Source organism: Cupressus sempervirens, chromosome 10, assembly GCF_028749045.1.
Source record: "Cupressus sempervirens isolate cs-2001-9-10 chromosome 10, ASM2874904v1, whole genome shotgun sequence".
Classification (NCBI taxonomy): Eukaryota; Viridiplantae; Streptophyta; class Pinopsida; order Cupressales; family Cupressaceae; genus Cupressus; species Cupressus sempervirens.
The window spans coordinates 878,034,661-878,178,839 of NC_143127.1; the positions used below are offsets into that span (position 1 = coordinate 878,034,661).

At 33.7% G+C, this 144,179-nt stretch overlaps 1 protein-coding gene and 1 long non-coding RNA gene across 3 annotated transcripts; one reads left to right on the forward strand and one right to left on the reverse strand.

The window, feature by feature from the left end:
• The first annotated feature begins 23,989 nt into the window (after positions 1-23,989).
• On the forward strand, positions 23,990-69,545 carry LOC149536794 (uncharacterized). Its single transcript, XR_016357268.1, has 4 exons — positions 23,990-24,380; positions 24,466-24,579; positions 39,337-39,401; positions 69,020-69,545. It is a non-coding gene; the product is annotated as an uncharacterized LOC149536794 (long non-coding RNA).
• LOC149536795 (uncharacterized) lies at positions 63,370-66,329 on the reverse strand. 2 transcript variants are annotated; one of them, XM_089806742.1, is made up of 3 exons: positions 66,197-66,329; positions 64,217-64,331; positions 63,370-64,041 (listed from the first exon to the last, which is right to left on the reverse strand). In XM_089806742.1, exons 2-3 carry the CDS (start codon positions 64,305-64,307, stop codon positions 63,581-63,583), a joined length of 552 nt encoding a protein of 183 aa, XP_089662868.1. In that variant the 5' UTR covers positions 64,308-64,331; positions 66,197-66,329; the 3' UTR covers positions 63,370-63,580. The 2 variants fall into 2 exon arrangements, with proteins under 2 accessions (XP_089662868.1, XP_089662869.1); XM_089806743.1 differs by lacking the exon at positions 66,197-66,329 and adding an exon at positions 64,861-64,989.
• Positions 69,546-144,179: the final 74,634 nt, after the last annotated feature.

Here is a 144,179-nt window from a genome sequence, read left to right on the forward strand (position 1 = left end):
TCCTCTCATTTTATTTTTCCCCTCATAGGTCATCATGACTTTAGGCTTCTTACTAGATCTTGTTGCCATTATTTTCACTCTCTAGGTGCCTCTATTTTTTCTTTTTGTACCTCTATCAACCCCACATATTTCCTCTTTACTTTTGCTATCTTTACTTCTTCTTCTTCTTTTGCACTGCTAGTTGTGAATGACTTTTTGTTGCACTTGTGCAACTACCACATATGGAATGGGTGATGCCTTAGATTCTAGTTTGGCTACTGTAACTCCTATAGATGGTATGGATTCTGATGGAACTACTACCAAAGGTGGAACAAACTTTTTTCTTTCTTGTCCAACCGTCTTCATACCTATCACTATATGTCTTATAATAGTGGATTGCTTAGGTTTCATCTGCACTTGTTACATTATCTTCTTCATTGTAGTCTCCACTTTATTTTTGGTTGACTTATCAATCTTTTCTTGATGCACGTTCTCTTCAAAAGTGCTAAGTCTATCAAATTATTCATCATGATTAGACTTAATAATCTCCTATACATATCTTTCAATTTATTCTTCTATGACTTCATAGCTAAGAGGATTAACATATATAATTCTTGGCTAACCTACTTCAACATAGGTTTAATCAGCATCATGCATAAAGAATATATCTACCATATACATGCTTACTACAAATGGTGGAATCTAAATCTTTGTTTCATCTTATTATGAAATGTTTTGATTATTAGATCAGCACTACTTTCAATCTTATCTTATGGGATGTATCTTAAATACATCATTAATTTTCTCCATTGAACACTTGTCACTATTATTTATCTAAGTAATTGACAAGAATCGAAATATTATTAGTAGGTGGAAAAATATATAAGTGACTAAGGTTTGAAACCTGAATTGACTATTTTTCATATTCATAATGCTCTCTAGATTTTCTACCAACTAGACTCTTAATATTTCACAAAAATTTACCTTGGTTCTATCAGCACACATCATGTAGGTTGTGTGGAAAAATTCTATATCCATGTCATCCTCCATAGAACTTGAGCATATTTTGGTTTCTATAATTTTAATAACAAACCTCACATCATCTTGTTTTATCTTGCTAATTATAATTCCTCTTCCATTCTAAGCTAACTATGTATTTTCAATACAATATTCTTCAAATTATTTTCATTTAAAGGGATAGAACCTTCATTGCTCATTCTATTAACCTCGTGTATCAAATTAGCTGATATTTCTATCACATTATCACCCATCAAGAACATTCCATCATGGAGTTTTCTCAATAAAATCTTGGTCTAGTCTTGTTTGACAAATTCATAGTAAAATAGGTATTTAACTAAGTCATTCTGACCTACGTATTCAAAACCTATCTCAAATGGCATATCTTGATTGTAAACTAGGTCAAAATCTTTTGAAATGTTTTCCTCTCCTATAGTGTCAAATTTACTTCTCAGGTAACTACTTATGTCTTCTAAGTATAACACATCATCAAGTATTTGTGAGAATGTAGTTGAAGGGTTAACCTCCTAAGGTTTAATGGGGTTAATCTTCATCTTAGGTCTATGAATATCTTCCACATTGTGAATCATAGATTTATCTATTTTAAATGATAATTATTGAATACAATTCTTCACATTTAACCTATTAGGACTCAAAATTAAAGCCTTGATTTTGAGTACCATTGAAAAATCAAGCCTTATAAGTGCTCTTTAATGCATGTGTACCCGGTGGTACTTGTGATGCTTAAGAGGTGTTTAATGTTTCTAGCACCTTGCATTCAGTATATCCACTCATCCCATAACGATAAACTGTCATTCTAAGCCATTCTGTGAAGTCTCATTTTGCACTAGTGTCATATTTCACAATTCTGCCTAAGTGTTAGATAACAACAAGAGGCTTGTTTGCAATTGAATATATCACACCCAATTGTGTTTAATGACTCGCCACTTTGGAAGTGTTTAGTGTTCATACCTAAAAGTCTATGTTTCATATTTTGAGTCATTTTGAATTTGTTTGACTAAGTCTTGAATCCCTCAAAGTTGGTCATTTATTGTTGTCATGCTAGTGCAAATTGTTCAAATTCTAAGAGGTCCTACTTGACTTGTTATAAATCTGACCTAGTTGATTAAAATGAGAAAATTTCTTTTGCAATGCATTCTAAAAGTTAGAGACTTGCTACATTTCAATTTTTAGCTTATGACAAATCCATTTGATTAGTTTTCAAATGCAATTTTGAATGCAATTTATAACTTTTCACTGGTGTCACAAAATGTAGATTAGTCAGTACCCATGTTCATGATGTTATAACTTGAAATCTGTGATAGGTGAAATTGAATGGATTGCACCACTATGTTTGACTCTAAAAATTCTTTAAGTGTGCTAATTTTCAAATCTTGATGAATCTGTCTGCACACTTTCCTAGGTCCATTCCATTTGAGAAAAATATTTTTCTACCCTTGTTTCCAATCTGCAAATTTGAATAACCCATTTTGACCACTCGCCATTTTCATCCTATTATTCCTCATGAGCCCTAATCATAGATTCATACTCTCCTCATGACAGTGAACTAATTCTCTAGTTTTCACTTTCTCAAGTGTCAATCTTCCCTATTTTTAAAGTCAAATCCGAATGTGTTTTATGGTTTTCAGACATGTTTTCTTCCAGGTAATTCTAAGAGGGAAACTTTGATAGTTAATATCTTTTGATTGAGAATTCGTTATTAGATGAGATTTGACAGAATACAATATTGTTGAACAAAGAATCAATGGGTTTGATTTCAGAGCCCGATCAAGTGTTTTGGTCAATTTTTAAAGCTAGTCAAAGGACCCTTTGACGTGAAATTGACAGTTTGGGAAAGGTTGAAATTTGAAGTAAATTTAAATTCTTCAGTGGTCAATTTCAATCTTGATCAGTATCAGATTGTTTAGTAGGCTATTTTAAGTTTTTAGGTGTTTGAGTTCAAAATTTTTTTTAACCAAACCCACTTTGAGAGCCGACTAATTCAATTGAACAGTAATGATATTAAAAGCACCTATAGCTAAATGCAAGAAGGGCTCGACAATGTAAAATAGGGAGACCACTATATGCACTCGTTAATTCAAAATGGAGGGACACGTGTTTTCAATGAAGCCACAGGATGCAAACAGAATGTGGTGAGTTTAAGGAGCATGGAACCCTTCCAGTGGACACGGATTTACATTTTAACAGAGAATTCCACACTTGATATAACATGCGAACATGTTTTAAATTGGCAACTTTGAAGTAGGAAATGTTGTGGATCTGCCAGAATCGTGTCTTTTCAAAATCGGCATCAAATGGAGTATGATATCAACATAGTGGTGGATCATTTAAAAATTGATTTCAAAGCCTTCCCATTTCATGTCAAATAGGCGTCAGGAAGCTTTGCTTAGCAATTTACATTGAATCGTGTGATGATTCTAAAAGATGATTTAAAATGTAGAAACATACGATGAAGCTTTGCTTAGCAATTTAGCTCCGGGCAATTAAGCAATTTGGATACTTTGGTCAATTTAGCAGTTCAAGAAGATGATGTAAGGCTTCAAGAGGTTAGACTGTTTCAGTATCTTGAGCGGTTCAAAGGACCCATTTGCATTTTGAAAAGGGGAGAACACGTGCTATAAAATGGAAGCATTTGCAAAACAGGACGTGGTGGGGAGTAGTAGAGCTCCTTACAATTAATTGTTGGTTCAGTGTTGATGCTAAGAAGGTTGATGAGTTCAAGGAACAAGAATCAGCCCACCTTCTCCCGCCGTTATCTCCCTCTAGCAGCAGACTCGACCTTGCAATCCCAAATGACTAATCCTGTATGGCGGAGCATGCACTATAATAATTTGGAGCAGTCAGCTGATTAATTTGTTGGTTCTCCTCCCACCCACAACAAATTATTGGAGGGTGGCCCATATAATTTGAGGGATGGTGCTGACGTCCAACAAAAAGATCCAAGAAGAACCACTCCAGTTACTCACGTTTTTGTTTTTCAGAGGGAATGGTCATGTACAGAACAACATAACCTGCAGTCCAGTCAACGCCAGTGAGAGGAGAGCTGCCAGTTTTGAAATAAAAGAAATGGGAAGGAGCTCTTACGGCTGGGAGAAAACAATACTTCGCCCTCCACTGTCATCCACGTCTGCAACAATACTCAACGTGCATGAAAGAGGAACTCCCCAGCAAATGACAAGAACAGAGCAGCAGCCATGGCATTGACTTGGAGAATGCTTGCAGTTTTAATTAACCAAGGCAGAAGGACCACGTCATAGCAGAGGAAGGCAGCAGCAGGAGCAAAGAAAAGGCCTGGCAAGAGGTAGAACAACCCATAGTGACTAGAGGGACTGGCAACGCATAAGGAAGAGGGCTCAACAGATGTAAATAAATCTTCAGCGTATCCCATGCCATCGTTTGGTCAAAGTATATGCAGCCCGATGAAGAAGATCTAGATTAGACAACACTCTCCCATTTGGTGATAAAAAATGCATGAGGAAGGGGGGTCTTTGATGGCGTTAAACCAATTGAAATATGGATGTTTCGTTATATCGTCGCTGGAGGCAGTTATTTCTTTGAAAGCGGCATGTTTGTAGCTTTCTCCTCAGTCCTTTTAGCCTGGTGAAGGTCACAGAGAAGATGTGATTCTTCTGCAACTTGTTAAATCCATCCCGAAGATGAAGTAGCGCATAAAAGATGCGAGCGGGATGTATAAAAAATAATAATAATAAAGGGCTGGGCTGGTCTTGTCCATGAAAAGGAAGATTTTGCTTAAGGTTTCAATCCCACATGGCCTGGGCGGAAGAAACTTTTAACATTTTATACAAGAACGCGCTGTAAGATGATTTTTTTACAGACAAGGGCTTTTGAAGCCTCAGCCATGTCGCCATCAAAAAATGGGAGGTTTCACCGATGGAGACATGGCGACCTCTTAGAAAACTTTAAAATCTAGTAGGAATTGTGGGGTCCGTTTGGATGGCATGAGTGAATCAAAATCTGACAAGTGGCATCGTGTGAATGGTCAAGGGAGGTATAAAGAGATATAATAATGAATTTTTCAATTCAAATTAGTTTTGAGCGTTTGATCTGAATTTGAAAATTTTGTTTAAAAAAAAAGAATTTTCTATAGATTAGACTACAAAGATCTTTTTAAAATTTCAAATTCATCCATTTAAATTGTTCATTTTATAGTCATGGGCCAGTTTTTCAAATAGTTGCTAGAGGGGCAAGATTGAACCAAAATATGGACTGCAATATACCGTTGGAACTGGGAGGAGATAAATTTTTCAAGTATGGGATCAAAATTTGCACAGATGTTCAGCAGTACAGTCTATAAGTAGATTTGTATTTTCTGGGGCGTTCTCAATAAAATGGGCATAATTCATCATTGAGTATCAAAATTGGTTGTAGGGCAGATATGAAAGTATTTTCAAGATTGAATGTGGAGAAAAATGATTCTAAAAAGTTTATCCTACCTCTAGAGGTCATTTGACTAATTTTTTGCTTTTGCCTTGATTTCAAATCTGGCATCAAAATTAGTTATGTTTTTCTATCAAGTGCTAAAGATATTTTATGCTTTTTGGAGGCAAATTGAGTGAGGATTTGATTTACCAATTGTTGGGAGAGATTAGAGAGATGTTTTTTAACTTCTTGAGGAATTTTTTCAAATGGACACATAATAGATCCAAGAATTCTTTCTCTTTCTTTCTCATTTGTAAGGTTGTTGGCAATTTTCTCTGTGAAACTAGTAGGGTTCCAGTTTCTTACTATGAGACCAGGTTGTTGTTGGTTTTACTTCCTATCTATAGAGCTGAGCTCTAGCTGTAAAGGCTACACATCCACTATTGTGTAGGTTACTAGTTTTATTTCATGTGTTGTTCTCTAATATAATAGAAATTGATGATAGATCATGTGACATATCTTGAGTTTCATTTAGTATTACTAGTTAATGTATCCAGTATTTCTAAGGATGAATACAAAAGGTGATATACAATGAATTATCTATGTTATTTTATTTTGTCTCCTAATTCTTCATATGCTATTAACTTTTTGATTGAATGAATAAGGTTCATTCAATTTAAGACAAGTTGGATGAGTTATATGTCAGATCTATTGTTGCTTTTAATTCAAGGAGTTAAGTAAATGCTTGAATGATTTGATAGGGTTTCTGGGTGTATGACGGGGATGCTAATAATAATAGAGTTTAGAGATTTTAGTTGACAAAATTAATTGTAAGGCAATCAAGTAAGGTCATCCTGTTGGTAGTGACTCTATGTTGCAATGGACAAGGCATTGATCACTAAATTAGATGCAAACTGGGATGAAGGTCATTTGCACAAATCATTTTAATAAAATTGATTCATTTTTTCACATTTTTTAGTGGGCTGAAAGGAACCAACCCTCACTTAGCTTATGGGTTTATAGGTTGTGATTTGTAACTATTTCATTCCTATGTTGCATAAGTATCAGAAGATAAAAGGGTTTCAACTACTTTTAATAGGTTTATATTATATATTCATTTGCATTGGTACCATATATTAGAACCTCAAGGTTAACCCACTTAGTTTTCACAAAGCCTGAAGAGAATGAGTTATGCCTTATAGTTGGTCCAAGATTGGTAGTCAAGTGCATCCATCATAGGAATTTTCTAGCCTTAGATGTATTAGTCTAGCTTCTTGGTTGTTTTTTAAATTTGTTAAATCAAGAGCCAACAAAACCTTCACAAGATCATAAAACACCTCAATTATAGCAGAAATAGGGTTTACTGGTGTGCACACCTAAAATTTGCTTCAAACTTCTTTAATTCACTCTCCAATTCTCCATAAATAACTCCTTAACTCTTCATATCATCCTATGGTGCTCAAAAATCCAATTTTGATTATTCAATTACTTCCATTTACCTATTGCATTAATTGCACAAGTACTCAAACACAAAAAATGTATTCCTTAATTGGCATTAAACTTGTTTCATTTTGCATACTCACATATGACTTCAAAAACTCATGCACACTTAACCATAGTTTCCTTACATCCTTCTCTACCTCATATTAATTATGGAGGTATTAATTCTATATTTAAGAGTTTGTATATTGTTTTGATGCTAATTATATTATAGCAATTTATAATATAAACTTCTAACTGAGATTGTGATTGGTTGGTGACTGTCACTAACTTCGACTTGTTTTCAAGTGCATCACTTCACTTCTTAGCTTTAACAAATTATTCGTCAAGGTTTCCTACAAGATCTTTCTTATTTTCTCTCCAACCTTTTGTCATTATTATCATTCCTTCTATTGTTATTCATATTCCTTCTAGGATTGTCATTTCTCATGTTGTTAGCAATTCTCATATTATTCATCCTAGAAAATGTTGTTGTATGAACCTAGTTGTTACAAATCTGACAAACTATAATATTGTTTCCATATCTAAGTCCTAACTAATTGATCCATACTTTTCAATATCTAGCTATTTGCCCGAATATTTTGCACTTATAACACATTATATTATTCCTTGTAATATTGGTTCCTCCAATAGGTCTACTAGTTGTAGGGTTAGTACCCTCTAAATATTCTACTATTATCATTATTGTATTTAGTTTTCTTACATTCAATAGCTCTATTACCAAAACCATGACAATTATAACAATTTCTAGAAAGATCTTTAAAAGACTTACCTATAAAATCCTTGTTTATGCAACAAAATTCATTACATGCATTGTATCTTCCTATTAATTGGTCCTTTACTTCTATCGGTGATTCAACTTGTCCAGGTTTCTTAGGTACATCTTTAGATTGATTTGACTCAACCTTGTTTAGATCTTATTTTTCTTTCTTAGGTAGTTGTGTTGGTGTAAATAAGTATTTACTTATTACACTTACTTAAGTTTACTTAGGTTAATGCATTATTTAATTATTTTGCATTATTTTATTTGTGAAACACTTAAGAGTTTGTGCACTCTTGTGAGTTGTCTTGATGACATCACAGGGGTCTGCACCTAGTTTAAGCACATGTTGTCTACAACACATGAATCTTCTATACACATATGACACTTTGTCATTCTAATACATTCATCTAGAATGTTGGATAAGGTGCTTAGTTGTCTTATCTCCTGGTTGTTTCTAGAGACATTCTAAGTGCTTCCTAAGAGGCCTTTATATACAGGCACTCCTAGTGTGTTGAACATCACATTCTGAACAGAGCAATGTATTCAGACATACTCTAATTAATTTATTATATCCATTTTTGGTCTATAGTTGTGCTTGTGTTTGAGTTCTTAGTTCTTGGGTGAATTTTTTCCTTAGGCAAATTTTTACATGGTATCAGAGCAACTTGGAGACTTTCTCATCACATAGCCGTTTCGAGACCACGCTTGCTTTAGCACCTTAGCTCGAATTTGGAGTACTGCAAAAATTGGAAGCATCTAGAGCTAGATCTAACCTCGCCATTACGTCCTAAACATTGAACTGGTGAAAATCAGCTACAAAGTTGCCTACCCGAGGCCAAAGTCAATTGTGAGGCAAATTTTTTTTTGCAAATTGGCACTCGAAGGACTGATTTGCAGAATTGGTATGATCATTTCAGATCTTTACATTTAATTCTTAGATCTACATTTTTTTCATCTACATCTCTACTTTTTTTTTCAGATTTGCATCATTTTTCGAAAAAAAATTGGCCATAGGGCCAGAGAAGAGATTTTTTGCAAGTGAAGATTGAAGCTTGTTGATGCGAAACTAATATTTGCATCACATTCAAAAGGTCCAAAAACCCCTAGATCAGATTTTGTTTCATCCAAATCGGACATCTAAGGCAAAATCTAGAGCGATTTGTTTTTTGGATGCATGGCGGCGATTCAAAAAAAATAACAGCAGCAACGATTTTCAAACAGCAATATCTTCCTCATATGGACTCCTTTTTGCGAGCAATTTTTTTTGTTTTGGGGTAGGATTTCGTGATCTACACATTAGTGTAGGTGGTTTGAGATCTTTGTTTTTGAATTTTTCTATAACTCCAAAATCTCAAATTTTGCCACTTAAAATGCTTGGTACGGGCTCATCTGGACTCCAAATCAGGTTCCATTTTTTTTGAAAGTGCATTTTTTTGGTCTACTTTCTAGATCTACAATCACTTTATAGGTTTTTTAGATAGAAATACTACTTTTAGAAATAGGCCCTAAATTGGCAAGTGGCTTTCAAGGGCTAACAACATCTTTTTCAGGGGGGGTTCCTTGATTTTTTTGGAGGTTTCTTTGATTGGTCCATCATTGAAGAGTCAAATTTGATCTACTTGACACCAAATAACTATAAGGAATGGAGTCAATTTATGGTCAAATATCTCTCTTAGCACAATGTACTGCCATATGCGCCAGATCTTGAGTATACTGTTGATCAAGTTGACCTCCTTATTCCTACTCTTTATCGCTATATGGAGTATAAAGTTCTAAAAAAGATGTTCAAAATTAAGTCATTTGATCCATCTATTTTTTGGATGTATCTTTTGGAGACCTATGGAGATCCAAACATTCCTCCATTCTCAAAAGATCTTCTTCCACCAGTTGCAGCTGACTCCTCTTCAAATGAGATCACACCTCCAGCTCCTCTTGCTCCTACTAATCCTATTTCAGCTATAGATGCTTCATAATTAGTGTAGTAGGATACTTTATGTCTTCCTACTCTACCTTTATGCGAAGACTTCCTTTCAAACATTGCACAAATTTTCATGGAGTCTCACATTGAAGATGTGAGAGACATTATTAATGATATTTATCTTTTTTTTCAGGTGGATATTCCATCCTTTGCCACAGTAACAGATTCATGTACTTCAACACTGCAAGGTACTCATGGTCTTCTAGGTGATGATTTCTTGCCAGACACTTCAGCTCTATTCTTGGAGTCAAACACAACAAATATGGGAGACTTTCATGATGATTTATCACTTCTCTTTGCTGAGGATGATTCTTTTATAGTTATTGCACATTCTCTACATGATCAATCCTTCTAGGTTGGTGTGATTGTGGATTCTTATGTACAACATTTGCAGGAGATCTCTTTCACATTTGAGAAGACTGTTGGTTTCCTGAAGAAGGTTCTATCACACTCCTTGTTTGATCTGCACTTCTCTTCAGTAGTTTAGGAGGAACCCATCATCAGTATCAAAATAGGGACTTTTGAACGGGTTTTAGAGATACCATCATCATAGAGATTCCTTCTCCATCCACGGGATGCATCTCACAAGTACCCTTGCTCTTGTTTCTTCCAAAGGGGAGGAACATCATCCAAAGTTCATGGATCAACTTCTACATCAGAGCATTTCTCACAGATCGGCACACTACTTTTAAGGGGGGGGGGGGGACTATCTTGTCTCCTTCATCTCCTTTTTGGGGGGGACTTTTTCCTCATAGGAGGTTTTGTCCTTCTCCATTCTTTCTTGTATATACATGGATGTATGTCATAATGGGGGGGTCTTGATTACTCCATCCATCAATACATCCTTATTCATCTCTCTTTTTGCGGGAGGGTTTTTCCCATGAGGTTTTCCCTCTTTCCCTGCTTTATGGGAGATTTGCATCTTCATTATGTACATGGGTACCTAACATGGCCTAGTAGCCGAGACCCATTATGCATCTTTATCCTAGTTCGTAAGCTTAAGGGCATTCCCCTAAGTTGCACTTAAGGGGGGGGTGTTGGTGTAAATAAGTATTTACTTATTACACTTACTTAAGTTTACTTAGGTTAATGCATTATTTAATTATTTTGCATTATTTTATTTGTGAGACACTTAGGAGTTTGTGCACTCTTGTGATTTGTCTTGATGACATCATAGGGGTCCGCACCTCTTTTAAGCACATGTTGTCTACAACACAGAAATTTTCTATACACATATGACACTTTGTCATTCTTATCCATTCATCTAGAATGCTGGATAAGTTGCTTAGTTGTCTTATCTCCTGGTTGTTTCTAGATACATTCTAGGTGCTTCCTAAGAGGCCTTTATATACAGGCACTCCTAGTGTGTTGAACATCACATTTTGAATAAAGCAATGTATTTGGACATACTCTGATTAATTGATCATATCCATTTTTGGTCTATTGTGTGCTTGTGTTTGAGTTCTTAGTTCTTGGGCAAATTTTCCCCTTAGGAAAATTCTTACAAGTTGAATCACAATATTTGATTCTTCATTTTTCTTAGATGATTTTCCATCAAAGTATCAAGGAACAATATTTTCATAAGAAGGTCTTTTCATATAAATCTACTCATCAAGTTTTTCACTACTAGAATACAACTTCTCAAGATGTTGCTTAGATTGTGTTATCTCTCCTTTCACAATTTCATTATATTCCTCAACTTATGTATATTGCAACTTTGAAGAATCAAGTTCAAATGGCATCTTCACAAGTTTAGATCTCAGATATCCATTCTTAGATCTCAAATATCAAATGTAATTCAATCCTTTTGTCATCGTACTTCAAGCTCAACATTAGATTTTTAATCTCTATGTCATGCTTTAGGATCTCATTCTATTTCTTAATCCTTGAAACTTCATTGTAAACCTTGGTTTGATGTTTAGATTCTTTCTTAGATTTGATATGTTTTATCTTGTCCTTCAACATCTCACTATAGTCCTTCCCATCTTCATACTTGTCTGTTCAAAGTATCCATCTCTTCTATAAGTACATTAAGTTGTTCAAGAGCTTCTTCTAGGTTCTTCTATAACTGGTCCATATCTATAGAGATCTTACTCAAATTGTTCATCCTTCTTTGAGTAATTTTACTTTCATACCAATAGTTAGAAATAGGAAATACTAAGGGAAGGAAGGGGAATCAATATTTCATAAAAAAATTTCCAATTATGCATATCGTTAACAACTTATAAATTTCATATGAAAGTAAATTAATTAAGTTGAATAGTAAACACAACCATAAAGTAATGCAACACATAATACCATATTTTTCTAAATAAAGATACCTTGGACAAGGTAAATCCATGGTGAAATGGTACCCATAAAATGATCCACTAATCAAAAGTATCTTGTAAAAGATATTGACCATCTTAAGAGTCTATTACATCTGTATAGTGTCTTATTCCTTGTTAGAGGACTAGGCATTGTTAGAACCCTCGACCCTATTAGGTGTTGTTATTACAATTATAGAAATGTATGGAACATGAGCCCACTTCCCAAATATGAAATATACAATAATATTCTTAAATATAAGAGATAAGTACAAAACCTTTTACTATTGCTAATATCTTCAATATCTAATTTACCTTTGCTACTCTTCAAAAAATTGATCATACATTTGTATTGTACTACTCATACATCATAGTTCACATCACAAAAGTGTACATATGAACATCATAACATTACATTACAATGCCCCATAATCACTCTACAAAACATTTCTCAAAAATTCTTTCCTTTATACCAATCTGCCTGTCCAGTTGTCCTTTAAACCTTTACACCCTTCACAAAATGCAAAAATATACCTTGCCCACTTAGGTTAACATCTAGGATTTTGTCTATAATTAGTCAAGTAATTTTTTTTTCAAGCTAAAAAAATTCCTTAATATAAAATACTCAATTCCTTATCTTTCTCCTATTTAGTCATCTCATTATTCCAACTGTAAAAACTATTATATCTCTTTATGTATTGTCCATACAACCTCATACACAATGTTCTAGTATATTGACATATTGTACTTCTTATAGATAACACCACACATGGCAATATTGCTTCTATAAACTTTTCCAAGAAAACCTCTAATTGTACAAATAGATAACCTCTATGATACTTGGACAATTTTCTAAGTCTAACTGTCAAAACTGTATCTCCATACTTCTTTCACTTTATACTAAGTGTATGTTGCCATAATTGACAACCTCTAGTTACTAACCTAGCCAAATTATCAACAAAACCCCCAAAAAACTAGAATTTAAAAATTGAAAGGACATAATCAGAATCACTGAATATACTAAGTGAATATATAAATGTCATGGGAATGGACATGTTGTACAATTGAGCCAAGGAATTGTGATTGTAATGAAACTTAGTGTTAATATCTAGAAATTGATCCTGAAAAAATTAGTGCCACAAATTGTGATGCTCAAGTGCAAAAAGGGTTTCAATGTTCTTAGGGCATAATTGATGGTGTTTGTGCACATATTTTTTGTGGTTTCAAGCAATCGGTTTTCAAATAAAATATGTTTTCAACCTAAGCAATTTTAATTTCAAATCACATAAACTATGTTTCAAGAATTCATTTTCAAATCACATCTTGTTAATATATTCATGTCTCAAAGGATATTTATTTAAATTCTAACATATTCTTTATGTCAAATCAAGATCATAGTCAACAAAAATGAACTATCTCTTCATTTTTTCTTCTATTGAACCCCATTCTATTACCCTCACCTTCTCCCTTCTATTTCTTTCTACCTATATCTATCTCTGCCAGATTTAAGCATGGCCTTTGAACTTGGCCTTTGCAAACTTAATCCTATAGGGTTCTACTTTCTCATACTAAAAATACTCTTCCATGTCATAATCGATTTGATCAATCAGTTTATATGGATTAAAATTTATAGTAAATGTGAATATTTCAATTCAAGGTCTCTTTTTTATTCTTGAAATAACCCTAAAAAATCTTATCTTGCTTAGGGTCTCTAGCCTCTTCTAATTTCACTTCTTTAAATTTTACTTCTTCTATAATTTTATCATCATTTTCATATATTTCACTAATACTGACTAATCTACATAGCTCCTCTTGCACCATTTCTACTTATCTCTCGAGGACTTTGAAACCCTATTTTATCACACCCTCAAATCTTCTACCATAGTTCCTTCATGGAGGCAATTATCACATGTAATAGTAAAAACCACAATCATAGTCCTAGTACAAATTGTCTCACATTTTGTGGTGTGTCTACATAGTCAAGAACTTCTTCTCTAATACCACTTAATAAAGGGTACATCCCTTATTAACACAAAAAGCCATGACAAAATAGAGAAATAAACAACAAATTGTAAGAATTGAATAATTTCAAGAACATGAAACTTTCTTTCTATTATTTATAATTCCTATCTATAAAAGTGTGTGTTGACCAAGGTTTAACCCACTTTTAAAGGCTCTAACACCTTAAAAATTGGTTTTCATGTACTTTACCCTTCTTCCAAAACTAAAAAAGTTTAGTATCTTCAATACCAAACTTGATCTTTGAAACCCTATTTTATCACACCCACAAATCTACCACCATAGTTCCCTTATGGAGACATTTTTCACACTTATTACTAGAAAACATAATCATAGTCCTAGTACAAACTACCTCACATTTGATAATATGTCTCCATAGTTGGGAACTTCTTTTGTGAAACCACTTGCTAAAGCATACTTCCCTTATTAACACAAAATTATATAACCAAATAGAGAAATAAAAAATAATTAAATTAAGAGCCAAACAATTTCAAGAACATGAAACTTTCTTTGTATTATCTTCAGTGCCTCTCTAGAAAAGTTTGGGTCAACCAAGGTTTAACCCCCTTTTACAAAGTCTAAAGACTTCAAAACTGATATAATTTTTTTTATCCTTCTACCATAACCAACACAATTTAGTATTTTCAAAACCAAACTTGATCTTGCAATGAAACTTTACTTGTGGAATCATTTAACCAAAGTGAACTTCTAGAGAAGAAATTAGAGCATTCTGAGTTCAAAGGAAAAAATTACTAAAAATACTAAATTTATAGAAATATTAGCTCTATACTAAGATGGTCTTTCTAGAAAAACTAGACAAATTTTGGGCAATGCAAGATTCACCTTATAACTAAGATACTATGCATTAGAATATGTCACTTATCCTCTAACATCAAGTATTGCAATGATTAGATTAGACATAATATGATGTCTAGTTTTATGTTGTGGTTTCATGATATCTAACTCTTTTAATTTCCGTCATGGCCAAGATGACAAGTTTTATTTTATACTATTCTATATACTAGACTTAGTCATTTTCTTGAATCAAATCCTTTGGCACCCATACAAAACTAAAAGGTGGCAAGGAGTGATGAATGCAGTTCATAGCAATGATGATATAGAATGAATTAATAAGTAACTCATGTTAATAGGAATTACATGTTAAAAAAATAACATAATAGTTACAAGGTGATGCTTGGGATTCATACACCAAACAATCTCCCACCTAAAGACAAATCGCTAATAAAAGAGAAAAGAAGCACACAGAGATATCACATGTTTAAAATTTGTTGATTGTAGAGAAGGAGGAGGCTTTGAGGGTATCTTTGTTGGAAATATAAGAGGAGTAATTGAGAGGGGAGGGGTGAATTGGTTACCACTAAAATAAATCACAGATCCCTTATATGTCACTACAAAATAAACTCTGAAAACTGAACTCTGTTGATGCTCGACAAACATATAGAAAAATGTTGTAACTTGATAAACATTGAAAATGCTCAACAAATACTTAATATGTAAATCTTAAGATTTTATGTGAGATTAATATTACTTGAACATAGTTGCAAATATATAAGAGAAATAGCATGAACACATTTGACACTAAGATTTAATGTGGAAACCCAATTCGGGAAAAACCACCAACTAGTTACTGATTTTCACTCTTCTAAAGTGAGTCCTATTAGGAGTCAACCCTGTTAAAGGTTACAAAACACACTGTTAGGTGTGACCCTATTAGAGGATTTAATCACCCTATTAGGAATGGCCTTGTTAGAGGTCTTTGGACAATTCAATAGAAATGTCAGCTTGTTAGAGGATTTACAAATAGCTCGTAAGAGATTCAGATCACTACTACAATGGTTAGAGAGTAACAATGAGATGACCTAATTTTTGATGCAACTGAATTACTAATTACAAATCTTAATTATGGCTTGTATACTTGATCCTTATTGATTAAATGAATCTTTTCAGCCCACAAGGATATTCTACTTATCCTTGCAATTTGCTTCCTCTTAGCATCATTAAATCTTCAATTATCTTTCATGCATTCTCGACTTTCTAAATCTCAACTTGACCTTATATTTATATCTTTCATATTTTCAAGTTGGCTAGATTATAACTTAGAATAATTAATATTCATCTCCCTAGTTAGCTAGAACCAACAAACAACACAATTGAACCTAATATGCCAAAACAAGAAAATCTTTTGTTAGCCGACCCTGCTCGGTAGACACTAACTCAGAGCAATTTTCCTGTGTTAACCAAGTGACCTTTGTCAACCTTCATATTCACAAAGTTCCATCCAATATTTTCTTCATTAATTGAGTGAGCTCAATTAATACTCATCTTCCGCAAACTTTTCTTTGTCTCTCAAGTGAACTTGGTAGACACTGTCTTCTAAACTAGGCAAACTCTGGAATGCTCGGCAGATACAAAAAACTATCTTTAATGCCTAAGTGAGCTCAGCATACACTAACTAAAAATGATATGACATTTTGTGTAACATCAAAGATAATACACAATTAATTAATTGTTCCAATAATCTCCCTCTTTGGCATTGATGGAAATACAACATGTCATAATACAATGAAATTTTTAGAGAAAAAATAAGGTAAGGAATTATCCTTAGTTTCATTCTAATTCTCATCCATGAGAACTCCCTCTATCAGTGTGTACCTTTTATGCCTTCGATTTCTCCCTCTATCAAAAAACTTCTGTCTACTACAACTTCTCCTGATAACAAACTTATCCCTCTTTGACATCCCTTTTTCTTTCTCTTTTTGATTTCAAAAGTTCTATGAGATATGATAGAAAACTTCTCCCTCTTTGACATCTCATGCCAAAGACAATATTCAGTGAATATTAATGTACCTCAAGTACTGATTCATTTTCAATATGCCCTTATCAATATTGCACCAACTAATTGATTTTCAACATGCTCTTGCTAATGTATCACTAAACTTCATTTAGTGAGCTTCAGATAGGGGAATGACCCCTAGCTTACTTCTTAGATACATAAATGTATCCTTAGGTAATGGCTTGGTGAATATGTCTACAATTTATTCTTTTTTATTCACATATTCCAATTTTACTTTTTTATCTTGCACCAATTCTCTCAAGAAATGATATTGTATAGCAATGTGTTTTATTTTGGTATGCATCACTAGATTCTTTGATATACTGATTGCATTGGTGTTGTTACAGTATATAACTATTAGATCCTTGATCTCTATCTTCATGCCTATTAATCGTTGTTTGACCCAAACAATATTAGAACAATTAACTATTATCGCCACATATTCTGCCTCTTTTGTGGACTAAGAGATGCAATTATGTTTCTTGCTTGTCCAAAACTCTAGTCTTTTAACAAGAAAGAATGCTCCACCACTAGTGCTTTTCCTGTCATCAATATGTCCTACCCAATCAGCATCTGTGAATACTTTCAAATCTAAATTGCCTCCTATTTTGTACCATAAACCATATTCTTCAGTACCTTTCAAATATCTCATGATTTTTTTAATTTCCATCATGTGATTTTCTTTGGGATTTGCTGAGAATCTTGCCACCATACCAACTCTTAATGCAATATAAGGCCTTGTATACACTACATACTGCATTTTTTTAATCATTGATCTATATGTGGTCTAATTTACCTCCTTGGAATCATAATATTTAGAAATATTATGTCCAATAGACATAGGGATTCCAACTAGTCTTGAATCTTCTATTCCAAATTTCTTTAGTATCTCCTTGATATATTTACATTGAGTAATGTAGATACCATCTCTCCTATGCTGGATCTGTAATCCACCAAAGAATTTAATCTCTCCAAACATAGATATTTCAAATTCTTTATTCATTTCTTTAGAAAAGGCTTTGCACAAGTCACCATTTCCTATAAATAAAGTATCATCAACAAATATTTCTACCAACACAATTTTCTTCTCTGGTCCTTCTTTGATATACAAACTACTATTCTCATTTGTTCTTTGAAAACTAATCTCTACCAAGTAGTTATAGAGTCTTTCATACCAAGCTCTTGGAGCTTGCTTGAGACCATATAATGCCTTGTGTAATTTTTAGACTATGTCTCTTTTTCTAGGATCTACAAAACCTTCAAGTTTTTTAAGGTAGACTTCCTCATCAAGAATGTTGATTTCACATCCATTTGATAAACTTTAAATCCTTTGTGGATTGTATATCCTAGTAAAGTTCTAACAGCTTTGAATCTTACAATAGGAGAAAAAGTTTCACCATAATCAATAACTTCTTCTTGAGAATAGCCTTTACATACTAACCTTTCTTTATTTCTGGAAACTTCTCCATCTTCATTTAGCTTATTTCTAAATACCCACTTTGTGCCAATTACATTTTTATCCTTGGGTCTAGAAATAAGAGTCTAGGTCTTGTTCTTCTCTATCTATTCTATTTCTTCATTCATTGCCTCAATCCAACTTTCATTATCCAAAGCATCTTTAATATTTCTAGGTTCAAATTCAACAAGTAAACATGCACCTTTCAATTTGTTTCTTGTCATTATTCCATATGATTTGTCTCCAATGATCTGATCATGTGCATGATGCCTTCTGACATATCTTAATAACACAAATTCTTTGGATTTGAAGTATTTTTCATTGATTTCATCATGAACTTCATTATTAAGCTTGGGTCCCACTATCTATGACTCGATTCCATCAGACTTGGTTTGCTCTAGCTCAGTAGCCTCTGACTGCAACTCAAGTCCTTCAGATTTTGACTCGAGTTGTACTATATGCAACTCAATAGCTATTGGAGATTTTAGAGAGTTGAGAGGTGAGGCCTCCTTTCTTCTAGATAGATTTGGCAAGGTATCAGGTTCATAGTAAACAAATCTTTTGTTATCCTAAGGCTCTTTGTTGCTTTCTTCTTCACTCTTTTCTACAAACTCATGAATTCTCACATGTGCACTTTCTATGATTTTATGAGTAGACAGATTCAAACATATGTATGCTTTACTTCTACATGAGTATCCTAGGAATATTTCTTCATCACTTTTGACATCAAATTTACCTTTCCTAGATTCTTTTAAGATATAACATTTAATGCCAAATACTTTCAAGTAACTTACATTAGGTTTGTAGCCATACCATAGTTCATAAGGATTTTGATTTGTGTCTTTCTTTAGTTGTACTCTATCCAAGGTATGTACTATAGTGCTAATTGCTTCCTTCAAGTATTTGATTGCAACATTCTTTTCTATTATCAATGTTCTTGCACAATCCATAATGGATATGTTCCTCCTTTTAGCTATACCATTCTACTGAGGTGTACCAGAGGCTGATACTTGTCTTTTAATTCCTTTTTCAATTCAAATTTCATTAAATTCATTGGAGATGAATTCACCACCTCTGTCTAATCTTAAACATTTCAACTTCTTTCCAATTTATTTTTCTACTATTGCAAAACACCACTTGAATTTTTTGAAAGCTTCAGATTTTTCTTTTAGATACATTACAGTCATCATTCTAGAATAGCCATCAACAAAAAGAATGAAAAACTTATCTCCACTATAACTCTCTATTCCAATAGGTACAAATAAGTTTGTATGCATAAGCTCTAAGACTACTTTAGAATGATAGTTCTTGCTTTTGAAACTAGTCTTTCCCATCTTACCAATTTGACAATTTTTGTGTAGACCCATATCAAGTTTCCTCAAACTAGGAATACCTCTTACTCTTTTGTTTTTGCTTATGTTAACGAGATTATCAAAGTTCGCATGACATAATCTTTTGTGCCATAACCAACTTTCTTCTACTTGAGCAATACAACATGAACTGTCACTGATATCTAGATAGAACAGATTGCCTTTTATTTGTTTGCCAGATCCAACTAGATTTCCTTTTCCATTTAGCAATTTTGGCCTTTCCATTCATAAATTCTACCTTGAATCCAATGTTATTCAACTATGCCACACTCATTAAATTGTGCTTTAGTCTTGCAACCCAATAAGCATTATCACATGTATGTTCATTGATTAAAGAGATACATCATTTTCCTTTTATGCAACAAGGTTCATTGTTTCCAAATCTCACACTAACACCATCATAATATTCTATGTGTTCAAACTTTTTTTTTTCTCCAATCATATGATGTGAGCAGCCACTGTCAATAATCCATGTACCATTTTTTCTAACATGCAAAATAAGTGCCATCTTATCTCCTTCATCATCAGATTCATCTTTTACAACAATATTTACCATTTCATCCTCATTGTTATCAAAATATTTAGCCATGAAACAAGATTTCTTACCTTTTTCCTTGTAGTCCTTGTTGTTTTTAAATTCCTTTTTGCCTTTGTACTTATTACTTTTCTTTTCATCCTTGTTTTCTTTGTTTGGGCACCTAGCAACAATGTGACCAAATTCTTCACAAGAAAAGTAGATTAGAGGAATCTTACCTTTGTACTTTCCTCTTCCTTTGGAATATTTCCTTGCAAGTAGGGCTTCAACAACTTCAAGATCACTGTCTGAACTTTCTTCTTCTTCTGCACTTCTTGATTGATTAGCCTTTGATTTCTTACTCCTTTTCTTGAGTGAGAGTTTGGCTTCAAATTCAGACTCGATACGCTTGGAGCTAGGAACATAGTTATCATAGTTATCCAACTCAAAAGCTGTCAATCTTCCAACTAGAGCATCCAAAGTTATATTGCTATTTGGATCACATCTCATCTCTTGAATACTAGACCTTCTAATTGCATAGATAGGAAGAAGGGTTCTGAGTACCTTGCTTACAACTATTTTTTCATCAATGTCTCCTCTAGATGCTTTGATTGCACTCACACTTGCTTTGATACTTTCTACATATTTTGCAATGTTTTCATTTTCTCTCATCTTCATCTAATCAAATTGTCCTCTAAGATTTTTGGCTTTGGCTCTTCTTACATTGTCATCTCCTCCATAGATGTCTTTTAGTTTGATCCACACTTCATGAGTTGTAGTACAATTTTTGACTTCATCAAATTTAGCATAATTAAGAGTAGATGCAATGTCCATCATCATGATGTTCTAATTTTTCTTTTTAGCAATATCTTCAACTAATAATGTTCTAGTAGGAGTTTTGTATTCAGTATCAAGATACTTACAACTTGAATAATTGATAGTAGCCAAATGTAACCTCATAAGTCCTTGTCATGCTGCAAAATTGTCCCAGTTCAACTTGGGAATCTGTTTTCTGTAAGACATCCTGATCTTTAGCTTAGGTCCTTGAAACCTTCTCTACAAACACCAAAAAATCTGATATCAATTATGGGAAATATAAGAGGAGTAACTGAGAGGGGAGGGGTGAATTAGTTACCACTAAAATAAATTCCAGATCCCTTAGATGTCACTATAAAATAAACTCTAAAAATTGAACTTTGTTGATGCTCAGCAAACAAAGAGAAAAATTTTGTAACTTAGTCAACAGGAGATTGTTCCACCCCCATAGGAGTTGTGAACATAGAAGGAAATAGGAAGACCCAATCCATCCTCGAAGATAGTAAAACACCTCTCCACATCAAAGCATTTAGCTACAAAGTCATTCTTTGACTGCATGAAGTACACTATCCAAACATGTTTCGTTCAGCTAGATCTCTAACAATAAGAAAGAGATACTTAAAAAAGATAGAAGGAGAGTACCCTTTGAACCCATTCACCACCACTTTCCTAGATAGCATCTAGCTACCTCCATAAGTGTTTTCCCCACCTTAATAGGAAACATGAAAGTGAAAGAATAGAACAAAGGGCACTTCTACCACATGCATCAAAAGCCCCAAAATGAGCACCTCAATAGGATTTAACCACCAAATAGTGGAATCCTTCACCTCAAAGAAAAAGTAACCATAGGAAATCCCAAAGAAGCAAGCACCAACAGGAAAACAAATCCCCAAATGATGAAAACAAGTGCACTCCAAAATAGAGCCCGACCAAAGGGGTCCACTAACAGGAAAACCCATGAAAGTGAAGACTTTTCTAGGGAGAACAAACACATCAATAGAACTAGTAGTAGGGATAGGGACAAAATTTCTCCTCCAAACCAAACCATTGATGTCCAAGCCCCTGCTGACCCTAGGAACTAAAGGAGCGTCACGAGCTATAATAGGATGCCCCAAAGAGAAGCACTATTGTTGGAGCCACAACTCATAGCCATCCAATCCAAACCCCTTCATCTCCAGCAAACTCCAAATACAAGAGAGCCCACCAGATGCTAAGACCAACAACACACCTAGGCTAAAAAACTCAACACATCCAAAGCCCAATTTGGGGAACAATGATGCTAGTTAAAAACACCATCAACCACAAACTCCACACCCTTCTACACCATATCAAGTCCATTAAGGTATCTATAGTAACATCAAAATAGTGGAGACAACCAACAAAACCACCAAAGGAAGTCTCCACCAAATAGAGAGCACAAAACCCCTCAGAATAAAGAACATCCCTTGGGCCAAAAACACCCCAAGAAAAAAGAAAAAACCCCCTATCATTGCAAAAAAACTCCACTCTGAGGAGACACAAGCATGGGGAGGATCATCCAACCATCAAGATCATCATCCTCAAACTCCTTATCACCGCCATCGTTGGCCTCTTCAACATCAGAAACCCTAGCCGCTCTCCCTCTGCTCCCACTCCCACTCATTGTTTTTTTTCATTAGTATGAAGGTTATGTCATTGTTCTAAAGATTCTTATTCATTTACTCACTAATCTAAAATTCCTATTAAATAGGATGATTTAGTTCTATTCAAAACTCAATTTACTTGAATATTTCAAAGAAATAATTTTGTTAGCCTTAACATTAACTAATATCAACCTTAATTGAGATTTAAAACTTAAAGAAAAAAGTTCTATGCATAACTAATTACAACATAGGCATAACCACATATTACCTTGTTTTAGCTAGGTAAGTAAAATTCAAAGCAATTACTTAATCTATTCATCTATCTAAAAAGTATTGTTTAACCCTTACATAAAAGAAAGATTTATTATCCAACAATAGTTTAATTTATTTTTAATCCTACCATATATATATATATATATATATATATATATATATATATATATATATATATATATAATAAATTCTTAAAACTATCTATAAAACTATTTTGGTCAACCTTCTATCTAATGTTATTATAAGCCATATAAATAAAAGAACAAATCATGCAATACGTTATGTTGATGATAATTGGCTACAGGTACATTGACATTTTTGTGAAAGGTGACATTGACTAGAAATGTTGTCAGACTGACAATATGGTAGTGATGGAGCAGGGATTACAGACAGTATGTGGAAGGGGCCATGCATGGTGGCAAGGTAGGGAGAATTCACTAGCTACATAGTCAGTTCCATCAAATAGAATTGCATCCATGTTTTGTGCATTTAATAATTTTGCAAGGTTGTTGTAGAAGAAACTCGATAATAAATTTAAACAAAAGGCAGTTGTTAGGATGACATTAAGCTTTTTATAAATAATCAAAAATTGAATCACTTAAACATCATGTACTAAAACTTGATTCTTAAACTAAACATGTTAAATAATCAAAACTAACTTATTTTTTTCAAACCTTTAAAGTGAGGGTGGATATCAAAAGGAGGGGAATATTTTTTTTTTTCAATCCCAATGTTTAAAGGTGAGGGTGGCTATCAAAAGGAAAGGAATTTTCGCATTCTCATAAGCCAAGTTTGGTCACTTTTAACAAAAGTCGTCAATTTAAAAGAAGGAAACCTGTGCAATAGGGAGCGTAATTTGCAGCTTACATTAATGATGGTGACAGGGCGTGTAATAGCCTACATCAGGACACCTTTATTCGGTGCACAAATACTTTTTTTGGTTAAGTATTTGCGAAAGGAATAAAGGAGGCGCTTTTATAAGAAAATGTGAGAAGCTCTACCCACGCATAATTCTGCAGAAGACGTGTTCTACTACTTTGGCATGGCACCTTGGATTTCTTTTTATTAAGATTATTCGAAAGTGATTGAGCTCGACAGTAATTCATTGAGTTTGAGAAAGCATATGATTTAATTGTACAGAAAGAAGCACAAGTGGAAAAAGAAAAAGGAGTCTTAATATTATATGAGTTTTGGTCATATATTGTTGGTTTAGTTCGTATTAGTTGCAGCAGGCATTCGAAAATAAACTAGGAAATAGAAACTCAACCCAGAGAAAGAACTGTGTGCCAATTGTAGCCACAGATTTAAAGTTGAGAGCATTGAGTCTAAAGCTGAATGGACTTAATTCTACGATTTTCCATTTACTGCTACAGTGCTCTACCAACTGAACTTTTTACCCTCTAAGCCAGTCCATCTTCCATACAAATGTGCCTTATTTCCACCATTTGAAATTTACCAGTCAACTTGGCAAATCTAAAACCTCGTTGGATATCGGATTCTTTTGGATATCAGGTATCCGACGATCTGATCCTTGATATCCTAGCGTTGATGAATGGTATCGATGTGAAAGCTAATATATGCTCTGATTGATTTGCAGAGTTTAATGTTATGCCAGCTGAAGGGACAACTGCAAGTGTTGAAATGCCTGTCCAGTTGGAAGCTCCAGCTATCTAAACTACGAAATAAGAACGAGATCCCGTTGTGGAAGGAGGTTTTCTGCTTCACATACCATGATATTTTTTACGTTTGAAATATTCTTATTTTTCATTAATAATGGTATAATATCTTATTAAAAAGAGATGATAATTATAAGTAGGAGTTTTTTTCTTTTTTTCTTTTGTATAAGTTAAATTATAATATTGCTATTATGATTCAGTTATGGATCTATGTTTCATGGGTATTTATTCAGAAGAACTCATCTTTCATAAGAATGAATATAACATTTAGTACTTATTGTTAAACGTGTTTGAGCTGGAGCAATATACTAGGATGGGTAACCTCCCAAGAAGAATAGGTGCTTCATCCATGTTGGCATTGCCTAGATGTAATTAGTGCTAGGTGTTCCATTTATTTTCATGAATGATGGGTTCTTGTGAGCAACTACTCATGAAACATTGATCAATGTGCTTGACTCAAAAACTACATAGATAGTAATATCACAATTTTACTTACTACGACAAACTCTAATTATCAATTGATGAACGTATAGTGAATGGTTCATAAGGCGCAACACTAAGTAAAGATTTTGCAAAAAATTTGCCAAGCTAAGTAGACTTAACATTAGAGGAACCTTGATGGTTAAACAAAATTGAGCTCAAACAATACCAAGATGAATGACCTCCTCAAAAGTCCTAGTTACTTCACCCCTATAAATAGAAATATCTTAAAGATATAATGGCTAGAACTTCTTGTTCTATTTTCATAATTTACAATACATGTTTATATATATTAGTTTCAATTTAATTGAACCTATAATTAGCAAATTGTCACCTTTCTCAATAAGTTACCTAGAAACTATTTCCTAGCTATTATCATTAGCAAATAAATTCAAGATATTGTCAATCAAACTGAGATTGTTTTTACACATGATTGATTATTCTATGTAACTTACTTTCTCATTAGTAAAAAATATTGAGTTTTATTTCTATAGAGATATTTTAAAACAAAAATTGCTTAATTTATACACATTGTTAAACAAATCAATACTTGTAGAAATAAAAATATATAAGAAAATAGAGTTGCACAAAATGAAATTTTGTTGACCACACATATAATTGTGTAGATTATAATGAATACATAAAAAGAGAGGAGAAATCATGCAATAGATGCATGAGATTCAAGAATATAAAGGAGTTTAAGCAAGAATTCCTTAATTATCTTAACATGCAACTAGACAATTAACAGTTGATTCTAGTCTTATTGTAAATAATAGTAGTTTTATTGTAAATAAAAGATAATCACACCTTACATAATTTAATAATACTAGTTGTACTAAAAGCGCCCCTTAAGTCTAAGGAGAGAAATAATTAATATAATAAAAGATGAAAGAGGTAAAAGATAGTGGGAACAAAAAAAGCCCTCCAAATATTACTCTATAATACAAGAAATATGTAGACAATTGTTGAAAGATAACCACCATAGCACTAGATGAAGAGACTCTTCTAAAACTAAGATGAATATTAGGATTAAACTACATGAGTGCCCCAAGGACGCTACTTGAATAACCAACATATGAGAAGCAAAGGCAACACATCTGCCAATTGAAGATACAAAAGATAATAAACTACATATGTGATCCAAAACCATGAATATATAGAAAATTGAGGAAAACCCTCTATCATTCAAGGATATAGGTAACAAATAAGTCTATATGAGTTATTGTAATGACACTACTTAACCATGCAAGAATATAAACTGTTGATTGAAAATATAGATGTCAAATGTCAAAATATGATCAACTATGGAACCAAAGAAGTATTTGCACAAAGAGGCATCATAGATCCAAAACAAAATAGTGCACCACTAAAGAGAAAATGAAGGCAAGACCCATGCAAAGAGAGCATGGCCTTGGCCTATATGTGTTGTAGAATTTAGTTCAACCTATGTTTCAATATTCATTCAACACAAGCCTCTACTTGTGGAATGAAGTATAAGAATACACATTCATTGAAATAAACTAAATGACATGAGAATGAATGATGTTGGAAATGCCAATCTCAAAAGCTTTGATCTTCAACACCTACATTCAAAAACTTACAGTTTATTTTCCTACCTCCTTGTCTGATACCATGTAGAATTTTGTAACTATGGCTGCATAGATCTAGCTAGGAATTGAAAAATAATACTTGCAGAAATTTTTACATGGTGAGTGATTAGGCACTGACTAATCTCTAGACAAAATGTACCAAAGATTAAAAAAGAAAAATCATATTTTTTTCAAATTTGTGAAAAACATTATTTTTTTTTTGTAATTTTTTTACTGTTTTCTACTACTAAATATGTAGATCATAAAGAGTAAATGAAAAAAAAATCATAAAAATCTATTATAATTTTAGTTTTTCAAAATTTGGTCAATGATACATTTTGAATAGAAAATAGCCCTCTCCAAATGACTATATCTTAATATGTCAATGCGTGTTTTTGACTTTTCTTGCTTTTCAATGCATAATGTTGGCATTTGTAACAAGTCACATCTTCATCTGATATTGGGTGCATGGAATGCAAAACAATACAAAACATGGCCACCATTATTTTAATCTTATTGACCAACATTATTTTAGGCGTTGGAAATGCACCAAAGACAAAAAAAAAAAAAAGTCAAAACATGATTCTTTTTCAGATTCATGAAATTATAGTGAAATTTTATCAAAAAGTTTATTTTTCCTATCACAAAATATACAGATCATGAAGATCAAATGATAATTTTTTTAAAAAAAATTCACTGTATTTTTGTTTTTCTTGAAATTTAGTGAAAGATGCAATTTGTAAGAAAGATAGCCGTGCTATTATTTTATCCTTACTGGTGAAATCATAGTTAAAGCAATATAGTACGTGACTGGAGGACTGTATAATTTTGTTGGAACAATACCAATCTATTACGTAACTGTCATATTACCTCAAGATACTAAACATCGCCTTTGTATATTCGGAACTTGGAAACCTATTATGATTTAGTGTAAAGTGTATCCGACTGTTTTGACTTTACACATTTTGTAAAATACTTCGACGGACAAGGAAAAGCAAGATAAGCAGACGAACGAACGAAGTCGCTTTAGTTCTGCCTTACGTCATTTGGCGACGTTAATGCTTATTTCCGTGCAGGCAATTGTTGGGAAGGGCATTTTCTTTCTACCCTCTCCTTTCTTCCTCTCCCACCGCGTGTAGTCAGTTCATGTCGGTGTATTAGTCCCTGCCTATATACAGGCAGGGTACAATTAATTTTCAAAACTGACAAAATTTTATAGTCTAGAGTTTTGAGAGGGTTTATTTTTAAAATATTTTTTTAGTCAAATCTAATTTTACTGGAGTTTAGTTATTTTTTAATTTAAAAAATTTCTTAAAAAAATTACAACAGGAAGCTCTAGAATCTTCCTAAGCTCTAGAATTTCCATGGAAGCTCGCAGAACTGCTTCGGCAGATGGAGCTTCAAACGGTCATACGACCTGCACTGCCACAGCGAAGCCACACACTCGTCGTGTTTCTTAGGTTTTCTGAATAAAGTGCTGTGGCTCTGTGCTGCATCTCATCATATCTCTGTGTTTTTGCTTTTCTCTTAGAATTGTTGAGAAGGGAGGGCAGAATAAAAATAGCATTGTTCATATGATGTGATGTGATGTTGAGTTAATTAGGTAGCATCAAATGGGCACAGAGGAAGCAGCTTCTTCTCTGTCGATGGGCATATCTCTCAAGGAAGGAGAGCGGATATTAGCACCAACAAGGAGGCCTGATGGCACTCTTAGAAAGCCCATCAGAATCAGAGCTGGTTATGTACCTCTGGATGAACTGGCCATTTATCAGTCCAACGGCGCCCTGGTATTGATCAACTATCATTTATTCTTTCCACTCCATTGCCTTAATCTCTTCTTGCGTCTTCCTTTTGCTCTGTTTGAATCTGATTTTAGTAGCTATTATAAATATCCAGTTGAGAAAATCAACGCCTATTTTCTCCACTCCTACACACAATTCCTCCCTCTCCCCTGCTATATTTCGCATCCAATTCTGCCCTTTTTCCTGCGATTGCAATCCCGCAAAAGAGTGGGTTTTGAAAAGATGTTTTAATGCTTTCCATACCATCCTCTGTCCTATATATATTTAATTTCTATAGTCTATGGAACAAATCATAGATATTCCCAGAAAACTGTAGAACAGAGTGACTCGTTCTGTTTTAAGCGCAACAAATGAGGCTACTGAGCTAGGGCAACGATGGGGGAACTGCTCTTGGCACAACGAGTGAACAGGTTAAGCTACTGACGGTGAGACTGTTTCCATCTGCATGTATTATGTTTCCATTTGCTTGTTCATAGTGTTTGTCTTTTCGTAGTCTTTCTCCAGCAATATTTCAATCATTTATGTGTTTGTTAAGCTCCTCAGCGTCTTCAGGGCACGCTTTGGAAGTATTTTAGACATGGAAGTAGCGGAATCCAGGAGAGATGCAAATTAAACCCATGAGATTTGAAAATGATGCCACTTAATCTAATGCAGATCGTTTGGAGTGGAAACAAAGACATAAGCAACCAAATAGACAGCAAAAAAAATTAATGACACTTTTTCATATAAGCAAAAGAAATATTGTTAATCAATGTCATTTATTTATAATTTTTAAAAAGAGTATTAATTGTTAATAAATTTTTTTTTTAAAAATCTTAATATATGTTTTTCAAGATAGAAGTATAGAAGTATTATATATATATAACAAAGCAATTATAGATTATTCTATTTTATCCAAAAATGTAATTTGTAGAGCTTAAATTTTAAATTTTTTAATTTTGTGAAGAGAATATGGAATATAATATAATATTTAAAAAATTAAAAAATATTACTCTTTTTATTTTTAAAAAATTAGTTGTTATATGTAATTACAAAGATAGAAAATGAAATTTCATTTTACTATGTGAATATTTGATCTTACTTTATTTAATTTCTTTTAATCTTCCATTTCTTAAAATTTCTAAAATAATAAAGATTTATTTAAGTATTTTGTACGTAGTTGGAATATAATTCTTTTATCCAAATCACTATATTTGTAATGGCTGGCTTCATGAATTATCAAACAATTTTTCATTTAATAAAGTAAAATTAATAACAAACTTCGGTTGACTTATTGATTCAATGATAAGAAAATGAATGTTTACAATCATAGTTAGAACTCTATTAGGTTGTCTTTCTCTTTTGGAGATCTTACTTTTTTTTTATTTAGTCCCTATACTTTTTTAATACAACAAGTTTATCCTCCACTTTTAACAAAAGGCGGGGACTCTAGCTCCACCAAAGCTCTTGTTTGAAAAATTAAAACTAGTAGACCGAAATTTAGGGAGAAAATTAGATAAAAGAAGCGGAAAGATATAAAAGAGACCGACTTTATAATTTAATAAAAATTAATAAATTAATATTTGTTAGGAACCTGTGTGTTCCTTCTGTTTATTTTGTTAGAGTAGTGTTGTTGGACGCATAGGCTTTGTAAGTCGTCCCGTGAGTATATTTTATTATCCCACATGCATAGGTAGTATTACTTTTCTAGATCGTACTCAGTATATAAGAATAGGTTGAGGCCCTTGATGGGCACGGACGAATTTATTGTATTGAGCTTGCTCAAAGGAGGTTACCCCCTCGAAGTGGCCTGCGATCAGTAGATTCATTCTGAGTTCTGCTATCACTTTGTATTCTGTTATTTCGAGCATTCTCACGATATTGCTATAAGGAGGTTCATCACATCTGGTATCAGAGCACTCTCTTGGGCTCGCTGGGTGGAAATTACATCAAATTTTTTTTCTCTCGTGGCCTTCAGGTTCCTCTCACTTCTAATATCTCTTGTTATTGCAATAACTCTTTTCAGTTGTTCTGTCTGTGAGTGAATTTTTCTAAGTCGACTGTTCAAAAAAAAAGAAAAAGAAAAAAAAAAAAAGAAAAAAAAAAAAAAAAAAAAAAGAGTAAAAATTTTTCTGTTTTTTAGTCGTAACTTCCTTGTTTGCTTTCTGTTTCTGCTCATACTTCCGCAGAACGTCTGCAATATCATTTCGCATACTTCCTTCCTTGGCGACCCAACCCCAAATTTTACATATCAAATCCCTAAATCCCTCATTTATCTAATTTTAGGGTTTGCCCTATCTTTTTCACCTCTCATCCAATCGCCACCAAACTGAGCCACAAGATTCAATTCCTCATTTTGCTCCCTTATCCCTCTTGGACTGTTCGCCTCATTTCGCCTCCCTACCCTTGAAACCCTCATTTTTCTGTTTCCCTTGTCCCCAGATAGTCTCCCACCACCCGTCGAACACCCATTTCCTATCTGAGTTTTACCCAAATCCAAGTTTGCCGTAACTAAAAAAGTTTTTGTTTCTCATCTTCTACCCATTCCAAAAAAAAAAAAAAAAAAAAAAAAAAAAAAAAAAAACCTTGCTTTATGGTTGTTACGCGTACAGGAGCAAAAATCATGGAAGAAGAAATGGCATCCCTCAAAACCAAACTTCAAGATCTGGATGACAAAATTCTGGGTCTTAACTTTCAGCAGTCAGCCATGAGCCGAAACCATTCAGGAGATACTGGGTCCTCTTCTGGCAATTTCCGTGGACCAAAGCTTGATTTTCCACGCTTCGATGGTTCTGATCCGACTGGATGGATCTATAGGGCAGAGTAGTATTTCAGCTTGCATAATACTTTGGATAACCACAAAGTCCCCCTTGCATCTTTTCATTTGGAACATGAAGCTCTTCAATGGTTCCATTGGTACATCAAGGCTAATGTAGGCCCAACGTGGAGAGAATTGTGCACCCTCATTTTGGAGCGCTTTGGCCCTAGTTCCTTTGATGATTTCACAGGAGCACTCACTAAACTGCGTCAAACAGGCACTGTAAGAGAATACCAGACAGAGTTTGAAAAATTAGCTAATCACACAGAGGGCTTGTCTGATGAATTCTTTCGTAGTTGTTTTGTCAGTGGTCTGAAGGATGCACTTCGCTCAGAAGTCAAAATGTTTCGACCTACTACAATGATGGAAGCCCTTGGGTTGGCTAAGTTAGCGGAAGACAAGATTAGTGCTCTACAATGCTCCAGATCTAATTTTGTTCCATTCAGAAATACAGGTTCTCACAACCCTCCAGTCATACCAGCTCCCAGAACTACTCCGATCAAGCACTTGTCTGAAACAGAGATGCGAGTCAGGCGAGACAAAGGGCTTTGTTATAATTGTGATGAGAAATGGTCTCGGGGCCATAGATGTGTTCAGCAAAAGCTCTATCTCTTGGATGTGGATTCTCAGGAAACAGTGGATGAATATGTAGATGCTCAGGAAACAGTGGATGATGAGGTTGAGCCTCACCAGCCTGAACCTCCTTCACCAGAAGCTCCACCAGAGATATCTGTCCATGCTTTGGCAGGAGTCACTACTCCACAAACCATGCGGGTCCAGGGTTTCTTCAAGAAGATCCCTCTTACTATACTCATTGATTCTGGTAGCACTCATAACTTCATTGATCCACGAATAGCCAAACAGGCTGATTGCTTTATCCATCCCTGCTCTAGCTTTGAAGTCATGATTGCCAATGGGGGCACTTTACCTTGTAAAGGGAAATGTCGCAATGTGCGTCTCTCTATTGGCGATTATAACATGCGCTCTGACATGTTTGCCTTACCCTTAGGTGGCTGTGATGTGGTTTTGGGTGCCCAATGGTTACGCACTCTTGGCCCCATTCTTTGGGATTTTGCTGAACTTTGGATGCAGTTTTCAGCCGAGGGGCACCAACACACTTTGAAAGGCTTACAACCAGGGTCTCTCAGCATCATCAGTTCACACCGTATGGAAAAACTTCTTAAGAAGAATTCACATGGTGTCATCGCTCAGCTCCATTCCATTCAGATGCAGCCATCAGCAGTCTCTAGCACTCCTGCCAATCTCCAACACATTTTGGACAAGTATTCTGGTGTATTTGCTGAACCTGTGGGATTACCTCCTTCTCGTCCAGAGGACCACCGTATTCAGCTCCTTCCTGGCAGTGTTCCGCCCAACATCAGGCCCTACCGCTACCCATTTCATCAGAAGACCGAAATCGAGATACTTGTCCGTGACTTACTGAAGCAAGGTATTATTCGCCCTAGTACCAGTTCCTTTTCTTCTCCAGTTCTGCTTGTTCGCAAAAAAGATGGGTCATGGCGACTCTGCATTGATTTCCGCGCACTTAATCATCTCACTATAAAGGACAAGTTTCCCATTCCAGTTGTTGATGAACTTCTTCATGAACTTCATGGGGCTCATTTTTTCTCCAAGTTAGATCTTCATTCTGGGTATCATCAAATTTGGGTTAATGAGGAGGATATACCTAAAACTGCCTTCCGCACACATGATGGTCACTATGAATTTTTAGTCATGCCCTTTGGCCTCACGAATGCTCCTTCAACATTTCAGGCAGTGATGAATAACATATTTCGACCATACCTCCGAAAATTCATTTTGGTCTTCTTTGATGATATCCTCATATATAGCAAAACTTGGGCTGAGCATCGCCATCATCTGGAGCTTGTCTTGCAACTTCTCTCTGATCATCAACTCTGTGCAAAACTATCTAAATGTGTGTTTGGCCAGGAGGAAGTGGAGTATCTCGGGCATATTGTTGCACACCATGGAGTGCGGGTGGATCCTACAAAAATAGATGCCATGAAAACTTAGCCGCATCCTAAAACTCTCAAGAGCCTTCGGGGTTTTTTGGGGTTGACTGGCTACTACCGCAAGTTTGTCAAAGATTACGGGAAAATTGCAGCACCATTGACAGCTCTGTTAAAAAAGGATGCCTTCTCCTGGACCCCTGTTGCTGAGACTGCATTTGAACAACTGAAACAGGCTATGTGCAGTACACCTGTTCTCGCAATGCCAGATTTTTCCAAACCCTTCACTATTGAGAGTGATGCTTGCGGCAATGGATTGGGTGCTGTTCTCCTGCAAGATGACCATCCTATTGCGTTCACTAGCAAAGCCCTCTCTGGTAAGAATCTAGCCCTCTCTACTTATGAAAAAGAAATGATGGCTATTTTGCATGCTGTACAGAAGTGGCGGCCATACCTCTTAGGGAGTCATTTTTGCATCAGAACCGATCACCAAAGTCTGAAATACTTCCTGGAACAACGGGTATCCTCTCCTACACAACAGAAATGGGTCAGCAAACTCATGGGGTATGATTATGAGATCACCTACAAGAAGGGTAAGGAGAATATTGTGGCAGATGCTCTTTCTCGCACATTTGATAATCAAGCTTCCCTTTCCGCTATTTCTATGCCCATTCCCAATTGGTTAGCGTCTGTTCAGCAGGGCTATGACAGTGACTCTTCTTTATCTCAAATCATTCACCAGCTAGCCAATAATCCTTCTGCTATACCACATTACTCTTGGGATGGTGCTTCTCTTCGATACAAGGGTCGGCTAGTGCTTCCTCAGAACCCAGCTCTACATCAGGCTATTTTTTATGAACTCCATGCTTCTCCTTCTGCAGGGCACTCAGGCTTCCTCAAAACTTATGAGCGAGCAAGGAGAAACTTCTTTTGGAAAGGGATGAAACAGACGATTCAACAGCTGGTGGCTGAATGTGATACTTGCCAACGCCACAAGGGTGAAACGACCCTCCTTCCTGGCTTGCTCGAACCATTGCCCATCCCTACACGGATTTGGACTGATATTTCTATGGATTTCATTGAAGGGCTTCCTAAATCCGGTGGCAAGACAGTGATCTTGGTTGTGGTTGATCGTCTCTCGAAATATAGTCATTTTTGTGCCCTCAGCCACCCCTATACTGCCTCCTCTGTTGCACAAATCTTCATGGACCAGATATTTCGTCTTCATGGACTCCCTTCTTCGATTGTCTCTGATCGTGATGCAACTTTTACCAATCATTTTTGGACTGAACTGTTTCAGAAAACTGGCACCAAACTGAAGATGAGTTCGGGCTATCACCCACAAACTGATGGTCAAACTGAAATTGTCAATAAATGCTTGGAAACTTATCTTCGTTGCTTCACTTCCGAACAACAACATCAGTGGGCCAAGTGGCTCCCTTTAGCTGAATGGTGGTACAATACCTCTTACCACACTGCCTCTAAAATGACTCCATATGAAGCAGTCTATGGTCAGGCACCTCCAGTGCTCCTTCCCTACACTCCCAACAGCTCACCAGTCCAGGCAGTTGACATAGTTCTCCGCAGCAGGGATCAGATTCTTCGTACCTTACAGGATAATCTTCACATGGCCCGTAATCGGATGAAACAGCAAGCAGATCAACACCGTTCTGAGTGCTCATTTCAAGTTGGGGATATGGTTTTTCTTCGTCTACAGCCATACAAACAATCCTCCCTAAAGCTGAAAGGGCGTCATAAGCTGGCCCCAAAATTTTATGGGCCTTATAAGGTTCTGCAGAAGATTGGTTCAGTTGCTTATAAACTGGAACTTCCTCCTTCTTCCTGCCTTCATCCAGTCTTTCATGTTTCTTGTCTAAAGAAAGTTCTGGGTACCACTGTCAGAGCACCAACTACTCTCCCTGAAATGGATACGGAAGGATCCATTATCCTGGAGCCGGTGGCAATCATTGACCAGTGCACTCGCCAGCTTCGCTCTCGCTCCATCTCTGAGGTCTTGATTCAGTGGCATGGCATGCAACCAGAGGATGCTACCTGGGAACCCCTTCTTCAGATTCAACAACAATTTCCACACCTTAAGCTTTGAGGACAAAGCTTTTTTCTAAGGGAGAGGGGATGTTAGGAACCTGTGTGTTCCTTCTGTTTATTTTGTTAGAGTAGTGTTGTTGGACGCATAGGCTTTGTAAGTCGTCCCGTGAGTATATTTTATTATCCCACATGCATAGGTAGTATTACTTTTCTAGATCGTACTCAGTATATAAGAATAGGTTGAGGCCCTTGATGGGCACGGACGAATTTATTGTATTGAGCTTGCTCAAAGGAGGTTACCCCCTCGAAGTGGCCTGCGATCAGTAGATTCATTCCGAGTTCTGCTATCACTTTGTATTCTGTTATTTCGAGCATTCTCACGATATTGCTATAAGGAGGTTCATCACAATATTTTATTAAATTCACTTTAAATAAAATTTCAATTTTTAATTTAATAATTTATATAGTAATTTTTTACTAAAATTCACTTTAACGTAAATTTCAAAAAAGTTCTTACATTACTTTTACTTTGAATAAATATGTAGTTGAACAAATCCTTCTTCTATGAAGTACTTTCTTTTGTCAAATTTTATTATAATTATAATTTATTTTAAAATATATATATATTCATGATTTAAGATATATAAATTTAAAAACATGTTTTCTTTTCTGTGATGGTGGTTATATTTTTCATGTAATATAGCTAAACTTGTGGCTTATGACATGAAGATGTGGTATTAACAAAGATACATCAAAAAGATAAACTATAATTTGTTTCATTAGATATAACTTCCAAAGATTTCAAACAAAAAAAAAATCTAAAAGTTAAGAGTTCAAAGAGGGATGATCAAGGATATAAATTTTAATAGACATTGTGTCAACTTAATGATTACATAAATATTTAATAATATTATATTATGTACTTATATAATTGTTGATTGTGTTCAAATGTGGGTAAATCTTAACTCTCCAACTATACTAGCAAAGTATAAATTTGTCACACATGAATAGAGTATTAAACACCTCGCAAATTATGCAACATCTTCAAATTAATGAAGTGAAATAACTCATTATGTGGTCCCAAAAATGAAATAATATCATGATGGTCTATTTAATTAATTGATTAATTAAAGGGGCCCGAGAAATAAAATAATATATAAAGTATGTTAGCCTATTTGTAGCCCCTTAAGAAACTTCCTAGAGATCCTTATAAGACCATGGTTGGCATTGTAGTAGATCATCCCAGAGTTATCTATTGTTGTGTACTGGCAATTACAATTGGAATTGAGTTCATATTTGTAGTTTTTGAGGTGTAAAACCTTTTGGCAAGTGAGTGTGGAATGAGTACTCAATTAGCTAGGCCAATTTACTTCATATCAAAATTGATCCAATAACTCTCATATGTTGAACTTGTTATGACTTTGCACCATAAAAACATATCCTATTCATCACATCAACAAAAGTGATCACACGAGAAGTTCATATATATTGTATATATCATTATCTCAAATTATGTATATGAGCTTTTGATATGATCACTTGTGTTATGTAGTGAATAGCATATGCTTCAATGGTGTGAACTATAATAGGTTGAAGACAACAAAGTTATAGGATATATTACGAGACCAAGCAATTTCACCTAGCTAATTGAATTATCTTGAAAATTCAATTTATTAAGAATGGAGGAATGACATCCAAGAAATTAACTCTTAGATAACATGGTCATGTTTTACAAACTGATATTTGTTTGGACAAGTTTGGTGAAATGCTATGTAATCCGACAGAATAAATTATTTTCTATGGTATAATGGAATGACCTATTCGGTATATGAGTATGGGATACATGATATGTGATATATGATGTGCAAGTCTAGATGTTGGAGCACAAAACATGATGGGTTAATTGGGACTAATTAGACATTGTGACATCATGTATAATTCATCAATTTTGTATTACTTTCATTGTAAATGGACAATGAGTCCATAAGGTGGATTTAACCTTCACTCTTGAGAAAGTCTGCTCCCTATTTTTTCTCAATTCCTAACAAGATTCCAAACCTCTAACAAAATCTTGTTGCTTAATAGGGGCCAATGTACTAAATTCTATGTAATCACTCCTTATAGACTCACTTCTCCCCACAAAGATGTTTTTAGATTAGTGAATCATCTTGCAAGTTTTATTCTTACCATATTTTCCCCCTAGCTAAGGTTTCTTAAAAACAAAATCATGATGTTATGACTTCTATTTTGATGTATGCTTTACTTGCATACATTGTGGTTTGTGGATGTTTATGGTTAAGTTATAAAGATTTAAATTGGTTGAAAAGTGTTGCAACATTGATTCACCCTTGATCCTAACAAGACCCACCCTAGTCTATACCCTAGTTTGTCATTAGAGATATTACTTCAGAAAATTCATAGTGTACTTTATTATCAAAATTTTGAAGTCTTTTTGCTAAGATAGAATTTTACATCTAGATATAATCATTGAATATAAGTGTGCAATTGATAGTAATTCCTTTATCTAGTTTACATACACCCTTATCAATGATCTACTATGTTTCTTTAGATAAAAATAATAACCATTCAAAATTTTGAATGGATCAAGAGTATAATATTCAACCATCAAGTACCAAGTGTCAAAGGTTGAGTGTCAAAGGATGTTGAAGGGTGTAGAGTGTTGGGTGTTGAATTGTAGTCTAGATGGCTAATGAAGTAAATCCATGAGGTTTTTGGTGTGCAATGTGCAACATAAAATGTGTAGAGTAGATTGTGTGGCAAGTGGTTTGAGCATTGTAGAGTGTGGTGGTCATGTGGTGTAAATGTGAGTGTTGTACTAGAAACTTACCATACATAGTTATGTGGTACATTGTGGAGGTCTTCTAAAGGTTGGGTAAGTGTGTGTCAAAGTTATTACCATCTAGAGGTGATGTACAAGGAAACTTGGTCACATAGAGCATTGTAGGGGTGAAATGGTTAATCATACATCCATACATGGCAATCCACATTAGCAAAAAAAATTCTAAAGTAGATATAGAAGGTGAATTTAAGTAGTTAAACACATCAATTTACATAATGGAGTCATATACTCAAATCTAGAAGCAACATACCAGTAACTGTAATTGGATAATAAAAGTTATTTAAATTTTATTTTCCATAGGAGAGGTTTGATTGATGCAAAGTGTGTGCTTGATTCAAATGCATCAAAATATAGAAGGGAAAAGAAGGAAAATAAGAAATTTTTAAAGAATTTTCCCCAAATTAAAGGAAAGAAAATCAACTAGCATTCTTGAAGGATATTCTACAACTTATTAAAATAAATGATATTAGGAAAAAGATTGAAGAAATGGAATAATAAATATGTTTAGAAGCATTGATTGGCTAATAACTGTCTATCTATTATTTATCAACCTTTGAATAAAAAAAAAATGCAATTCTCTGAGATGTACAATAATCTTGCAATGCATGTGGATCTTATTACTAGAGCTGCAAGAAGGAAAATTAGGTGAACACAAGCCAATAATATTATGGATATATTTACAAGCTCAACTATACATGACATATGAATAGAGGGGGAGAAAATATAGATACACTCTAGAGACTCATTATCATTTCTTTCACTCTTTTGTCGCCATGCAACAAAAAATACTTCACTTTCTAAGTTTCACGAGTTTTTATTCTTTATTGTCTAGATTCATGTATGTATTGTTATGTTTGTAATTTTAAGAAATATTTAATACAATATATGTCAATTCATATTATAGAATAGGTCAATAAGTATCTTTTTTTCCAATTTTTTAAAAAAGTTTATAAACAAATTTATAACAACTGTAGGAAGCCTCTCAACTTGATTACAAGTTTTGTGTAATAATTTCTTTTTTATATCAAGTCACCATTTTTTCCTTTTCCAAAATTTAATTTTAGTTGAGTGATTTTCATTTTTTTTTTTTTACGCTAAGCTCTGACTAGAGTGCATTTCTGTATGATATATGTATAGTCAGTATATATGTATGACATATTTAGTGTGGTGTAATTTAAGTGAAGTTGTAGGTGTATGAAATTAGAATTTGTATATGAGCCATAAGCTAAATATATGTTCTGGTCGCAGTTCTGGTCGATATACAGAAGTCGATGCTATGCCCGCTGAAGAACCGGCTCCCTTTATGGAAAACGGTATGTACTGTTAATCCTCGTGGAGATTCGAACATTTAATTATACTCGAAACTCTTTTAATATTAAAAGCAGTAAACTCTTTTAACATTATGTACTGTTAATAGCGCCTTAAGAATGTCAGTAGCTATGCGAGATCTCTTTTGGACGATTCCGACGCAGATCATCATCAGAAAAACTTTGATTGCTGATTCGTCATTCAGAAATGCTTAAAAAAAAAACAAAGTAGATGATCTCTTCTGCGCTCTCCGCACAAAATCTTTATTATATTACACTTACTTTACAAGAACAACCACCTTTTTCTATTCGATTTTAACAAAAAATTGGAAACATGCATTTGCTTTATTTATTCGTTGTGTCTTTTGAGGGTTATTCGTTATCCTTTACAGCTATTAAAAGCCAAAGAAAACGCTTCGGAGAATTCTTTCGGCACCTGTTAAAGCGTCCGGAATAATATAAATAGAAAAGTAACTTATAAAAAATGTATGGACATAAAAAAGGTATAAATGTGTACTAAATGTCACCTGAGAGCATTCGTATCTTCTTAGTATAGAAGTATAAAGCACATAAACTAGATTGTTTGTTTTGATCATCTGTTTGTTCGGATTTACTTTATGGGTCATAAATTTTTTATTTCTTTTTTCCTTCTCTTTTTTTTCTCCCTCTTTCTCTCTCTCTCTCTTTAATTTGCTTGTTGCAGATGAAAATAAAAAAAGAAATATTTCATATAATAAATACTTATATAAAATTGAGGGCTGAATTATCAGGTCCAATCATTCTATTTATTATCAAATGGACAATAAATGTACATAAGTTTCTCAATTATAGTTTGTTGTATTATTAATAATTGCATTTGGTATGGATGGTTATACACTACTATGAATGGCTATAAGTGGATATGGATGACTTTAGACGGTTGTATTCATCATTGGTGGTTGCGGTTGTGAAGGTGTTGACTATGGATAATTACATTATGCTAACATCCCCCTAAATTATTTGTTCTAATTATTCTAAATATCCCCCATGATCAAGAAAAATGGGGCTTAGTGTAAATCCTTGTCAGGTGCCCATTTACAAGCATTTATTCCCTAAATAGAATAGTTGGAATTCAGTAGAATCCCCCATGAATAATAACCATGAGATAGTTATGTTACTTCTCTAAGCCCAAAAGGTGTCTAAGAAATATAAAATTAGTTCCACATAATTCCTTGGTGAAGATATTAGCAATCTAGTCCTTTGTCTTGCAATATTATAGTTGGGATTCACTAGAATTCTCTTGAATAATAATAATGAGTTAGTTATATGACTACTTGTAAGCCCAAAAGGTGTCCAAAAAATAAAAACTTAGTTTCACATAATGCCTTAGTGAAGATTATTGGCAATCTAGTCCCCTATCTTACAATATTGTAGTTGAATCACTTGTTGTTCAATGACATGTCTAATATACTAATGTCAGACGTCAATGTGTTTTGTATGAGCATGAAACACTAGATTCATGTACAACAAGATGACACTTTAATCATCATAATTAAGCAAAGAAAACCTTCGACGATGTTCCTTGAGGAGTAATAGAATAGCTTAGCCAAATAATTGTTTTTGATGCTTCATTTGCCACAATATATTTAGGCTCTTTAGTGGATAGACCAATTGTATCGTTTCTTCCTACACCATAAAATGATACCTAAGCCAAGATAAATAACATAACTCATAGTTGATTTGCAATCATCTACATATCATGCCTAATATGAATCTAAATACCCAATAAGTGGAAGATCTCCATGAGATGAATGATAGATGCTCATCATTGAGATTAAGTAAAGTGGGATAGGGTTTGAACCCATATAATTAAAGAACCAACACAATCATAGAAATAACATCAAGCCTAAGAGGCATGCATAAAGAGCTTCACAAGTGGTGAATTAATTATTATTTTTTGAACGAAGCCACAACTAGCAAGACCTAGGGTCCAAAAACTAAGGGATCACATTTTGAAAATTATAGGGGTTTTGGAAAGAACCCTAAAATAGATACTAAAGAGAAACCCTTGCACTCAAGAAAGGCGGGACAAGGAAGAGGAACAAAGAGGGGAGCCAATAAAAGAAATAAAAACTCTAGCTACACTACAAGGCCATGGAAAGCCTCCAAAAATTAATAGAAAAATTAGAGATCAACAAGAAGGAAACCTAAAGAACCCAACAACTATAACAAGAGAAAAAAACTCCAAGTAGGAGTGAGAATAAAAAAATATCCAATGGAAGTCATCCACTTAGAAACAAACCTCCCACCTATTAGCTACGTAATCAAGAGCATCCACAATCATAGACCTTCTCCTACCAACAATAATCCACCTCCTAATGATGTGCCTCCACCTCGATAGGAGATCTCACCTCAAAGGGAAACCTAGAAGAAGAAAATAATAGAGATAATACCCCAATCACCATAAAGAAATCTTGTGAGATCTAACCTCCATATAGAAGGGTTGTCCCTCAATAACAACCTCATGAGAATATAACCAACCAAGGAAGACCTTTGAAAAGAAAAAAGAAGAGAAGAGGGAAAGAGAAAGCCTCCCAACGAAAACAACTTCTGGCAAATAAGGCACTAAAGAGCTAAGAATATAATAGAGCCTCCTCAAACCCATGAAGCTGAGAAGGGAATTAAAGGAACAAGAGTGAAGTATAAAACAAGAAAAAGATCCAATAAGTTTTGAAAGGAAAGCATTGCGCAAGTCCTCTATAGTCTTCAGTAGGAAAAGTAGAAGCACCTAGTTCCTAGATGAGATTTGAGAGTAAAGACCAAACCCTTATATGAATTAAAAGAACCCTAGTAATCCAACATCCACATTTTATTCAAAGAATCCTTAATAGAAGAGGACTCACTAGAAAAGAGGAAGACCTATGAATCTAGAAAGAGGTAGGGTAGTAAAGAACCACAAAACTCAAAACCACTTTAGCTTGCAAAAAATATCAATCAAAGCACTCCCACAACCAAGCGAAAGAACCTAGGAAAGGGCACAAATCACACCCAAAAATAGAAGCCACAAAGAAAAGGGGGCAAGAATAAAGGTCCCCAACCAACATCAACAAGCCTCCACTATACTATAGAAAAGAACCAAGAAAATAACTCAAGTATGTCTCCAGTAGAGATATCCATGTGAAAATCCTAGACAACCATACATCCAATAGAAAATAGAGCCCCAAACTAGAAAGTTATTTGGGTCTCTATCATCATTCTCAACTGTGAACTGGGCATTACTGCTAGAAACCCTAGTAGAGCCATCTACACTCAACACCATATTTGATTTTTTTTAAAGATGCAACTCATTAAATTAACATATACATATCTTAATATTCCTTTTCCTATTATCCAATGTGGCACGTTAGGGAACTAAAAAATCTAGAAAGCACACTAATTTCAAAATAAATCTTAGGTCTATTGTGTGTTAACCACACACAACTATGGACCAATTTCTTATACAAGGTAGAATCAATAAAGTTACCTTCCACATACTTTTTTTAACTTCAATTCTAGAGCAACTGGAGTAGGCACACTCTTACGATCTTCCATTCTAATCCTTTTCAACAAATGTAGAGCATACTTTTTTTGAGAGAGATAAATACCACCATCATTCTACTATACATTTATGCAAATTAAATAGTATATAAAACAAAGATCTAAAGAATATAACCACCGTTTCCACATAACCCATAATAGATCTAAAATAAACACGAAATTAAAATCCACATGCAAGAGAATAGACAACATACCCACAAAATCTGACACAAGATATACCCTGGGAAACCCTCATTGAGGGAAAAACCCAGCCTCCAAAAGCATCCATCATCATGTATTATTCAGCAAAAAATACCATTTCCATACAACCATGGAAGCCTTCATGGCCATAGCCACAACCGAGCAACCTATGTGAACAAGCATGAATCCACACATCCCATGCCATGCTTTCAACCTTCACAAATGCTCCCTTGGCTAACCTGTCAAGCCTTGTCCCACTCGACTCTTGCCTTTTGTTTTCTCCTTGTCACTCTCTTTCTACAACAACTACCCTTGTGGCTGCTTATATAGTAGCAAGTCCCACAAAACCACCAAGTGGTATTACATAAACCATGTGCTAAAACCATGTGCTACCTAACCCACTGACCCCACATTTAATATTGGACATTTAATTCTTTTCCCCAATATTAATTAATTACATGAAATATTTTCACAATGTTACAATACAACTCATCAAGAATATTCCATGGGAATCTTTACATGTTGCACGTCCATCTAGGTACAACATTACATAATAAAATAAAATAATAAAATAACAATATTATGCAATGTGTGCAACACCCATTATCTCAACACTATACATTTATGCAAATTAAATAGTATATAAAACAAAGATCTATCATCTCAAATGCATATTTCAAGTATAGCTCTATGTTATGCATTTGAATCACACTATATTCTATAATGGTAAGATCATCAACATAAATACACAATAATTATGATGCCACCATCATCAAATTCTTTCATATACAAATTTGGATCATAGGGACTATTATGGAGGCCATCAGATTGAAAATATTAATCAATTATAGCAAACCAAGACCTTGGACCTTGTTTCAAACCACATAGAGATGGACTTAATTTACAAACCAAATGTTCTTGTCTTATATTTTTAATGCTTCCATCTAACATAAACTTGGTCTTATAAACCCACTTATTATTAACTACATACTTACCCTTTATTTACTCCACCAATTCTCGAGATTTATTCTTTATCAAGGAATCATAATCATTCTACATAGCTTATTCCCATCCATGTTTTCTTTTAGCCTCATCATATGTTTTAGCACCATTAGTCTTCATTATGGTCATTATTAAGGTGCATAATTAATTTATTTAAACCTTTGATAAATATCTTGAATACTCTTTGTCTTTGGAGGAGGACTAGATTCCTCAACTATATTAGATGTTTCCTTATAACTTTCTCCAATCTAAAAATCATTGGGACATTCCTGATTATCCATAGCCACTTGTAGAATAGGAGAGGATTTTTCCATATAATCAAATCTCTCATTGAACTTCACATACCTACTTTTAAACACATCTTCCACAAGAGGATCATACAACCTGTAACATTCCTTTGTTCATCATACCCCTCAAAGATGCACTTGATACTTTTCTTATCAAATTTATTTTATCTAATCTCATATGTTACATGTGTATATGCTTCACATCCAAACACTCTAAAATACTTAACATTTTGTTTCCTCCCACTCTAAGATTCTTTAGGGGTAATACTTTGCAAGTGATGGGGGGGATTTACTCAAAAACATGAGATGCACTATTAATAGCTTCAACACATAGAAATAAAGGAATATTCTTGCATTATATCATACATGTCATTTCCACTAAAATCATATTCTACCTTTGAACAACACCATTTCATTGAGAAGTATATCTCATAGTCAATTTTCTCTTGATCCCATGATATTCACAAAATTATTTGAATTTATTGTTTACATATTATCCACCATTCTCAATTTTTATTTTCTTGATATTTCATTTTCCACAAGGTATTTAAACATTTCAATTTATTTTTTAACTTCATTCTTTTATTTCAAGAAGAAAACCGAAACTTTTCTTAGAAAATAATCAATTATTATTATGATGTGTAGCTTCTCCCTTTGATGTGAGGGCCACACAAATCACTACAAATGAGTGTACGACATTCTTTTCACTCCATTGTGGGCCTCTAAAACATATATCTATGTTGTTTACCAACCATGCATTCATAAAAAATATATGTTATTTTTATCCAAGGTAGTCCATCAACTATACCCATCCTTGAAAGCATAGTCAAACTTTGATACAAGAACATCTTGGGTTTGCTCGGTGACTACTTTGGAGTTCATGTGAGGAGGCTCGATAGTTTCTTTGGAGGGTGTTTAGACTAGTACTCAGTTGAAGGAGTAGTGCTCAGTATATTTTGGGTGCTCAGCATGCTCTGGTTTGATCTATGGAACTTGGCATGGTCTGGGAGCGAGCTTGACATAGTCGAGCTCAACATGGCCTATGGTCTATGGAGCTCGAGATGGTCTTGGAGCTTGGCATGGCCTTGGAGCATATCCTATTTCGATATCATCCTCTGCTTTACAAGTTTACAGCCTTAGCGTCCATTAGAAATCTCGCAGTACTGGGTTTACTTAAACTGTAAGTTTCTAATACTAAACTACTTTAATGAACACTAAAAAGGTTTGGAATATAATTTAATCTTAAAAAACTATAATATAAAAGAAATAATCCACAAGGATTAGCAGTACATAACTTTTTCGGCCACAAGGGGATCCTGTTCGCGATTCATAATTTCGATAGCTGGAGCTTCCATCTTAGCGGGCACTTCTTTATTTGCAGGCATTACTTCGGCGGGCATATGTTTGCTTAGCTTATCGAAAACTTAACATTTATGAATTATAAAGATATGGAAGAAGAAGGTATGTAGTGTTAATCCTCGTGGAGATTCGAACATTTAATTATACTCGAAACTCTTTTAATATTAATTAAAAGCAATAAAGTATTTGTAAGTGTATAGCTTAAGAGAGTCAATAGCTATGCGAGATCTCTTTTGGACGATTCCGACTCGAGTCATCATCAGAAAAACTTTGATTGCTGATTTGTCATTCAGAGCAAAGTAGATGATGCCTTATTCGATGTGTGCAAAAAAACTTTCTTATATTACATTTACTTTACGAGAACAACCTTTTTCTATTCGATTTATTAAAAAAAATTGGAAACATACATTTTGTTTATATATGTAGAAACCTGAAGGGTCCAAGCAATAGCAGAAAGAATAATATCCAATACTTCAAAAAACAATATATAACAGTAAAATAACTTACTCTGCTTAAGAACAGAGGATACTCTATTTTGGGGACAGAATCACAATCATTTTATTAATCTAATTGAAAGAAATTATTACAAAAGGAAAGACAGAATACTGCTTGGAATGCAAGTCTTTAAATTAAAAATGAAAGTTAAGATAATTGCATTATTCATGCCAATGATTACGGATGGGAGAAGAAGAAACTAAGGCTAAACTATAAGCATCCAAAAATATCATCTAATGAATGCCATATGTACAGCACGCTTCTTGTTTAAACTACTCTTGAATTGAGGTAATCTAGAAATTATTTGTAAAATAGTGGAAATGAAGCGGTGGAACTGGAGTCTGAAGTGGAGTCGATCACTGCTGAAGCTGCATGCTTATTTTAGTTTTCTTTCTTCACTGAACAACAATATTAATCTTCATACTCCCCCTTGATGCTGAGAGGACTAACAATTCGATCTTTGAGTACCAAAAACTGATATTTTGCAACTGCCTTTGTGAAGATGTCTGCGATTTGCTCTTTTGTGCTGATGTACTTCAACTCAACCGCTATATTTTGTACCAAATTTTTGATAAAATATTGTTTAAGATCAAAATGCTTAGTGATGAACTGGATTCTTGGCCAATTTAATGCCACTTATATTGTCACAAAATATCACAGTAGGCTGAACTTGTATCTCTCCAATTTCTTCAAGAAGCTTTCTAAGCCATAAATCTCATGTACCAGCTGAAGTAATGGCAACATACTCTGCTTCTGTAGACGAAAGAGCAACCATACTTTGCTTCTTTGAGCTCCATGTGATTAAACCAGAACCCAAAAAAAAACAATTACCAAATGTAGACTTTTGGTCATCCAAGCTACCTCCCCAATCTGAATCACTAAAGCCAACAAACTCAAACTTATTAGAAGAATAGTAAATGCCAAAATCTACTGTGCTTTTCACATACCTCAAAATTCTCTTGTCTTCCTTCATATGTTTCTCTAATGGATTTGTCATATACCTCGAAACCAATGAAACTAAATAAGCAATATCAGGCTTCATGTGAGTTAAAAACATCAAACTCCCCACAATGCTCCTATATAATGTCTCATCAACAATTTTAGCACCATCATCTCTACATAATGTAACTCCATGAGCAATTGGAGTGGAAAGAGGTTTACAATCAGCCATATCAAATTTCTTCAACATATCTTTTGCATATTTTTCTTGACAAATAAAAATTTCATCTTTACCATGATAAACCTCCATGCCAAGAAAGTACTTCATGAGACCTAAATCTTTCATCTCAAACTCATTCATCATAGCAACTTTAAATTCATCTTTCATCTTTGAACTACTACCCATATATAACAAATCATCAACATACAAAATCACAATGAGAATTTCATTACCTTCTTGTTTGCAGTAAAGGGTAGGTTCACTCTTACATCTTTGAAAGCCATTAGATATTGAACATATCCATCAATTCTTGCATACCATGCACGTGGTGCTTACTTGAGGCCATACAAAGCCTTCTTCAACTTGTAGACATAATTTTCTTTGCCTTGAATCTCAAAACCTTGTGGTTATCCCACATATACCTCTTCTTCTAAGTACCCATTCAAGAAGGCACTTTTCACATCCATGTGATGAATACTCCATTTCTTTTGAGCTGCAAGAGAGATTAGCATCCTAATAGTTTCTTGTCTTGCTACTGGTGCAAAAGTTTCTTTATAATCAATGCCATACCTTTGAGTGAAACTTTTAGCTACCAATCTTGTCTTGTATCTTTCAACACTCCCATCACTATTATACTTGGTCTTATAGACCCATTTTGGGCCAATCTTTTTCTTCTCATGTGGAAGAACTACAAGCTCCCATGTCTCATTCCTATGAATGGAATCCATCTCTTCATTCATTGCTTGCATCCAAACCTCATTAGCACACGCATCTTCAAAACATGATGGCTCAAAATCAACTTTAGCAAGTAATGCAAAATTTACTATCTCACCTATTGGATCTTCTTCATGTGCTTGATTTTGACACCTCTCATAGATATCACTCAATCTTCTTACCTTCCTTGGAGGACTTGAGGATGGACTTGCTCTTGGGATTGGTGAGGATTTTCTCGGTGGGCTTGGTGATCTTGAAATAGAACGACTAGCTGGCAATATCATCATCATTATCAGCAATATCATCATCATCCAAAACTGATTTTGGCTTTTCAACATGTTGTTTTTGATGACCATAAACTCCCCCTTCATCAAAAATCACATCTCTTGAAACAACAATCTTATTAGTAATAAGATTGAATAATCTATAAGATTTTCTTTCCTCACTATAGCCCACAAAAATACACGATTCACTTTTAGCATCTAGCTTTGCCTATTCTGATCAAGGATGTGAACATAAGCCAAACAACCAAAAACTTTAAAATGATTTACATTAGGCTTTTTCTCATACCATGCTTCATATGGAGTCATCTTGTGTAGGGCACTTGTAGGACTCCTATTGAGAATATATATGGCTGTAGTAATTGAATCAACCCAATAAGAATTGTTCAAACCCTTGGTTTGTAACATGCTCCTTGCCATTTCTACCACAGTGTGGTTCTTCCTTTCAGCCACTCCATTCTGTTGGGGTGTGTATGCAGTTGTGAGTTGTCTTTTGATGCCATTCATCTCACAAAAATTCTAAAAATTGTTTGAGAAAAACTCTCCTCTTCGATCTATTCTCAAACATCTGATTGTGTTCCCTTTCTCATTCTCTACACGAGCTTTAAACCTCTTGAATGTATCAATGGCTTCATCCTTAGTCTTCAAAAAATATACCCAACACATGTGTGAGTAATCATCAATAAAAGTAATGAAATATGATGACTTACCCAAGCTTTGTGTTTACATTGGACCACAAATATCTGAATGAATAAGCTGAAGTGGGTATTGGGCCCTCCATGCATTTCTTTTTGGAAATGATTCCTGTGAATGTTTCCCTTTTGCACACCCTTCACAAATCTATTTATGCTCTTCAACCTTACACAATCCAAGAACTAATGCATTTGATGTTAGATTTTTCAAACTATTGAAATTCAAATGGCCATACCTGAGATGCCACAACCAACTTTTATCCTCATAAGCCATATTGACAAGCTGATTGTCATTTTGACCAAACTTCAAAAGAAACATCCTATTCTTTGTCATAGGAACAACTGTAATCACTTTATTTTTCTGATTCTTATCATAGATAGTACATTGCATGTTCTCAAATACCACTCTCTTCTCACATGGTTTCCCAACAATCAATAAATTATGCTTCAACTTGGGAGTATAATAAATATCTTGAACACTTTTCATACTTTCCTTTTTCTGAACATCCATGGCTCCTTTGGCCGCAACATCCACAGTATTGTTATTACCAAGGGTAATATTGGATCTGTAACTATCATCAAGCTTTGAAAATATTTCTCTGTTACCAGACATATGTTTAGAGCATCCAAAATCCAAATACCAAACATCATTCACATTACTTTCACCTTTCTCATAACACAAAAATAAATTACCCGAGGAAGGATCCTCATCTTGTTGGGCATAATTTGCATTATTGTTACTTGATTTCAGTCTACACTCTCTCTCAAAATGTCCATACTTATTGCAATGATAGCATTGGATGTTCCTTTTATCAAATCTGCCTCTACCTCTTCCTCCTTGAGTACCTCCTCTTCCTCTAGATCCTCTTGAAATTTTTTGATTTTGGCCCCTTCCCGAGCCTTTGTTGTTGTTACTACTGCTGGTAGCACCATCGTTCTTTGAAATTTGCAATTGGGAAGCAAAAGCCTTCTCATTAACACCGGTAGATGTGTCCCTTATTCTATCCTCATGTGATATAAGATATCCAACGAATTCATCATACTCCATGGTAGCTAAATTTTTGCTTTCTTCTATGGAAATTGCTACAATATTCCATCTTGGGGTTAGAGATCTCAATACCTTTTGCATTATTTTCTCTTGAGCAATAGATTCACCCAAAGTGGCCATTTTATGAGTCACATCTTTCACTCTCACACAAAAATCTCCCACACTCTCTGTCTCCTTCATCTTCAAGTTCTCATATTCTCTTTTCAAGGATTTAGCGTCACAACCTTGATCTATTCATTGCCATGGTAAGCATCTTTTAGAGTCTTCTAGGCCTCTTTTACTGTCTGTGCATCAACAATTCGAGGAAACAAGCTCTTATCAAGAGCCATCTGAATGTGAAACAATGCCATTGCATTCTTCTTCTCAGCTTCTTTCTTCAATCTCCTGTCATTAGGTTGGAGAGTATTCCAATCTACAGGCTCTTCATATCCGGATTCAATGATCTCCCAAAAATCTTTCCCAATCAAAAAAGTCTTCATCTTGATTGACCAATATTGGTAATCAACTCCATCAAACTCCGGGATTTGCAAATTGTTTGCCATGCTCTTATCTTCCAAACACCTTCAGCTCTGATACCAAATGTAGAAACCTAAAGGATCCAAACAATAGCAGAAAGAATAATATCCAATACCCCCAAAAACAATATATAACAGTAAAATAACTTACTCTACTCAAGAATAGAGGATACTCTATTTTGGGGACAGAATCACAATCTTTTTATTAATCTAATTGAAGGAAATTATTACAAAAGGAAAGACAGAATACTACTTGGAACGCAAATCTTTAAATTAAAAATGAAAGCTAAGATAATTGCATTATTCATGCCAAAGATTACGGATGGGAGAAGAAGGAACTAAGGCTAAACTACAATGCATCCAAAAATATCATCTAATGCATGCCATATGTACAACACACTTCTTGTTTAAACTATTCTTGAACTGAGGTAATCTAGATATTATTTGTAAAATGGTGGAAATGAAGCAGTGGAGCTGGAGTCTGAAGTGGAGTCAATCACTACTAAAGATACATGCTTATTTTAGTTTTCTTTCTTCATCGAATAGCAACATTAATCGTCAATATATCTGTTGCGTCTATTGAGTGTTATTCGTTATGCTTACAGCTATTAAAAATCAAAGAAAACGCTTTGAAAAATTCTTTCGACAGTTGTTAAAGCGTCCAGAATAAAATAAATAGAAAAGTAACATATAAAAATGCATGGACATAAAAAAATTATAAATGTGTACTAAATGTCACCAGAGAGCATTCGTATTGTCTTAGCATATAAGTATAAAGCACATAAACTAGATTGTTTGTTTTGATGACCTATTTGTTCATTTTTACTTTATGGGTCATAAATTTCTAATTTCTTTTTTCGTTCTCTTTTTTTCCTCCCTCTTTCTCTCTCTCTTTTTCTAATTTTCTTGTTGCATGTGAATATAAAAATAGAAATATTTAATATAACAACATACTTATATAAAATTGAGGGTTGAATTACGAGGTCCAATCATTCTAATTATATCAAATGGATAATAAATGTACATTTGTTTTTGGATTATATTTTTTTGTATTATTAATAATTGTGTTTGGTATGGATGGTTATACGCTGCTATAGATATGGATGGCTTTAGGTGGTTGTATTCATCTTTGGTGGTTGTGGTTGTGAAGGTGTTGACTATGGATAACATGAACCTTCATAAAAAGTACAATATGCTAACCCACATGGGCGCCTTCATTACAGTAATCAGCAAGACTAAGCTATGAACTACCACCCAGAGCTGTTCTAGACAATGTTATGGTGTTTCTTAAATAGGCAATTTTATGCCACCCAAGAAGGTTCTAGACATTGAAACTTAATACCTAGGGCCGAAATACCCTAACAATACATAAAAAGTCGGCCAAATACATCTTCGATAATTATTTTAGATATTTCAGGTAGCCCAACTTTGAAAGGCCACAACTCACGAATTGTTCCTCCAATTGGCTATTATAACTATTTTTTGGAAATGCCAGCTCCTAAACTGCAGGCTTGGAATGGCACATAACACCCTAACATCGAGTTTTTAGACCCCATCCAAGCACTCTAAGGCCTCCAATGGTGAGCCTAAAGATTTTTCTACAAATTTTTCCACCAAAAATATGTGATAACTTCTCCAATACTTAAGCTAGGGCAATGAGATTTTTATAGTAGGCTTATAAGTCTAAAATGAACCTTCATGTAGACATGAGAACATTCTGAGCTCATATGGAAAACTTAATAAAAATAGCAAGTTCTCATAAATAGTAACCACCCTATCTACTAGTCCTTATTAAAATAGAAAAGACTGAAAATACAATATTTTCTGGGGTGATGCAAGATTGCTCTTACACCCAGGATGCTCCTACATTAGACACCCAGGGTAATTTAAAAAGTGACTCTCTCATGTCTCAGGTGTGTAGAGGAAAACCAAGATGATTAACCTCCTCTTTTACTATCCATGATGAATTCTCTACTAGCCTTCCTTTCCATTTAACCAAGTATTCTTCATAAGTTTTGTTCCTTGTACTTTTGCCAATACGAATGTCCAGTACCTCCTTAATCTTCTTTATAGTTGAACTAGCTATTGTAATACTCCACTACACTTCTATAACTTCATCTCCATCACCTCCTTCAAAATACTTTGTCAAATCTAAAATATTAAATATTGGTGACATAATCAATTTAGCAGGCAACTTCACTTCATAAGCATTTCTAGAATCATGCCTTTTCACTATCTTGTATGGCCCATACTTCTTCATCTTCAACTTATTATATGTACCCACTAGAAAATGATCCTTTCTCAAATGAACCATGACTTCATCTCCAATATGAAATTCCTTATACCTCCTTTTCACATCTGCCTTAGCCTTGTACTATGTATTCATCTTTATGATGTGCTTCCTCACCTCCTCATGGATGTTTTTCAAATGTTCAACAAATTCTTCTACTTCAACACTACTTATCTCTCCTTTATCCAACTACTACAATTTAGAAGCATTTCTAGGACTACTCCCATATATAATCTGAAATGGTTATTTACCATTTTCATGTTGACAAAATTATTATATGCAAATTTTGCCTATGGTAAAATTAGATTCCATCCTTTTGGCTTGTCTCCAACCAAACATCTCAGTAAATTTCTCAAACTCCTATTCACCACTTCTATTTGTCCATCAGTTTGTGGATGATGCAATGAACTAAACTTCAAATATGTCTTCAACTATTTCCACAATGTACACCAGAAATACCCAAAAAAAATTGTTTCTCCATTCAAAACTATACTCTTTGGCAAACCATGTAGTCTTACCACTTCTCTGAAAAATAACTTTGCCACATGAACAACATTACTAGTCTTCTTGCAAGGAAGAAAATGTGTAATCTTTGAAAACCTATCAACAACCGTAAAAAATAAAATCATGCCCACATTGTGTCATGGGTAGTCTAAGAACAAAATACATGCTAACATCCTGCCATGACTTCTCTAGTATAGGTAATGGCTGATACAACCCTATATTCTACTTTACTCCTTTCACCATTTGACATACTCTGCAACTCTATACAAACTTATTCACATCTTGTTGCAAATGTGGCTAGTAATAAAACTCAACAACTAAAGAAATGGTCTTATCTCTGCCAAAATGTCCAACCAATTCTCCACTATGCTTCTCCTTAATGAGATTCTCTCTCATTGAACTTCTAGGAATGCATAATTGGCTTCCTTTGAACAACATAATATTTTGGATCATGAAATCCAACCACTTTTTCCTGTCAAGTGTAATAGGTTTTGTACATGCCTTCTACATTTCACCGAAATTAGGATCATTTGGATACAAATACTTAATTCCTTGAACCCAACCACCTCTATCTGCATTTATGTCAGCAAAAATTGTCTTCTACTAAGAGCATCTAGAACTCTATTAGAGTTCCCACTCTTGTATTTCAAAACAAATGTACAACTTTGCAAAAACTCAACCCACTTCAAATGCCTTTGGTTCAATTCTCGTTGACTATTCAAATATTGTAAAGTTTAATGATTAGTATACAAAACAAACTCATTAGGAAGAAGATAGTGTCTCCACTTCTTCAATGCTTGAATTATAGCATAAAGTTCCTAATCATAAAAAAAATATTATCTTTGTGCATCATTCAACTTCTCATTAAAATAAGCAATAGGTCTACCTTCTAGGCTCATAACAACTCCTATTGTAGTACCACTAGTATCATAGTCTACTTGAAACGCCTTGTTAAAATTAGGAAGTGCTAAAATAGGCTACTTTGTAGCTTTCTATTTCAATAGATTAAAACTCTTATCTACTCCTCCAGTCCACTTAAATTCTTTCCTATCCCCTCTCATTATTTTAGTTAGGGGTCCACAAATATTGCTAAAATCTCTTATGAACATTTTGTAAAAGCTAGCTAGTACATGAAAAGATCTTACCTCTATTGCACTCTTTGGGGTAGGTCATTCAAGGATAGTCTTCACTTTCTCTGGGTCCATTTTCAGACCTTTTGCTGAGACTACAAATCCCAAGTACACCAACTCCTTTTTTACAAAAATACACTTCTTTTGGTTTATCAACAACTTTTCTTCCCTCAACTTATCAAAAACCTTACGAATATGGATCGAATGCTCCACCAATGTCTTACTAAAGATCAAAATATTATCTAGATAAAAAATGACAAACTTACTTAGAAACTCCTTTAGTACCTCATTCATGAGCCTCATGAAATTGCTCGGTGCATTGGTTAGCCTAAAAGGCATGACTAACCACTCATATAGTCTTTCTTTTGTCTTGAAAGTAGTTTTCCACTCATCACCTTCTCTAATATGAATTTGATGGTACCCACTCTTCAAATCTATCTTTGTGAAATACTCAGCCCCACTTACATAGTCCATAATATTATCCATCCTTGGCAATGGAAATCTACACTTGATTGTGATCTTGTTGATAGTGCAAGAATTTGTGCACATCATCTATTCTCAATTCTTCTTTGGTGCTAGTATGACTAGTACAACACACGAACTTAGACTCTCTTGAATCAACCCTTTCTACAAAAACTCATGAAATTGTCTTTTCAACTCTTCACTTTCTGTTGGTGTCATTCTGTATGCTACCTTGTTTGGAAAACTAACTCCTGGAACCAAATCTATCTGGTCACTAATCTTCCTCATTGGGGGCAATCCATCAGGTACATTATCTAATACAATATCATAAATTTCTCCCAACATATCTACAACTTTTGTAGGTATCTCCTCTACTTCTTCCTTACAATCTTTTTGAATTATAGAAAAACACATATGCTCGTGCTTCATACCTTTGAGAAATTGTTTTCCACCAAAAAAGAATTCTTGCAACACTACATACCTTTTCTTCTTTTTCCTTCAATGACTTCAACTTATGTTTCACTCCATCCTTAGTTAGAGTGTAGGTATTTTCTCACCCATTGTGTACAACATGCTCATAAAACTGGCACAACCTACCCAAGGACATATGACATATGTCCATAGGTATGATATCACAAAGTACCTCATCTTGGTAGCTTCCAGTCTTAAACTTCATTAAGTACTACTCATTAACCATGAGCTTATGTTCATCTTGCACCCAAGCAATATGGTATGGACACGGGTGTTTCTATTTCTTCATCCTCAACTTGGTGACCATTATTTCTAACACTAGATTATTAATACTTCTGCCATTAATTATTACATCACAACAGTTGTCTTCACATCTACACCTTGTGTGAAAGAAGCTCCTTTGATCAGGTTCATTCTCACCACTCAGTAGGACTCGTATGTTAACTAAGACTTTTCTTTCAACATCTTAATAATGTGAGGATCTGGTATCTTCATCAACATGTATGACTTTAGCCTGACCTTTTGTTCTTTGATCTATCCTTCCTTAGTAGTGGGAATGTTTAAATGCTCTACACCCTTCTTCTTCACAATGAAAAAGTTTCCCATGGAAGCCTCCTCTTCCAAATCCTTGTCCTTTACCTCTTCCTCTCTAATCTCTTTTATTATGATCATGGAAATGAATAGAATTTTTTCTCTTCTAATTCTAACTGCTACTTGTAGCCTCATGCTTATTTTTTTTATCATCATTACGACCTCCATAAGATTGTCTACTAGATCTTCCACCATGACCTCTTCCAATATTGTCATTGTCCAACTTCTTGCTCAGTTTTTCCTCAATTCATAGGGTAAATTGGTATGCCAATGACATACTTTTCATTCAAACCAAATTCAGCTCATTTTGAATACTTGGCCTTAACCCATTAAGATAATGGGCCACTTTCTCCTTATCCGCTTCTACATGGCTAGTTCTAATGAGAACTCGATAGAACTCTTTGGTATACTCTTGAACAGATTTTCCTACTTGCTTCAACCCTTGCATCTTCTTCAACAGATCAAGCTCATAATCCACAAGAATGAATTGTCACTCCATTTTAGCTAGCATCCAATTCTATCTGATGATTTTGTCCTTTCCTTTTCTATTTTGCTCCAACTAAACCTCTTGCCACCAGATCTTTGCATGTCCATTCAATTTTGGCTTCACAAACTTGACCATATCAAGATCCTCAATATCTTCATACTCAAAGTACTCCTATAGTTCATTGATCCAATTGATAAGCTCTTTTGGGTTAAGATTTCCCAAAAATTTGAGAACCTTAAACTTAGGTCTTTTTCCAATCTTGGAGATGGCCCTAGAATGCCTCTCTTCCTCTAGGTTTAGAACTACCTCTATTTCAACATTTTCTTCTACTTCATCCTCATCCCCACTTTCATCTCTTATGGGAAGATTTATTCCTCGGCATATTTTTTCTTCTAATGTTTGCATTTGTCTTTGGAGGGCTCTAAAACCCTCAAGTGTAATACCTACAGCTCTTTCACCATGCTCTCTTTGTGGAGGCATTCTTCACACTTTCATTGAAACTCTAATGCAAACTACCTCACAATCAGTGATCTATCTACACACTCAGCCCAAACCACAGTCCTAGTGTGAATTGCCTAATAGTCAACAATCTATCCACACACTCAAGAATTCTAGCCTAATACCTCTTGATGAAGGGTGCTCCCTTTAATACCATAAACTCATAATAGAAACAAAGAAACAAAAAAAAATGCAAGAACAAAATATGGACTTCTTATTTATGCTGCAAATGCAAAATTACAAAATTCACAAGTGCAATATGCTGACCCACATGGGCACCTTCATTATAGTAATCAACAAGACTAAGCTGCAAACTGCCACCCAGAGTTGTTCTAGACAATGTTAGGGCCTTTCCTAATAGGCAATTTTATATTGCACAAGAAGGTTCTAGACATTGAAACTTAGTACCTAGGGCCAACAGACCTAACAATACATATAGAGTTAGCCAAAAATATCTTTGACAATTATTTTAAATATTTTAAGTAGCCCAACTTTGAAAGGCCATAACTCAGAAACTGTTGCTCTGATTGGCTATTATAACCATTTATTGGAAACAACAGCTCCTGATCTATAGGCATGGAATGGCACAAGTTCCCTTCTGTCAAGTTTTTGAACCTCATCCGGGCAATCTAAGGCCTCCAATAATGAGCCTGAAGATTTTTCTTCAAATTTTTCCAATTAAAATCTGTGTTAACTTCTCTGATACTTAAGCTATAGCAATGAGATTATTATGGTAGTCTTATAAGTCTAAAATGAATCTTCATGTAGAAAATGAGAACATTATGAATTCATATGAAAAACTTACTAAAAATAGCAAGATCCCATAAATAGTAACCGCCCTATCCACTAGTCCTTATTAAAATAGAAAAGACTAAAAAGAAAATAATTTTTTGGGTGATGCAAGATTTCTCTTACAGCTAGGATGCTCCTGCATTAGAAAGGGCACAAATCAAACCCAAAAGGGGAAGCCAGAAAGAAAATGGGGAGAGAACAAAGGCCCCCAACCAACATCAACAAGGTTCCCTTGTACTACAAAAAAGAACTAGGAAAATAACTTGAGTATGCTTGCAATAGAGATATCCATGTGACAAGTCTAGACAACCACACATCCAGTAGAAAATAGAGCCCCAAACTGGAAAGTTATCTAGGTCTCCATCATCATTCTCAACTGTGAATTGGAAATTTCTACTAGAAACCCTAGTAGAGCCATCTACACTCAACACCATATTTGATATTTGTAATAGATTCTCATCATTAAAGTACGATATACATAACTTAATAATCCTTTTCTTATTATCTAATGTGGGACCTTAGGGGAACTCAAAATCTAGAAAGTGTTAGATTGTGGTGATTGATAAGGGAAGTACTATACATACTCCATAATTCCTCAGTGGGGTTTGGGGCTACTATATCAACATTTTATGGCCAACATGTCGTAACTAATTTTAACCCTAAAGTATCAAAAATACTTGTATAAAAGGGCTTAGGGTTAGGGATCATTTCATTGTGGGTGATGCAAAAATTGCTTCTTGCGGTGGTATTGAGCTATAAGGGATTATGGATTATAATCATGCTATACTCACTGGATCATAATAATATTGGACTTTTTTTTTAGTTGAAGTAGCCTAGGGTTTGGGTGAATCACATTAAATCTTGGTGTCTTGTGTTCTCTTCTATGCAATTCAATATTTTCTTATATTGTCTACATTTGCATGTAATTGTTGTTTCTGTCTGTGGTTTTATCCTAACAGAAAGCACATTAATTTCAAAACAAATCTTTGGTCTATTGTGTGCTAACTACATGAGACTATGGACCAATTTCCTATATAAGGTAGAATCAATAACTTTTCCTTCCATGTACTTTCTTAACTTCAATCCTAGAGTAACTAGAGTAAGCACACTCTTACGATCTTCAATTCTAAATCTCATAACAAGTGTAGAGCATGCTTTTTTTGAGAGAGATAAATACCACCATCCTTCTACTATACATGTATGCCAATTAAATAGTGTAGAAAACAAAGATCTATCATCTCAAATGCATCTTGCAAGTATAACTCTATGTTATTGATTTGAATTACACTATATTCTATAATGGTAAGATCATCAACATAAAAAAAAAAAATTGCGATGCCACCATCAAAAAATTCTTTCATATACAAATTTGGATCATAAGGACTATTATGGAGGCCATGAGATTGAACGTATTAATTAATTTTAGCAAACCCAAACCGTGGACCTCATTTCAAACCATATGGAGATGGACTTAATTTACAAACCAATAGTTCTTGTCTTGTATTTTTAATGCTCCCATCTAACATAAACTTGGTCTTATAAACACACTTATTATTGACTACATACTTACCCTTTGTTAACTCCACCAATTATCAATATTTATTCTTTATCAAGGAATCATAATCATTTTACATAGCTTATTCCCATCCATGTTTTCTTTTAGCCTCATCATATGTTTTAGCATCATTAATCTTCATTATGGTCATCATTAAGGTGCATAATTAACTTATTGAATCCTTTGATAAATAACTTCAATACTCTTCATCTTTGGAGGAGGATTGGATTCCTCAACTAAATTAGATGTTTCCTTACAACTTTCACCAATCTAAAAATCATTGGGACAAATTCATGATTATCCATAGCCACTTGTAGAATAGGAGAGTATTATTCCATATCATCAAATCTCTCATTGAACTTCACATACCTACTTTTAAACACATCTTGCAATAAAATTTTTTAGAAGAGTATCACCTCAACTCAATCTAGGAAAAACTTCACAAGCAACCAATCTTACAAAAACAATTCAATTCTTAGACTCTTGTCTAAGCCCTTCTTTTATAGGTTGTATGCAAGCTAGAAACCACTTGTGGTCTTATAATTCTATGTGCAAAACCTCATCAACACATTTTTCACATGCATGAATTGTGTTACCCAAGATAGGAATGAACTAGGTTAAAAATAGTCACTCACACCCAAAATCTTATCCCTTATAATTGACCCTTATAGTTGTCACAAAATGTGCCACATATACTCTAAAAATAGCCCTCCAATATTATACTAAGGATTTTGTGCAAAATATGGACAAGTAGGAGATCGTGCATGAACAACTTAGGGAAATCAAATCTCTCATTCCCTCAAAGGAGGAGAGATGACTTTTTGATAAATGTGGAAGTTTACTAGTTTTGCCTCAACAAAATTTACACTATTTAGTTGCATCAAAAAAAAATGATGGAGAAGACTAACCACTCTTTCACTACTTTGTAGGCCAAGCTAAAAGAAAAGGAAGAGAGAGAATTTTTTTATTTATGGCTATCACTAGCAATGAATTATAGCTCTTTAAATCCTTTTGTGTCTCCTCCCAAGGAGATTTATTTCCTAGAAAAGCTTAAGGAGCCCTATGAAGACTTGAAAAGGGTTAATCTGTCCCCTATTTAAGTTCTTATGTTAAATTGTGTTTGTAATTTCTTTCTTTCGGTTATTTAGCTAATAGTTTTTCTTTGGTCTCTATTTTAAATCATAGCTTGTGAATTCCTTTCAAACTATATTTAAAAGACAATGTTATTTTCGTGATGAGTTTGATCCCTATCCCACTTGAAAAAATTAGGAAAAACCAATGAGGCATTTCTTTGAGGAGTCATAATACTCTGACGATGATATGTTCCCGGAACAATATAGGAGTAGGTGGATTTTAGTGGAAGACATACAATTAGGAAAGGAAGAAAATAGAAAGAAGGAAAGTTAGTCTAAGTAATGTTATGTGAATAAATATCAAGGACTAAATTCTTTGATGTCAAACTAAAGGAAAAAAAGAAAAGAGAAGAAAGATTTTAGATATCAAGGTATTTTATGAAAGAATAGAAGAGAAGTCCTCAAACTTGAAAATTCAAATTAGATAAGATATCATACATGATGGAAGTCTCAATTTACCTATTTTTGTTCAAGATGCCATATTTTATGAGGGTGTCTTAAAGGCCCTTAAGAACGTGAGACTAACATTTGTGGGGTAAGCCATATTTAATTAGTGTATTGATGCAATATCACATGATATGTAATTTATTTATTTCGTTCAATTATAATTAGTCATGTAATTCCTACATAATTCTTGGGAGAAAAACTACACACTATAATTCCTGTATAATGTATTGTCAAGTCAATAGTGATTACAACAAGCTTGCAATGAAATTTCTTACAAGAGTATCACCTCAACTCAACCTAGGAAGAACTTCATAAGCAACCAATCTTGCAAAAAAATTTCAATGCTTAGACTATTCCTTAAGCCCTCCTTTTATAGGTTGTTCACAAGTTGGAAACCACTTGTGGTTTTACAATTCCATGTGCAAAACCTCATTGATGCATTTTTCACATGCATGATATGTGTTACCCAAGATAGGAATAAACTAGGTTAAAAATAGTCACTTACATGCAAAATCTTATCCCCTCTAATTGACCCTTATAGTTGTCACAAAATGTACCACATGTACTCAAAAAATAGCCCTCCAATATTATACTATGGATAGGGGGTCTCTTTATAACTCATTTTGTCTTTTGCAAGGCACTGGCATGTGAAAAACTTCATAACTACTTTTAGAACTATCTAGAATATTACAAGGTCAAGACGGATTTTTTCTCAACATTATTATCCAATTTTGCACTACATGGAGAAAGATTGATAAACTTGAAGTTATTGCAAAGGTAGAAGTGAAGGTAAGGAATAAGTGAAGGTAAGGAATAGTAGTGTTTTGGGGTGTTTTAGGATTTTGTGCAAAATATGAACAAGTTGGAGATCATGCATGAACAACTTAGGGAAATTAAATCTCTCATTCCCTCAAAGGAGGAGGGATGGTTCTTTGATAAATGTGGAAGTTTACTAGTCTTGCCTCAACAAATATTTACACAATTTCGTTGCATCCAAAAAATAAATGATGGAGAAGCCTAACCGCTCTTGCACCACTTTGTGGGCCAAGCTAAAAGAAATGAAAACCAAGAAAAGGAAGAGAGAGAAAATTTATTGATGGCTATCACTAGCAACAAATGAGATCTCTTCAAATCCTTTTGTGTCTCCTCCCAAGAAGATTAATTTTCTAGAAAAAGTTAAAGGAGCCCAATGAAGACTTGAAAAGAGGTAATTTGTCCCCTATTTAAGTTCTTGTGTTAAATTGTGTTTCTAATTTCTTTCTTTTGGTTATTTAGCTAATAGTTTTTCTTTGGTCTCTATTTTAAATCACAACTTGTGAATTCCTTTCCAACTATATCTAAAATACGGTCTTATTTTCATGATAAGTTTGATCCCTATCTCACTTGAATGAATTAAGAAAAATCAATGAAGCATTTATTTTAGGAGTCATAATACTTTGATCATGATCTATTCCCTAAACAATATAGGAGTAGGATGGTTTTAGTGGAAGACATGTGATTAAGAAAGGAAGAAAATACAAAGAAGGAAAGTTAGTCTATGTAATCTTATGGGAATAAATACCGGGGACTGAATTATTTGATGTCAAACTAAAGAAAAAACAAGAAAAGAGAAGAGAGATTCTAGATATCAAGGTATTTTAAGAAAGAATAGAAGCCAAGTCCTTGAAATTGAAAATTCAAATTAGATAAGAAATCATACAAGACAGAAGTCTCAATTTACCCACTTTTGTTCAAGATGCCATATTTTGCTAGTATTAAAGGCCTTTAAAAATGTGGGACTAACATTTGTGGGGTAAGCCATATTTTATTGGTGTGTTGATGCGATATCACATGATAATGTAATCTATTTAATCTAATTTATTTATTTCATTCAATTATAATTAGTCATAATCAACAATAACAATTTTAAAGTCACAATTATTTCAATGCTATGTCATAAACATATTAAACATTAAAATAACTTTACATTGTAGATGTCTTGACATGTGACAACACATTTTTACATACTTCTTTACATATAGAAGATTTACATTTTAGAACATGTTTCAATACAACAAATCTTTTATACATATTTCTTTAGAGATAGAAGATTTACAATTTAGGACATGGTTCTCTTTGACAACACCTTTGTACATGCTTCATTACATATAGAGGACTTACATTTTAGAACATGGTTCTCCACAACAACACATTAGTACATACTTCTTTACATATAAAAGAATTACATTTTAGAACATGGATGTCCACAACAACACCTCTATACATACTTCTTTAAATATATAGAATATTTACATTGAAGAACATGGTTGTTTACAATAATACCTTTGTACATCTTTACATATAGAATATTTAGATTTTAGAACATAGTTTTCTACAACAACACCTTTTTACACACTTCTTCACATATAGAAGATTTAGATTTTAGAACATGGTTGTCTACAACAACACCTTTATACATGTACTTCTTTTACATAATGTACGTATATATGTATTTGAGACTTATGACAACCAAACAATTTATGGCTTGTGAGCACCAATAAACCTGGTCACGGAATTGATGGCAATGAGAACATAGATTATAGCTGTCAAGGACACAAATAAGAAGAAAAGACAGCGCTGAACGGACCACCGGGCCATTTGATGGTTATTTGGGCTTTCATCTGATGTTAACCGCTCCTCCTCGCTGATCTTTTGATAAATGATATACGAGAGCATTCCAAAAATTGCAGAAGAAAAGAATAAACAGATCATCACAGCAAATAAATTGATGGGGCTATCCCAATGAGTGAAATAGAGCCCGAAAAACGTTAGGGATACCCCAATTACTGCGAAAGCGCATGTTATATATTTCCACTTTTCCTCCGCAGTTTCCTTTTTCTTTTCTTCAGAGGTCTCTTGTATCTGTGTTCCATGAGAAGTCGGTTCATTCGTAGGCGGAGCATATCCTGCTCTGATATCGCCGCCATTATTTTCGTCCTCTGTTTTACAAGTGCACAGCCTTAGCGTCCATAAGAAATCTCGCAGTACTGGGTTTCCTTAAACTAGAAGTTACTAATACTAAACTGCTTTGAACACTAAAAAGGTTTGGAATATAATTTAATCTTAAAAACTACAATATGGAAGAAATAATCCGCAAGGATTAGCAGTACATACCTTTTTCGGCTAGAGGGGGATCCTGTTCTCGATTCATAATATCGATAGTTGTAGTTTCCAGATTAGTAGGCACTTCTTTATTTGCATCCATTACTTCGGCGGGCAAAGCAGCAACCTACACAAATCGATAAGAACATATGTTAGCTCATCCTGCAATGCATATTCGGTTGAATGGATCAAAAGAAGTCGACACAAATTTTGGGAAAGGGGTTAATTTTTGAATGAGAGAAAACTCAAAAAAATTGTAAAAGTAGATAACAGGAGGTTACAAATCATTTTTTATCTTAAAATTAAGGATTGGCTGATTTAAAATGATCCTTTTCTTTGAATTGAATTGGAATTCTAATTTGGTAATTCTTAAAATTTCTAATTTACAGTTTGGATGTGTCAAATTGAATTTGGGAATTGGATTTAGTGTCTGTTTGGTTGCAGGCATATTGAGAATAGGAATGGCTATTCCAATAACAATTATTTTTTGGAATGGATAGAGTTCATTTTAGAGGCAAAATGTAAAGATGTATTCCTATTCCTTATTCCAATTGACACACCAAACAGAAAACAGAAAACATATTCTTAATTTCCTATTCCTATTATAGCAACCAAACAACCCTAAGAATTACATATATAAAAATTTGATATTATACCTCAGAAAGTGAATTCCTCCTTTGTGATAACAGTTACAATTTGAACAGAAAAACATCTAAAACTAAATCTTAGAACTACCCAGTATGTGGCTTGATACCCTACCCCTTGAAAATTGAACTTGTCATGTCTCTTTCAAAAATACAAGTTTTTTACCACTAACCTCGGACTATATGATTGTCATAAATCTTTTTGTTTGTGAGCGATGACTTTTCAAACATTTTGACCTGACCTGCGTTGGAAATAATGGTGGAAATTTTCAAAGTAAGCAAAGTAAACGCAAAAGAGAAATTGGTTTAGGTACTTCCATTTTTAAACCATGATTAAGGTGAAACCAGCTAGTGGGGAGGTTGAAATTTTCTGCATCTCTGTACAGTCGACTCGGTAGATTTTGGGTTTAATTTCTTCTGTGCGGTCTGATTCGCTTTAAAATAAAAGAATTGCTTCATTATGGTGTGTAATGTTTTTTTATTACTGGGTTTCTGCCATTGATCTTGCGTGTTTGTTATCTGCATGAATGTAGACTGTGGAGCCTGTTGGATTTCTAGAGCCAAACACAGAAAACGCCATTTTCTCATTAAATTCTGGGTGAATCAAAGTATTCAATTATTTTCTCAAAATCCAAATCCCTAGTTAGAAATCTAAAATTTTCGATATGAGACATGCTTGAATCGCGATGTTCAGCAGCCAAATAGATCTAAAAGATTCAGATTACATTACAATCTGCTTCTTCATAGAAGTCTTGCACAAGTCAATGAGCAACTAAAAATAGGCGAAAACACATGCATAACTATAGTGAGGTGCAAATTCTATTTCTAGAACACCTATGTTTATCTCCACGCAAAGTTTCAAAAGCGGTTCTCTTCATGGCATGCAAGTATTCATGCAAAACACAAACACTTAGAAGAGATAGCCATGCGTATTATATCTTTACAAATCTAAATTTTAATTATTCATAGATTTACAGAAAAATCTAGTTGATTTGAGGAGATGTGGGAAAAATTAGCATGCCAACAAAATTCATATTTTAGATAGAGCGTTAGGCTAAACTAGATGCATAAGATAAGGATTAAGGAGCGTTCATTAAGCTAAATTCAGAGAATCACTTTTTGTCTTTTTAATACCAGAGATTTGCTAATAGATTTATTTAGGGCTATTTAACTTCATAGATTAAATATAATGATACACTAGATTACATAAATTCTACATTCGAACGCGTAAGAAATATCTACATAAAGACCCGAAATGGATTATAAAGCGTGTAAGAAGCAAATCCTACTACAAAAAACAAATATCAAAAGCAAAAGAGTTTTTTAAGGACGCATTTTTGTCGTATACCTGAAGTAGATTGTCTGACTGAAGGGAAGGAGGTTTGAAACTCTGGAATACGTACTTGAAAACAGATGTATAGATGTGTCAAATCTGATAACAGATGCAGACTTGTATATATGGGATTCCAATAATAGCTTCGTTAACAAGACACTATAATGTTGATTGCTGTTTCTCGAATAAAAAGCGTTTAATATCGTTTACTTCAGGGTCAATATATTCTCTCTAAGTCCAAAATTTAGACCATTCCGACAAGCATAGTTTGCCTTTCACTCTATCTTGTGCCTAAGATGCCGTTCAACCCCTCTTTGTGTTGGATTATAACCAAAACTTTTTTGTTCAATAAAATCTAATAGATTTGAAAGACTGGGTCTGTTTGATTCTAGAATGCTATCACACTTGGAAACATTTTTCAAATATCGGAAACCACTTTTCAAATGCTTGAAAAATACTTTTAAAAATGTTGGAAACCACTTTATCAAATGTTGTTTTTCAATTGAACCATTCATGAAAAATAAACGATGTTGTTACTTCTTTCATTAATTATGCCGAGAGGCATTCTATACAATGGCAGCACAAATGCCCAGCATAGGAATATGCTAAGATTTCTTGTCAATAAAAAAAAAGAAGGCAGGAGTTACAAACTTTTAAATTAAATATTAAATTATTAAATCATAAAATAAAAAATGCTCCCAAAACAATAGCTGGCCGAAATAATAGGATGCCAAATGAAGGCTGAAATAATAGACTCGAAAAAATAGGGCCCAAAAAAGTAGGACCCGAAAAAATAGGGCCCAAAAAATATGCCCCTAAATAATAGGGCCCGAAAAAATAGTGACAACAATTTCAATATGATTTTTTTTTTTTGTTAAATATAACATTGCATGTAGATTCATGCTTATTTTTTGTTGGGGAGTGGGAGAATTTGAAATAAATTCATGGAATGTGAAGAGAGGTCTATTGGGGAGATGAGGAGTCTCTCACAAGCTATAAAACAAAGGCTCCTCATTTTATTTTCATTTTATGTTTTTGCAAGAAGGAAGAGGTGGAGATTATTGGAGGATTAGATTGTAGTTTTTGAATAGGAATAGATTGAAGTTTTGGAGTAATTTTTTTGCTAGTGAGATATCTATTTTGTATCTAGATTTAGATGTAGACGTAGATTCAAATTCAAATTTAGTTATAATATTCTACTTTTATTTAGATTTCAATTTCAATTAGTTCCATTTAGATTTCTAGAATTATATTCGAAATTGTTTACACTTACATTTAGTAGTTTAGTCTTGCATGTTTGATTTAGATTTAGATTTGCATTCAAAATCTTTTGAGTTATATATTTTATAATACTTTTCATTTGCATGTTTTAAAAGTGCATGTTTCAAATTAGTTTTAGATTTGCATGTTTCATATTAGTTTTAGATGTGCATATTTCAAAATAATTTTAGTTTGCATGTTTTAGATTTGAATGTTTCATAATAGTTTTACATTTGCATGTTTTAAAGTATTTATATTTTCATGTTTCAAAGTATAATTTTATCATTTATGTGGATGACAATGTCACCATATCTATACAATTTATATTTTATTAAAGCGAATGATTTATTTAAAGTACATGAATCATATATTTAGTATATATTTTATCATTATTAGATTGTAAAATATAGAATTTTTTTCCAAATAATAGCTGACCAAAATCATATGAAGCCAAATGGATGCTGAAATAATAGGGCCTGACAAAAAGGGCCAAAAATAGGACCCAAAAAAATAAGGCCAAAAAAATAGAACCCAAAAAAATAGGGCTGAAATAATTTCATTAAATTTTTAAATATAAAATATTTTTTTTATGTTAAATTTATTTTTGCATGCACATTTGTGCTTTTTTTTGTGGGGAGTGGGGGAATTTGAAACAAATTCGTGGAAGGTCAAAAGACATCTATTGTGGGATATGAGGTGTCTCTCATAGGTTATAAAACAAATGCTCCACATTTCATTTTCATTTTGTGTTTTTATAGGGATGAAGAGGTGGAGATTATTGGAGTGGATTAGAGTTTTTGAAGAGGAGTAGATTAAAGTTTTGGAGTATTTTTTTGCATGTGAGATTTCTATTTTTGATTTAGTTTTGCATTTAGATTTAGATTTAGTTATGTATTTAGATTTAAATATAGATTTAATTTCAAAATTAGTTATAGTTTAGCCTTGCCTGGTTGATTTAGATTTAGAATTCAAATTGAATCAAAATCTATTTGATTTAGATATTTGATAATACATTTCATTTGCACATTTTTAATGTGCATGTTTCAAGTTAGAATAATATTTGCATATTTCATATTAGTTTTATATTTTCATATTTCAAAATGCTTTTGATTTTTTATGTTTTAGATTTGTATGTTTCATAATAGTTTTATATTTGCATGTTTCAAAATATTTATATTTTTCATGTTTCATAATTAAATTTGATCATTAATGTGGATGGAAAGGTCACCTTATCAATAAAATTTGTATTTTATTAAATTTAATGATTAATTTAAAATAAACGAGTCATATACTTAGTTTATATTTTATCATTATTTAATTAGATTAATTATGTGTTTTATTGAAATATTTTTCATAGTATATATATTTTTTTATTAATATTTATGTTTGTAATGTTTGAAAAGTGGAAGAGAATGCCACCATATTTCAAACATTACAATCTAACTATTTCATTTGAAATAGTTTTGATTTTTATTTATGTTATTTTAAAAATTATTCATTTGAACAATTTGTGTTAATTATGAATACTTTTTTCTTCTGGTAATTTCTATATGTTGATGTTTGTTTATAAGTTTGCAGGTTACTATTTTAGTTATGGATGCTTCGAATAAAGAATCAAACATTATTTGATACTAGCCTGACTACTTCAATAACCTCAAATGATTTCTTTGAGACCGAGTTTGACACATGCCTACAAATAATTAAAGAGATGTGCACAACTATAATTAAAGTTGTGGAGAACGCAATATTTTCAATTGACTATGTTGAGGAAATAGAAGTAATGCATATGAAAGATGCATAAAAATTCATATGTGACACATCTACAAGAGTGGATGGGTTTCCCTCAATGATGAAAGAAGTCTTTCATGATCATTGTTCAAACAAAGGTCACAAAAGAATCCTAATCATTGAAGAATGTGACATGTATTTAAGCCATTACAAATATTTTTCTTTTTTTGTATATGGTTCATTCTTGTCTCCAATGTTAGAATTTTACTTCTAGTTAGTTGTATTGGCAGTTTTTTTTCCTCATTGTCCTATATAACTTTCATGAAGAAGAGAACAAGAAAACATAAATTTATTATTGTATAAAATATTTTTTTAATGGATGTGGCTACTAAATATGTTAATTAAGAAAGAAAATCATAAGTCTAAATAGATGTCCTTAATGATAAGTATATTTATTGATTACAATTCTTAATCATTGCAATAAAAATTGCATTAGCATTATTAAAAATTTAACAATATATAATGTTCTCACATTATCATGGAGAAATAATTTCCGTAAAATTGATTCTTATATATTATTTCAGACTTTTTACATCATCTAAATAGTTGTGTTGGGACTTATAATTTCCCTTTCATGAATTTAAAGGTTTGCACTATTTGAGTCATTTGTAACATATATCCCAAATTTGACCATAGTTTTATTCTAAATACTCCAACACTACACCTAAATCTCATACTTCCCTTAACCATGTCCCTTATATTAGTGTAACATTTAACCACTTACTAAACTTAACCATAACATTGAGTGTCATATAAATGAAATTGTAAACCTTGGATCCTAACTCTAACTCTTACTCTATATATGATTGTACTAAGCATTTAGTAAATTATATACCTTAACCTAACCCTATATGTACTAGAAACTAGAAATAAAATTATATTTTTTATAAGTAGAAAACACACACACACACACAAACACACACATAGAGAGAGAAAGAGAGATATGATGGTGTATCTAGAGAGAGAGAGAGAGAGAGAGAGAGAGAGAGAGAGAGAGAGAGAGATTAGGAGGTGTATCTAGAGAGCAAGGGGGGAGAGAGAGAGAGAGAGAGAGAGAGAGAGAGAGAGAGAGAGATTAGGAGGTGTATCTGGAGAGCATAGAAGAAGAGAGAGATTAGGAGATATATCTAGAGAGCAAGATGAGAGAGATAAGGGGGTGTATCTAGAGATTACAGAGAGGGATTAGGGGGCATATCTAGAGACTAGAGACAAAGAGAGATTAGAGGGTGTATTTAGACAAGGGGAGATATTACTAGGTGTAGTTAGAGAGTAGGGAGAGAGAAAGAGAGGGAGGGAGGGAGAAACAGATAGAGAGAGATAGAGAGATATAGAGGATGGGAGAGGAAGGGATTACATTATTAAAAATATTAATAACTTTTATCACAATAGCACTACTCATGGGCACTATAATAGAACTAACTCACATAAAAATTTAACCTGACAATTACCCTAACACTAAGATAAATTGTAATACTAGCCCTAACATCAACTATAATATGATTAATAACCTAGAAATAACCTTAACCACAATAATAACACAAATCCTAACTCTAACTCTAATTCTAACTCTAACTCTAACTCTAACTCTAACTCTAACTCTAACTCTAACCCTAACCCTAACCCTAACCCTAACCCTGACTCTAACTCGAACTCTAATTCTACCCTTGACCTTAACCTTAACTCTTTATAACCCTAACTCTATACCTAATTCTAACCCTAACCCTGAGCCTTACTATAACCCTAATCCTAACCATTATTCTAACTCTAATGCTAATTCTAACCCTAAACCTAACCCTACTTTTAACCCATATTGAAACTCTAACCCTAAGTCTAACTCCAACTGTATCTCTAACCCTAAGCCTACCCCTAATTCTAACCCTAACACTAATTCTAACTCTAACCCTAACTATAGCTATAACTCTAACTCTAATTGTAACCCTAACCCTAACACTAACCCTAACTCAAACTCTAACCCTAACCCTACCCCTCATCCTAACCCTAACACTATATATAATGCTAATCCTAACCCTAACACTATATGTAACTCTAACTCTAACCCTAACACTAATTCTAATCCTAACCCCAACCCTAATTCTAACCCTAAATCTAAACCTAAATCTAACCCTAAATCTAACCCTGACTCCAACTCTATCTCCAATTTTAATCCCTAACTCTATCTCTAATTCTAACCCTAACCCTAACCCTAACCCTAACCTTAGGCTCAATTCTAGCCCTAATTCTAACACTAACATTAATTATAACTCTAAGCCTAATGCCAACCCTAACTCTAACTGCAACCCTTGTGCTAACCCTAACCCTAATTCTGACCCTAACTCTATCTCTAACCCTTCTTCTAACTCTAATTCTAACTCTAACTCTAGCTCAAACCCTAACTTTAAATCTAACCCTAACCCTAACCCTAATTCTAACCCTAAATTTATTTGTAACTTTAATTCTAGCCCTAACACTAATTCTTACCCCTTACCCTAGAACCCTAACTCTAACTCAATCTCTAACCCTAATTATATTTGTAACCCTAATCTAACCCTAACCCTAATCCTAACTCTAACTCTAACTGTAGCTCTAGTTCTACCCCTAACCCTAATCTATATATCCCTAACTCTAATCCTAATTCTAACCCTAATCCCAATTCTAGCCCTAACCCTAACCTAATTTTAACCCTAACTATAACTCTAATCCCAACTCTAACTCTAACAATAACTCTAATTCTCACCCTAACCCTAACCCTAACGCTAACCATAACACTAATTCTAACCCTAACTCTAACTCTAATGCTCATTCTAATCCTAACCCTAATTCTAACCCTAAATCTATCTCTATCTCTTACCCTAACTCTAACTCTAACTTTATCTCTAATTCTAACTCTATCCCTAATTCTAACCCTAACTATACCTCTAACTCTAACTCTAATTGTATCCCTAACCCTAACATTAACCCTAACCCTAACCCTGACTCTAACTCTAAACCTACCCCTAATCCTAACCTTAACAATATATATAACTCTAACTCCAACCTTAACCCTAATTAAATCCTAATCCCAACCCTGACTGTAACCCTAACCCTAAATCTAACTAGGTAACTCTAACCCTAACCCTAACTCCAACTCTATCTCTAACTTTAACTCTAACTTGAACTAGAACTCTAACTCTAATTCTAACCCTAACCCTAATCTTGTCCCCAATTCTAACCCTAAATCTAACTCTAACTCTAACTCTTATACTAACACTAACACTATCACTACCTCTAATTTTAACTCTAACTCTAATTGTAACCCTAACCCTAATGCTAACCATAACCCTAACACAAACCCTAACCCTAACTCTAACCCTAATTCTAACCCTAACCTTATTTCTCACCCTAAATATAACCCTAACCCTAACTCTAGCTTTAACTCTAATCCTAAGTGTTTTTATAACCCTAATTCTAACCCTCGCCCTAATTCTTACTCTTACCCTAACCCTAACTCTAACTCTAATCCTAACTATATTTGTAACCCTAATTCTAACCCTAACCCTAATCCTAATTCTAACTCTAATTCTAATTCTAAACCTATCTCTAACCCTAACCCTAAGTCTAGGCCTCACCCTGACTCTAGCTCTAATTGTAACCTTAACCCTAACAATAACCCTAAATTTAATCCTAACTCTAATTCAAACCCTATCCCTCACCCTAATTTTAATCCTAACTCTAACTCTAACCCTAACCCTAACCTTTACACTATCCCTAAACCTAATTCTAACCTTAACCCTGACCTTAACTCTAACTCTAACCCTAACCCTAACCCTAACACTAACCTTAACCATAAACATAACTCTACCCCTAACTCTAACCCTAAATCTAACAATACCATAATTGGACTCTAACCATAACCCTAACTCTAACTTTAATCCTATCTCAAATCTTAACCCTAACCATAACTCTAACCTTAACCTTGACTCAAACCCTAACCCTAACCCTAACACTATCCCCACTGTAACCCTAACCATAACCATAATGATAACTCTAACCTTAACCTTAATCATGAGCATTACTCTAACCCTAACCTTGACCATAAACATAACTCTACTCCTAACTCTAACCCTAATTCTAACTCTACCATAATTGGACTCTAACCCTAACCCTAACCCTAACCCTAACTATAAGCATAACTCTAATCCTAACCTTAACCATGAGCATAACTCTAACTCTAGATCTGACTCTACCATAATTGGACTCTAACCCTAACCCTAACCTTAATTTTAATCCTGACTCAAACCCTAATCCTAACTCTGACCTTAACCTTGACTCAAACCCTAACCCTAATCCTAACCCTAGCCTTACTATAACCTTAACCCTAATCATAACCATAACCATAACTCTTATCCTAACGTTAACCATGACCATAACTCTAATGCTAACCTTAACCATAAACATAGCTCTAATCCAAACCTTAACCATAACTCTAACAATAACCATAACTATAACTCTATCCCTAACCTTAACCATAGCTCAAACCCTAACCCTAACTACAACCCTAACCCTAATGCTAACCCTAAACCTAATTCTATCCCTAAGGTTAACATTAAATGTAATTGTAACTTTGTCCCTAACCATATATCTACCTATGACTATAACATTTTATGTTACAATATCCCAAAAATAAAAAATATTTTTTTTTATCTAAATTAAACTCCTTATATTAAATTAAAAAAATGTTTGACTCAAATCCTAACCCTAACCTAACCCTATCCCCACTATAACCCTAACCATAACCATAATGATAACTCTAACCCTAACCTTAACCATGAGCATTACTCTAACTCTAACCTTAACCATAAACATAACTCTACCCATAACTCTAACCCTAAATCTAACTGTACCATAATTGGACTCTAACCCTATCTCTAACCCTAACTATAAGCATAACTCTAACCCTAGCCTTAACCATGAGCATAACTCTAACTCTAGATCCGACTCTACCATAATTGGACTCTAACCCTAACCCTAACCTTAATTTTGATCCCAACTCAAACCCTAACCCTAACTCTAACCTTAACCTTGATTCAAACCTTAACCCTAACCATAACCCTAGCCTTAATATAACCCTAACCCTAATCATAACCATAACCATAACTCTAACCCTAACCTTAACCATGACCATAACTCTAACCCTAACCTTAACCATAAACATAACTCTAATTCGAACCTTAACCATAACTCTAACAATAACCATAACCATAACTCTATCCTTGACCTTAACCATAGCTCAAACCCTAACCCTAACTCCAACCCTAACCCTAATTCTATCCCTAAGTTAACATTAACTATAGTGGTAACTTTTTCCCTAACCATATATCTACATGAGTATAACATTTTACATTACAATATCCCAATTTTTTTTTTTTTTAAATCTAAATTAAACTCCTTATATTAAATTAAAAAAAATATTTGACTTAAACCCTAACCCTAACTCTAACCCTATCCCCACTATAACCATAATCATAACCATAATTATAGCTCTAACCCTAACCTTAACCATGAGCATTACTCTAACCCTAACCTTAACCATAAACATAACTCTACCCCTAACTCTAACCCTAATTCTAAGTCTACCATAATTGGACTCTAACCCCAACCCTAACCCTAACCCTAACCCTAACTATAAGCATAACTCTAACCCTAACCTTAACCATGAGCATAACTCTAACCCTAGATCTAACTCTACCATAATTGGACTCTAACCCTAACCCTAACCTTAATTTTAATACTGAATCAAACCTTAACCCTAACTCTAACCTTAACCTTGACTCAAACCTTAACCCTAACCCTAATATTAGCCTTACTATAACCCTAACACTAACCCTAATCATAACCATAACCATAACTCTAACCCTAACTTTAACCATGACCATAACTCTAACCCTAACCCTAAACATAAACATAACTCTAATCTGAACCTTAACCATAACTCTAACAATAACCATAACCATAGCTCTATCCCTAACCTTAACCATAGCTCAAACCCTAACCCTAAATCCAACCCTAACCCTAATGCTAACCCTAACCCTAACTCCAACCCTAACCCTAATGCTAACCCTAACCCTAATTCTATCCCTAAGGTTAACATTAACTATAATGGTAACTTTGTCCCTAACCATATAGCTACGTATGACTATAACATTTCACATTACAATATCCCAAAAATAAAATATATATTTTTAATCTAAGTTAAACTCCTTATATGGGACTCCAATAATAGCTTTGTTAACAAGGACATGATAATGTTGATTGTTGTTTCTTGAATAAAAAGTGTTTAATATTGTTTACTTCAGGGTCAATATATTCTCTCTAAGTCCAAAATTTAGACCATTCTGACAAGCATAGTTTGCCTTTCACTCTATCTTGTGCCTAAGATGTTGTTCAACACCTCTTTGTGTTGGATTATAACCAAAAATTTTTCGTTCAATAAAATCTAATAGATTTGAAAGATTGGGTCTATTTGATTCTAGAATGCTATCCCTGATTCTAGAATGCTATCATACTTGAAAACATTTTTCAAATATCAGAAACTAGTTTTCAAATGCTTGAAAAATACTTTTAAAATGTTGGAAACTACTTTTTCCAATGTTGTTTTTCAATTGAATCATTCATGAAAAATAAACGATGTTGTTACTTCTTTCATTAATTATATTTTAGTATTTTTTAGGCATGTGTCTACTAAAAATATTGTTTTCCACAAAAAGATATTTCTAAGACTTTTGGTAGACAAAATGTCTCCCTTCAAAGGTGTCACCTCCACTAGATCTGACATTAGATCACTTGCTATGTGCCATGTGCAAGTATAAGTTAATTGTAATCTTTAGCTTAGAAAAAATTTAGTTTTCCTTCGAAGAGGTTTTGTAGAGATGTTAGGTTGTAGATTCTTCCTTGAAGATTTGAGTTCACCTCAATTCATATATCAATGTCATTACCCCCACCAAATGTACCATTGATCTCCCTACTATCCCATCATTGACACCAAATTTATGCCCTTGGTCCCCCCTTCACTAGAACTCATCTCTTGATCAATTTTTAAATGATGGACCCTTTAATAGACACCTCAAATTTATTAGATGACAAGCCCTCTATTTTATAGACATAGTTCTCTTCATACCTTCAACCTCTTTGGTGGGGGACAATAATGAGAGGAGCTCCTTAAAAAAGACTTGAAACTTAAAAACTTATGTAATAAATTGTACACATATTTACATTATCACACTCTCATTGGAGGCATTCGGTGGTTATGTCATCTTGTTATCTAATTGTGCTAAGTGACAAGACCATTTCCATAAGTTCAATGCAATACTTCTAACCTAGTATGTTGGGACTAGGGAGAGCCAAATATCCTCCCCGATTAGGGCAGTCATCGTGTTGTCACAACATGTTCCCCAAATTTAAAATTGTAATTGTCAAGTTTACAAGTATTGATAAAAGTGCTCCCCAATGTTGATCTTCCTCAAAATTAAACTCCAAAAAGGTACGATTGCATGTGAATTTAACTTTCTCTCTCAATTGAACTCTAAAAAGTAATAATCACCATTTTACTCATCTACAACATGTTTGTTGGAAGATTTGATTGATTTTGTTGTAGATTTGATTTAGTTTGGGTGGCAAGCATGCACTCGAAATTCCAATTTCTTCTAATAAACTATGTAAACTCTTGAGACTTATTCTTATTTGAAAATATATGAAATAATGCTCCAAAATAGTAATCAATGCTACCTTAAACATAATTTAAATTCAAATCCAAACACTAGAACTATATACTTGAAACTATCCAAAAAGAAATTGCAACTAGAAATCTATTAGCACAAATACAACTTCTACACAAAATTTCTCATAGAGACCCTCTAGATCATTGTCTTTTAACCTAAAGTCTTCCTATTTTAACATGCTTGAAGATTCATCTTCATTGGATTATTAGTTGATCTTAAGGGATATTGCATCATCTTGTTTAAATGGGGGATAAATAAAAAATGAAAATTAGAAGTCAAATAAATAACAAATTAAGTCAAACATAAATTTTGGTGCCCAAAAGGAGAAGATTCTTGTGTACCAAGTTTGTATCTTCTTTTTTCATTTGTCCATCACCTTCTTAACATTCTTCTTCCAAACTATTACTTGTCTAACTTTATCTTGTACACTCAACGAATTCCCAAAAATTAAAGACAATCTTCCACAAAAGTCACACCAACTTTTGACATGAATAAAATTTCAAAACATCATTTAAAATTTCCCAATAAATTTACTCTTATTACTTATAATTATATAGAAAACCTTCTTAGCTTATCCATATGTCCTGACATGGTATTTTTTGGATTATAATTCTTCACAAGATAATAGAGATCATATTTATTTAGCACATAGAGGGCTTCCTGCCTCCTTAGAAGAATCTCTTGTAATAAGAGAATCTCCTTGTAAACCAATTGTCTCTACTTGTGCAATTAGAAACAATTTTTTTCTTCAACTCTAACAAAGCTTCTGCAATATTTACGAATGAAACCAACTCCAATAAAAAGTCCCAAGGCTAATGAGCACTTTGTGGATAATAATATGGATTACATAGATGGAAAAAAAAGAGTATTGTTTAAAATTGTAAAATGTCTTTACTCAAATTATCACAAGAACCACTATGATTTTCTCTCTTTTTGTTGAAAAATAATATTTTATAACTTTTGCAATTTCTTTAATTATTTTGATGTGAGATATTTCCCCTAGCTCTTCTATTATAACTTTAATTTTAGTTTTATAAATTGTTTTGGTGATTCTTCACCATTTTCCTTCAAAAGAACTTATTAATTCTATTTGCAAATGGGGTAGCAAGATATATGAACTTAAAAAAGAAGGAGAATCCATGATTATAACCACTTTCATTGAAGCAATATTGGGATGGAGGACCTCCTAGGAATGTTCAATAATCCAACCATGTAATTATCACCTAAATCCAATGAATTGTAAGTGTTCCATTCATTCATGTGAGAGATGGATTCTTGTGAATCACTATTCATGAAACACAAGTCAATGAGTTCGAATTAAATCTATACACTTGAATCATAATAAAAATATAACAACAACAATAGCAATGACACAATTATGACTTGTTGTGGAAAATATATCCTACTTATCTATTGATAAGCTTAAGGGGCTTTTGAGTGAATGATTCATAAGGCACAACACTTGATGAAGCTGCAAGCATAGTGGGTTTAACTATGGAGAAAACTCCATAGCTAAGCACACTAAAGATGAGGTAGTACTGGGATGGGTTATCTCCTAGGAAGTCTCACTACTTCTCCTCTATGAGCATCCCCTAGATCCAATGAGTGCAAAGTGCTCCATTTATTCTCATGAGAGATGAGTTTTTTTGAAGCACTACTCATGAAATATGGATCAATGAGCTTGACTCAAGAACTAAATAGTTAAATCTTGATAGCTATATCATAATTTGACTTGTTTATCAATCATCATAAATATAATCTAATACACAAAAAATTAATAGATGAAAATAATAATAATAATAAGACAAAACAATAATAGATTTCACTATTGCCAATAATCCAAAATGAATATATCAAAAGGGAAAAAAATATCCAATCTTTACTATTTATTATATATAGAAATATCTTTGATAATTATTAGAGATACATTCAACAATAGATAATAATACTCACTCAATTATCATATACTAAAATTACATTAAATTAAACTCTTAAAACAAAAATAACTATTTCTACTATTACTCAAATAGTATCCCAAAAATATCAAATTGTAGATCCTTATGTAATCAAGTTTCATTAGAAGTAATACTTAGTCACAATAAAACTTAAAAAATAACAAAAGTTAAATCTTCTCATGAGAAAATAAATAACTACAATCTAGGTAAGCACCAACAATAATTATTAAAACTAAGTGTAGTTCAATCCTTCTTTAACAAGGGGTGCAAGCACCAAAGTTCCTGCCTTTAGTGTGATAGTTTTTGACGTAAGAGTCGAATCAGATTGTACATAGAGAATTTTGAAATTTAGTGATAATGATATATTCATAAACTACAAGCTTACTAAACACTGTACACAAATTAAGTGCATACAAAATTTGATTTGGTGAAGGAAAGATCAATGGAGAAAAGATTGCATATTGTTTCTCCTTTGTCTGGTTTTCAATTAAATTAAGTGTTGACTGATTTTAAAATTATAACCGATAATATCATAAAGGTTAAGTCACTTTTGCACAACTTAGAATTCGGTTGAATGTTTCAATTTGGGATGCAAAATAAAGTATACATATTTTTGTTAGAAGTATTTCCGTATTCTTACATCTTTAGAATGTAAATTAACTATTGCATTAAACTTTAAACTTAAATGTACAAATAATAAATAATAAATGAGTTAAACATAAAGTAATAAATAATGTTAAGAGTAGAAAAATACATTTTATTATGGAGTTGTATAATATATTAAAATTTAATTTATAATATATTATATAAAAACTATTTTCTTATTAGAAATGTTAGTATAAAAATTTAGATCATCAATAGTTAACATTGTACACACACACACACACACACACACACACACACACACACATAAATATTAAAAAATTAAGAAATAAATAAAGTTGAAAAAAAATTATAGCATTTTTATCAATTTTTATAATATTGTTAAACATTTTATATTTTCTATAAGATTTTATTTATTTTTCTTAGTGAATTGTATGTGGCAAAATTCTAGATGAGATAGGATTGATTGAGATGAGAATATGCAAAAGGAAAAGAAGTAATTAAGCTCTTTTAATGATCTTGTACGATAGATAATAAATTGCATTAAAGGACGATATAATATTTTTTGCTAATTAAAGTTTAAAAATACTAATTTTTCATTGCCTTTTTTGAAATTAGCTAACAGAAATTTAAATAAAAAGCATTATTTATATATTTTGATTCACTAAAAATTACCAAACTTTACCAAATCTAACAGTCTTTAAAAAATCTTAGAAGTGATTGGTACAAATTAATTGTTGATGATATCAAACTATTCCAATAGTTCTCTGCCGTAGGCAGGAACTAATAATAAAGCCCTCCACTATTCAAAAAGAACAATCAACGCGACCAGAAAACACAGAACTGATAGATAGATTGTACATTATTTCACATGATATTCTCTCAAGGTCATTTGTTACACCATTCGTAATGAATAGAATCTCCTAAAGCACAGACAGCTCATTATTACCAAACTCTATTGCTAAGGCAGGCAACAATTTGGCTTGGAATGTACTTCAAGAAATGGAGTAACCATCTATGGCCATTTATATATGTTTCTGATTGTCACCGACTTGTCCATTCCCTATGCCCCACGGAAAGAACCCTTACATTTGTCACCGACTTGTCCATTCCCTATGCCCTAAGGAAAGAACCCTTACAAATATTAATGGTAAAAATGCCTTAAGGGCATGAGATTCATGATGCTTTTAACACTCTGGAAACAACTAAGCGAATCGTCGACATTATGTCTTTCTTAGTGGAGGCATATTTAAGGCCCACACCACAAGCTCTTCCCATTCCTTGCTTTCGCAATTAGAATGGCATTTGTAAGGAGAGGGAGACGGGGGGAGAATACCATTCTCTCGCTCCTCACGTATCCTTCTCTTGCTCGCTCCAAACTCTCTGATGCTGAAATTACATATAGAGAATTTATAAACCCATCTTCTAATTGGGTTCTTTATTAATATAATTGTTCATTTTCTTTCAATGAATATTTACTTTAATTAACATTTAAATAAAAATTATGGTTTTCCAAAAATGTAGAGGATATACTATCACCACTCCAATTTTAATATAGTATTTCATGAACTTTAATTTCACCTAAGATTAGGTTTCTAATGAATAGATGTCTCTTCTAATTTTATTTTACTTCTTCTCCACAACATTATATTATGGAGAATCAAGTTGGTTCTAAAGTTAGAAATTAGATATTTGTAGTTATATTTAAAGTTAAACAATTACTATAATATAATAATGTAATTTATTAATTTCTAAAATATAAATTATTATAATATAAGGTAAAATGCATATCGTAATATAGAAGCACGAGTATATCTTAAATTATATGATAGCTTTTCAATAAAACATCAATGTCTTTTTGTCAACTTCATGGTGAGAGATTGAGGTATTTTTTTTAGATATATTGATGCTTGATGTTGTTTTAAAACCACTAAACTTGAATTTATTTTTATTCATTTTTCTCAAATAAAGGGCTTGTCCGAATACATTGTGAGGGAAATTTGTTGCTTCATCATGGATTTTTCGAAAGTATAACTCATAACCTCATATAATTATTATAAATAGAAATCTAATGTGAAGATTTTATTATTGAAATTGCAATTGAAAAGAATCACTTTTGGCTAAGATCTAAATCCTAAAGGTATTGTAGAGCATAGAAAGTGGTTTGATTGCAATGAGATGAAGATCCTCATACACACATTAGGTTTGTTTCTCTTGATTTGAGATATCATGTTGCTATATATTTTAAAATTCTTAATGAAATATGGAATACTTTAGAGAGTTTTTTGGTAGGCAAAATGAAATGATGAAATTTCAATTGGAGAATGAACTAATGAATCTTGATCCTCAACATTTTGATAATATTCATGTCCTCTCCACAAATCTTAATTCTCTTATATTCTACTGGAAAGAATGTAGGGTTAGTAAAGAGCATGAACAATTAAATCTTTTTATACTTATAAGAATTTGCCTTAGGGCAGAATTCACCCAAAGACCAAGGAACTCAAACACAAGCACAAAATAGACCACAGTATGATCAGAATAACTATATAATATTCAATACAATGTTCAAGTACACTAGAAGTCTTTGTATATAAAGGTGTCTGAGATGCATCGAGAATTCCTCAGAATTAGCTACATGATAGGTCATACAATCAAGCACATGTCCACCATATATGGGTTATCCTCCATTAAGCATGGAAGTAAGTGCAATGATGAAAGGATAAGCCTACAATGGTGTAGCACACAAATCAGTGTTGTAGACACCATGTATTGAGATAGAGTTGCATATTTCTGTGTTGTCAACATGACAACTCAAAAAGTTACACAAACTCTTAAGTGTCTCATAAAAATAAATAATGAAATAGTGCACTAACCTAAGTAAAATTAAGTAAAGTGTAAATAGTAAATAACTATTTACACCAACACCCCCCCTTAAGTGCAACTTAGGGGAATGCACTTAAGCTCACAAATATATGATGAGTCCTAGCTATGAGGCCTTGTTAGGTACCCATGTACATAAGCAATTCTCTACATAAAATGATGCAATGCAATCTCTCATAAAGTGGAGAAAGAGGGAAAACCTCATGGGAAAAACCCTCCTCCAAAAAGAGAGATAAGAACAATAAAGAAGATGAGAGAGAAGAAGACCTTAGATGAGAAAAAAATCCCTCCTAGGAGGAGAAGAGAGAATTCAAGGGACTCCCCTTTTTGCAACATCCCGCACCCCCAAGAGATCTCACAAATGAGTATATTTGACTTTAGTGAAGGGTTTGGTGAAGACATCAATGACCTATTCTATTGTAGGATAGTACTATAGTGCAATGATCTGCTCATGTATAAGCTCTTTGATGTAGTGCATATGAACCTCAATGTGCTTTGTCTACTGATGCTGAACTAGATGCTTAGAGATCTCAATGGCACTCTAATTGTCACAATGAATAACTGTAGGTTTAGGTAGATCAAATCCAAACTCCTCCAGGATGTGTTGTAACCAAAGAGCCTCTATAGTTGCATTTATAGCTCCTTGATATTTAGCCTTTGTGGAAGAAAGAGAAACATTATTTTTGCTTCTTATGTTGCCAACAAATAGGGCTGAAACTAAGGTGAAATATATAAGCTAAAGTAAACTTCTAAGAATCAAAGTCCCCTGCATATTCTAAGTCTACGTATCTAATCAGTTGAAGTCCTATACCTACTACATAATGTATCCCATATGTATGTGTACCCTTTATATAGTGCAACATCACTTGGAAGCCTTCCAATGAAGCTCATGTGATTCTTGCGTAAAACATGAGACCATAAAAACTACAAAAGCTATATCAGGCATGTATGTGTCAAGTAGATAAGACTCCTAACTAACTATCTATATAAAGTAGCATCAACAAGTGGAGTGGTACACTTAGCCTCTAGCTTGACACCTAATAAAAAGGAGTAGGAGCAGGCTTGCAATCACTCGTGTTAAATAGAGAAAGCAAGTCAAGAGCATACTTAGGTTGTGAAAGTGTAATCTTGGCTGAAGACTATGTGATCTCAATACCAAGGAAGTAATGTTGCAAACCCAAGTCTATCATAGAAAATCTATCTTGTAGAGAGGTCTTGACATTGGCAATGATGGATGAAGTACTCCCTGTAATGATCAAGTGATCTGCATAAAGCACTAGTATCAAGTGTGAGTCATTCTTCTGAAGAATGTAGACATTCAAATCAAAATGAAACTTGGTGAATCCTACTAAGAGTAGGAAGGAATCCATTTTGGCATACCAAGCCCTAGGAGCCTGCTTAAGACCATAAATAGATTTCTTCAATTTTCAAACCATAGTAGAATCTTGTATGAACCCTAATGGCTGCTCCATATAAATCCCTTTATGAAGATCACCATTCAAAAAAGTGCTTTTAACATCCACCTGGTGTACAACCCAACCATGAGCTATAGCAATAGCTAGTGTCAGGTGAATGGAGTACATCTTGGTAAGTGGTGCAAAAGTCTCTGTATAGTCAATACCTAGAACCTATTAGAAACCTTTGGCAACTAGTCTAGCCATATGCCTATCCACACTTCCATCTGCTACAAATTTGGTTTGATAGATCCACTTACATCGAACCACCTTTCTTCCCTTAGGAAGGGGAACTAAGTCTCAAGTGTTGTTTTTCATCAAAGAATTATATTTTTCCTCCATAGCCTTTTCCCATTCTAGAATCCCTCATGCTTCCTTAAATGAATGTGGATATGAAGTAATGGCTATGTATGGATGTGGAAAGGACTTCTACTATGACCTAGTCCTCCAAGCGTCTAAAGGATTTCTCACTAATGAACTTGCTGCATCAAGGGTTTTCTATGCCCAAAAAAGTTTAGTGGAAGAAGGAATGTCCTCAACTATTAGTTGACCCTACAAAAGTGGTGTCCTATGAGTCAAAGTTGGAGAAATCTCATCTTTTGAGTCACTATCATCACTATGATCACTATCCATGAAGGAGGAAGAAGGAGGAGTTGAAGAAGTCAAACTTGGACATGTTTCTTCAAAGTTAACACTCCTATCATAAAAGATTTCATGCATCTCTAGATCCATTAGTTTTTATGCCTTGAGATTGTTAGGATATCCAACAAATATACAATGTTTTCTTTGTTGTTCTAATGCCTTTCACTTTTGTTGAGGTATCCTTGCCCATGCTGGACAACCGAAAAATTTGAAATGTTTAACACTTGGTTTTCTTCCACACCATGACTCAAAAGGTGTTATTCCATCTAAAGCCTTATGTGGACTTCTATTTTGGGTGTAGTTGGCACAACACATGGCTTCTGCACAAAACACTTGATCTAGAGTCTTATGTTGAAGCATACAAGTGGTCATTTCCTTAAGGGTTCTATTCTTTCTTTCAGCTACACCATTCTGTTGTGGCGTGTATGAAACTAAATGTTGAAGATCTATACCCTCATGTGTACAAACGTCTATAAGCCTAGAGGTGACATATTTTCTACCATTATCTATTCTTAGGATCTTAATGGCTTTCCCTAATTTTTTCTCAACTTGAGCTTTGAAGTTGATGAAGTTATCAAATACTTCACTCTTATGAATATGAAAAAAGACCCAAGTGTACCATGAAAAGTAATCAATAAATATGAGAACATAGCGAGCCTTACCAAAAGATGGTACTAGAAATGGGCTAGCTACATCAGTATGAACCAATTCTAGAACAACAATTGTCTTCCAAGACTTTCCCTTGTCATATTTCTCTTCAGGATGCTTGCCTGCTTCACAACCTAGACATACACCCTCTAAATACTTGACTTGAGTTACACCAATGACCATTTCCTTGCTACTAAGTTGTTGAAGGTAGCGATAATTAAGATGTCCAAATCTCTCATGCCATAGTTTACTTTGTGTGTTTGAATGAGTCAACAAGGCAAGAGAAGTGGACTTAGACACAAAATGTGAGAAAGAATAAAGTCTTGTCTCATGGTTTTCCTTTCCAACTACCACCATAGAATCATCTTTGAGATTTTTCACCACAACTGTATTAGAGAGGAACTCTACTTTGTTGCCACATCCATAGTGAGTGATATGATAAATGGAGAGAAGGTTGGTGCTAAGATTAGGAACATGAAGAACATCCTTGAAGATGCAATTTTCCAACTCAACATTTCCTTTACCTTCTACTTCCACTTGAGTATCATTGCCCACATAGATGTAAGGTACATTTGATGGTTTCAAAGAGAAAAACTATTCCCTTGAAGCACCCATATGATGTGTTTCTCTTGAATCAAGAACCCATTCCTCAATATTGTTTGTACTAGCTACCAAATCTTGTCCCTTACCCTTTGAAGTGGATGGAGATCCCTTATCCTTACATGTATTTGGTACATCAATTTTGTGTTTCCTCATTCTGTTGACCAATTCATCAATATGCTTATCCTTGCACTCATGTTCATCATGACCATTCCTCTTACAATAAGAGCAAGTTTTCTTCTCCTTTTTGTTGGAATTGTTCCCCTTTTGATTTTTTTTGGAAGAAGACTTTCCTTGTGAATAAAATTTTTGAGTGGAAGAAGATTGACTTAAGGAAGATTGTTGTTTTGAGGAGGACTATTGTGTTTCATCTTGTGGCTTAGCCTTCCATTGCTTCTATTTCTTGTTAGAGTTTTTGCCACTTGAATTACCTTCATTTGCTACTAAGGGTTTGGTCTTGGAAGACTTGAGAATTCCCATACCCACTAGATTATCATGTTCTAAGATCAACATTTTTGAAAATTTCTCAAAAAGAGGTATATTCAGGTGGAAGATGAATCATGATGTGTTTGATCATCTTTACATCCTTGATGGGTTCACCACAATCGTTAAGTTGTGCCATATACATGTCTACTTGGGTAAGATAGTCTTTGATAGTGTCAAAATTTCTAGGATCCAACTTGAGAAGTTTTTCCTCTATGGTGTAAGCCATGTCTTCATCTACTATCCCATACAATGCTTCAAGTTTAGCCAAAACCTCTATAGGATTGATAAGCTTCCTAATGTGAAATTTGATAGCATCAGAGATATTTTTAAACAAGGTTCTTAGGGCCATCTCTTCTTTGGATTCTCAGTCTTCTTTTCGAGCTTCATCAACATTAGTAGGAGGTTTCTTTGCTGCACTAGTTACATAATGTAGTGAACCTTTTTCTACAATGGTTCTTTAATATTTTCTTTCCAAGTAGCACAATTATGTGGAGTTAATTTTGAAAAAGAACCCATAATGCAAGAGCACAAGACCAAGGAGACACAATACACAATACACACCCCCACTTTTAACTCAATCAAAAAGGCCCCCCAAATGAATGATTTTGGCACTTTATATATAGTGCATTTACAATAGGCCACTTGTCAAAATGGACAAAGTGGGCTTTTTGATTTTGTTGATTACAACACTATATAGAGTGCAAATCTGGACCTTTATAATGTAGCTAAAAAATACAACAATTGTGAAGCAATAGAATGCAAAACAAAACCTATCTCTAAAAATGATGTTTTTGTCCACACAAGACTACAATCTGATTATAGATCTAAAAAGTAGACCAAAAAATATGCACTTTCAAAAAAAAAAAGTAACTGAAAAGGAGTACAGATGAGCCCGTACGATGCATTTGAAGTTGCAAAATGCAGGATTAGATAGGTATAGTCTTAAAAAAATGTATATTCTAACAAATCCATGCACCAAAACTACAAAGTAACTACACCACTAAAAGTTCAATTTTTTTTTACCCAAAATCAAAAAAATTGCACCTGATTTGGAGTCTAGATGTCAGAGTTATGGCCTTTTGATGTCAGGCTGCCAAATCAAAATTGCACCTAAAGAGGGGTCTGGAGAGGAAAATGCTATGTTAAATTTGAATGCAAAACAAACATTGCTATAGTTCAAATTTTCCCTGGAATGACAGTCAAATGACCATCAAATTTAGGCTCACAGATTGCTGATGTGAGTGAAAATGTAGGCCCTATTGACATGGTGATGATGTCACCCCTACGATTGATGATGTCAACACATATGGATTGTATGGATGCGTCTGGTTGTGCAAAGTATGACTGTCGACTAGATTGCTAACATGTATAGAACTGAGTGTTCAGGTATTGACTATGCATCCACATAAGTTGCTAACGTGACTATGACTGGATGTCATGTGGTGGAAATGGATTCGATTCTTTGATGTCTGTGCGGTAGGGTAGGTTTGAGATGCATGTCACTAACTAGATAGGGGGTGCTTTATTTCACCATTTGTGTGACACATTTAGGGACTTCCATGTGTCCTCAGCACAAGTGCCAAAAGTTTTAATGTTTGCCACAGTGGTGCTGGAAAATTAATTTGCAGTACTGGGTTTAATAAAATCCTGGGGACTTGTGTTATTTTGTCCCACATTATTTGTAATGTAGGAAATGAAGGTTTTAAAAAGTGTGCAACTGTGAAGTTATAAATAATAAGCCATGACATGGAGTGTCTACGACTGGGTGGATTTGCTCATTGGGAAAGTGGACCGATCCAGTGGTGTTAACTGTCGAATTGTAATTGCTTGGCCGCTAGTGGAAATTTGTGACTTCATTGGAATATGCAGTGTATACCCATGAATTAAAAGGAATATTCTACTCTGTGTAGAGCCAAGGTGTGACTACCTAGTGCTTGTGCAAAAAAAAAAAAATTTCTCTACCTGAACACCCAACTGGGCTAAAAATTTGAAACAAGAATTCTAAAAAATTATAGAGAAATTGCAAAATTAATAGATCTAAAAAAATGAACTTAACATATCAAATGATGACCATACCAGATTTTCAAATTAGGCCTTTGGGTTCTAGTTTGCAAAATTTTTTCCTCATAGTCAACTATGGCCTAAAATAGGCAAATTTATAATTGATCTTCACTAAATCATCACTCTAGATGTAATTGAAAGGTCTGCTTCAGCTCTAGACACTCCCAATTGCTGCTAATGCTCCAAATCTAAACCGAGTGCCTTTGAGAGATGAAGCAATGAGCTCTCCAATGGATTTGTGATGAGAATCTCCCTCAGCTCTAGTACCATGTAAGAATTTTCCTTAGGGAAGAATTCACCCAAGACCAAGGAACTCAAACACAAACACAAATTAGATCAGAGTATGATCAAAATAACTATATAATATTCAATAGACTATTCAATTACACTAGGAGTGCCTATATATAAAGTCCTTTGAGATGCATCTAGAATGCCTCATAATCAACTACATGATAGGTCATACAACCAGACACATGTCCACTAGATATGGGTTATCCTCCATCAAGCATAGAAGTAAGTGTGATGATGAGAGGATAAGCCTACAATGGTGTAGCATGCAAATTAGTGTTGTAGACTCATGTGCTAAATAAGGAGTGTGAATAACTATGTTGCCTACATGAAAACTCAGCGAATGATGCAAAATCTAGTGTTGTAGACACCATGAACTAAAATAGATTTGTGTACATCTATGTTGTCGACATGACAACTCAAAAAGGTACAAAAACTCCTAAGTGTCTAATAAAAATAAATAATAAAATAATGCACTAACCTAAGTAAACTTAAGTAAAGTGTAAATAGTAAATATCTATTTACACCAACAATACTCTCTAAGCTAGGTCATGGTTATTCAATATTTATTTTTGTATTTTATGCTATTATGGATGGTCTAGCGAGTGCATGTATTATGCCTTCCTTTGATGGTCTTCTAGTGTGTCTCACAAGGGTAAAGTAACCACAAATGGGCACATTAGTACCTTAATGGTCTCAAGCACTTCTTGCCAAAGATCCACATCCCAAGGTCTTAGGTGCCAAGGTAAGGAAATATAATATAAGAATTTTATGTCTAATAAGAAAATTAACGAATCTCTTGTATATATTACCCTTGAGATAGAGACCTATTCTAAAGATATATCATCACAAAATAATAAGATGAAATGATTGTATTGCATGAGATAAAAACACGACAAGCATAGTTTCTACCATTAGAAGACCAATGGGATTACACACCACCTTCAAGAGTACTGGATCTTATTGCTCTTATTAGTGTCTCCTTCTTTTACTTCTCTATTAACTACATCTTCAACTACATAGTTAGTGTCTGCTAGAAAATGTGACCTGTAAGGAGCATGGGTTAACAAGAAAACATTAGCTAAAAACCTTGAAAGTGCATCAAAGATTCATCAAAATGAAAGGAACAAACACTAACTAATTCTTGCTTGAGTTTTGCAACCCTAAGCAGCTAAGAAACCCAATCTTCCAGCCACCTCTATAGCTCAACAAAGGCACCCATAAGAAGCCTTGTTGGTGTGTTAGGATGAGGGTATGTTTGGTGTGCTCTCCCAAACACAACAATAAATGAATCTCTTGAGTGTGTGAGTGCAAGTGTGAATGAAAATGCACTAAGAGCCTAAGCTATGTGGAATGAAGAACACTTCAAGAAATGGCTATGGAGAAATCCATTCTTGAAAGCATTCAATAATGAAGATGATGTACAATAAAGGAAACTAACTAAGAATGTAAGCTATGGAATGGAAATGAAAATGCATGAAGAAAACTAAATGAACAATGCAAGATGCAAACTAAATCAGCTACCAAATGATTAGTGTGATCCTAGAAATCTCTATGAAAATCAAACTACAATGCAAACTCTTAGCATGAGAACTCAAAACTCAAAATGACATGGTAACAAAGCACAAATGGGAGATGCAAATGCTTGAGACAAACCCTCTATTTATAGACTCAAGAGAGGGCTTGGTGAGGTGGCATCCATGTAGATGCCACATAAGGTGACATGCAAGCCATGCAAATGGTCAAGAACTCAAAGTTTGCTCAAACATGTGTGAGCAAACTTGAGAAGAAGAGTGGGAGACAAGAGTGTGTAGGCATGCCACCTCACACATGTGTGAGCACACTCTTAGGCTAATGAGGGGGATTAGGGAGATGATTAGGAATGACTAAGTGGGATTAGAGAAGAAGTAGGCTTAAGAGGATGAAAATGATGGTTATAGGCTAGGCTCTAGGTTAGGCTTAAGATTAAATTAAATAAGATTTAATTTAATCATGGGTTAGGAGGAATTAATGGGATGTGAGGATTTAAATAAATAAAATTTATTTAAAAATGGGGAAATATGGAGGATCATGTGTTAAATTAATTTAACACATTAAGACTAGGAGTATTTAAATTAGATTTAAATACTTAAGACAATGAACTCATTTAATTAAAATAATTTAACTAAATAAGTAGAAGAATGTGACCAATATAATTAATTAATTAATAATTAATTACGATGTCATGGACAATATTAAAATTAATTAATATAGTCTTTAGGGATGATTTTAAGCTTCTACAGTTAGTGATCGAATTCCTAAAACTGAGAGATGACTTTTACATTCAAGCACATCCCATGATATGCCATCTTCTATAGAACATTTTCACTTCTATTGAGATTTTTCATTCATGTTATAATTTTATTCGTAACAATTCACACACACACACACACACACACACACACACACACACACACACACACACATGTATGTATATGTATATATATACATATAGATATATATACATATACATATATACATATACATACATATACACACACATACACACATACAGACACACATATACATATCTATGTATGTATATATGTATATACATACATCTATATACATATATACATTTATATATGTATATACATGTATGTATATACATGTATACATATACATACATACATACATACATACATATATATATATATATATATATATGTTTTTCATTAGAGTACATACCCTACTTGAAAATTAATCTAATTTTAGTTTATCAGATTGCATATGGTCTACAAGGTCAAAAAGTATATTTTGCATAATTATGCATAAATTAGATATATGGAGACTACAAATATTATTACAATGGGTTTGGAGGATCATGCAGATCAAGACTATACTTTTATTCATCTTGATCCTCATGATGATGTTTATTCAAATGATGTTGACACCCTTACATCAAGGTTGAATTATGATTGTAAGGATGTGTGTGTGTGGGACATTTCAATGTTTTTCTTTATAGTGTACCCTACTTGACCATTAATCTAATTTTAGTTTATCAGATTACACATGGTGTACAAGGTAAAATAGTATATTTTACATAATTATGCAAAAAATAGATATATGGAGACTACAAATATTATTACAATCAGCTTGGAGGATCATGTAGATCAAGACTATACTTTTATTCATTTTGATCCTCATGATGATTTTTATTTAGATGATGTTCACACCCTTCCATCAAGGCTGAATTATGCTTGTGAGGATAAGTTTGTTTATTTGAATGTTAGTGTTCTAAATCCTAGTATTTGGCATCCCCCTCAATAATTTTCTTCTTAGATTTAATTTCCACCCTTGAGTAGGTTGGTCATAGTGTGCAAGATCTTGCTTTATAAGATGAGCATTTGGTAGGTATTTCAAACATGTATTTGGATATTAACATTAACAATTTTTTTAATTTACTTGATTTATCATATTTCTTACTTGAACTCTATGGAGATTATGTGTTTGCTTAAATTTAACCTTAGTGACTCCTACTTAGCTATTACATGTTTGTAGTTTGAGACTTCCTTCCTTATTTTAGTTGGACATGATGGGGATTCTATGGATTTGTTTATTCTAAAGGGGAGACACTTTTCTCATAGGAATTTGATTATTATTTTTACCAGGCATATTTTACTAAGATTGGATCTTCCTCATTCAGAGGGAATTGTTAGAAATAGACAATACTAAGAGTGGGCACATGTGGGTGGGGGGTTAAATCAACATTGCAACACTTTTACTTCAACTATATATTTTAAAACTTTTCCATATGCAACCACAAATGAATAAACTAAAAACTAAAACACATAACAATAAGAAACTCCCAATACCATTTTTTTATGAAACCCTAGCCAAGGGAAAAACCTAATGGGGATGGTAACTCTACAATAGTGCATTAATAAGAAATTTCTATTTTTGGAGATATGACCTTGTTAGGAGTCATTACAGTATTTAGTACATTAGTCCTTATGAGAGGACTAGACATTGTTAGTGGTATCAATCCTATTAGGAGTTGTATTATAATGGGAGCTCACTGCTTTATATAGATATCATGTCCATATGCCAAGTTATAGATACACTATGAAAATAAGTGTACTAATATATCCAATATCTAATTAGTGCTTCGTATAACTTATATTTAATTCTTCCCATACTGCAATAGTCTACATCTGACCATCAAAATCTCATCTTAGCATTTTACAAAAATTATGATATTTTTAGTCAAACACATTGACCCAAGTTTCATGAGTAGTGATTTACATGAATCCATCTCTCATGAGAATAATTCTAGAAAAATTAGCGTTCATTGGATCTAGGTGATGTTCATAGAGGTGAAGCATTGAAACTTCTTGGGAGTTTACCCATCCTATTACTACTACAACTTGAGCATGCTTAACTATAAAGTTTCCTCCATGGTTAAACCAACTCTTCTTGCAACCCCATTTTCTCTTGGGAAGTTGTAAAGCTTCACCTATGTGTGGAACCTAGATCTAATGAGTTCTAAGTATTATAGATTTATTTGTATCAAAGATAGATTCATGTGGATCACTACCCATGAAACTTGGGTCAATGAGTTTGACTCAAAAAGTACACAGTTAAATTTCGATAGCAATATCATAATTTGACTTTCTATGGAAAACGTCTCTTACTTATAATACATAAAGTTTACATAGCATGTCTATCACAATACTATACTTCCCCTCATTCAATTATCCTCTTTATATACCCTTTCAATTATAAAATCTAATCAACCTTGGTGATGAAACATGTAATGCTCCTCCAAAGTGATTACCAAAACTTTATAGCTAAGGGTTACCATCTAGGATGTCATCTTTACATTTTCAAGTAATTGAATTGACAATGATCTTCTATTCCTTAGGCCAAAATTCTAAATCTTTTTATCTTATCTTGTACTCTATGATATAAGTCTTCTTTCAAATGAATCAACCAAAACATATTATAATTGACATATTAATTCTAGTGAACATACTAAAATCACATAGATACTTTGGTCTATCTATTGGATAAAATTGATTAATTGTGTGTTGTCTTTGATGTTACACAAATGTAATATCATTATTAGCTAGTATATGCCGAGCTCACTTGGGTAGTTGGGCATCAAAGGAAAAATAGCAAAAGATGAGTGATAATCAAGCTCAGTCAGTTAATGAAGGAATGTTGAATGGAACCAATGCTAACCAAGCCCACTCAATTTGTAGTGTTAACTAAGCTTCTATTGGCTTCTAAGTTAGTTACTACCGAGTCAGGTCGACTAATGAAGGATTTTCTTATTTTTGCATATCAAGCTTAATTAATTTATCTATTGGTTCTAGATGACTAAGGTGATGAATATTAATTATTGTAAGTTGTATTTGAGTTGACTTGATAATATGAAGTATATAAGTATAAGGTGAAGTTATGGTTTCAAAGTGTGAATATTATTGAAGATTTAATGATGAGAAGAGGAAGTGAATTTGAAGGATAAAGAAGAATATCCTTGTGGGTAGAAAAGCTATATTCGATCATGAAGGATCAAGTACAAGCCAAAATAGAGATATGTAATTAGAAATTTAGTTGCATTTAAATCAAGTCATCTCATTGTTACTCTCTAACCATTGTAGCAGTGATCTAAATCTCTTAATAGAGTTGGCTTAATAGCTATTTGTAAATCCTCTAACAAGATGGCAGTTCTATCGATTTCTCTAAAGACCTCTAACAAGGCCACTCCTAATAGGGTGATTAAATCTTTTAACAGGGTCACACCTAATACTGTGTTTTGTAACCTTTAACAAGGTTGGCTTGTAATAGGGCTCACTTCAGAAGAGTGAAAATCAGTAACTAGTTACAATTGGTGGTTTTTCCCAATTTGGGTTTCCACGTTAAATCCTGGTGTCAAATGTGTTCTTGCAATTTTGTTTTATACTTTTAATTAAGATAAAGTAATAATAATCACTAAGTTCTACAAATCTAATTCATTTACCAAGTAAATTTATTTATTGAGTTACATCATTAACTATGTATGTGTCAAGCATTAGCATTTCGGTTTTTAGAATTTAGTTTGTATTGACATCCAAGGGATCTGGGATTTATTTTATAGTAACTGATTCACCCCTCACCTCTTAGTTATTCCTCTTATATTTCCAACAACTGGTATCAAAGCTTTTGGTGCTTATAGAGAAGGTTTCAAGGAACTAAGCTAAAGATGAGGATGTCTTACAAAAGAGAGATTCACAAGTTGAACAAAGACTATTTTGCAATATGGAAAGGACTTATAGGATAACATCAGGCTACTATTAGTGATTTAGGTTTCAGATATCTTGATGTTGAAGAAAAAAAATCCCACTAGAACATTATCAGTTGAAGATATTGCTAAAAATAAGAATCATAATATTAGGATGATTGATATTGCATTTTCTCTCAGTTATGTTGAATTTGATGAGGTAAAGGATTGCAAAATTGCTTATGCAATGTGGAGATAACTAAAAGATATCTATGGAGGAGATGACAATGTAAGAAGATCCAAAGAAAAATGTATTAGAGGATAATTTGACCAAATGAGAATGAGCGAAGATGAAAACATTGCAAAATATGTGGAAAGAATCAAGGCTAGTGTAAGTGCAATCAAAGCATATGGAGGAAACTATTGTATGGTACTCATAACTCTTCTTCCTATCTATGAAATCAAAGTGTCTTATATTCAAGAAATGAGATGTGATCCAAATAAAAAATTAACCTTGGATGCTCTAGTTGGAATATTGATAGCTTTTGAATTAGATAACTTTGATAACTATGTTCCTAGTTCAACGGTTATTAAGTGTTCTTTTAAAGCTAAACTCTCACTCAAAGAAAAGGGTAAGAAATCAAAATATAGTCAATTAGGAAGTGAAGAAGAAGAATCAAAAGAAATTTAAGATAGTGATCTTGAAGTTGTTGAAGCCCTATTTGCAAGAAAGTATTCCAAAGGAAGAGGAGAGTAAAAAGGTAAAGTTCCTTTGATCTACTTTTCTTGTGAAGAAATTGGTAATATTGCTGTAAAGTTTCCAAATAAAGAGATCAAAGATGAAAAGAAAAGAAATAAGCACAAAGGGTAGAAGGATTCCAAAAACTACAAGGACAATGGTAAGAATTATTGTTTCATAGCTAACAATTTTGATAACAATGAAAATGAAATGGTATACATTGCTATAAAAGATGAATCTGATGATGAAGGAGATAAGATGGCACTTATCTCTCATGTTAGTAAAAATGATATATGGATTATTGATAGTGGATGTTCATACCATTTGACTAGAGACAAAAAAAAGTTTGAGCACATGGAATATTATGATGGAGGTAGTGTGAGATTTGGAAACAATGAACCTTGTAACATAAAAGGAAAAAGATGTATTTCATTGACTAAATAACTTGTATGTGAAAATGCTTATTGGGTTGAAGGACTAAAGCATAATCTACTAAGTGTGGAAAAATTTAATAACATTGGATTCAAGGTAGAATTCATGAATGGACAAGCCAAACTACTGGATGAAAAATGAAATGTGGTTGGATCTAGCAAGAAAACAAAAGATAATCTATTTTATCTTGATTTTAGTGATTGTTCAAGTTTTATTACTCAAGTAGAAGAAAATTGGTTATGGCACAAGAGACTATGTCATCTAAACTTTGATAATTTGGTCAAGGTAAGCAAACATAGAAGAGTAAAAGGTATTCCTACTTTGAAGAAACCTGATATGAATCTATGCAAAAATTGCCAAATTGGTAAGATGGGAAATACTAGTTTCAAAAGTAAAAACTACTAGTCATAAGAAGTCTTAGAAATTGTTCATATAGACTTATGTGAACCTTTTGGAATAGAGAGCTAAAGTGGAGAAATTTTTTTCATTCTTTTTATGACTATTCTAGAATGATGACTATAATGTATCTAAAAGAAAAATCAAAAGCCTTTCAAAAATTCAAGTGGTATCTAGAAAGAGTAGAAAAGGAAACTAGAAAGAGGTTGAAATGTTTAAGATCAGACAAAGGTGGTGAATTCATCTCCAATGAATTCAATAATTTTTGCATTGAAAGAGGAATCAAAAGATAAGTATCAGCCCCTTGTACACCATAGTAGAATGGTATAGCTAAAAGAAGAAATAGATCTATCATGGATTGTGCAAGAACATTGATGATTGAAGTGAATGTTGCTCTCAAATAGTGGAAGGAAGCTATCAGAACTATAGTCTGGCTAGAAACCTAATGTTAATTACTTAAAAGTATTTGGCAGCAAATGTTATATCTTGAAAGAATCTAGAAAAGGTAAATTTGATGTAAAAGGTGATGAGGGCATAATTTCTAGGATACTCTTGTAGAAGTAAAGCATACAAATGTTTGAATTTTTCTACTCATAAGATCATAGAAAGTGCACATGTAAAGATTGATGAGTTTGCAAAAAAGGGTGAAGAAGAAAGAAAAAAAGGAGCTAGGGGATTATAGAAGATTTATTTACTATAAACCTAATACCCTACCAATCTTATCAGAAAGAAAGGAAACTTCATCTCTTAAATCCCCAAAATCTCCAACAGTTACCAAGTTGCAGATAATGCAACCCAAGTCACAGTTTGAAGGACTCGAGTCATAGTCAAAGGCTACCAAGCTAGTTCAAACTGAGTTTGAATGACCCAAAACATAGACAGAAGGACCCGAGCTTGAAATTGAAGTTCATAATAAAAATAATGGAACTCAAAGGACATCATACACCTAATTAGATCACTGGAGACAAATCTAATGGAATAATGGCAAGAAGCAAATTAAAAGGTACATGTTTACTTGCTGAATTTTAACTTAAAAATGTTAAAGATGCTCTGGAAAATGAAAGTTGGATTGAAGCAATGAATGAAGAAATAGAACAAATAGAAAAGAACAAAACTTGGACTCTTGTTCCTATACCAAAAGATAAAAATGTAATTGGCACAAAGTGGTTATTCAGAAACAAGCTGAATGAAGATAGAAAAGTGTCTAGAAACAAAGTGAGATTGGTATGTAAAGGTTATTCTCAAGAATAAGGTATTGATTATGGTAAAAATTTTCCCCCTGCTACAAGATTAGAAGATGTTAGAACTCTACTTGCATATGAAACCCATAGAGGAATTAAAGTGTATCAAATGGATGTTAAATCTACATTCCTGAATGGAATTCTTGATGAGGAAGTCTACATTGAACAACCAAAAGGTTTCATAGATCCTAGCAAAAGAGACATGGTTTACAAGTTACACAAAGAATTATATGGTCTCAAACAAGCTCCTAGAGCTTGGTATGAAAGATTCCATAATTACTTGGTATAGATTGGCTTTTGAAGAACAAATGATAGTAGTAGTCTATATATCAAGGAAGGAATAGACAAGAAGATTGTGTTGGGAGAAATATGTGTTGATGATACTCTATTTATAGGAAATGGTGACTTCTACAAAGCAATTTTAGAAGAAATGAGTAAAGAATTTGAGATGTCCATGTTTGGTGAGATAAAATTCTTTGCTAGATTACATATATAACAGAACAAAAATGGTATCTATATCACTCAATCTAAGTATATCAAGGAGATACTGAAGAAGTTTGGAATGAAAGATTCAAGACTAGTTGGAAACCCTACGTCTACTAGACATAAGCTCTCCAAAAATGATGATTCCAAAGAAGTAGATTAGACCACATACAAATCAATGATTGGAAAATTGTAGTATGTAGTGCATAAAAGGCCTAACATTACTCTAGCAGTTGGTATGGTGGTAAGATTCTTAGTAAATCCTAGAGAAAACCATATGATGGCAATCAAAAGAATCATGAGATATCAAAAAGGTACTAAAGACTATGGCTTATGGTACAAACTCAAAGGCAATTTGGACTTAAAGGTGTTTACTAATGCTGATTAGGTAGGAAGTCTTGATGATAGAAAAAGCACTAGTGGTGAAGCATTCTTTCTTGGTAAAAGACTAGTGGTTTAGACAAGTAAGAAACAAAATTGTATATCTCAATCTACAACAGAGGTAGAATATGTGGCAATAATAGTCAATTGTTGTAACATTGTTTGGTTCAAGAAATTGTTGGAAGGAACAAAGGTACAGATCAAAGATCCAGTAGTCATATATTGTGATAACACCAGTGCAATCAATATATCAAAGAACCCAGTGATACACACCAAAAAAAGGAACATTGTTATAAAATATCACTTAAGAGAATTGGTGTTGGACAAAGAAGTCAAATTGGAATATGTAAACACAAAAGAGAAAATTATAGACATATTCACCAAGCCATTACCTAAGAATGCATTTCTATATCTAAGAGGTAAGCTAGGGGTCATTCCCTTATCTGAAGTTCACTAAATAAAGTTTAGTGATGCATCAACCAGAGCAACTTGAAGATCAATCAGTTAATGTAGTATCGACAAGGGCCTATTGCAAATGAATTAGTACTTAAGGTACATTGATATTATCAAAATTGTTACCTGTGGCATGTTTCGTCAAAGAGGGAGAAGTTTACTATCATATCTCATAGAAATTTTATTTATTATTACAAAGAGAGAGAAGTTTACTGTAAGAGGGAGAAGTTTTTTATCACAGAAAATTTACAAAGATATATCAAGGAAGGAGATTGAACCTGGTAGAAGTTGTTGTAGATAGAAGTTTTCTAATAGAGGGAGAAATTGAAGACAAAAAGAGTTCATACTGACAGAGGGAGTTTTGAAGAATAAATCTAAAATTTCATTATGGTATGACATGTTGTGTTGCCATTAATGCCAAAGAGGGAGATTGTTGGATACAATTGATTAATTTCATTGTCTTTGATGTTACACAAATGTCATATCATTATCAGTTAGTATAGATCAACCTCACTTGGGTAGTAAAGACAGTTTTCTGTATCTACCAAGCATTTTTAAGTTTTCCTAGTTCAGAAGGCAATGTCTACTAAGTTCACTTGAGCATCGAAGGAAAAACTATAAAAGATGACTGATAACCAAGCTCACTTAGTTAATGAATGAAAGTTGGATGGAACCAGTGCTAACTGAGCTCACTTAGTTGCCAAAGGATTTTTGCAAATTTGCAGTGTTAACAAAGCTTCTATTGGTTAACAGACAAAATCACTTCTAAGTTAGTTAACTAAGCTGGGTCAGCTAATGAGGAATTTTTTTATTTTTACATATTAACCTAATTGATTTATCTATTGGTTCTAGCTAACTAAGGTAATGAATATTAATTATTCTAAGTTGTATTTGAGCCAACTTGAAAATATGAAGTATATAAGGTCAAGTTATGGTTTCAAAGTGTGAATATTATTGAAGATTTAATGATGAAAAGAGGAATCAAATTTGAAGGATAAAGAAAAATATCCTTGTGGAGCAAAAAAGCTATATTCAATCAGGAAGGATCAAGTACAAGCCAGAAAAAAGACCTATAATCAGTAATTTAGTTGCATTCAAATCAGGTCATCTCATTGTTACTCTCTAACCATTGTAGTAGTGATCTAAATCTCTTAATAGAGTTGGCTCAACAACTATTTGTAAATCCTCTAACAAGGTGGCAATTCTGTTGATTTGTCTAAAGATCTCTAACGAGGCCACTCCTAATAGGGTAATTAAATACTTTAATAGGACCACACCAAATAGTGTGTTTTGTAACATTTAAAAAGGTTGGCTCGTAACAGGGCTCACTTTAGAAGAGTGAAAATCAATAACTAGTTACAATTGGTGGTTTTTTCCCAAATTGGGTTTGTACATTAAATCTTGGTGTCAAATGTTTTCATGCTATTTTATTTTATGCTTGCAATTAAGATAAAGTAATAATAATCGTTAAGTTCTATAAAGCTAATTCATTTACTAAGTAAATTTAGTATTTGTTGAGTTACAACATTAATTGTGTGTATGTTGAGCATCAACATTTATATTTTTAGAATTTAGTTTATACTGACATCCAAGGGATCTGGTATTTATTTTCTAGTAATTTATTCACCCCTCCCCTCTGAGTTACCCCTCTTATATTTTCAAAACTATCATTATCCAAAATTGTGGCCAATAATAATAATCTTGCCAAGTTTTCCAATCAAAAAATGTCTATTAATAATTTAGCTAAATTCTACTTAGGCAATTTTCTCATCAAACCAAAACCAAAATTGAATATAATTTCAAGTGACCTTACCATATGATAGTGTTTCCATAAAAGATTAAATTTATGCCTTCATGATTGATTAGTTTCCAACAACCCCCCGTCCCGCCCACCCCACGTTTGGGATTGATGGAAACACTTAGTCAAAAAATGACTAAGTGCCAAAATCTCAAAACATGAAAACCTTCCAAATTTCATAAAACCTTCTCTATAAATCATGATATACTCTCCATTTTTTATTTCTACATAATCCTTTTATACTATTATTTCTCACTGATATGTACTCTCCCTTTGACATTAATGGTAAAGACAAGATTACAACATACTATGTACAAAGAAAATTTGTTTCTTCCACCAAAAACATTTACACAAACCTTAAAATATTTGCAAACAATCTCCTTTAAGTAGAAAGTTTAGTGTTTTATAACTATTATAATGATTTAGAATAACTAAGCAGGGGGTGAATCAGTTATCCTAAGGTCCAGATGTATAAATTTATCTTTTAAACATTTCAAACAACTCAATCAAATTTAGATAACCACTTAGTTTCTATAGCATATCATTAGCAATTTAACATTTCATGAAATATCTTGAATCATTGGCTCTATATGTGTCATTTTCCCACAAATAAACAACAAAAAAATAGAGCATAAGAATTAATAAACTCCACTCATCAAAATAACACTTTTGACACCAAGATTTGACATGGAAACACGATTAGAAAAAAACAACCAAGTGACATGCTACCAAATTTTCAATCTTTTGAAGTGAGCTTGGTTAAGAGCCAACCCTATGAAAGGTTATACAACACAATGTTTAATGTAACCTTGTTAGGATTGACCTAGTTAGAGGACTTCAAAACATTTTATTAGTCTATCACTTTGATTAAAGGATTTACAAAATAATAGTTATGTCAACCTTCATTAAAGGACTTTGGATTGATAAAATGGTTAGATTGTAATAATAGGTCTGATATATGAAGTAACTCACTTAAAAAATCTAGATCTCCATTAGCTCATTTCTTGGTTCATTGACTTTCCTTCATTAACATCTCTATCACTGATCTACTTGGTATCTCCCCAGTCAATCACACTTTACAAAATCTTCACACTTTACCTCTATTGTGTTAACCTTATGGCAAAACATATTGTCAATTAGTGCCAAAACACTTAGTCATTATGAGAAGTAAGTAGTGATTGAGCTACTAGAGAGAAGTGTTAACTGAGCTCATGAATGAACCAAGTTAACAATATTAACCAAGCATGTAGAGATAAATGTCAACTAAGTTACAATGCCAATTGTTTTGATAGTACCCACTGAGTTGTAGTGCCAATGGAGTTGATAGTATTCGCCAAACTCTAGTGTAAACTAAGTTAGTAAAGAATTCTTGTTTTAGAATGATAACCAAGTAGGTAGAGTAGTGCGAATAGAGCCATCCCAATTTTTTGAGTGATCAATATGAATTGAGCATCTAGTATTAATCGAATGCCAGAGTTAGCTAAGGTGATAGTATTTAGTGTCTATAGTATCACATGAGTGAGCTATTAGACCTAATTCATAGCACTAAGCTGACTTGGTAATTACTTTTGGAAATATTTAATTTGTAACCAAATTTTTAATGTATTCATTTGGATGGATATAAATATAAGGGACTTTGATTTTCCAAATGATGTAATATGAGTTGACAAACATTAGATACAAGAAAATATGAAATAGAAGAGTATTTAGAAGGCTGCATGAAGCACAAAGGAAAGGAAGAAACCCATCTATCACAATCAGGTGATCAGTTTACTTCAAAGGATATAAATTAGAAAACAAAGTTTCATATCAAAGATAAATCCACTAATTTATCCTAACAAGTGCATCAGTCCCAAATCCTTTAACATGGTGGACCTAATAGTCTATTGCAGAAAGTCCTAATAGAGTACATAATTGTATTTTATGAATCCTTTCACAAGGTGGAACTAATAGTCTTACTTATTCTTAACTTAGTAGATCAATAGAAATGATCAATTGTAAGCCCTAACAATGCAACTTTATTACTACGGTAGTGAAACTTTGTGGGTGTTATCCCCACCCCAATTTTACCTTCTACTTGGAGGGTTTCTAGGTTACCAAATACTATGTTATGGTGTTGTGACTTTATTACTTTATGTTCCATGCGTGGAAGTAGACTAGATAACATCATAAAGTGGATTAAGTGAAAGAAGTTTCAAGTGGTTGCTAAGTCATCCCCCTCCCACCCCTCACTCAACTAGATTGCATTGCATTTCCAAAATTTGGTATTAGAAGAAAGTTCTCTTATCAGAAGTTTAACAGCTTGGGAGAAAAGATCAGAGACAATAGAAGTATACAAGGAAGAGAAAGCCATTGAAAATGAAAAGTTTGATCTACATGTGTCCATGTAACAAATCAAGAAATCAAAGAATCAACTCTCTCCATCCCTAAAAAGAAAAAAATAATTGGTAGCATTGATGAATGATAATCTATATATAGAAGAAAGAGTTGAAGATATATGTAGAGAAACAAGCTTAGTTCAAGTTGATTTAGCTATAGATTACCTGCTTGAAAGGAACCTCACTCTAAAAGAAGAAGTCATAAAATTGAAATAGGAAAATGACATTCATTCTGTTAGGATATGTGAAGTTATGGAATAGAAAAAAAAAGTTAAAAATGACAAAGATATGGCAGAAGAAGACAAAATATTACTCAAAACTAGGCTAGAAGAAAAGGAGAATGAAATCCACAAACTTTCACTACATTGGGAAGATATGGTAAACAATTTCAAAAGCACAAATCAAGATGTCATCAATATAAGGATAAAAAATGAAAGACTCTTAAATGATCTTAGAGTAGAAAAAGAAACCAATGAAAGAATAATGAGATCACAAGAAAGCATGGATCAATTGGCTAAACTATCTTAGAATAGACACAAAGGGAAAGTAGGATTGGGCTATTCTTAAAAAGGGAAACCTTCACAATAGGGATTTAAGAATAAAAAGAGACATACATGTAATTAATGTGGAAAGTTAGGGCATACATGAAACAAATGTTGGAGCAATAGAAAGTCAAATTTTAATGGTAAATGTTATAGTTGTCACAAATATAGGCATAGAGAAAATTATGCACATAGAAAAATAAGTTTGAAGGAAAATGTTTCACATGTAACAAACAAGGTCATAAATATTTAGAATGCAGAACCAAGAAATTGAATCCTATGGAACATCTTTTTAAAGCACACTTTGGTCGAGATTACAACACTTGGTATAGACCTTATCTATGTGGAGAATATGGACACACTAGACCTAACGATATGGGAACTCACTATATAAAGATGAACCTTGCCAAAAGATGCTATGTATGCAAAAAATTTGGTCATTTAGCTAAGAAGTGTATGAATAGAGCTACAATTGAAGATGAAAAGAAAATAAAGGCTGTTATGATTAGGACACAAATGAAGCAACAATGGGTGAGGAAACCTTCACAAAGTTCAAATAAAAAAAGTGAGGTTATTGTCACCCAAGGAAATGATTTGGCTAATTCAGTCATCTCTACATAAGCATGCAAGGAGACCATTGGAGTTGTGAACAAAATCATATTGTACAAGAAATTCCAAATCAGCATAAAAAATGCACTAAGATAAAAAAATGTCTCAATTATAACTAAGGTGTTACTCATAATTGGGTTACTCCATAGGCTTAACTAAGCAAGGTCAGACTCAACCAAGTTATTGACTCAGTCGAGTGTGCTCAGCTAGTCTTAACCGAGTTTCAAGGTGCAATCAAGCTTTGGAGACTTAACCTAGCCTTCTTCACCTATCTAAGTATGGATCATTAATGGGGCTCTAAAATTAAAAATGTGATAAATAGGAGAAATCAAAGATTCATTTATTCATCATGAATTTAGAGATTTTAAAGAGCATAGCATTTTTGCAGCCCTGAAGTGATTCAGAGAAAAATTGTGTTGACAGATAGTTGTAAGAAAAGTTACCATTTATAGTCCTTCATCAACCAAGAGATATGGTAGCCTCTTCAAGCACAAAGGTTAAAATGGGTTCTGAAATGTTGTTGAAAATATTAGGCTACATTCCACCTAAGTTTAAGCTTTATCCTAATATTTCTAAGGAGGAGGATCCACAAGGAGCACACTCATCTATTTCTCCCAAGGTACTTATTATTCATGATTTAAGGTCACTTAATCATTATTATATTCAATAATTAGGCAATTTTGAGCTTAAATCTACCATATGGTGCATTATGTGAAAATGACATGTTGAAGCTAGAACACAACCATCTATAAGTTAAGGGTTTAACCCACATCATTCGTATGACAAGGAACTTTCAAATTAAATGGATTAGGTTCACATTGAGCTGAGTTCATGACATGACATTCTATCTTGAGAAACCATTTCCCATCACAAAGAAAATGATCCATCAAATAACTAGTTACCCAAAGATGGAGAAGTCCAAGGCAACCAAAACCCTAGGATGGGTAGAGCTAGCCAAGATAACCCTAGATAAATGGGATGATAGAGGCATGAAGTTGAACAAAGTGACTGAGATGGAAATCAAGTTTGACATGCATGTCATAGCTCACAAAATTTATAGTTCAAGCCAACCAAACAAAATGCCTTGTGAAGCAATTGACCTGACATATAATCTTCTGAAGAAGAACCTTTCTTTTGACACTATTTAGCTTCAGTGCATCCAATTGAGCAAGAACATGGAGAGTATTTGGGCCTCCAAGAACAATTCATGTAAGTTTGATTCACTCTTGGTTTGTTTTCTCTTTTATGTGCAAAAATTATTTCCATCAAAAGGAATTGTTGTATGCAAGAAAGACACCCCCATGGTATATTAGATAATGAGTTCATGGGTAAAATGGTTGAGAACTTTGAAGGCATCATGGATGCATAAATTTAAGGAGAGGATGCTTGAAGTAGGTTTAGGATCCATAAACAAGTGTTATATGATTATGAGAAGGACATATGCTTCCTATTTTACTATGAAAAAGTACATATTCAAGTAGTCAGACCGAGGATTACATGGGTGAAACTTGGCATATGAGGTAGACATTGATGAAACTAGATATATCATTGAGGCTCTCATTAATGAGCTTGTAGAAACTAAGGCTACATAGTTTGGAACATATGAGGAAGAAAAGACTAGAATTTCACTTGAGATTTAGATTCCCCAAATCCTAAAAAGAGGCAAAAAAAGGCTAGAAAACATTGAGAAGAATATTGCCAAAAAAAATTCACTTCTCATGCTTATTGAAGGAAAACGTGATGATGTAGAAGAGGAAGAAGAAGAGGAAGTTGATAAAGAAGAAGAAGAGGAAAAATAAAATCCTAAGAAGAAGGTAAGTACTCCATCAAAGACGCCATGAAAGAAATTGACAAGTTCCTCTACCCCTATAATCATTGCCACCAAGCCTAGGAAGTCAAGAAGAAAATCTTGCCTTGAGGAAGAGGATGATTATGTAAATGAAGACAATAATCCAATAATTTCTCTAAAGAAGTGACCTCCTGCCTTTGAGAAATAATTCAAAACATTAAAGGAAAGAAGTGGAGTGATAGGTTTCAAATTCTTTATGTATGATTCCAAAAGAAAAGAGGAGCAGAAATAGATTGAAGAAGCATTAGTTAAGAAAATGGCTAGATGGAAGTATAGCACTTCTAAACTCAAAAAACATGCTCCTAAAACCCTACTAAAGATTGTTACCCACCATTGGGATAATTTAGTAAAAATAGAGAAGGATAAATTAGAGAAAAAATTCTAAGAAAGCTCATACTAAACATCTCCGATAAGAAATCTAGGAGGCCATATCTAAGTATGAAAACATGAAGACTTCTAGATTTAAAGCTTTTCAAAAAATTTCAAATAAAATTGAGGATGTTGTGCAATCCATAACCAATATGTGGAAAACCATTTTTAATACTAAAGAATAAGCATTGCGTACTAGATGTTCAAACAATTGAAGAGTTTGATCCTAAGAAGATTTCTATAGAGGTCATAGCATCACTACCATCTACACCTCCTAAGTCGGCACTCGAGAAATAGTCTACTAAGTTGAACCCAGTTCAATTGAGCAAAAAAATGAAGACTATTACATCTTCATTGAGTTATCTTCCAATGGTAACTAAGCATCAAGCTCCCATAGTATCAACAAAGAAGTATCCAAAGAAGGATTCAATTGACAAAGGAAAAGAGATCATAACTTCATTAGCTATCAAGGGAAAAGGAAAAGGAAAAGGAAAAGGCAAGATTGTTGATGACATTGATTTAGATGAAGAGATTGTGATCCCAAATTGGGACCATTCTAATCTATCTATTGAGAAAATGGACATACAAGGAGAACTATGGAAGAAAAGGGCCAAGCAATAGATGTTAAGGGAAGAAATAGATAGAAGCAAAGTTTTAAAGGATATCAAAGATATATTTGTAGATGCATTGTCTATTGAGGTAAACGAAAAATCCCCTAACATTGAACAAATGGTTGAAATTGTACATAAGTTCAATGAAGACATAGATGGGTAGGAAAAAGTCCTTGGGAAAGATGAAAGGATGTTTGAAAATAAAGTGCTACAAAATGTAGCATAGAAGATAACCATTAATCAAGTAGTATTCTCTACTTTAATTTATGCATTAGAAAATGTTGTGAATAATGTTGTAACTCTATTTGTAAAGTTGAGTGATGTGTCCAATTTTACCAAGGAAATAAAATATAAACTAGCCAAGATTGACATGGACATGAAGGATAGTGCCAATCACTTGGCACTCAACCCAAGTTCATGTTCAAATCATTTTGCAAAAGTCAAAATTTTGACAGCTATTTAGGCAGAGCTATTAAGAGAAGAGGCCAGGATAAGGGCAACCTTGGTGGATATATAGAGTATGATGCTTCCCCATGTGGACATTAGAGAGTGTATTATGCAAAGACACTAGTTAATGACACAAACCTTTCTGTGATAGATCACATGTTAGAGTTATTAGTAGATATTTAGATTGATCTACACATACTAAAGGTGCTACAAGATAACTTGGATAAGACTATGTCTTTGATATTGAAGGTACATCATGATTTCCTCTCTTATTTTGGCATAACCTTGTAAATTTTTGGAATTTGTAAAAAAAACAAGGGCAAAAGTATATAGGGGAAAGTATATATACAAGCATATAAAGAGGAGATATGTATAGAAAGAACAAAATATTACAATAGAAAGGTATGTAAACAGAAGGTAAACAAAAAAAAATTTGAAAAATAAGAAAAAAGTTGCTAAGTTTTTAGTATAAACCAAACTATAGAACAAAGCACACTCAAAGGGTGAGTTTGACTCATGGATTTTGATTTCAGGTTTTGTGCATGATAATTTTTTTTGATCACTAATGCTAAAGTGGGAGATTGCTAACCTTATGGAAAGATATATTGTCAATTAGTGCCAAAAAACTTAATCATAATTGTTAGTAGAGACTGAGCTACCAGACAGAAGTGTTAATCAAGATCATGAATGAACCAAGTTAATAGTATTAACCAAGGAAGAAGAGAGTAGTGTCAACCAAGTTACAGTGTCAACCAAGTTCATAGTACCCACCAAGTTGTAGTGTAAACCGAGTTGACAGTAGCTATTGAGCTCTAGCGTAAACCAAGTCAATAAAGTATTCTCATTCTAGAATGATAACCAAGTAGGAAGTGCAGTGTGAACTGAGCTAGTGAAGTTTTTTGAGTGATCAATATGAACCAAGCATCCACTACCAACCAAGTGCAAAAGTTAGCCAAGGTGACAATGTTGGCTGAGTGTCTACAATATCACTCGAGTAAACTATTGGACCCAAGTACAAGCGCTAAGATGAGTTGGTAAGTTTTTTTGAAACTATTGAATTTGTAGTTGATGTGCTAATGTAATTATTTGGGTGGATATAAATATAAGGTACGTGTATTGTCCAAATTATGTACTATTACTTTAAGAACATTTCATACAAGTGAATATGAAAGGACAAAGTATTTAGAAGGCTACAAGAAGCACAAAGGAAAGGAAGATACTCATCTATCATAGTCAGGTGATAAGTTTACTATAAAGGATCTTCATTACCAGAAAAAGTTTCATATTAGAGATCAGTCCATTGATTCATCCTAATAGGTGCATGAGTCCCAAATCCTTTAACAGGGTGGACCTAGTAGTCCTTTGTAGAAACTCCTAATACAGTACATACTTAATTGTATTATATAAATCCTTTAAAAGTGTGGACCTAGTAGTCCTTTTGAGAAGCTCCTAATACAATACATACTTAATTGTATTGTATAAATCCTTTCACAAGATGGACCTAACTCTCCCACTTTCTCTTAACTAATTAGATCACTAGAAGTGATTAGTTGTAAGCCCTAATAGGAAAAATTTATTACTACAGTGGTGAAACATTGTGGGTGTCATCCCCACCTCAGTTTTACCTTCTACTTGGAAGGTTTATGGGTTATCAAATATTGTGTTATGGTGTTGTCACTTTATTGTATTATGTTCCATGCATGAAAGTAGATTAGATAATATAATAAAGTGGATTAAGTGAACAAAGTTTCAAGTGGTTTCTGATTCAACCCCCCCACCCCCTACCCAATCACCTAGTTTGAATTACATTTCCAACATGTTGTCCATTTCTTTGTAATTTTTCCTTAAGATTTCCAATCAACAATGAAGAAACATTAAAATTCATTCCTTATGTCTCCTTAAATAGGAAATTTCAATCTTTTATCACTTAAACATCATCATTGATCTTAGGGTTATGTCAGATTCATTGAATCCTTCCATCTTTTTTTCCTCCTCCTTCTAGAAACTTCTAATTAAGTCCTTACCTTTTATTGCATAACAGAAACTCCCTTTGCATTAAATATGCCAATTCATCAATCCTTATCTTCCATGTGCTTTGAATAATTCAAAATTCCAACCATATGTCTCAAAATCAAATCTTTCTCAAATTGCAACTTTTGGTGTCACTTAACAATTACCATGTTCTTCAACTCAGTCATTACTACATAGCACGAGAATCACTATACTATCTCACTCAATATCAACATGATTGCTCAGCCAATACTAAACCTATTCAAAACTACATTTCTTCATACATTTTCTTAGCAATAACTAGTGCTTAACTTGGACTATTTAATCTTCTTCAAATCCTTCATTGACTATGCAATACTGATACTTGTTCAAGTTTATCCTTTTAACTTGGTTCAACTCTTAGCTTCATCTAACCATCTTCTTTGCTTCATGTATAGATTTAACAACACATTATCTTGCTAAGGACTAAGTTATAAACTACTCATTGCATTTCCATGATACTTAACACACCTCAACTCAACCTTTCACTAGCACATCTCCTAATCTCTTCTTTTCAAATGTCCACCATCAATCAAATGATATGACACTATATACTATTACTAAATGCCTCTCCAATAGGTTTGAAATTCTATCTTAATGATAGGTTTGACTTCAATGATAATATAACAATTGCTCCAATTTTAGTTTCCAAGAATCTTCCTCGTTGGCATTGATGGAAACACTAGTCTAGTCACCATGTATTCCAAAACTTCAATACTATATTGTCTTCTCTCTCTATTTTTTTTCTTTCTTTCTTAGTTTCATTTTTATTCTCATCCATATAGCCTTAGGATTCTCCCTCTAGTTGATTGATGAAATTATAAACATGATAACAAGATACTGGGTGGGGGGGAGGGGTGGATCAAAATCTTAAGTAATTTTACATTTTAATAATTCAATCACACATTTATTAGTTGTCTTCTGCATGTAAAAATTATAAGTGTAAACTTTTTGTAACATTTAAATCTAATCTATCATATGCGTGAAAATAAACACATGAGACAATATTTGTTACCCATAAACTATTCAAGGTGAAGGTAAAATTGGGGTAGGGATGACACCCACAAATATTAACTACTAATGTAATAAAGTTAACTTGTTGGCGTTACAATGTTTGATCTTAATATATGATCTACCCTATGAGGGGCCTGCCCCATTGAAAGTGTTTGAGACTTCTAGGTTTCACTTTGATTGAGGATTTTATACTTACAATAAAGTAAGGACTCTGTTAGGAGATTTACAAAGATCTGTAAAGACCACTTATTTAAGAGGTTTACCTTGATTCAAGTTGATTAAATATGATTCAGTACCTAACTATTGGTATGCTCTATAAGTTGATTTTGATTCTTCTCCTTGCATAATGATCCTCTCTTTTGATCTGATAAAACTTTTATTCCCCTTCATTGCTATGCATAGGTCACTTTCTCTACCAAGAAATAACAAAGTGCTTCCACTAACTTCTGATATTATCTTGATCCTTCACTTCACCATTCTCATATTACTCCTTGTCTCTCTTTTCTCCATCATATGATTAGGGTAAAATCTTCTCCATTTGAAGAGTTTTGTATATATTTTCCTAGATGTTTCCATTTTTTTCCTCTTCATCTGAATCATTGATCACAAAAAGTAGGCATCTATGATCCACGTCATGAATGCATAAAAATATGTGTAACAATTTCTACAAATAGAAAATATTCCTTTCACATCATCTTGAAAATTATTTACCTCAAAATATGTATCATTTATAACTTTTATGCATACATTGCATTTCTCAACCTTTAGTATTTTTTGATACTCAACATTGTTGTTACTTGGTTTGTATTGTGCTCAACATGTACTATGTAATTCAACACTTATATGCTTCAACTTCTGGGTAGGTGTTGAGTTCAACTTGTATAGAAAATACACAATGACAACACACTTAGTTCCTATAGAGTGTGGTACAAACATACTTTTGTACATGACTCAGCCTATATATAATAGAACACTTGCAATGATGATTGTCTAACTCTACCTAGTAATGAGTAAGTGTTTAACACTAATAGCCAACTATAGTTATGTAATGCCCCAAAAAGAGATCCTTGGAACAAGGATTCAATACAAGCCAAGATATTTTTTTTAAACAACTATGGATGAAAACGACATGCAAGATACAAGGATCACAAAGATCATAACAAAAGACTAACCAAACATCTAAACACTAATAGATCTCCAAACACCATTACTAAATTGACATGACCAAACAAAAGAACAAAAACAAAAGACAACATCAGAACAAAAAATCTCTAATCTGTTGAAGCAAGGAAACACTAGAATTCCTAAAGGGTAGTCAAAAGTCTAAATTGCATTCTCTAAACAAAAGTGGAGATGACCCTTATTTTTCTTGTGAGAGAATATAGAACTGACACTATCACATGAGGAAGTACCTCTTCACATGAGAAAGTACACTAGGCCATGTAAGGAAACACCAAGCTATCCAAGAAAGTGCTAGATTCAACAACCAAAAGCACTATAGTAGTGTTGAGGTTCACGTGAGGAAGTGTCAAAAGCCATGGAAGGAAATGCAAGGTCCTACGTAAAACTTCCAAATCTCGCTTGGGGAAGTATAATCTCATGCAAGGAAATATAATAGCACACTAGAAAAGCAAGGAATAAAAAGCAAGAAAATATGATTCCTCTACCCTAGGGAGTACCAAATCCACAATCGAGGCATAGACACTTGAAACATAATAGCTAAAAGATGGAAACTGAGTCTAACCATCTAAACAAAGTAGTGAAGGAAAGGAACTAGAAGCAACATCACAATGAGCTAAAACAATGAAACTAAGCATGTGGCTCATCCCAACCATAATATCATCATGAGACCTCAAAGATCCTAGTCATCCCCCATGCATAACATACCAAATTGCCAACTAGATAGATAGAGCTATCCTCTGAGGATATCACTACTAAAGCATAATAACATCATAAGAACAAGGAATTATAACATGCTAACTAGTAAGAATAGATACTCCAACTAAATAAATAACATCATCTAATCATATTCTAAACATCATAATAAGGGAATACATAAAATAAACTAACATCATCTAAACATGACATCCAAGCATTCCAATGAAAGCATACATCAAAAGAAAGTATGCTCTAAAACTAGAAGTATCAAGTGAAAACATCAAACAACAGTCACACTAGAACAATAGACCATCTCTATACACTAGTCCCCAATAGCGATGAAGGTAGCTACAACTCCTAACCATGTGGAACCCATAGGTCCACTCCCACCATGCTAATCAAGATAATGATCCAACCACAAGCACACATAAAATAGATATCCATTGCTAAAACTTATGCCAAATAGTAATGATGACTGAAATAGAGATCATGAGAGAATGCAAGTACTACATGTCCTAGCCAGACACTCAATGGGTAACTATGTAGGGGCTAACAACATGGAGAGTTACTTGGCATTGGAAAGGCCAAGCTCGGAACTATGCAGACTCAACTTCCCAACGGAAGGCTCTCACACTGAAACATTTTATTATCTTAAATTTTGTTACCAACCAATGTTTTATTTAGTTATCACTTGATTAAAACTTCCTTTGCCAACCCTCTAGGAAATGGTCACCAAGTTGCAAGATAGAAGCCCCCTTCATGGATACTACCCTACCCTACCCATGCTCATCCAATGATGAGTGCTCCTAGGCATGCATATTCCCAACCCAACCCCAAACAATCAAAAATCAACCAAAATACAAATAGGAGATCAAACCTTGCAAGTCACCCAGCATATATATGTGCACATACTCATGTGTGGTGCATGACCATCAAAAGGATCATATCACAAGGAATGGATGAGAAAATAAGCAAAATATCAATCCATGAAAAAAAAGCTCAGTAGGATGGATGTGACATGCATTCCAATGCAACATAAAAGTGCAACAATGATCTAATTGGCATCTCAATAGATGATCCAGGTCCACAATAAAAATCATGCCAAGAAAACCTAAGAAATAGGGTGGCACACTTGAGGTAAAAACCCCACAATTGGAAAACTTTGAAATTAAAACCCATTTGGTCTTTGGGCACACAAACCATGAAAATCTAATAAAATCTGGGTTTAATAGTGCAAAACCTCAAACCAGCATCTTGAAAACTAGGAACATTCATAACATACCAATCGGGCATAATCAACAAATAGAAATGGAGGGAAACACTAGTACTCAGTGTCCTAACAAGGAGCTACCAAAAACATAACCAGAAATGGAGCTAAAACAAAAAAAAGGAAGAGCCCTACCTGATTGCAAAAGGGGCAGAAACAAGAAACAACATAATAAAATAAATAACCCATAGAAGCTACCAGAAATGATGACACAACAAGTTCTCCCCAAGCTGGATCCAATGAGACTAAATTTGTGAAGATACCACACCTGTAACTCTCACAATGAATTTAAATGTAGTCCTCCAGAAGAGGATTTTGGGAAAAAGCTCTTAAATTCTTAATTTCCAAAATTGAGAAGTCAGGAATTAATTTCCTCTTTCAATACTTGTTCACTTTTCAAGTGAATAATCTATTAGGGTAAATAACTAGTTAAAATAGTTAGACCCCAAATCGACCCAAACAAAAAAAAAGCTATTCCAAGTATTTGGAATTCATGTATGGAAAATTTGTCAAAAATTAGAAATCAATTAAATAAAGCCTGAAAAACTTTAAACCAAAATCTAAGAAAGTCTTAACAACTTCGCAACAATGTGAAACTCTAAATGCATAGACATGTTCATTGGTCTAATCAAATAATTAAAATGAGTCCAGATTTATGAAATCCCTAGAAGATTTAATTTAATATTTAAATAAGATACGTCGACTATACATGGACAAAATTGGTAAAATATGAACAACTGAATCACTAACTCCACATGACACTGCCAAGGATATATATCTTGCACACTAAATGACATGATCAAGTGCAATTGCATATAATAACATAGCTGAAGCAATAAATGCATTAAATATCCAATTTAACCATTTATTCAATTATACTAAAATAATCCATTTACATCACTCACATTCAAATAAAGCATAATGAAGCAAGAATGAAGTAAATAACCATAGCATTAAATCCAACAAATAAAACATAATCAGAGATATGTCCAAATATTGAATAACCATGTATCATCATAAAACATACTATCATCTCAAAATGGCATCAACATGCAAACATGATCGACTGCACAACATAGTAGTACATCTTACCCTCTAGTCATCTCAAATGCAAAAAATAATAACATGAGAACAAGCATCTCTCAAATCAAAATAAACAAGGTATAGAATGCAAAAATGAGAGGTACTACATCCTCTCCCACTAGGAATAAGCTTGCTCCTAGAAACTTGCAAAAAGATAGGGGTACAAATCTCTCAATCTTGAAGCATCTTTCCAAGTAGCAAAAGTCTCTTTGCTCTTTATCCGCTCTATGTTCTAACCTCTCAAATTTAGTCTCTGATGCTAAAGGATAGGAATGGGCTCCAAAGAAAGCTACCCATCCTCCACATACAAGGCATCCCAATTAAGAACATTGGTCACCTCATGCATATAATTTCTCAAAATAGAAACATGGAAGATATCATGGATGTGCAAAAGGCTAGGTGGAAACACTAGCCAATAAGAAACAAGATCAATCCTCTGAAGGATCTCAAATGGTCCAACCAAATCTGGTGCCAACTTAGAGACTTTCCCATAATGAATGAAGCTCTTCCTTGGATGCACTCTCAAAAACACCCTATCACCAATAGAAAAGTCATGGTCCAATCTATGGATATTTTCCTACTTCTTCTATTTGTCTCGAGCAGTAACCAAATGCTCTCTAATACAAAAAACTTTCTGCTCCATATCCTAAAGTATCTTTGGACCTAAAAGTACTTGATCCTCTAAATGATCCCAACTCAAAAGGGTATGACATAGTCTACTATACAAGGCCTGAAAAGGTGACATGCTGAGAGAACTATGATACCCATTATTGTATGTAAACTCAACAAGGTATAAATAATCCTCCCACTTCACCTACCTATCCATCACATATGTGCAAAGGATATCCTCAACAACCTGGTTGACTTTCTCAATCTAACCATTAGTCTCTTGGTGATAAGCCAAACTAAAATTGAGTTGCACACCCAAAGCATGCTGGAGAGTCATCCAAAGTACTGAAGTAAACACTAGATCTCAACCCAAGATAATCCAATGAGTGATCCCATAAAAATGAACAATATACTCCAAGAAAACATGCACTATAGAAGAAGCTATGTAGGATGTTCTCATGGGTGAAAAATGTGCTACCTTGGACAACCTATCCACTATCACCGTGATACAATCATGTTGCTATGATGACATAGGAAAATCCCTAATGAAAACAATACATATTGTATCTCATATCCACTCTGGGATAGCATGCAACTGCAAAAGGCCCGTTAGATGTTAATGCTTTTCCTTCACTCTCTAGCACTTGAGACATTGAGCAACAAAATTAGAAACATCATGCCTTATCCCTTCTCAAAAGTAAAACTATTTAAGATTAGCATACATCTTCTTGACACTAGGATGTGTAGAATATGGTGCTTGATGTGCTTCCAAAAAAACCTAGGTATGAAGATCACCCAACATGGGTACATAAATACACTTGAAGTGTTGTATCAGTCCATTGTACTCAAGAAAATAACCTAAAATACTTCCCCTCATGGGTATGTCTAGACTCAATCTCCACCCTCACCTGCTAATACCAGGTGTCACTAGGAAAACCCTCCAAGATACAACTTCACAAATCCACTACCAATGAAAACACTATAATGATGAAATTTTGTTTCCCTTTAATTTAGTGAGTATCAAAGTCATATTCACACAAGAACTCCATCCAATGATATTGTCATGCATTCAAGTTTGGTTGAGTAAAGATATACTACAAGCCCCTGTGATTGCTATGAAACTCAAACCTATGTCTCAAAAGGAAATGCCTCCAATGAACAAGAGCATGCACTATGAAAACAAGCTCCAAATTATGAGTGGGGTAGTTAATCTCATGGCCCTTGAGCTTTCTACACTCATATGCAATCACTTAACCATCTTTCATCAATACTGCATCCACACCTTCCAACTAAGCATCTTTGCAAACCATGAATTCACCTATAGGATTAGGCACTTCAAGGACTGGTGCACTAGTCAAACACTCCTTAAGAGTGGTAAAAGCTACCTTGCACTAGTTTGACCAAACATAATTCTTCCCTTTCCACTAAAGAGAAGTGATGTGATGAGGCACAGGTGAGAAATTCTTCACAAAGCAATGGTAATAACTCCCCAATACCATAAAACTATAAACCTTTGAGACATTAGTGGGTACTGAAAAATCAATGATAGCTAGAATTTTCTATGGATATAGTACAATACCATCCCCAATGATAATATGCCCCAAATACTTTACCTTTGGCTAGAAGAATCTGCATTTACCCAAGTTGCCATACAACTGGTGGTCTTTGAAGCACTACAATACTTGGCATAAATGGACCTCATGTTACTCAATAGTCCTAGAAGAGATCAATATGTCATCCAAGAATATAATGACAAACTAATTGAGGTACATACAAAGTAATCCATTCATCAAACTCATGAACATCATTTGTGTATTGGTTAACCCAAAGGGTACAACCATGAACTCATAATGCCCATACCATGTATGAAAATTTGTTCAACGAATGTCAGCCTCCTAGATACAAAGCTTATGGTATCCTAACCTAAGATCAATCTTTAAGAACACTCTCACTCCCTTCATCTGATCAAATAAGTCATCAATCCTCAAAAAAGGATATAGGTTCTTCACCATCACTTTATTATACTACCAATAGTCAATGCATAAACGAAATGATTCATCTTTCTTCTTCAAAAAGATGATTGGTGCACCCCATGGGGATACACTAGGATTAATTTGGCCCTTAGCCAACAATTCTACAACTACAATATGAGCTTGCTCAACTCCTAAGTAGTCATGCAGTAAGGAGCTCATGAAATTAGCTTTGCTCCTAGTATGATATCAATCCAAAAATAAATATCATGTTGTGGTGGCATACTAGGTATCTCATCAGGAAACACATCTGCATACTAGTGAAGGAGTGGGTGATCATCAAGTGTCACTATATGACTCTTAGCCTCCTCAAGATCACTAACAGAAATAATCCCTTCTAGATACTCTACTTCAACTGATTAGTTGAGATCATCCAAAGTAAGATTGATCTTTGGACTCCTAAAAGTCCCACGTGCCCACCTATGTCATTAACATACTATATCAATTTACGATGGCAATCTATATTCACCTAATGGGCAGCTAACCAATCCATGCCCAACACAATATAATACAAGCCTAGTGGTAGAATGTGAAGATTTACTGTGGTGGAGAAGGTACCCAAATTCAAACTACAACCACTAAACAAGGAGTCTACATCCACTTTGGGTCCCATGGCTAACTCAACTTGACACATATCAACCTCACATGCTACCACTAGCCCATAGTGCTGGACAAGAGATGGTGAAATAAAAGAATATAAATCACCAGAGTCAAATAATACTAAAGACAAAATACCATGTAATGTACCTGTAACCCCAACTATAGTACCTTGATGCTTAACTTTATAGTTATCAACCACCACAAAGACTCAATGACTCCTTCTAGCATCTCCCACAGTAGGCTCTGATCTAGTTGCACCTTTATTAGAACATGTAGATGGTTTATTAGGACATCCCAAAGATTTATGGCTAGGCTAGCCATAAGAATAATAGTTTCCTATAAAGTTGGAACCAGTTCCTCAACCACCCTAAGTAGCACTGGAATAAGGTTCACTTCCAATACTAGAGTTCTACTAACTACTCTAAGGAGGGTGATCCTACTGAGATTTCTATCCATAGCTTTGGTTATCCCCTTTCTTCCTTGAGGCACTAAAAGACTTCCCACCCTTGGGCCAATACCCTACCTGATTACTACAATGTTTACCACCCTAACACTGTGCTAATTGAGTTTCATCCTTTCCTAAGGACTGAATAAACTAAGCATCTTGCCCTAAATTCTATGCACTTTAGTTCTGAGAACCTATTTTTCCACTAAAGCCCTATTTACTTTTCTCTCAAGATTTCTTTCCTTCTCTACAATAAGGGGAATCATTCTTCACTGGTGATCACAGACATCTCCAATGATAGAATCTGTAAGGCCCCTAACAAAATGCTGAGTGAGGAGTGCTTCATCATGTTGATAGCTCGAATATTGTCTCAACCCAACAAACCACTTCTCATACTAATCCATTGTCGTATTCCTCTGCTTGAGCTCATGAAACTCATATGTATGGGCCCCATGATATTGTAGAAAAAGTAATTTCTCCCTGAACCTCTCCTTGAAGATCTCCCAAGTGAGATCCACCACATCAATATGGAGCTTCTTTCTCTCCAAATCCCACCAAATAGAAAAATGTTCTCTCAACTATGTAATAAAAAAATAAGCCTTCACATTTCTTCCATAAGGTAGCAAGAAGAAATAATGTCCCATGTCTAGTAACTAGGTCTTAACCTTGAGCCCTATCTCATGGCCATCAAATAGTGGTGGTTTGGACCTTTGAAGTTCCTGCATCATCTCTACCTAGGTGAAGTCATCATCATGATTTTGACCATGGCCCCTTCATTAGTGCCCTCTACCACCAAGTGGTGTACAAGAACATTTTTGCTCATGGTCACATTCCTCTTCTCTATGCTTAGACCTGTGGGAATCTCCATGATGGATCCCTCTTCCAAATCATTGTTGCATTGGTTTTCCTTAATAAAAGGCCCCAACTGAGAAATAATCTCTTGTAGCACTAGCATCAATGCCCCAATGCCACCTTGATTGGTGTAACGTTATTCTCCATCACCATCTTGCCTCTCCTCTTCATGGTGTTCTTCCTCTTGAACAACTCATCAATGAACAACCCAACCATTGGGTCTACATGACTAGATAAGGGTTAGAATGAAACATCACAAACATAAGAGTTGCAAGCATGAACAAAAGAGATATCAAGATAAGAAAAAATAAGATAAAAATACACATATAGAAACAAAAACCATTATGGAAGCATAACATAGAGATCCAAATGTTGCAACATGGGCTCTGATACCAAATGTAGTGCCCTATCTGGAGATCCTTGGAATAAGGATTCAATACTGTTGAATCCTTGGTATTTGATGTCATTGATGTCAATAATGAAATTGTAATGAGCATATGATATGCTTAACATCATTTAATTATCTTATTTGATGTTCTTCAATATTGATCAAAACATATTCAAGACAAATACTTAAGTGTTATACAATTAACACTTAATGTTCACATTAATTTTGAAAACAGATATACAAAATAGTTTTGGTCTATTAGAAAATTGAAAAACCTTTTATCATATATACTTTAACTATCATACCTTTTTCGAAAGGTCTTTGAGTTAGCTAAAATGGGTCTTTCTTAGTTTTGGCATAGCAAATGTAAGGAACAAGAAAAAAGTCTATTTATTAGAAATAGTTACCAAATTGTTATGACAGTTTTAGCAGTTTTGAGTGGTTTTGGTCTAATGGAAGTTTGGAGTATGTACTTGCTTCCAAAATTTTGACTTTCTTTGTATATAAGTAGACTATAAATTCCTCTAAATATCATATAGGTGGTTTTGATAGAAGTTGCAGGATTTGTGTGGAATTCCTTGTAGACCGAATAGTTCATAGGCAAATTTTTAACAGCAAAGAAGAGGGTAATGCTTTATGTTTCTATTTTCATATTTGTGATTTGATTTTTATTGAAAATTTTTATTAGAGGTAGAAGAAGGGTTATATATTTCTTCTTCATTCATTCATGTCAATATTTGATTAGATCTTTTAATGGAAATAGAAAATATATTTGGATATTAGATGTTTTGAGGAAAATAGAAGTATATCCTACATTATGTTTTCAACAAGAAGTAGAAAATTATGATTCATGATTTGTGTTGTAATAGAGGTGATCCTCTGGTTTCATATCTCATTTCTTTATTTTGGAAGTTGGTGCTTCTTGTATTCATGAAGTTGGTACTTTAGGTATAAGGGATTGGTGTTCCTTGAAATTGGTGTTTCTAAAATAGGGTATTGGTACTTCCTAGAGTTGTAGCTCTAAAAGATTTTCTGAAGAGGCCAATAAAGTTTCATATTCAAAGTTGTTTTTACCCAAAGGGGTTTTCCATGTTAAAATATTGTGTCATTTTTTTATTCATTAACTATCTTGCCCATGTGTTTAATTTTTATAATTTGTAATCATTTCAAGTTTTGAAAAGTATTTTAAACCACTGATTCACCACCCCACTCTCAGTGGTGTTGGTATTCCAACCAATAAAAGCCAAGTTTTTTTTTTAAACAAGTATGGATGTACATGACATGAAACATACAAGGATCACAAAGATCAAAATGAAAGACTAACCAAATATCCAAACACCAATAGATCACCAAATGCCACTACCGAACTGACATGACCAAACTAAAGAATGAAAAATAAGGATGACATTAGAACACAAAATCTTCTATTTTTCAAATCAAGGAAACACTAGCATTTCTAAAGGGTACTCAGTACTCCCAAATTGTTCTCTCTAAAAAATATTGGAGATGCCCCCTATTTTTCATGCAAAAGAATATACAACTAATAGTCTCGTGTGAGGAAGTACCTCATCACATGAGAAAGTACACTAAGACACATGAGGAAACACCAAGATGTGTGAGGAAGTGTTGGGTTCAGCAGCCAAAAGAGTTGTACTAGTGTTGAGTTTCATGTGAGGAAGTACCTAGAGCCATGCAAGGAAATACAAGGACCTGTGCAAAACTTCAACTATCTCGTGCGAGAAAGTTCAATCTTGTGTGAGGAACCATAACAAAACATTAAAAAAAACAAGGAATAAAAAGCTAGAAAGATGATTTCTCCACACTAGGGAGTACTACATCTATAATTTAGGCATACACACTCAAATCATAATAGTTGAAAGATAGAAACTAAGTCTAACCATATAAATAGAGTAGTGAAGGAAATGAACTAGAAGCAACATCACGATAAGTTAAAATAGAAAAACTAAGTATGTAGTTCATCCCAACCAAAATAGCATTATGAGAACTCAAAGGTCCTAGCCATCTCCTGTGTGTAACATCCCAAATTTCCAACTAGATAGTTGAAGCTATCTTATAAGGACATCACTACTAAAGCATAATAAAATCATAGGAACAAGGAAATCTAACATGCTAAACAATGAGCAATAGATACTCCAACTAAACAAATAACATCATCTAATCATATGGTAAACAAGATAATAAGAAAATGTGTTGAATAAACTAACATCTTCTAAACATGAAATCCAAGCATTCTAATGAAAACATAAATCACAATAAAGCATACTCTAGAACTTGAAGTATCAAGTGAAAACATCAAGCAATAGTTGTAGTGGTATAATAGACCAGCTCTGCACATTGGTCGCTTGTAGTAGTGAAAGTATCTACTCCTCCCAACCATGTGGAACCCATAGGTCCACTCCTATCCTATTGATGGATATAATGATCCAACTACAAACACACATAAAACATACATCCATGGCTAACACTCATGCCAAACAGTAATGATGATTGAAACCAAGATCATGAGACAATCCAAGTACTACAAGTTTGGTCAACAACTCAATCGGTAATTATGTAGGGTTTGGAAACATGGAGAGTCTCTTGGCATCAAAAAGCCCAAGCTTGGAATTGTGTGGACTCAACTACACAATGAAAGACTCTCATAGTGCATCATTTTATTATCTTAAATTTTATTAAAACCCAATGTTTTATTTAGTTATCACTTGATTAAGACTTCCTCTACGAAGTCTCTAGGAAATGGTCACTAGGTTGCATGATAGAAGCCCCCTTCATATATGCTACCCTACCCTACCCATGCTCATCAAATGATGAGTGCCTATAGGCATACATATTACCAACACAACCCCAAATGATCATAATTTAAGTGAAATACAAATGGGAGATCAAGCCTCATAAGTCACCTTACATATGTATGTGCATGTACTCGTGTGTGGCACACTAGCATAGATCATATCACAAGGACTAGATGAGAACAAAAATAAAATATCACTCAATCAAAAATAAGATCAAGAGGATGGATGTGACACACATCCCAATGCAACATAAAAATGTAACAATGATCTAATTGACATCCTAAAAAATGATCTAGGTCCATGACCAACATCATGACAAGAAAACCCAAGAAAATAGGGTGGCACACAAATTGAGGTAAAAACCCCAAAACTCAAAAACTTTGAAACTAAAACACATTTGGTCTTTGGGCACAAAAAACTCAAAAATCCAATAAAATATGGGTTTGGAGTGTGTATGCAAAATGACTAGCATAATGGTACAAAATCCCAAACCCCCATCCTAATAACTAGGAAAACTTTCATACCCAACCAACTGGGTAGAATGAGAAAATAGAAATGGATAGGAACACTAGTTCTCAACCTCCTAACAAGAAGCTACTAGAAACATAGCCATAAATAGAGTTGAAATAAAAAAATGAGAGAGCCTTACTTGATAGCAAAAGGGGCAGATATAGGAAACAACACAATAAAATAAATAACCCATAGAAGCTATTGAAAATCATGACACAACAAGGTCTCCCCAAGTTGGATCCAACGAGATTAAGTTCATGAAGTTCCCATGACTATAATGCGCACAAAAAATAGAAACACCATCTTCTAGAAGAGGATTTTGCAAAAAGCACTCAAATTCTCAATTTCCAAAAGTGAGAAATTAGGAATTAGTTTCCTCTTTCAAAAATTAGGGTAAATAACTAGTTAAACAAGTTAGACCCCAAATAAACCCAAAAAAAAATAGTTTGTTCCAAGTATTTGGAATTCATCTATGGAAAAGAAGCCATAAATTAAAAATCAATAAAATAAAGCCCAAAAACCCTTAAACCAAAATCACATAGAGCCTTACCAACTTTACGACAATGTAAAACTCTAAATGTACAGACACCTTCACTTGTCTAATAACATAGTGCAAATGAGTTTGGATTTATCAAATCATCAAAAGGTTTAGTTTAACATTAAAATAAGATGCATCTACCATATAGGGATGAGATTGGTAAAATATGCACAATTGAATAACTAACTGCACATGACACTACTACAGATATACATCCTACACACTAAAACACATGATCAAGTGAAATTGTATATAATAACATAGTCAAAAAAAAAAATGCATTAAATATCCAATTTAACAATTTATTCAATTATACTAAAATAATCCATTTACATCACTCAAGTTTTCATAAAGCATAATGAAGTAAATAATCATGCATTAAATCCAGCACATAAACATAATTAGAGATATGTCCAAATAATGAATAACGATATATCATCATAAAACATACTATCATCTCCAAATGACATCAACATGCAAATATGATCAACTGAACAACATAGTAGTATAGTCTCTATAATACTGAAATCAAAGTATAACATCTAACCCTTAGGTCATCTCAAATGTAGAAATAATAACACAAGAAAAATTATCTCTAGAATCAACATAAACAAGGTACAAACTACAAACATGAGAGGAACTACAAGTTACAAACACCAACAATCCCCCCCTTTGAAATTAGTGCAAAAAAAACTTTGTCATATTTTCATCATGAAAAATACAATTTCATATGAGTACTCCCCCTAAGTTGTATGACTTATGCAAAAATGAGTAATGAGTAAAAAATGTACAAGTGAATACTTATCATCAAATCTACATTTTACTACCCATTCCTTATTGACAAAAAATTACCCCTTGTTTTTGAGCAATTATATCATGGCATCTTGAGTTGAATGGGTGGAAGAAAACCATATTTATCAATGAATGTCTAAAGGACTTAGATGATCATGGAAAGTGCATGATCCCATGTGGTTCTTTCTTCCTCAAAAATGTGATTCTTTAACTGTAAGTGTGCAACTATGTCAATATTAAGCTATTAGTCATTTATAGATTGTGACTTTGTTTGATAAGATCATGGAATGATTGCATCTCCCACTACATGACCTCCAAAAGAGGTATCAAGATTTATTGATTAGAGATTAATTTAGTGTCAATTGTTTGAAGCTTGGCCAATGCACCTTGAGCATTCAATAATTTATCATAATGGTCAATATTAGATGTTGTTGGCTACAAATTAATATTGGTGGATGTCTACATCTTAGCTTGAATTTGGTGTATTTTTCCCTGAATATCATTGGTAAATCTTGGCACATCTAAAGAAATATTGTACAAATGGTGTACTTCCTTTTATGTCATGATCTGTACAAGTTCTTTTAATTGAACCTTCTACTTGGAAATTATTATGGGAACTTTATCCACAACCTTATTTTGAAATCTTCTTACTAACCAATCCATTAATTACTCATTGGATTCCATATTAGCAATATTTAATTGATCAACAATATTTACAAGTTGGGTAATAATTGGGGCTTCATCATCCAAATTTTGAATATCAAAAGCATGAACATATTCTTTTTAACATCATATTGTACCTACTTTTTTGGCCAAAATTCCTTGTAACAAAATTATCTTCTCTAATGTAAGACTTTCCAAATATAATTGTGGCATCTCAGTTATTTGATCTAGAATGACTTCAATATCTCATGAGGTGTCTTTAATTTCTTTTTGTATACTCAATGAAGGATTGTTACTGCTTGACACTTCTTTGAGAGTTGGTGAGGAAGACTCACCACTCATTTGTGTTAGTGCATTTGTGCTTAATAAAACAATGGTTGCACTCAGTTCAACTCTACTCATCTCTTTATTTTCCTCAATGTGAGATGCATAAATAGTTTGACTATCTTCACTTCTGTTCTTTATCTTATTTTCTTCCTCATTACATGAGTGCCTTGATTAATTGTCCTTTGTAGTGTCATGGGTGTTGGCATATTCTAGTGATATGCTTCCTTGTAGACATGACACACTTGAAACTTCTCCACTACTATGATCATCTTTGATGGTCACATTCTTAGTTTTTTTCTCTGTATCTTCTCCCTTGGTGGATGCCCCAAAAATAATTTTCTAAAGAAATCCATCTTCTTGTTCTAAAAATTCCATTTTATTTTGTAAAATTGAAGATATTCCATACTTAGGAACCAATCTATTCCTATACTTTGCCAAAAATGATCCTACTAATCTTGGGATAGATCACATATAGCTCTTACTAAAGCATCAATCCTTTTCTTTTCGTCCTCTTCTTCTTTCAATTTCCATATTTTTTGTAGTCTATGTTATAAATCCCTTAGTATTTTCTAATCAATTTTATTTTGAGCTAGCTTATGATTTAGAATCATTTTTACCATAATCTCCTCAATTTTGGTTATACTTGTATTATCCACTATATAATATTTTACAAATCTAAAGTTTGATAACCATAGAGATCTTCAAATATCTACACATTTCTATTCAATAGACTTTTTTTTCCCTTGAGGTGGTCCTTTGACCAATCTCCTTCTATTTGTTTAGATGCACTAGGCTCAATAGTCTCAACTACTCTATTTTTTGTAATCTACTTGGCACTAGTAGTTGCCTTGGTTCTTGTCCTAGTTGGTGGTGGAGTGGTGTAGGAGTATGCTTTCATTTTCAAGGCTCCCACCTTCACATTTTTTGTGATTGAACTTCTTATAAGAAGAATTTAAGTAGAATAAGAGATTGAAGCTCATTTGGTGTGTTTAGGTCTAGTTTAGGTCCTTGGTCTTTGGAAGTAGCAATGCCTCTATGTGTATTATCATAATGTGACTTTTACATTCAATGTGCTTAGTTTTTTCTTAGATTATTTGAATCATGTAGTGGGTGAAATTTGAATCCCAATAATGCCTTGGGAAGACCTAGCAATGATCTTGGTATTGTAGGAGCAAAAACTACTCAGGCAACAAAAAGTTGCTCCAAAATTGCTAGCAACTTTTCCTTGTAAACAAGTCTAACTTTTTAGATGGCTAAGAAAAGCAATAAATAAACCCATACACCAAGGAGGATCCTATTTAAGGCCTTTGGAACCCTAACCAAGGTTTGGCATTCATTTCTTGTACAACTGTACAATATGGTTGCAATAGACTGTGAATGATTTTACAACAAAAATTATTGTTTTTTGTCTTGTTTGGAAGAAAATAGCATTGTGGTTATGATATTGTTGGATGTAATAGTTTGTTCATTATTTATTCTCCATTTTATATAAATTATATTAGGTTCTCTTACTGTGTGTGAGTGTTTTGTTTAAATATTTCAAACTTAACTATGCACTGCCAGTTTTGGGGTGTTTAATGGAAAATGGGCTGTAGTTCTTGTTTCCACCATGGGAAAACCTTGGTTCTTTGGATTCCAACACTATAGACCCTAATTTGGAATAATACACAAGGAAAGGCCTAGCAAACAAGTGCAAATAATTATTTGACAAAGCCCTAGGCGAGCTAGGCAATGCCTACTAGGAGTAAGCAACAAAAAAAGAGTTCTCAAGAGCAAAGGAAGAAATTCCATGACTTGAATTTTTGAGGAATTGAAGAGGAGTATAATAAGGTCTTATGTTATTGAGGATAAGTTTTAGTAATCTGTGGAAGGTGTTCAAAAATAGAGGACAACATGCAACCTTTAAAACCCTCTAAAACCCTTATTTTTGCCATAAATGTTGTACAAACTTTTAGAAGCAAGAGACCCAAAAAATCATTGAGAATGGGTATAGTGTGGAAAGTTTCCTTTAGAGAAGGTGAGTTGAATCTTTGAGGGGAAGGATTTACAATCCATACAAATTTAGAAGGAGGCCTAATTGGGGTTTTTCTATTTGCCCTATTTGTGAAGAAACCAAGTAATTGGGTATGAAACCATTCTCACCATTAGTTTAGATATGATAAAAGTTTCCAAATAACACCATAAACCTCATGAAAACCTTGGTTGGACTAGGAAATTTTGTGGAACCCTCAAAAACTTATACAAGCCTTTTGAGGAATTGAGTTCCTGGAAGAATAAAGGAGCAATGTTGCAAGATTTGGTCAGGTCACTTGGTGGATAGGCTAGAGTAGGTCAAGGGATCCATGAGTGAACATGAAATTCTATAGAACATCATAGGTGTTAGGAGAACACCAAGATCCTAGTTGACGATTAGTAGCATAGACTAGCTAGTCTATCCTAACCTCCCCATCAAATTGGTATCAGAGCCTACAAAGGTGTGGGACAAAGAAAGTGTAAAGCAAGGTGAATGTAGTCACCTAGTGAATCTAGTAATTCTAAGACAATGGTAACCAATGCTAAATTGAATAAGAAGGTAGAAGAGCAAGAAGAAGACAATAAGTCTTTGAGAGAAAGATTAGAACAACTGAAACAATTATTGAGCAAGGTCCAAGACACAATAGGTAAAGTCAAGGACAAGATGGAGTAGAAAGAAGACAAGGAAACTTAAGAGAAAGACATTGAGTTGGAAGAATAAATTCCAACACCAAATCCTATTTTACCAAAAGAGCCTTTCTTAAAGGCAGTCAAGGCAATAAATAATAAAGCCTTGAAAGAGATTACTTTATTCAGTGGTAAGATGGATCTGTTGGTGTTTTTTCAACTATCAAGTAACAAAATACTCAATACCAAGATTGTAAAAGAAAAAATAATATAAAGATTGCCTACTTCCTATAACCAATTGAATTGGTTTCTTATCTAGACTCAAATTAAACAAAATCAAGATGGATTTTCTACTATTTAGGCTCTACAGAACCAAGGTGGGTATACCTTAGGGATGGAAGATTTTGCAACTTGACACTCCACATATAATTTAATCCTTCTAAAAGAATACACATACCTTAAAAGTAGATTTGGTCACAATTCTTCTTAGGTTTACCAATATTTCTAACAATAGTAGCTAGCTAAACTTAGAGATTAAATGCAAAAAAGTGTTGACCAACATTGATATCCTTCACACATTAAAAATGAAATTGGTTTTAGATTTAAGCATGATTCTCATTTATGATCTTTTCATCTGCAAATTGAATTAACTACATTAGTACCTCATCCATTGGGATTCAGAGTCCATTCAATTCCTAGATTTCATTGACTGTATTATAATCAATACTATCAATAATTCTTACTAAAAATCATTCTTACAAACATCCATCCCACTACCATGGCTTTCCTATTAGCTACACTAAAGAATTTATTTAATCCTTTGAATTAAGAGCAATAGTGAATTGACATACAACTTCATTTAATTAAATTTAATTGAATAAGCCTTACTCATACAATCTCAAGATAACCAGATAATGAGAATGGAAACAAGATTCAGTCAAAAAAGATGTGGAGATAGTTCATCTATGTACTAATTCAATTTTGAAAAAATTGTATACAATTGAATAAGACTCTGAATAACTCAAGACAAAACATCTAAATCCTGTCAAGTTGATGTATTCTCATAAAATTGCACAGAAAAAAAAATTCACAAAATATACATCATGAAAAGCTGGACCAAATAGACATAGTTAAAACTTAGAAAGATAGTAATTTAGACCCTTTCTCTAGCCATATAATCTCACTTATATAATGTGAGATGCAACAAGCTTCAGGCATAGAGAATTGATAGCTATCCTTTTTGACAAAACATATTAACATTTTATAGCAATCACAAAAAGTCAAAATTGTGTGTAACAAATTTTTTTTTTATCAAAGTACTCTTTTGGTGGACCTCATTTTCTATTATATATTCAAAAGCTATGAATTCCATGATTGGTTCTTTTTTCTATTTTGATTCCTTAGAATATGTAGCCATCAAGCTTGCTAATGATGTGTCCTATTCTGATACTTGCAAGTTAATCGCAACTTGAGGATTTCCAGTGTCTTCATCTTGAATTGTTAGGGTAACATTTATTTCTAAATTCTTAGCTACCTCATCATCTTCTACCACCTATTCCAAATACATAAGTTCTTCTTTCTATTTATTGAAAATAGTGTCATTAGGCCAATCAAAATTCAGGATTTCCCAAGACATTTTTACTACAGAGTTTCCAATCTTTTCTATTTCAACAAAAAAAATTCTGATAACATTGTAGAATAATTTTCATTTGACAAATTCTTCATAGGCCATTTCCCATAGTACATGTCCCTTTTCATTTTCCTTTCCTAATTCTTCTTTTTCTTTTATTTTGTAAACCTTTTTAACCGCACTGGGAAAAAGATCAAACTTCTTCGTTATATACTTGAAAAGACACATTGCTATTTTCTTTTGAGTAGAAACCTGTTTCTCATCAAATTCTTTCAAATTATTAAGTATGTAAAAAAAAATCTCTATTTGATGACATGATAATTAGATGATAGAAATGCACATAACAGTAATATCATCATTTCTTTCATTCCATTTCTACACAGTGGGCTTCAATTTGTCTTCATCTTTCTTTATTCCATCCTATATATCTATGATTTCTACCAACTTGTCATAGAAAGCTACCTAATCCATTTTGTCACAAACTTGCCTAAGGTTCTCCTCATATTGATTGTTTAGCTCAACATGCATTTCACACAATTTATTCTTTTCCTCTTCAAATTATGCCATGTTATAGAACTTAGGCCTCTATGGGGTATCTGGTAACTCAATAATGCAGGTGGATTTAAATGACTCAACTGGGGGGCAAGGATATGCAATTCTTTGCCTACTAGATTCTCCCATTTTCCTTTTTCCATGTTGTTTTTCCATTTGGGATACTTGATTTTCTAACAATTGTATCTTGTTCCCTCTTTCCTCATATGCCTTAAGTATTTGTTCAAACATGGTATTGAGTTCTAAGAATCTACTCTTTTCTTTCCCAGCTACCACATCCCCAAAATTTAACATCTCTTGAGCCATTCTTGTGACCTACTAACTATTCACTTCATAAAATCTATATATTGTAAGAGCACCAATATGTTCAATAGTTGAAATTTCTTGCACCCTAGCTATATTAATTTTTTCAATAGACCATATGACTAGGGCTTGGTGATCATTATTGAATTCTATTCCCCTATGTGCTTGTAATATTTCTTCTTCTATTTTGTACTGCACATCTTTTTCCTTTTTGATGGAGTCAAAAATCATAGCATTAGCTTTGTCCAGATCAAGACTCTTGACTCTCTAACTATTTTTTTTTGGCCTCAAGTGTTAGCTAGGAAAAATCCTCCAAAAATATGGCCTTTACCTCTTCTTCAATTACAAAGTCTGATTTTCTTGGTTGCTCTGCCTCTATTGTTTTACATTTTTTCTTAAAATTTCCTATATTTGTCCTCCACAAAAATTGTGCAAAGGCCCTAGATTTAATAAAATCTTCATCATCTATGAACTTTTGAGAAGCTTGAGCAATGATAGGATCTATCTCCTTACCTTTGTAATCAACAATAGTGAGGTCAAAAGATGGCATAGGAAGCTCCTCAAGCACTCCACTCTCTATGTTAGCAGTGATAACAATAATATATGCTTCCCCACCCATTTATCCCAATTTTTCTCTCAAGGACGCTTCATCTTCTATCCTAAGTGGGGTTTGAGATGGTCAATATTCTTTTGCATGAGAAGAGGATCCCTATTCTATTTTTTGTCTCTCAGCTACACTGGTGTGAGGTGGACTCTTTGGTCATGGCCTTTTGTGAGGGTGAATGTGTTGAATATTTAAGCCACAATATATCCTACCCTCCTCTATAATGTATACTAGCCTTGGGTAACTATCATTCTACTATTTATCCTTCTCTCAATCTTTTATGTTTTATCATGGTATGTTTTGACAAAGACGTTCTTCTTTTCATTCATAGTTTGCATTATCAAAACAAAAGTATGTTGCTTACAATTGTTCAATTGTGTGTTGTATTTGATGTCACACAAATGTCATATCAATCATCAGACAGTGTCTAAAAAGCTCAAAAGATTAAAAAAGTAAAGGATAGTGTCTACCAAGCTCAAAAGGTCAGCAAGGCAGTAGATAGTGTCTATTGAGCCCAAAAGGTTAGTGAAGATAGCTTGTAGTGTCTACCGAGTAGACAGTTGGTTACCAAGCCTTCAAGGTAATCAAAGAAATTTAGTTTTTACCGAGCTCATTCAGTAATCAAAGAAAATATAACAAAAGTAGTTCTTACCAAGCTCACTCATTAATCAAAGAAAACATGATAGAAATAGTTCTTACCAAGTTCACTTAGTCATCAAAGGTAATTTGGTAAAAGTAGTTCTTATCGAGTAAACTCAGCCGCCAAAGGATTTTTAAGATATTGTAATGTTAACCAAGTCAAGAAGGTTAACTCTAGAAAATTCCTGGAAGTAGTATTTACCGAGCAGGGTCAGCCAGTAAAGGATGTTTATTTGTTTAAGAATAATATCTAAAGCTGACTGATGAATGGTTTATTGGTAAATGTAACATGTAAATGAGCTGACTTAACAATCTAAATGGTATAAGTAAGAAATCAAGTTGTGAAATTCAAAATAGCATGATGTGGAGATATAAGAAGTTAATGTGATATAAAGACTGATTATTATGGAAGCAATTTTGAAGAATGATCAGAGATCATTAAGGAGTAGCAGAGCCATATTTAATTGAGGAGGATCTAATGATGCTGAAAAGAGACTTGTATCCAGCAAATTTAGTTGCATCTTGTTCAGGTCAATTTATTGTTGCTTTCTAACCATTGTAGCAATGATTTCAAATCTCTTAACAGAGTTGGTTTAATAGCGATTTGTAAATCCTCTAACAAGGTGACAATTTAGTTGAATTGTTCTAAAGACCTCTAGCAAGGCCACTCCTAACAAGGTGATTAAATCCTCTAACAAGGTCACACCTAATAGTGTGTACTATAACCTTTAACAGGGTTGGCCCCTAACAAGGCTCACTTCATAAGATTGAAAAATTGGTGACTAGTTACTTGGTGGTTTTTCCCATATTGGGTTTCCACGTTAAATCTGGTGTCTTTTGTGTTCACTTTATTTTCAGTTACAAGCATGAATGCTTGAAAAGAAAATAATAGTTTAACTTATCGAGTTACAACAATTTTTTATTGAGTAAAAGTAGTAACTAGTTCATTAAGACATCTAAGGGATTTGTGGATTAATTTTTGTAAGTAACTGATTCACTCCCCCCTCAGTTACTTTATCTTTAATTCGAACAATTGGTATCAGAGCTTTCGATGCTTATAGGAAAAGATTTCAAGGATCTAAGAAAAAGATCAGGATGTCTTATAAGAGGGAAATTCCAAGACTTAACAGGGACAACTTCTTACCATGGCAAGGATTGATGAGACTTCATCTAGCTTCTATTGGAGACATAGGACTAAAATACCTTGATGAAAAATATGCAAAACTAGCTGGTACACTATCTGTCAATGATATTGCTAAAAAGAAGACCCACAACATTATGATGATAGATATAGCATCTGCTCTGAGTTATGAATAATTTTATGGCATCAAGGACTAAAAATCTGCCTTTGAAATGTAGAAAATGTTAAAATAAATCTATGGAGCAGATGATAATGTAAGAAGAGACAAAGCAGAAAGTCTGTAAGGACAATTTAATCAAATAAGGATGAGAGAGGATGAAAACATTGCAAAATATGTTGAAAGAGTCAAAGCATGTGTTAGTGCAATCAAAGCATCTGGAGGAGATATCAAGGAGGAGACAGTCATAAGTAAAGTTCTTAGAACTCTACTTCCCATTTATGCAATTAGAGTCTCTACAATTCAAGAAAGAGGATGTGAAGCAAATCATAAGATAAATCTAGAAGCCATAGTTGGAAGATTGACTACATTTGAGCTAGACAACTAGGACAACTATGTTCCAGCTACTAAGAATGTTGAATCAGCATTTGAAGCCAAGCTTTCACTCAAAGAAAAAGGGAAAAAGATGAAGGAACCACAATCAAAAAGTGATGAAGAATCAGAACAAAGTCCAGACAGTGATCTTGAAGTGGTTGAAGCTCTACTAGCAAGAAAATATTCAAGAGGCAAAGGAAAATACAAGGTAAAGTTCCTCTACTCGGTTTCTCTTGTGAAGAAATTGGACATGTTTCTGCTAGGTGCCCAAATAAGCAGAACACAGAAGAGAAGAAAGGTCACAAGTACAATGGCAAGAAAGACTTCAAATCATTCAAGGATAAAGGTATGAAAACATGCTTTATGGCTAAAAATTCTAATGATTTTGATGATGAAGAAGAAGATGAAATTGTCTACATTGCTGTAAAAGATGAATCTAATAATGATGAGGAAATGGCACTAATTTCACATATGAGAAAAAATGATACATGGATCATACATAGTGGTTGTTCTCATTACATGATTGGTGATAAAACTAAGTTTGAATACTTTGAAGACTATGATGGTGGCAGTGTAAGATTTGGTAACAATGAACCTTGTTGTATAAGAGGAAAATGAAGAATCTCTCTAACCGAGGAACTTGTGTGTGATAATGCATATTGGGTAGAATGACTAAAACACAATTTGTTGAGTGTGGCATAGCTACTCAATAATGGATTCAAGGTAGAATTCATGCATGGAAAAGCAAGATTACTAGATGGCAAAGGAATGCTGATTGGATCTGGCACTCAAACAAAAGGTAACTTATTTTATCTTGAACTTGGTAAATGTTCATGTTTCATTGCTCAAATTGAAGAAATTTTGTTATGGAATAGGAGATTTTATCATATAAACTTTGAAAACTTAATAAAGATCAGTAAATTAAAAAAAAAAGAGGTATTCCTGACATAAAGAAAGCTGAGGTTGGTCTATGCAAGAATTGTCAAATTGGTAAAATGGGAAAGACTAGTTTTAAAAGCAAGAACTATCAAATTGAAGAAGTTGTAGAAATTGTGCATACTAATTTGTGTGGACCTATTGACATTGAAAGTTATACTAGTGAAAAATTCTTCATTCTATTTGTTGATGATTATTCAAGAATGATGATTGTCATGTACCTTAGAGAGAAATAAGAAACATTTGAAAAGTTCAAATGGTATTTGGCTAGAGTAGAAAAGGAAATAGGCAAAAGATTGAAATTCTTAAGGTCTGAAAGAGGTGGTGAATTCATTTCACATAAGTACAATAACTTTTGCATTGAAAGAGGAATCAAAAGACAAGTTTCAACACCTAGAACTCGTGAACAAAATGGAATAGTAGAAAGAAGGAATAGATCTATAATGGATTGTGCAAGAAACTTAATATTGAGAAAGGCATTGCTATCAAATACGGGAAGGGAGATATTAGCACTGCAGTTCATACCTTGAACCAAGTACAACTAAAAAAGGACTCATTCAAAACACCCTATGAATTATGGTATGGCTACAAACCCAATGTAAGTTATCTAAAGGTATTTGGAAGCAAATGTTACATTTTGAAAGAATCTAGGAAAGGTAAATTTGATGTAAAAGGTGATGAAGGAATATTTTTGGGATACTCTTGCAAAAGCAAAGCTTATAGATGTTTGAACTTATCTACTCACAAAGTCATAGAAAGTGCACATGTGAAAGTTGATGAGTTTGCAGAAAGAACAGAAGAAGAGAGCAAGAAGGAACTTGAAGACTATAGAAGATTTGTTTACATTGAACCTGATACAATACCAAGCATACCTATCAATCAAGAATCTTCAACTCTCGAGTCTTCATTAATCGAGTTGCAAGAAGTTATCGAGTCAGCATCTACCGAGCTTCAAGAACTTGAGTTGCAAATAGAAGTTACTGAGTTAGCATCTATCAAGCCTGAGCAACCTGAATCAGAACCAAAAGATGAGAGATAGAAGGATAACAATGCAAGTCATTCAAAAGGTAAGGAGCTCATGTTAGCCAAATATGTCAGAAAGCATCATGCACCAAATCAGATCATTGGTGATAATTTAGAAGTAACAATGACAAGAAGTAAGTTTAAAGGCACTTGTTTACTTGCTGATTTTGAACCTAGAAATATCAAAGATGCTCTAGACAATGAAAGTTGGATAGAAGCTATGAATGAAGAAATAGAATATATAGAGAAAAATAAAATATGGACTCTTGTACCTAGATCCAAAGACAAGAATGTGATTGGAACAAAGTGGGTATTCAGAAACAAACTAAATGAAGATAGTAAGGTATCAAAGAACAAAGCTACACTAGTGTGCAAAGGATACTCTCAAGAAGAAGGTGTAGACTATGGAGAAACTTTTCCCCCAGTTGCAAGATTGGAAGGTGTCAGAACCTTACTTGCATATGCTCCATTCAAAGGATACAAAGTTTATTAGATGGATGTCAATTCAGAATTTCTCAATGGCATATTGGAGGAAGAGGTTTACATTGAGCAGCTTGAAGGTTTTGTTGATCTAGACAAGGAGAACATGGTCTACAAATTGCATAAAGCATTATATGGTATGAAACAAGCCCCTAGAGCATGGTATCAAAGATTGCATAACTATCTTATTCAGATTGGTTTTAAAAGAACTAATGACAACAATAGTTTGTACATTAAGAAAGGACCAAATAATAAGATTGTTTTGGCAAAAATATTTGTAGATGATACTTTGTTCATAGGAAATGATGATATTTGCAAAGAATTTTTAGAAAAAATGAACAAGGAATTTGAAATGTCAATGTTTGGTGAGATAAAATTCTTTGTTGGTCTTCAAATCCAACAGAATAAGAATGAAATCTACATCACTCAATCTAAATACATCAAGGAGACACTAAAAAAGTTTGGTATGGAAGATTGCAAACTAGTTGGGACTCCTATGTGTGCTAGATTAAAACTCACCAAGGATGATGAATCAAAGGAAGTGGATCAAACATTGTATAGATCTATGATTGGAAAGTTGCAATATGTAGTGCACACAAGACTAGACATTGCCCTTGTAGTAGGAATTGTAGCAAGATTCTCAGCAAAACCAAAACAAAATCACATGATGGCAATCAAAAGAATCATGAGATACTTGAAAGGAACTGAAGAATATGAAATATGGTATAAACATGGAGGAAAATTGGATTTAAAGGTGTTTACTGATGCAGATTAGGCAGGAAATATTGATGACAGAAAGAACACAAGTGGAGGAGTTTTCTTTTTTGGAAAAAGGTTGGCTTTTTGGACAAGAGAAAACAAAATTGTACATCTCAATCCGTAGCAGAAGCTAAATATGTTGTAGCAGCAATAAATTGCTCAAACATTGTGTGGTTTAAACAATTATTGAAAGGTATGAAGCAAGAAATCATAGAACTAGTTGTTATGTTTTGTGATAACACAAGTGCAATTAACATCTCCAAGAATCTAGTGATGCATTCAAAAACCAAGCATATTGCTATAAAATATCACTTTGTTAGAGAATTGGTGCAGGAAAAGGAAATAAGATTGGAATATGTGCATATAAAGGAACAAATTGCTGGCATATTCACAAAGCCTTTACCTAAGGATGCATTCTTGTATCTAAGAGGTAAGTTAGGGGTCATTCCCCTATCTGAAGCTCACTAAAATATAATTTTAGTGATGCATCAAAAGGAACAAAATTGAAGATCTATTAGTTGATGCAGCAAACCAATGAAGACATTGCATATGAATCAGTACATTAGGTACAATGCTATTCAGTTGTTTTGAGTTATCTTTGGCATGTGTTGTCAAAGAGGGAGAATATATATTGTCATATCTTTCTAAAATTTTCAAATAATAAGAGTTTGTGTAAGAGGGAGGGGTTATATGTAAGAGGGAGTTTTGTCATTAGAAAGACTTGTTTTCAAATTTCATTCTACTATGACATATTATGTTGCCATCAATGCCAAAGAGAGAGATTTTTTGGATATAATTGTTCAATTGTGTGTTGTCTTTGATGTCACACAAATCTCATATCAATCATCAGACAGTGTCTACTAAGCTTAGAAGATCAACAAAGCAAAGGACAGTGTCTACCGAGCTCAAAGGTCAAAAAGGCAGTAGACAGTGTCTATTGAGCCCAAAATGTTAGTGAAGATAGCTTGTAGTTTCTACCGAGTAGATAGTTGGTTACCAAGCCTTCAAGGTAATCAAAGCAATTTAGTTCTTACCGAGCTCACTTAGTAATCGAAGAAAATATAACAAAAGCAATTCTTATTGAGCTCACTCTGTAATTGAAGAAAATATGATAGAAACAATTCTTACCAAGTTCATTCAGTCATCAAAGGAAATTTGGTAAAATTAGTTCTTACCGAGTAAACTCGGTAGCCAAAGGATTTTTAAGATATTGTAATGTTAACCGAGTCAAGAAGGTTAACTCTAGGAAATTCTTGGAAGCAGTATTTACCAAGCAGGGTTGACTAGTAAAGGACGTTTATTTGTTTAAGAATAATATTTGAAGCTGACTAATGAATGGTTTACTGGTAAATGTAACATGTAAATGAGCCGACTTAACAATCTAAATTGTATAAGTAAGAAGTCAAGTTGCGAAATTCAAAATAGCATGATGTGGAGATATGAGAAGTTAATGTGATATAAAGATTGATTATTGTGGAAGCGAATTTGAAGAATGATTAGAGATTATTAAGGAGCAGCAGAGTCATATTTAATTAGGAAGGATCTAATGATGCTGAAAAGAGACCTGTATCTAGCAAATTTAGTTGCATCTTGTTTAGGTCAATTCATTGTTGCCTTCTAACCATTGTAGCAGTGATTTGAAATCTCTTAATAGAGTTGGTTTAATTGCCATTTGTAAATCCTCTAACAAGGTGATAGTTCAGTTGAATTGTTCTAAAGACCTCTAGCAAGGCCACTCCTAATAGGGTGATTAAATCCTCTAACAAGGTCACACCTAACAGTGTGTATTGTAACCTTTAATAGGGTTGGCTCCTAACATGGCTCACTTCAGAATAGTGAAAAATTGGTGACTAGTTACTTTGTGGTTTTTCCCATATTGGGTTTCCACATTAAATCTGGTGTCTCTTGTGTTCACTTTATTTTTAGTTACATGCATGAATGCTTGAAAAGAAAGTAATAGTTTAATTTACCGAGTTACAACAGTTGTTTACCGAGTAAAAGCAGTAACTAGTTCATTAAGACATCTAAGGGATTTGTGGATTAATTTTTGTAACTGATTCACCCCCCCCCGCCCTCTCAGTTACTTTATCTTTAATTCCAACAAAGTATTCATCAATGTGTTCATTTTTGTACCTAGTGCTTCTTATCTTTCAAGGGGTTATAATCAGGATCAAAAGCATTAATGAATTCTAAAATTTTATTGAGAACTATCCACTTTTCTTTTCTAACTTGTTGCTCCTGTAATAAAAAAATATTTCTAATAACATCTTCTAGGAAGTACACCTTTTTTGTAATAACATTAGCTTTGGTTCTTTCCCTTAAAAGATCATAGAATCCATCTAGATCAATGTATCCTGCATGAGATTGGGCCATGTGATATCTATTTAAAAATAAACTTATATTCCTCCATCCTTTCTTAACAAAAATAAAATCGTGTACCACAATAACGAAAAGAGAGAATCTGCTTTTACCTTTTCATATCATATCACTTTCTTCAAGTCTTCCAATTTGTCATACCAATTCTACAATTCCTATCTTTAGAGGCACATGGAAAGGTTAAACATGAGGTTTTACAAGGAAACCATAGACCTTAATCATAATAGAAATACTATATGGGATTATGTTCCCCCAATTATAATTGACAAAAAGTCCCTTGGCATGGTCCTTGGGTTTGATTAATTCTAGTAGAGGCTATGGGATCCTTGAACTATCCCCTCTCAAGAGCAATTTGAGCCTTAATGCAAAGTATCTATCAAATTTGACATAGCCAGCATCCCTAACTTCTCAAGTCATGTCAACACTCTGTTGGTCTAATTTTTCACCATACAGAGAATTGTTTTTAAAAATCAGCGAAAAATCATTTGTGGGCATTATATTATGAAATTTAGGGTTTTCTCATTGTATTTTTTAGTTTTCTTAGATTGCCCTAGTTCATGTATTGGTCACTGTGTTGTTGGAATTTTATTAGTCTCTCAAGGTTTGTCATCAGAGAAATCCATTGAAAAAACCTAAATGTGAAAACCCTAATGCCTTACTACATTTTACCTTAGTCTTGGAAATCTTCAAAAATAATATTTTTTTAATTTTTTTTTTATCTCTTAAGGCATATTAATTTTACCCTAAGGAGAGGCTTGTGCAAGCATGACTTCATAATAATCTTGTTTAATCCTTACATGGCCATGCTTTGCCTACAAATCTCTCGATCATTTTATTAAGAAATATCTATGATGATACAAAGTTTTTATGATCATTGATCTTGTTCAGATCAATAGGTATCAAATTCTAACAATTTCAAGATGCAAGGTTTTTAAATAATGTGGGCATGCACTTTGGTGACACATAGCCCTTGCCCTTTTCAAGTTTCAGTGAGCCATAAAATTTGTGATGAGTCATAAGTTCTTAGAACCTTTTCTAGATTTCTCAGTACTTTTCATGCACATTCTAGATTTCCTGCAATGTCATTGGTTGAGTTACTAACATAGATATGGCTTTATCACCAAGAAGTATCAACCTTTGATTTCATTTTAATCAAGGGCTATCACTTTCCTGCAAGAAGGAGATGCTTGTAAATTAAATAATGTGGGGAAGTGTCACTTCAGCTAACGTCATATTTAAGACAACTAATTCTATGACTGTTGATCTGTCAAAGATCAAAGACTAGCACATGCCTGCATTTTCAAGCTACGCAAGAGATAAATAATGTAGGAAAACAATTTTTTGACATGTAAAAAGGTGGGGTCAAGAATCTCTAGTGTATGCTATAGTGTGCCACACTCTAAAATGATTGCTAATATCAACTACCAAATGTGCCACTGAAGAAGTTTTTCTGCAAGATGGGAGCGAAGCTTTATCAACCATAGATCTTTTAAAGATTAAGGGTTAGCGCAAGCCTACAATTTGAAGATGCTTGTTCAATAAGGAAAGAGGGAATGTGCCTTTGCATTGTGTGTCATGGTGGGGCCAAATTATGGAAGAATGCTAAGTCATGCCATGTGGTCTATCACTTGTGCTTAGTGAGGAGTACTTATTCTATAGGTGGGGAAACCTCATAAATTAATGCAGTAGTCAAATGGGTCAAAGCATGAGGGTTGAGAAAAGTCATCCCATTGGTCCATGTGGATGCTTTGATCACAAAGTGTAGAGTTTTTCACACCATGGATCTTTTCTTGATCAACGATGTGTGCAGGCTCGCATTTTGAACATGAAATAAATTTAAGGAATGCAAGAATGTGCCATGCTGGCACATGTCCATGATGATGTCACTATCCCTATCTCAAAAATATTATATGATCTAATTGGTGTCACCATTGATCTTTACAAAATTAATGGTTGGTGCAAGCCTGCAATTTGAAGATGCTTATTCAATTATGAAAGTGGGAAAGCACTAGCTTGACATGTGGAAGGAATGATGTCAAGCACCTGCTCACTTAGAAGAAGATGTGGGACCTACTATCATGGAATTTGCTAGGAGGCACAAAATCATATAATTGCTTCCTATTGGTTAGTACAACTTACTAGACTTTGTTCAATTATAAATAGGTCTGATTGTTGATCTTCTCTTGATCAACGAGTGGTGCTTCTCCATAATTCTAAGGTGCAAGAAATTTAAGGAATGTGGGTAAGTGGTATTGTGGCACGTGGCCTTGTTTTTAATGTCATAAAGCTCATTGCTTTTTATATCAAATCCATTTGATCAGGTGAAAATCTATAGATAGGATTCAAATTTAGTTGCACTTTGGAGGTAACCATTATTGAGAGTAAATATGATGCAGAGTTCATTTGTGCAATTTCAATGTATGAAATGAACTCATGATCTCACCATTAATGAATCACCAAAGCATAGAAAGAACATCAAAGCATACAAATTTTTTTTCTAGCAATCCAGTAAGCTATAGAGAAAATCACATAGTCTAGAAATGCAAATTTTACTAGGTAAGAACTTTGAAACTCTTTGAAAATCAAGTATCTTCTGTTATAAAATTTCTAGGGTTTATTCAGAATGCCTCCGTGAAAAGTGTTCACTAGACAAAAGGATTAGCTGAAACATTCTGCACATGATGATTTTCTTGAACAATTCCCTTTATCAGTACATAAAATAACTAAGGGGAGGGAAATCATCCCAAAACACCTAAGGGTAGCTGTAGCAGAAGGTTTTTATGACAAAGCAAATTGGGTAAGAGATGCCCAAGTTTCCATGAGGGGTTTGGAGTTGTTCAAGAAATGTTTTTCAAAGTGCAAATTAGATACCCTTATGAGCAGTGTTTGGGAGTTTGATATTGGGAAACTAACAATGCCCACAATTTTCTTTGATAGTGATTTATCGATGGATTTAGCCAAAAAATATGATCCAATTAAAGGGTTGGTAAAGAACCATGCTAGAGTAAATCTTTTTAGGGTTTTCCTTGAATTAATTAGTGAAGTTTTCAATCTCAACCGTAACCATGTTTTCCATGAAACTATTGATATGGATGACCTTCAAGCAAGGTATGATGCACAAAGGATTTACTTAAAGACAGGGCCACTTCAAGAGCATGTTGCTAAAATTTGTACATTGTTTGTGATTACTGCCAGTACCCTAGAGCCATTACTAAGAAGAAATTTTAACATTAGGGCTCAAGAATTATATTTTTCTATTTGCAAAATATTTGGGATAGATGAAGCTGATAAAATCCCAAGCTCAATTGTCCTTGTTATGGCTGAAACTCTTCAGTTTGGGATGAGCACCATTCTAGATTTTGCTAATTTTCTTGCAAAGGAAATTCACAATGGTTTGGTGGGGATAGCATGAGGAAAGGTCGACAAACCATTCTATTGGTATTCATTACTTATGTATATATGCTTGTACAAGGGATTTGCCTTTTTCTCCAAGGGTATGGAATTGGAAACAAACAGGGATGGAGAGAGGAATCCAGTGTAGTTACAGAGTGTAGATATGGCTTCAGAGGCTATAGATGCTAGTTATGTGAGGTTTGACAGATACTTTGCATCAAAGCTCAGATTACTTTTTAAAGTAGACAACCCCAAAATTCCACAAGCACTGTTAGAATTGGTCAGACCTAAGGACCATGCACAAGGACTATTGGTTACTCATAATTGGGGGGATATAATCTCTTATAATTTTTCAACTATAATAAGAGTATATGGTTTTTTGGGAAAACCACGTGTGCTACCATTTCATGTGCCCTTGAAGATAGGAATAGCTGAGTTGTTATGCCAAATAGGCATTATAGATGAGAGGGAGTTTCCTAAGAAGGGTATATTTTTTCCAATTGTTATTGTGGTACACGATTTTTTCTTTGTGAGAAAAGGGTGGAAGCACCTAAATTTTTTTCTAGATATATAGAACATAGCAGAATCTCATGCTAGATTTATTGATCCTGAAGGATTCTATGACCTCTTAAGAGAGAGGGTGAAAGCTTCTTGCATGGTGCAACAAGTTTACTATCCAGAGGATGTGATCAGAAATGTTTTTACTTTGAAATAACAAGAACTAAGAAAGGAGAAATGGATAGTTCAACAAGACCCTAGAATTTATTAATGCTTTTGACCCCTAGTATGACCCACTGAAAGATAAAAAATATTGGGGAGCCAAGATGCAAGCATTAATGAATAATTTTTCTATGATTATCCAAACTATGAATGAGAAGAAGGCCATGTATGTTGAGACATATCCAAACAAGGCTGTAGAGGTGCAAATGAGGATCAACAATGGAAATATAGTGGCCCCTGGCCAATATACCCTATAGAAAAGGGTGGGATATGTGATGATCCAGAATGTGCAACATGTTCCTCTTCAGCAGAGACTAGACCCAAGAAGCCAATCTGTACCCAATGCTCCAAAAAGACAAAGAATAGAGGAAGGGTCTTCTTCCCAAGTGGAGCAATATTCCCCAAGCCAATCCCCAATTAGAATTGATGATGAAACATCTCTAAGGGAGCAGCTTAGACAAATTGGTGGAGAGGGAGATGTAATTTTTACTTCCACAAATTTGGAGATTGGAGAGCCTCAAGAACCACCTACACCTTCACTAGATCTCACTGTGGTTGATTATCAAGGTAAAGAGATTGATCCCATAGTTGCCCAGGCTTTAGAGAAATTTATTAATGATGAGAATTTTGTGAAATTTAGGGCTTCTTCTCAATTTTTGTGGAGATTAAACATGGGAAATTTTGAGAAAACTTATGAGAAGATAAAGACAAAACAACCAAACAAACTTGACTCTGATATTAAGGAGGAGGTAAAGTCTAAATTTTTGAATGACTTTTCTCAATTTACACTTGAATTTGGGAGGCAAATAGTTAAACAATTAGGAGTCCTCCTTCTGCTAGAATGGGATATAGTAAATGCCATTGTTTTTTATTCAATAAGAAAATAGAGGGATGTTCAATTAAGGACTGAGGAAGATATATTATAGGCTCATAAAGGAGTCAAGTTTAGTGATGACCACCAAGCCCTTGTTATTTGGTCTATGGAAAAAAGGAACAATACCAAAATGCATGAGACTTG

Coding starts and splice junctions, on each gene's coding strand:
- LOC149536795 (XM_089806742.1), bottom strand. CDS start 64,307: ATGGATGCAAATAAAGAAGTGCCTACTAATCTGGAAACTACAACTATC. Junction 64,042..64,216: donor TCCCCCTCTAGCCGAAAAAG/GTATGTACTGCT, acceptor CTTGTAAAACAG/AGGACGAAAATAATGGCGGC.